The following is a 108,078-nucleotide window of genomic DNA, read 5'->3' as shown; positions in this document are numbered from 1 at the left end:
AATGTAACTTGATCTGTGAATTAACCCTTCCATATAGTTGTATTTTGCGATTGCTCTACTTTTCTAAGAACGAAATGGAGCATTTCTTGTGAATTTGAAGTTGCGTTTTGAGAAATGCTGCGGTTCTCTACATTTTTATGCTTTTTTTGTGGTTTGATAATTTTTCGAAGGAAAAAGCAAAAAATGTTGCAAATTTGCACTCGACTAGGGGAACGTAAAATTTCGTCGTGATCGGCGACCAGTTCGAATTGCTTGTTACCGTTAAAGAAATGTTAATGAAAAGGAGATGACTGTGTAACTTGTATTCCAAGGAATTTCAATTTTCTAAAATCATTCGCGACAGAATGGAGGATTTTTGTAAAAGATTTTCTAAAATTAAGAAAGAAAGAAGATTCTCGTCCGCATCTCGCGTTCATGACGTTAGGAAATTCAAATATAGGATATCCATCCTTTTTTAACTTTTCGTTTTTTCATTAGACGCCCACACGTGTAGCCTCTTTTTTATTTAACGAATGTTTTCCTATTTTCTGGTTGCTCGCACAGGCAACAGGTTCGTCCACTCAACCTTTGCGAGGTTCGCGTAAGTTCAGCTGTTTTCGACCTACGTGATGGAAATTTGCCTCGATCGAGCCAAACTGAAATTGAGCTGTTTTATATATCATAGTTCTTGGAGGCTATCATAGATGAAATTGCCGCGTACGCAAATTTTGCTTTAATATTGTCCATGTTAATATCATCGTAATATCTAGATAAATCTACGTTACAGGAATGGTAATGAAGAAAAAAAAAAAAAAAAAAAGAAAGAATTAACCGAATCTTAGAATTCTCTTTTATAACTGCAATGTTTTAAAAAACACCGCTCTATAACGTAAATTGATGGAAACAAAAATTGCAAATGAAATGTTGCATTAATGCAACGTTGGTCTTTAATGGCTTAAGTTATTTTCGAACGATGTGTTTTATTTATAATTTTATTTCAAAGAAAAAGAAAGCAGATAGAAAGTTCAGACTTATTTTTCGACGTTAAAATAATTTCATCCAGTACTATGTATATAAATAATTCTAATTATTTATGTTCGTATTGTACGAAATCTCCATATACATCGTTTTTAAGACTACGATAAATTTCAAGAAAAATTATCTTCGTTCAAATACCTTCATCTGTCGCGAATCTTTGCTGTTCTTGAAACTATGAAACATTTATATCCTACTTAATACCAGAATGAATAAAGTTTCAACATTAATACTAATAAATTAACAGAAACTATCTTTATTCCAGACCAGAATAAATTGGCTGTAATATGTTCGTTCAAATACTTTTATCCTCCACGAATATTTGGAATTCTTAAAGTCGTTGAATATTCATATTCCAGCGAAGACTCAAAATTAACAAATAATTAACAAATAATCTCATCATCAGCAACTATTTTCATTTAACGAATGATCATAGATGTTAACATCGGCATAGTAATAACAATAAGAGCCTTTATGCAAACCCCTTCGTTTTCTTCGAATCGCTAGAATTCTTAAGACGAATAAGATGAAATTAAAATTAGTAAATAAACAAAAAGTATGTATATCGAGGATGTTGCGAACAAATGACTAATTTTACCCAAATATTTTTATTTTCGTCAAATTCTTGGAATCGTCAAATATTGGATATCCGAGTCGATCGCTTCCCTTTGACGCCGACGTCGACAAAAAGAGAGTCGACAAAAGAACGACGACGAGTTTATTGGTTTTTTCGTCGGATTACACGAACGATGACAGGGTTCTTTTCACGGAAAATCGACATACGTCAACGCGCATATTTCAGGTATCGGTCAAACTAAAAACGTGGCGCTATTTGATCCGCGATTTGTCCAGCTTAATTGGCTGGTTGTGAAAACACAATTGTTGGATGGTTTCGACTAAACGACACCGGCCCATGGGGAACGGCTGTTTGCTTCTCACTTTATTGGGGTGGTTTTAGTTGCGTCAGGAATCCAGTTATGAAGACGTAAAGTATACATACTCGAAATCAGGGATAGCTAGAGGGATAGGAAATCGCCGGAGATTAGATTAGTCAGGGTGTCCGAAATTTTGCGTACGCTTGATTTACAGTTCCCAACTGGAATCTGGAAATATCGCATCAAATGAATACTAAATGTAAATAGTAAACTGTACATAGTTGAATCAGTGAAACTGGATATCTGAAACGTGGACAAATGAATTATTTCACCTTGTGTAAATTTTGCGAGTACTTGATTCATTGATATTCGATTTATTTACTTCTTAAACTGGGATTTGGACCTATTATTTTAAATAAACACTAAATATATAGATGAATTGTTGAGAATTGATGCCTAAAGCTATGGGAATAAACATATGTAAAAATGAATTATTTCACAGTAATTTTGGTTGGATATCGTTGACTCGTAATAATACATTTAAATTATTAATTTTTTAATTCAAGACAGATGTGCTACGATGAACTTCCACGCGCGATAGCCTTTAAGTCTTAAAGTTCAAGGGTTAGATAACATTAAATACTTGAGATTTTTTCAACGGTAGTAGATTGATCTAACATCTATGTGTTTTCAATAGTATAGTCACAGGGAATATCGAAGCAAAGTAAAATAATCAAACAGTTCATATTACATATATGGCTATTCTACTAGATACATCATACTGGATACCTAGAATTTAAAATATTTCACGTTCGATAAAGACACCCTAAATCTTTGTAAATAAACTAAACTATCTGGCAATCGAATTATCAAGTATTCAGATCATCCTTTGCAGCATTCGTTCGTCAAACGATTCGTTTCACATTGAATTTCACCGTTATCCTTCCAATATAATTCCGTATACCTGATACACGTATCTGAAATATTGTTCAGGAAACTGGAAACTTAACGTAGATCATTTTCTTAATATCGTAGGAGTCGCGTAGCCGGATACACAGGTCGTATTCGCAGAACAGTTATCCGATGAAAGGCTTGCAACGAAACGTCAGGTTGGCGGAGAATGCCAAAAACCACGTGAAATTCACTAGAGTCCTGAATGATGAAGCGGATGCACGTGTCGTCATTATCGTGTGATAATATTCACCGGAAACTGGAGATCCATTTACTTCGTTTTATGAAATTCCGTTTTTCTCCTTTACAAAACGTGTGATGCGGTTGGCGAGGAAGTTATTCTACGCGCAGAAATAAGTTGAAAGCGTAGAATAAACTATTCCCATTCGAAGCTCCGTTTTTTTTAAAAAAAACCAATCTGAAAATTTTCGAATTTTCTTCCATGACATTCTTCTTCTCTTTTTTACGGAATGTAACGTAGGACATGTGCCACAAATGGACAGTTTATTCTACGTGAAAAGATACATGAAAATAGAATAAACTATCCCCATAACAAACTAAACGATTCCCATTCAAAGCTTCGTTTGGCAGAAAATCCAATTCGAAAATTCGCCGAGTTTTCTTTCATGATACTCCTTTTTTCTTTTTTATATAATGTAACACAGGACGCGTGCTGCGATTGGTCAGGAAGGTACTCTACGTTGAAAAACAAGTAAAAAAAATGTAGGATAAAACTTGTTCGATTTAATTTTTGTTTTCTAGAGAATTGAGTTTGAAATCGGTGTTACTTCTCGATTAAAAAATTCTTTCATATTACGAACGTTCAACGACTCATCCATCGAAATGAAAATATTTTCGATCAGCAATAAACCCGATAGAAAAAAGATAAATTACATGATACGCGGGTTCGTGAGCTCGCCGTTTTGGTCTCAAAAAGCATGCAAATGCACGTGATTTTTCTTTCCACGTTGGCTCGTTACCGGGCATTTACGACTTTTCTGTCAGTTCACGATCTCAGAAAAATCTCGTAGCGCACAGTGTCTCGCGAAAGTATTCGAATATTTACCACAGGAAACTTTTATGCATATATGGTACGCGTTATATAAAACATTTTGAAACATCAACGTTGCAGAGAGACGCGTGACTCTTATATCTATGTTGGTGAAATCTGAAACGAATTTATAAATGCATATAGAAGTTACAAGATATTTTCGGTAGAAAATTAGTATTTTCATCGTGCGTGAATTTGAAAATTAATATTTTCAGCGTGAATGTTCGTCGTGTGATAAATGTTACAAATGAGTATTGTGGTTCATCAACATAATGGATACTCGACTGTTTAAATACTTGTGAGATCTTTGCGAAATGGTCGATTACACCAAATAATCTCGTAATTATATATATCTTGGGATTTGTTTCGGACTCTGTCAGTATAATCGTACCGGTCGAGTATCTACGATGGTATTAGCGAAATTTTTTAATGTTTCATATAACGCGAGTAATATATTCGCGAGAGGTTTCCACGAGTGTTCGAATATTTTTATGCGCTAATGTACTTGCCTGAAAGCGGCGAGCTTCCGGCGGAACTGTCTGCAAACATTTCACCACGTTTCGCGTATTTAACTTCGGTCGTCGCTGACGGCAAACTTTTCTCTAGCCCGCACGACAATCACAAAGATTATTCGATTCGGTAATTTTGTTATTCGTTTTATGCTATCTTTTCAACCTTCTTACAGAGTTATTTGATTGAATAACAAGTTAGATCTAATCAAGTTCTTCGGGATTCAACGAAGAAAGTTAATTTTGAGTAAAAACGACAGTAGAAAAATTACGTATACATTTACGAAGTTATAGCTTATTTGTTTCTTCCATTAAAAGTAAAATCGTGGAAGTTACGTTTACTAGAAACTGGAAAGTATTTCTAAAAATTAAAATACCTATTTTTAGATATCCCTAGATACCTTTTTAGACTTACTTAAAAAATATTAGTTCGTTATGATTACCGTATCACAATTAGCGAACGAACATGGCTTCGTTCAACCGTTGTACGTCAAATAAAAGATAAAAAGAGGAAGTTTCCGAAAGTTGGGATGGCATGGATCAACAGAATCCCCTTTGGTAATCGGCTTAATTAAAAGTAAAGGCTTAATAGTTTGCAATCTTACTCGGAGGAGTTCTAACGCTTCCTGAGCCACAATATAATTCTAATTAACGATGAGAACTTAGTTGAGCGTTCTTTGCAGCTGGAATGCAACCATTAAAACCAGAGTTAGATACAACCTCGTGGAAAACAAAATTTGTGAAATATGAACGATAATTGGAAAAGTCAGAGAATCGTAAACGTTACGAAAGCTACAAGCGCAATGAATGAAAATTTGCAGGAAAAATAAAGCGCATAATTTACAACAATTTTCATCTCATTTTCTTTTACCTTCTGAATACGACGACGCTTGGAAAAATTTCTGATTTTATTCGAAGATCATAGTTCGTGCAGGCGACAGCTTATGGAAAAAGTTCTCCTCAGCGTGGGATATACTTCTTGCGATGCATTAATGCAGCGTAAGATTGCTATGCATAAGACGAGCGATCATTACAGTTATTCGCTTGTCAGCTCAAAGTTGACATCGGTCGACTTTTATTTGCGAGATGCGATTAGGTTTGCGCGACGTCTACGAGGAAGATCAAACAAATTTGTAACTTCTTCTTTTTTTTTAAACGACAATGAATCAACGTATGTCGCATTTTTATTTGTATTCGTTTATATATTTATTTTATTTGTTAATGTATTAGAATTATTCAAAATACTACTTTAATTATGTATATTATATTAATATTCTATACGGTACCATTTTACAGATTCTTTGTATCTTTGAACGTACTTGGAAGAAAATATTTGAAAAGATGGTCATAAAATATTAGTAGGTTCTATTAAATATTGTTCAAGGAAGTAAGAATATGTACTTAGAATTTTCTGTACGTCACAAGTAGTCATTTCTTACTTGTACGTACGTACTTTCGTCTTCCTTCTCACAGATTTAACACTAACTTTTTCTGTAACAATGAGAAACACCCTTATTTTACTTTCAACGAACACCCCTACAACTCGTCATATTCGAAAAGAAAATCCAGACGTTCTAAAAAAGAAAGAATAGGCTTGCAACTAAAACTGTAACCGGGTACACGAAATTGACGTAATGAACATGAGCCATCTGTTTCGACACTTTTTGAAACTCCACGTACCTAGTCGTTAGTCACGTTGGACAGTCGATCGCAATTAGGCAACGCGTTAAAACATTAATTAACACCGACGCAACGAAATCCTTTGTATCGCAATTATACTTTACGGTATAATGTAGCACTGTAGCGGACATTATAATCGCGTGACAACGAGCGTTTAATTCGTCGAATAAAATGTCTGACGTTGATTGAGACATCACACAACCGCGATGAATCGAATTTCATCGACACGTGTAAGCGGCTATCCGATGAAAAATAAACAATTCCATTTGTTCCACTCGATTCAATATGAACGTTCAATTTATTCAATTTATTCGATCGATCTGCCATCACAGGATTTAGGAAATCCCCTCTTGCAGCCAACAACAGAGAGGCAGTCCAGCATTTTCCAAATATTCTTTTTTTTTTTTCTTTCCATAAAGTTTTCCTTTCCATGTACACTTTCGCTCAAAAGTTTGCTGCAATTTTGCGCTTTTCTGAACGAAAGAAATCTTTCCAACCTTATTTTTCCTTTTTTTTTTTTTTTTATCGTTATTGTGACTTTTCATTTACAATTACAGTTTCGGTACTGTTCGATATTTTAAATAAAATATTTATGCATTTAACACGCTAACTGCTGGCCCGAAATCACTTCCATTGTGACTGAAATATCGCGTTTTAAAACTCGTCGACCTTTCAACGCCATTTGAAAACTACTTGCGCTTGACGCGAACGTAGCCTCGTTCGTCTTCGGGAGCAACTAAGCCGTGACGCCTACGAAGCGTCATCGACAATCAACGTGTTAATTATTTCTTCTAAAATCCTAAAGGGGTCCACACCGAACAATCAGTGATACCGACGATACATTAAATTGTCAAATTCGTCTTCGAAACGTCACTGCGTGGTGTGCTATATGCGTCAACTGTATTTGTACTACATACGAATCTATCGCTGCAAAAAAATGAAAAATAAACTAGAACTCGTTTCAACGGCTTGCAAAAATAGAATTTTTCTTGAAAGCACAAGGTATGTATATGCATCGTGTTCCATCCATTAACCTGCGGTATCTCGCTATTGACAGAAATTTCGAAAACCTCAAATCACAATGTAAATACTGATTAAAATATTAAATTTCAAATATTCACAGTCAATACTATTATCAATATCCCCGTCACTTGTCAATATCCTCACCACATAATTTGTGCATTATGTTGGCTTTAGTATGGTAAAATATCTAAATTTCCATCGATATTCCAGTTAAACCCTTCAGTATTTAATATGGAGAATATTGAAAAGCAAAAGTTGGCGATATTATTGACCACATAATACACTGCAAACTTTCCAGCCAGAGTGTAAATCGATTCGAGGAAAGAAAAAAAAAGAAAAAACGGAAAAAGACACGGTGGACACGTCTTTTACATGACAATACGTCAATGGACTTTTGCCAGACCGACGAGTAGGCGTACGAGCTATTAAAGGAGCGCACAAAACGTGGGAGCCGATGTATTCGTCTCATTAGGAGGAAAGGTTGAGAAACCCGTTGGAAAAACGAAGAATCGTCGAATAAAGATGTCTTTCGTTCGATTGTTTCTTTTCTCATTTGCGTTTCTTCGTCTGGGAAGGAAATCTCTTTTGCTTCTTGGAGAACAGTTTATGGAATGATATTGTTAATGGAACGTTTAGAATTACGAGGCCGGTTATGGAGAAATTAGTGTGATTGTAATCGAAGAATGATGGGAAATTCTCAAAACTTGATCGCTGAATTAAAATTTTAAAGATTTTGTTCTTTGACTTGATTAGGATAGTTTATAAAATGTGGTATTTAAGATTCAGAAGTAGATCGCAGGAAAATTCTTGAAACTATAAAATATAGGAAAGCATAATAAATCTAGGAGAATTAGTTTTTATTCGATGAAAAATCCAAGAACTTTTGGTTGATTTAATACAAATGATTAATAACTACGAGTGAAAGAAACAATTTGATTGTTCATGTTCCTATATGTAATCTTCAATCCCAGCATTCGATAGCGCGATACGAGAATACGAATAAAAAAAAGTAAAACACTGCTGATATATTTTAATTTTCCACTCCCTCATCGAAATCCCTGGTGTAATTTTTACGCTATTAACGATAGCATAGTCAAATATGCATAGATACTTCTGAATCTTATCGTTAGCTATTGGACAAACATTAATCGATAGGAATGTTTACTTTCGTTCGCGTCACGGATTTCAACTAGTCAAATACCAACTGACAGTTGTGCGCGATGAGAAGATACAGACAAAATAAAATCTATTAAATAGATACAACGATCGTCCGGTGTACAGTTTGAAAAAATTCTAATTCACGTTTGACGTACAACTCGTATTCTTCGATACCTCTATCGATCGTCTATAATTTTCGGAAAATAGGAAGATATGAAAATAGAAAAGTGGGGAAATGGCAATATATCAAGATAGCGAAGTAGATACAGAAGAAAATGAGAAAATAGCAAGCTGGCAAAGTAACGATGCAGATAAGTAGAAAAATGGGAAAATAACGAAATAGCGAAATAACAGTGAAACAACGAGATAGAAAAATATAAAATATCCGATAACGGATAACAAATTAGAAAAATACCACGATACCAAAATGCAAGATACCCAACATGACTCTACAAATTCTCGTACAATCGTGCGAAATAACCATATCGTTTAAGCCTCTGCTATATTAAGTACCGAAACGATACATTTGCCATCCTAACGAAACAAATTTCGAAATACTGTGCGTCATGCGGTATTAATTTCGCTTTCGCGTTAACCCGTCCCGTGAGAACCCGGCCAGAAATCTCGCGACATCGATCCAAGTTATCTCATAATATACGAAAGAGATTGGTAGATAACGGTATCATTTTTATTACCTATTGTTAATCGGAAGGCACGCGTCGAAGCATCGTTCACGTTGTGATACGTGACGATAGCTCGATGGTACCGTGGAATAACCGGTGTTCCTTCACACGAGGCTCATCCGCGGACGTGTCGCGTGAGACCTCCTATTTAATGACCAGCGAATATCCGCGCTATTAGCAACGACCTGGCGTTGGCGTGAGTTACTTTCGAGCACAGCCTGCTAGCCTTTTATCTTATTCGAAGATGAAGCGCGATATCGGAATCAGAGATTGTAAATCACCTGTCGCTGACATCCGCGACTATGTCAGCTGAAATCGTTCGCGCGATCTTGGTCTGCGACGACTAATAACCCGGTGGGTCGATGGAGGAGAGATTCAAGGTAGAGCGATAACGAGGAGATTTTAAGACGACTCGTTTTGTCCTTTAGGAAGATGGTAAAGTAGCTCGACGTGGCGGAAGAAATTATCTTCTTGTACTTTCGAATTTTTAACAGCGATTCGAAGATAAACTATGATTTATGAAGCTACGTATCGAATATATTATCGTTAAACGAATGTTAAATGTGGATATTTTTAAACTACGAACAATCGAATTATCGAGAAGAAATATTTAAAACTTTTGTAACAAGTAGACAGCCGTAAGCACGAACGTGAATTTAAATTTGTATGTACATCATTAAAGAAATAGAACATCAACGAACATCCTTGTTATCCTTCAACCGTTATGAATAATAATTTCCTTTGAATATTTCATATATCCTTATACATTATACGTATTCTATACATTTCTGCACATTTCAATTCGTCGTCAATACAAAAGCAACCGCAATCTGATGACAAGAATGTGCAAAAGTGAAGTTATACGCTGAATGCATGGATATGTACATATGTATTTCCTTTAATATCGGTCGAAAGTCTTCTTTAACGTCGATAGAACGTAGACGTTAAAGCATTTAGGAAATGGTAAGAAAAGTTCGAATATTTTGAAAAAACGCATAAGAAACTTTGATCGATCGGTAATCGACACGACCGAGGCACTTTTCCAATTTTTCTCCAAAGTTTCGCCACGATCTATCATTCTACACGTAGGATATTTTAGTTGACAGATATTTTGTTCGTTTCTTTGAAATAACTCAGCGCTCGAGTTCGACCGTTTTATCGTTAACTTCAACGTGTCTCTTATCTTGTTCGATATCCATTTACGATGAGCCTAGTTTCGTTTGAAATATTATCATCTTCGGCTTTTTGTTATAGACCATTTTTAATAATCTCATGCAGTTTCTTGCCTTTCTTTTGAATGTTCCGCTAAAGTGCTTTAATATTTCGTGGAACTTCTTCGAGCTACTTCGTGACTGTACATTTTGTGTTACATTTTCCAACTTCAACTCATTTGGGATATGATCTTTGAACATCTAATAACGATCGATCTATTACGATCAGGCTGCCTACGTGTTTGCGCAATCTTATTTCTTTCATAATTAAAGAAGTCCATTTTACTATAAATATTTTATGTGTTGTGTACATTATGTAGCTACTTTTGCACATTATATGCATCCTATAGAATTTTGGAATGTTAAATTTCCCAAAAATCCACAAATACTCGCAAACTAATTATAACGATGCTCCTTATGTTCAAACTGGACACGAAAGGCCAACACTTATCCAGTAGGTGTTGATATATTTTAATACTCGTTAACACTTATTAATACTTTTATACCCCTGGAATGTATTAGTTAATTGATAATATTCTCCGAATTATGATATTTCTCCCTTAGGATTCGAAGATGATAATAATTGCTCATGCCACAACACGAACTCAACACTTGCTAACGATTCATCCCGTAAATCACGCAGCGAAATTTCAACTTTCCAAATTTCCTTCTAGAAGCCTGCCGCGAAGTCAGGAACTTTGCACGGAATACTCCCACGTTTCCTGGCCTGTCAGACCGTCGAGAATCTACAGTTAGAAGGAACGTTTCCTCCCACGGAACATCTTTGCCGAGCAATTTCAGAGAACCGTGCAACAAGCTTCGTCCAACAGGGTTTCTTTCCTCTCTACGTTTCGAACGACACCGTTTCTTCGTGTAGTTCCACGCAACCGGCCATTTTTTATAGACACCAGGCATTTCTTCTCATAGAGGAAGTGGCGGTGACAAGAGCAACCGGCTCGAGCCGACCAAATGAATTTCACGTCTGTGCAGCTAAAGTGAATGAAATCGAGCTCGTACTCTCGCTATGGTAGCTAAATGTCAAAGTTCAACCGTTCGAGTACTTGGTTACAAGTTTAGCTTAATTGATTTATTATAAGTTTAACAATCTGTATATAAGTATCGTATAATAAAAACAACGAGCGTAACAATTTGCGCGTGTATTAGGTTGTAACGTATGAAATTTCCAATTTTCTTCACCGTAAGTATCAGTTTGATTCTGAATCTCACTCTAAATTTTGGTCGTCTCAAGAAATATTTTTACCTTTTTGTAGGTACCATTTTATATGTTGTTCTACAACTAGGAGAACGGAGGAATCTTTTACACGTGTTTTTGGAACGCGTTTCTTTTTTTCTTCAATTTGGTGAGATATAACTTGTTGAACATTGGATACTTCGTACGATGTAATTTAGCAAAAATATTTAGATCTTAATGCTACTTACAAACGTCGTAGAATAGGTGCAACGATTAAATTGGAAATTTAGAGGGGTGTTTTAAGCTATTAATTAATAATTGTTTGATAGTAATTAGTAACAATCGACTAGTTCATCGATTTATAGTTACCTAAATAATCTATTGGCTCGTTTTGTCAGTAATAGGTTGTTATTGAGTTATTAGTTATTAGTTGCTCGTCAAATCAACTACGAAATTGCACAAGCATCGCAATTTTTTCGCGAGCAATGTATGTATACAGTATATATTATATTATACATACAAATGTATTAATTGTACGACGGTTTTAACTTTGGGAGTAGAGTTCAAAATTATAAAAAATCGTAAGAAATTTTTTTTTTGTTTGTATAACCAAAATTTTAGCTAGTCGGGCTAAAGACAAGGTGAATCTGCAACATGAAGATTTCTTTTTGATGCGTCGTTTCGTTAAAACTCTCCTGTAATATTTTTTAAAAACGCATGCGTGTATTTGATTTTTATACAAACAACGAATTATTAACAAGAAATAACAAAAATATCTGGGACTGTCAAAGAAAATGGACTCAGTGTCCCTTTTTATCAGCCCCGTTTTCGCCATCGCCATCGCCATCGCCCTTCTTATACATCCATTTTTTTCCATCGTGATGATTTTTCTTCTTCCCATACATATTTTCATGTTCGTAGTGACTATCCTTGCCCTCTTTAACCTTATGACCTTTGTCATCATCGTAATGACCACCTTTCTCGTATTTGCCTTTCTTCCCATGCATTTCTTCGTGGTCGTCTTTATTATGATGACCTTCTTTGTAGTGACCGCCTTTGGACATTTTGTGCTCGTGATAATGTTCGCCGTCGTTTTCCATGTCACCGTCCTCGTGGAACTCGTCGAAGAACTCGGTTCGTTTCTCGAACTCATCCTGAAATAAAAATTGTAAGATAAAAAAGGAAATTGTAAAATGGTAGAAAATAAGGTAAAGTAAAGACAGAGGTTGAAGAATTCCAACGATGTGTATTTGGGAATTGTCTATAAAATAAATAAAGGATCGATCGATAATAGAAAATGGTAATAAAAATATTCTTTAAATTTAAACATCGAATCGCCAAACCTTATCGCGCAAAATCTTCGAATCAAAATAGAATATTAAATTAAACATAAATAATTAGAAAATTCTATTTGGGACAGAGACAATAAAAGCAAAAATGTAGTTTCTGTTTTTTTCACTATTGATCAACCCTTTAATTCTATCTAGATAAAAGTGAATAAAGGCAAAAAATAGTTTCTTCAATTTGATCAAAACAGATCAGTCCACCCCATATGAAACTTACCTTTTTGTGCACGAAGTGTTGTCCCTTGGTATTGTAACCCTTCTGATGTTTCCCATTTTCGTCGAATGCCGCCTTTTTTTCACCTTTCTCGCCCTCATCGTGTTCCTGGTGGTATTCACCCTCCTCTTTATGATCTTTCTTTGCGCCAGCCTTCTCGTCGAAATAATTGCTGTGCCGTTCCTTGTCGTGATGACCCTTATCAGCTTTCTCCTCCTCGTGCCAGCTTTTGTAACCCTACGAAAAACAAATTAGGCACACGACGACTAACTTCCGTATCAGTGATAGCTTTAACGATGTAGAAACCATTTAATTAACTTTTTTTTCGGAGTTCTTCGATATTCCTATCTTTGGGAACTACGAAGCGCTATTGGTTTTTATCACTGTGAATTTGATTATCGAGAATCTGAAAAAGTTGGGAAAACTTTATCGTAAAATTGTCACAGAAAAAGTAAAAAAAAGTATGGCAACGTAATATACGCGAGGATAAATGTGAAAATATTGTTTGGAATTTTAAACAATCCTCGTTTCTGAGAACTCGCAGGCATTAATAATTTTTATTACGAAGAATATGACGGAATTCGCAGAATTTTGTTACACGTAATAAAATTAGTTTGAAAAGCAATAGTATAGGTGATTCGCTATGCGCATCGTTAATTATGAAAATTCTGTGTAATAATTTTTTTTTTTTAATTTCGACGATTCAGAACTTTTAGAACTCGTAATTTTATATCGTCTAAAGCGTAGGGATAATTGTTCTTTATAATCAAAATAGTTAGAAACATTCAGCCATCCAACGTGAACTTTCGAAATTTACCAGTGACTGTAAAACGCTAATTACTAATTACGAGTTAAAGCAATTAATAGCCCATCCAATCGCATCGACGTCCTACCTTCTCCCCTTTTTCATCATCGCTCTCATGATGCTCTTGCTTGCGTTCCGTGGCTCCACCCTTCTCAAATTTCCCTTCACCACCCTTTCCACCTGCGTCGCCACTCGCTGCACCCTCTTTTGCACTCTGATGACTCTCGTTATTATGCGAGCCATCGGTTGCAACATCTTCCTCCACCCTGTCGTCATACTCCTGCGCATATTGACCATAATTGTCTTCGTCCTTCGTAAATCCATCGGAATCATCTTTTACATCTTTAGATACACGTTCACTATCGCGAATATACTCGTGACTTTGTAAATCATGATTTCCAGTCTGATGGCCTTCGTCTGACTTTCCCTGTATTTCATATTTCCCGCCCTTTTTCAAATTCCCGCTTTCGTCGTTTGCAATATTCGTAGCTTCCGCCACACCATCGGAAGCTTCTCTACTATCTTGCTTATCGTTTTCTTGTATCTTTGCGTCATTTTGCTCAGCTTGGTTTATCGGTGCCAGTGTGGGCAACAATGGCGGATAGTAAACGTAGTTATTTGAATGTAAATTGGATGCTGTGTAAGGTGATAGAGTGGAGACTATGGGGTTTACCGAATGAACAGTAACTGCTGGAGTTTTCATGTTCTGATAAGAATTCGAGTTCGGTGAGATTACCGATGACTCTTCAGAAGATTTACCTAGATCCGACCCACTGGTGTATCGATTATTACCATTTGTCGATTCATTAGTTGAACTTCCATCTTCGGACGAACCATCTTTTTCAGAGAACTTTCTTCGAGGACTTTTATAATGTCTGAGCCTGGCAGTATCGGATCTAGAAAATTGCCGACGATCGGTAGAGCTTTCATCTTCGAAAGAATCATTTCTGTCGGAATATTTTCTTTCAGAATTTTTATGCGTGGCTCTGGAGTCATCAGATTTAGAAGACTCGTGATGATCAATAGAGGCCTCGTCTTCCAACGAGTCATTTCTCACGAAGATTTGGGAATTCTTATGACTATGCCTATCGGCATCAGATTTAGAAGATGGCTGATGATCGGCAGAGCTTTCATCTTCGAAAGAACCATTTCTGTCGGAATATTTCCTTTCAGAATTTTTATGTTTCTGTCTGGAAGCATCAGATTTAGAAGACTCGTGATGATCAACAGAGGCTTCGTCTTCCAACGAGTCATTTCTCACGAAGATTTGGGAATTCTTATGACTATGCCTATCAGCATCAGATTTAGAACTTTTATCTTCGAAAGAACCATTTTCTTCGGAGATCTGAGAATCCTCGTAAGGAACACTGGCTCTATTGGCATCAGATTTCAAAGATTTTCGAACATCGGTAAACAGAGGATCATCTTTCACGTTCACTCGGGTCGTCGAACTGCTTTTACCATCTTTCCTTTCGTACGATTTCTTATTTAATCCAGGCAAAGAATTTCTGTAACCACTCGAGTGGCCACTATCTATCTTCGCAGTATTTCGATGAATATTTCTATCGTCGATGCTTCGAATCTCGTCAGAGGCTATTTCTTTGCCATTTATTTTCTCCAAATTGTCTTCCTGGCTTTCTTTGGAGTATCTGCTTATGGAAAATGGTCTTGGCGCGATATCATACTTGGGTAACTTGGCTTGTAAATTTAATCTCCTCGATTTATTCTTATTTTCGTTCCTTGTCAATCCTCCAGACTTCAGGAATTCTTTAGGATAATTTTCGGTATTTTCAGTGAAGCTGGACGATTCTGCTTGCTGCGCGGGTTTACTCGTCACTCGTTTGCGACTTTTCTTCCGTCTACTAACTTTTGCCGGATAAGAATCGTTGCCGGAAGGTGTTGTAGTAATTACGGAGTCTGTGTCGTACTTTTTCTGTGGGTCAGCGGCTAAAGTATAAGGGTTGTACAAAGGAGTAGCGATCTTTTGGTTAGGTACATTTTCGATGTTCGTTTCGTCCTTTGGTGTAGTTGATTGAAGAGTTTGCGGGGAACGAGTTCTAGAATACTTTCCTTTGATTGCTTTCGAGACTGTGACTCGGTATATGTGCTCTGGGTCTCGAGATTTTGATTTTGAATCGATCTTAAGTGGTTTCTGGCTGCCTTGGTTGGGTCTGGAATAGTATTGCGGTATTGTTACGGGTTTCTTGGGTTGGTCGGTTCGTGGTACTTCGTAGTAAGTGTTCGTGACATTTGGAGTTGCTGGACTCGCGCTTTCGCGGCTGAGAACTATGGTATCTGAAAAATAAATAGTTTGCTTTTCGGATATGGCATTGAAGGTTAAAGAAAGTTGAACGAATCTTTTAATGGAAGAAAAACTTTCTATCTTTTGATTTTTCTAATTTGTCAAATAAATCAACAGGCGAATTTTTCGATATAAATAAAAATTTATTCTCTCAAATAAAATTTATAATTTCAATATAAAATATATAAAATGAATAAAAGTAAACTTGTTATATATTTTTCCCCTAACGTCCTCGTTTGAAGTTATTCCTTTTATTGAGAATTTGAAGTTTCAATGAAAATGTATTTCTACTTAGATAAGTGTATTTGCATGCGCAGACGCGTACATAATTTTTTAATATAATTACCATTGATTACAAACATAAATGGTACTCTTTTAGAAAAGTAAGGATACGAAAGTAATATCTTGTACTACATTTACTTTTCAGTTTACTTACCAGGATTGATGTTATAAGAGTCCACGATTTTCCTTTTTCCTATCTTACTAATTTTCTGCGGTTCGTATTCAACGACAGACAGAACATGCTTTAAATTTTCCAACCCTTTTACATCACCAGCGTTTACCAACACGATTCTCGATTGATCCACTCGTTGGTCCAACCTGCCCTTAACGCTATTTTTCTCAGGAATCGCATTTTGACTCTCTGCTAACGATAAAATCTCATCGTTGATTTTTGTAGCATTATGAACATCGAAAAGTAGGGTTTGTCTTGGGTTCAAAGGGACTACTCTCCTTATCCTGGTGATGTTTGCATTTATTATCGACGATCTTGTTCCCTGTGAAAGAGACATTTCGCAAATGAAAGGATTTGCAACCGAGAAAATCGATTATGTCTGGTTACGGTCGAAGCATGATGCTACTTCTTTGTGTGAAACTTTTTAGTATAATCTTACGAGACAGTTGCTCGTTACGTAACGAGTAAAATATATGGATCTAATACCGTTGCACGAGGAAGTGAATATTTTTCTCGTTTTTTTTCATCTAGAAAGTTTGACAACTTTTTGGAACGAAAATTTCTACAAAGCGCGAACGAGTGGCTATCTCAATTTATATTTCATCAATTTTATCAATTGCAACGTTGCAATATTAATTATTGTAATGCACAGATAAAGTGTATTTATTAATTTACACGTAGTCGTATTTATACGTCGCTCAGTTTCTACAACAAATTGCAATCCCATGCAGGAATAAAGCAAAAAAAGTCCAATTAAAATTACGCGTTTTAACTTGCAACTCATCAGATTCTGTGCATTCCCACGCATCGTGCGTTCGTTCTCTGTTATAATAATTAGGATATGCTAAAGAATATACGCATGTATACAGTGTACAGAAAGATTCGCAAGATGGCTAAATGTAAAAAACGTAAAAATTCAAATACTTTTAAATAAATTAAAATTATACCTTCGAAAGCTTTAACGAGGCTCTAAAAAATAAATTGCATGCATTTATTCGATCGAGTTTATACTACGATGTTTCGAAAAACGTTCACTGCTTAAAACTTCTTCAAACAATTTTAAATTGAATTCACATTCTTCGCTCAATTTCACCTACACCGACGTATACGCTTCAAACCCACCAAGAAACCCCTAGGAGCCTTCAAAATAAGTAATCGTAGCACCGAAATTGACATAAAATACTTTTCTTTGTATAATTTATACCGCACAACCGTTTCGTACAATTTATATTTCACTTGTGTCGTTTAAAATTTAAATTATCCATCGATTCTAAGATTCACCCCAACAATTAAAAACACAAACTATACGTACATTCGACAGCCTAGAAAAATCGTCGACTAGTTTTGATCATTTAACCATTTTAGGAATAGTATTCAAATTTTTAAACTATTATTTATGATATCGGTGAACTTTACCAGGCAAAACAGCAAAAGCAGCAGGCCGACTGCCGATGATGCACGGGCTCCCATGTCTCGTTGGCCACAGAACGTAAACTGAGCTGCAATTCTACCTGGTCCAGGCAATTATATCGTGTGATTTCTCACCACAGAAAACCATTCGCGAATGATATGACAATTTCACACCGATTAGAAGTCTCGATTTACCCGATCGAGCCAGCAAACCTGACTCCTTGTCGACCGAATCTTTCAGCTTCCTCCTTTCTCCATTTATAAAGTTGCACAAGATGGTCGCTCGGCCGAATCGTGCTAAACATCTCAAAGTTTCCATCTCTTATTCGACGATATTGCACAAACCTTTGCCCTCGTTGTTCCTTTTTATCTAAAATTCATCGTATTCCCAGTAATAAAACTCGCTCGTTATTCTTTTGCAAACTTCCTTTATTCTTTTCTTTATTTTTAGTTGGTCGTTCGCTAGTTGGATTTTGCTCGATTAAAACGAGTAGAATCCTCGCGAACTGTTAATTACCGGAATAATCGTAACGTGACATGCTCCTGGTTCTCGTTTGCCAGTGAAAACATAGGGAAAATTGTATTTTTAGTTTTGTTGCTTGCAGCTGGCGGTTCGTGAAAGTGGTTTAATCGCACTGTGTACGAGGATCCGATGAAATACTTTTTTCGCTTGTCACGATATTTCGTTGCAGGATTATTACGCGTGATTTTTGTTCAATTTTTTGTTCCACAGACATGGGACGGTTATCGTATGGCATTTCTGTTACGTATAGTTCAAAACAGAGAAAGAAACAAATTAATAATTGCAAATTTTCCTCTTCTTTCCCACCCTGTCGATGGTCTTCTGGTTTTTTATAATTTAGAAACGGAGCACCGTTTTTGCTACTTTGCAATTACTTTTTGCACTCATGCACTTTGCATCATATTTTTGAAACGTTCTTCCACGTCGAAAGAAAAATCTTGCAGCCTCGTCTTTCAATAGAAGCTAGACATTTTGTAACGATTAATGAAGTAACCATCGGTGGTGCGGTAAATCGAATGCTACTTTGCAATCACCTGTGACGAATTTGTCTTGGTCGTGCTGCACGGTTTCGTTAAAACTCTGCCGACGTATTATATACATGATATCGTTATGATTTGCGCTGCGTAAATGTATGCGTGTCGAGATTAATTATGCACAATCGTCGTCGACGAATTGAGCGATGCGTTTCAATCGAGTTATCACTTCCAATCGTCTGTAACAATTATCCGAAACAAATTATTTATTAATTCAAATTACGCGACGAATTACCTTTCTGCGTGTGCTCGTTCCTATAATTAAAATCATACTTCGCTTCGATTACGTCAAATTTTCATGTCAATAATTAATATGCAAACAAAATTGCTTACAAAACTGAAAAATCGAAATTTTCATCGATTTACTGTGTAACAGTTAGACAAATTGACAAACGTTATGCGCGATATAATTATACGTACGGCAATGAGCGTGAGCGAACACTCTTCAAGACAGAGTAACTTTTTTAAAGTTCGACCGAAGGGCCCGATTTTTTTTTTAACAGTTAGGAGAATCGGTTTGCTAGATGTCGTGTAAAGAAATGTTGAGACAATTGCGGTTGGTTCTTCGTTATATTATTATATTACAGAAATAAATGTATCGTAATAATTACATGTTTATTAATAACTACATCTAAAAGACGAGAAGAATAATTACACGATAATATCATTTTTATCGCACAATATCAAAGGAAGAAACAGCAAGTAGAATAGGAAAAGAAGAGAAAAGAGAACTTCAAACATTTTATAGGAAGTTACACCCACCGTACGTTCAATATATTTCTCTTCGGCGTATGTACATCTTCAAGTATGTTCTATTTACCAAACTCTCTAGAACTTCCATCGTATTCCACACCCTCTCGAAAACCCGCCCTTGACGTCCATCCAGACGCACTTGGAAATGCACTTTAGACTTTCATTTTCGTGCGTGACACGGTCACGCTTTAAAGTTTCGTAGCGAAACAGCCGTTTCCCGTTCCATCTGCTTTCGTTCTCCAATGAAAGTGTTTCGGGCTTGCGAAGACACGCTTCGCGTGGGCAACGAAAATAGAAAGACAGGAAAAAAGAAAAAGTTCCGGGATTAGTTGTAACGTTTAATTCGCGCGTTAGCGGCAAGACGAAGATCGACGAAGGGCTGCGTCGGAGCTTCTGACGTTCTTCCTCCCACGAGCGCCGCCATTAAGCTTGCAAAACTGTGTTCGTTAACTGTCCAGAGGGGCAATCTTCGGCTCATCTTGAGGAATTTATTCGATTCATGGAAAACGACTGGCCTCGTTCAACGCTATCGCTTCAAGTCCGTCTTGAAATTACCGTTCGATGCGACCATCTTCTTGCCCTTGCAGCGTCGTATTTAAGAAACGGTATCACGGCATTTTTCTGTTTTTATTTCGTGCTCAGCCGTGGCTAAGAAACAATGTCGCAATACGAAGAGAAAACTATGAAAAAAAGTGAAGAGAAAGGTTCGACAGCGGCGAGCATATAAATAGCGAAATGCTTGCTCATACAGATTTAATTAATTGTATTACGAAGGAATAATATCTCTATCTTTTTTTCTTCTTTTATCATACAGGATTTAAAAATATAATTCTTGTATTTTAGAACGCCATAACACATCAACAGTCTAGCGATAATTATACCAAATATAATCCAAATTAAGTTGAATTTCGTATAGGAACTTCTTCCGCTGTTTATATACTCGTTAGCGTGTTGTTGGTCAAAAGTTTCGAGAATGAAATGATTATGTGATAAAGATTGGTTCGAGGCTCGTTGATTGTTGTTAAAAATTTGATGGTACAATTTAGTTTCAATTATAATCGGATCAATTGGAACGATATTTTTTTGAAAGGAAAAAGAAGAAAGTGCGTATTATTACTGAAATTTTGTAAGCGAATGCGTGAATTGAAAATGATAAATAGTACTTTTATAACGCTGCTATAATGTTTCAGTAATAAATTGATAAAAAATATCGGAGAAAGTAATTTTAACAGGTCTGTCTGACTCTGAACGACCCTTTTCCCTTCGCATTTCCACGTCATTTCTCTGGCGCTTTACTCGTGTGAATTAACGACAACCTTGCTTCGTTATATTCAAACAGTGCGCAAACAGAGTTGTCAAAATACTTAGAAAAAATTATCCAACCAGAGGTTCGAACGTTTTTACCAATTTCTAAAATAAACAGAGATTTTACAACTTCGAGAAATGCCCATTCGTCTGTCAGGGTAATATTACATTGCTGTTTTATAGGTAGAAGTTTTCTTATGCAAGAAAAAATTTTTAAGTGCTTTATTAACAAGTTTTAACAGGGCTACTGAATTCCATACAGTACCAATGTTTCTATTTCGTATTTATCGTATTATTAAATTTCGTTGCCATTCTGTCCAAGTTCGTTACGATTAATTCCATTATAATTACGCTGATATATTGTGATATAAAAAAAAAAAAAATAATATTTACCGACATATCGCTCGTATCTCATATTTTTATTGTAGCTTCTTAATATTATTGAGACATTCACGTGCCAAAAATGGTTAAACGTTTGATCGATGGTTATCTTGCGTAATTTCATCAACTTTCTTCTACTTTTCGTTTTGTTACCAATTTGGCAAATAAACAGCTGGATTGTTAATTTTCATGGCGTTAGAAAGAATTAATTTACGAGAAAAATATAACGAGAAAATAATATAGCGAGATATAACCTGAAAGTAATTTTCGGGCACACTGATTAACTGTTGAATTCGTGAATCAACGTTGTATCTCACGGCGGAGTTTGATAACTCGACGCGTCTGGCTTCCTGTCGCGGTATCTCGAGTCGATACAATGGTCGTATTCATTCAATAGCGCGACAATGAAGCGCTTTAGCGGACCGTGGCCAATTTCACGCCAAGATTTTCACTTTTCACGCCGGAATAATCGTCGCGAGAGATCGGGAGAGAACGAATTCTCGCTTGATCGGCCAACGCGATTTTTTGACTCGTTCTACTCGTCCAGATGTTTCGCTATATATAAGTGATCGATCTTGGATCGCGGTCGAAAAATTCTTTTACGATCCTTGCAACTTTGCGATGTAGATTCGTAACTCTTTGAACGGAGAATGCTATTTTACGTGCCAGTGTTTCTGTCTATTTTTCAGGCGACGATATACGAAATTTAATAGCAGTTCGAAATTTAATTTACAAAAATAAACATAATGACATTGAAAAGTAGAATATTCCCCTTAATCCCCTTGCATCTCATTCCCTTGCAAATACATCATACGAGAATTCCCCTCGACAATAATCTCAGTAATTCTAATTTCACGACTCAATTTTCGAAATGTGATAGCAACATACCTTTTTAGTTAGAATAACAAACTCTAAGAATCCTTTGAAATACAGCTGCTAAATATGTATAAATATCCAACTGGACGATCGAAATATCGCAAAACGTTGGAGTGCGCAAAGAGATATATTTTGCACCATACTGTCAACATGGATAATCCAGAATTATTATTATCTGGTTTCAAGCGTATCCCATTAAAGCTCATAAAGGATTTACAAAAGTTACTTCCTCGTCCCTTGCTTGTCGCACAATTTCATGTACAAAAAGTGACGCAGATTTCTGTAGCAGGTTCCATGTATTATCATTCGAAATATTCATACCCAATGTCACATATCGCATATTAAAAATATTCAAAGAAACGCATCGGTAAAGAAAGACGGACAAAGGAGTCAGGGTTCGATAAAAATTGACTTAACAATTACAATAATTTTTATGCACTTGTAGAAAATTTTAAAGTGTATATAATAAATATGGGAAAATATATAACATATCCAAGGTATAATACTTGGTACGTAAAACAAATCTTTGCATAGATTCTACTTTTTTAGTTGCATTTAAAAAAATACCAATTTACATAAATATTCGTAATTTAGTCATAATATTATGTTCGTTACTGTATAATCATATATACATTGATTTTAAATGTTTAAACTTTCGTCATAAGTAGGGAAATAGATTTCTTTAAAAAGGAATTGTTGATTTTTGCCACAAGTTTGTAAATATTTCTGTAATAAGCTAGAGAAATAAAATTTAATGAAATTTTATAAACAGCCAATGAAATTTAATTAAATCCGATAAAATTCAGTGGGAAAAATTCAACCTTTGCTTTGACAGCCGAATTTTTTTGAATAAAGATCAACCGAAATTTGCATAGGCGATAAAGTTCCGTAATTTTTCATCGATAAATTAAATAATAATTTATCACGAACAGCATAGACTTCATTGCCTTGCTTTCTACCGAACTTGCACTCATTACTGCTGTCACCTCGAACAGTCAACGAATATACACAATTCCATACACCTGCCTCGCTATTTACGCGCGTGCATTCTGTTTCTACGTTCGACTACTTCCTCCGAATGTTCTTATGCATTTGCATTAGAGTTCTGAGAACGATGACATGTTGGTTCCCTTGAAAATTTCATCACGGCGATAGTGCACAGTGACTTTCGGCCTCCCGTTTCGAATCGATAAACTTCGGTTCAGATTAAGGGCTAAAACTACTTAATATCTCATACGTACAAATTGCGATTTTATTATAATTTCTATGCATATCCTTTATACACTGTGATCTTTAATTTGATCAATTTTAAACGATGAATACTTTGTTGCACAATTTATTTGAAAATTATTTAACATTTTATTGAATAATTATCGAAAATGATTTTTACGTCCAAGGATGTATAATACATGTATAACGTACCATGATCTTCAATTCTGTTTCTTCTAAATTCTATACAACGGATTAAGAGTTTTCTAAATTGTCATACATTAATCATTTAAATGTTTTTTAACGAATCTTTGAATCGTTTTAAAAGGCGGATATTCGCTGTCATGACTAGCTGAAAAGTTAATCTTTCGAAGCATAAATTCATATTTAGAAAACATACTTTATCTCCTGAGAATTTAATGACCGCTGCTGGCGAACCATTTCTTCCCTGATTCGTGTCCACCCTTCTTTCCATATTTCTTATCGTGTTGATGATGACTATCGTGGCCTTCAGCGAGCTTGCGACCCTTCTGTTTACGATGATGATGACCCTCCTCGTGCTTCTTCTTTTTACCATGCCGATGCTGATAGATATACCAATTAATATCAAATTTGAAAAGTTTAGAAACAATTTTAAAATCAAGAAACAATTTCTTACGATTTGGATAAATTAAAACTGATGCACGAACAAACCAAATAAATAAATGATAAATTTATCAGAAAAGAAACCAATTAATTTCTTCTATGTAAGCAAAATGTTGCACAAGAAATTATCATTTTAACGAACCTCGCGACGAGCAGAGTCCGTATGTCCTTTCTTCTCGTGTCCACCCTTCTTGCCTTCGTGTTCGTGGTGGTACCCTCCATGTTTCTCGTGTTCCCCATCCTCGTGATACTCATCGTAAAAATCGTGCTTCTTCTCATACTCGTCCTACAACACTCGTCTCGTATCATAATTTCTTAATAAAACTCTTTGTGCTTAGAGAATTATATTTTTCTTAAGATATCCACGTGTCGACTTTAGAAACTTTTATCCACCCTATGTATAGTTTCTTACTTGAAAAGCTTACTAGAAAATCGTAGAGGAATTTCCATCGAAAATTCATCAAATTAATTAAACGACGATCGAAGTATGTAATTTATTATTTTTGAAATAAAAACCTTCTTAGAAATACTGTGCTCCCCTTTGGTGCTGTAGCCTTTTTGGTGTTTGCCCTCCTCGTCGAATTTCGCAGCTTTCTCGCCTTCTTCGCCATGGTGACTCTCGTCATAATGATCCGTCTCTTCGTGTTCCTTTTCCTCTTTCCCCTTTTTCTCGTCGTACTTTTGCTTGTGGCCCTCGTTGTCATGGTGGCCCTTCTCACCCTTGTCGAACTCATGGAAGACCTTGTAACCCTGTTTCAAGCATTCGTGATCGATGAAACAGGCATCCACGTTATAAAAATACGATCGCACAACAAATACGGGCAAAATGTCATACAGCTACAAATTGCTACAAACTGCGGATTTCCATGAATTCATAGGAGTTTTATTGGATGGAATGCACGTAACATGAAAAATTATACAAAATATCCAAAGTACCGTGTTTCCTATAAAATATAAAACAAATATATTCTACCAAGGATCTACTCGGTCAATCGTGCTCTCGAAAGCTACGAATTTGCATAAAAATCCGCCATCTACTCGCCGTTATAAATATTACAAAAAAGAATTAGAAAACAGCAACGTTATAATTCGTAAAGGAGACTGGTTTGGAAGAAGTCAAAGAATTTTCTCCGAATGCCCATGTTAAAAAGAATTTTTTGGCCGAATAACGAGTTCGTTGACGACTTAATTGCCTCGTGGTCAGCGGCCCGTGAAACGAGCGCGAGAAGCAATATCGAAGGGTGCGTGTACCGGACAAAGGGGCGAAAATACCATCTCGTCGTTACGAAGAATTTCCCGGTGAAGAAAGAAGCGCCGTTCGGTCTCTGCAAAGATGTCGTTCGCACAACGACGACCGTATAATAAATAATCCCTTAAGAACACCGGGTGGACGCTAATATTACGAGCGATAAAAAGGGAAGAGTGTCTTGGACGTCGACGATGACGAGTACGGCTGCAGGAGAAGAGGAGTGTTGCATGCTACCAAAGAAATTTGTTACAGCTGTGATATTGCAGTCAGATTATCGATTAACGCCGAAATATTACGGTTTGCCGAGTTTATGATGAAATTACGATGATATTGGGCGTATTTGAAAAATTTGGAGAAAAATTTAAGGAGATGGAAAATAAGTATTTACACTGTTGTTTGCAAGTGTATGATTAACATTAACGCGTAAATTAACGAGAAGTTGATAAATTGAAGCAACGCTTGTTATCCTTCTGTGCAACGAAATGATTATAAAATTCGATCGTTTATTGAAGATATTAATATTGAGAGTTGTTATTGGAAGTCTTCCTTGTAGCATCGAAACATTTTACGAGTATTCTTTTATAATTCGCAATAAAGTATTTTTTTTTTTTATGTATTAATAATGATTCTTGAGAAAAGGTCGAAGAAATAATGGATCTTGTTACCGCATCTTTATGACCTTTATTATAACGTTAAACCATTTCAACGAGCATTCTTCTATCATTTTCTATTTTAAATGTACTGTTTGTATGTTAATTCATTTCCACTGGTTTTTTCAGTGAACGATAAAATTAATTCATCAATAACGATTTGTATAAAAAGTGCGAAAGCTTCTATGAAATCGTTCGATAAATTTAAAAGGAATATTCTCATCTCGTTATTACACTGCGGACATTTATGCGTTTGTGACAAGTGTAGATATGCAAAAATCTGCAAAAGAAATGTACAAATGCAAAAATATATGAAATATCGAAAGTATTATCAGACTTAAAAAATAAAATACACACTTTAATTTATCTGCATCTATACAGATACGTATTTGCACGAATATCTACAATTTATTTAACGTAAAAACAATTCAAAATAACGCCATGCTTAAAACATCGTGTTTTCTACTTTCTTCTTTTATCCTTTTTTTTTAATAAAACATTTTGGTAAGAATTTTTACGAATGTGCAATTCGTAGAAGCTGTTGAACAATTTTGTACGAGAGATTCGTTTGAACAATGATGCTATACCTTGTCACCCTTCTCGTCGTCAACGGTATGATGATCTTCCTCGTATTTAGTGCCGCCGCCCTTTTCCTCTTGCCTTCCTCCACCTGTTTGAATTAATTACCGAGTAAAGCTTTTCACCCTTCGCCGAAAATTTCTCAAGAAATTCTCGAACTCCGTGAAAGGATGGTGTTAATTGGAGTTATTAAGGTTTACCGAGTAACTGAAGGCGTTCTATTTCGGTATTAATTAAGTCTACCGTTTCTTGCATCGAGAAATGAATAAAACAAAGGTGGCAATTACAAGGAATGATTCCTTTGATCTCTCGGTCGCTTAAAACATTAGCCACGAACTTTTATTATTAATTTAATAGTTTTGTAGATCAAGGAATATTAGTTTTGGATCGTATCTTAAAATAAGACACAAAAGAATTATTTTAACAATACGATTTAATTTACTTTCATTCACTTTGAGAAAGTTGCTTCTGCAAATTAATTAATGCCTATTGTGAATAAATTCGTTGACTTTGAAAAGCGAATCTCTCTCAGATAATGATTTATCGTACGTTAAAAAAATAATTAAACAAACTACTTGGAAAAGTATGTATGTAAACGTATTTGCCACTTTCTAAACAAAATAACGATTCAAATATCGAAGCAACTACGAATAGACTTCTTGAAAGCTGTTACTTGCCTTCGTGTTCACTAGCAGCTACCTCGAGATCCTTGATGTGCCGGAAGTTCACAGGAACTTTGTCGATCTTTTCATCGCCAAACGAATTACCAATCAGAATCGAACCGATTGTCAAAACTAGAATGAATCTTGTAAAATGTAATATCTCACGACGTATTGCCATCGCGTATAGAAATATACAAAAGATAAAGAAGAATCGCAAATCTTAAAAGCAGATATGTAAATTAATGATGCAAGAGAAGTCTCGTTATTTGACGATGGGAACGAAAGCAAACACTGAAGATCGTTTGGATTCGGTCGACAGATTTATTCGAGGCGTAGTTCCTCTCTCGCGTTATTTTCCTTCCCGCTCTGTGTCCGATGATCGCGTTTTTCCGACACGAAGAAAGTTCGCTTCCGAACGAACGATGAAAAAAGACGCTTTCACTCGATCCGCTCCGCGATACATTTCCCATCGGTTGACATCGATCGCTCGTTAAACGCGATCGTTTATCCGCTGTGTCTATTCAGAAGGTTCATCGACATACGTATTCTTTTAACAATCCCAAACGCTTTCCCTTATAGATAGTTGTTGAAAGAAGATCGGAGAGTTTCTTTGCAATATTCGAAAGGATTCACGCGTTTATTTATTTTTTCGTACTGTCTTTCCTATCGTTTTCTATTCTTTGACAAGATCGATACGTAGATTGCGAACTTTTATTCAAACTCGTTTTTACATTGGCTTTGTACGATAATTTCTATTTTACCAATTTTCTACAAAAATTCCTGTGGCCACGTGATCAAACGAAACGACAAAGATTTGTGTCACGCAGCGAATATTAAAGCGAATACTCTGTGCTCTTTTGTCATAAACGCAGAAATATCCGGAGTCTATCGATAAGAGAACGCGGGTCGTTTAATACTTTGCTGGAATATTAGAATTTAAATGTTACTGAATTTTGTTATTTTTATCTGCGCGTGCGTGTCGTATTATACTTTCATTGTATTATATTCTTGTTTTTATATATTTCGTGTTATAGGTCACGACGTAACGGAGTTATGAATTTCGTTAGCAGCCAAAGTATAGTAGTCACGCTTCGAGTTTCAGGAAAATGAAACAGACGTAAATATACGCGAGCAAGGAACTAAAACCTCGGCAAAGTCGTGCGAAAAGTTCGAACTCGAAAGCTCAAACCTGTCCTGAAAACGAACGAACGAACGAATAATATCTGAAAAGGGGTAGAAAAGTTTAAGAAAAAAAGATCAAGGACTTTTTAGATCTCTTTAAGATTTTTTAACGAACAAACCATAAATCTTTTTCGTATTATCATTTTACACATATATCTGTTTTTGTCTTAAAAATGTTTGTCGGTATTTTTGAATAAAAATTATCAATATCACCATTGATATAAATCAATACAGTAACCATTTATACGTCATGTAGCATGGTGTTTAAAAAGAGAGGTGTGTTATTGGCATGATTAAACAAAATTAAATTACGAAATAATAAAAAAAAAAGCTTTTCACGAGTAAAAGAAAACGACGTCCTATGATTGGTACGATCATTCTCAATTAACGTAAATAAGAAATGACGTTCTTTTAGTTAACACAACGTGGCATGTGTATAAAGTATTACCAGAGCGTTTTCACGGAACGCCATAAGCTCCAAGTCTTTCTCTTCTCGTACTGGCGTGTTATTTTTGCACCTGAGAAACGAGTTTCCAAGCTGTTGACATTTCATAGTTTCCTTGAGTCAGCACCGCCGGTCCATTTATTTTTCTTGCGTTCAACAATCCTCGAATAACTTTATAACTTCAGTTGCAAGCTTCTTTTTAAATTTAACAACCCAAGAATAACAGTTGTTTAACGCGTTACGTCTCATTGTCAAATCTGTGACGGTCTGTGTTTTTACGGTATATGCGATATCAACGCAAATCCTATGCATAAATTATAAATAATTGTATCGAGTTACAAATAATAGCTTGAGCTTCGTGCGAAGTAATATAGAATCGCATAAAATAATACAGAAATAGATTATGTTTGGAAATTACTCTCAGTGAAATATTATATCAAGCATTCATCATCGTTGCGAAATATTATCATCAAATTTTCATAGTAAAATGGAAGAAAAGAAATTGAAAACTCCGAGGTCAAAACCAAAGTTCTGAAAAGTCACAAGGGAAAAGGGATTTTAAACGTCGCAAAAATTTTGTACTGCTGTAAATAAAACGCTACAAATGACGATAAAAAATTGAAATTAAAATCGAAGAGTGAAAAAATTCGGATTGAAACTGATATTCTGAAAAGCTACAAAACGCGGATAAGATAGATAGCTCTGACGTCAAATGTCAAATGTGACAGAAATCTCGAAGTATACTACGTACAAGATTAAAGGAGATAGTCAAAGGACGCGCAGTTCAAAAATATCTTTGATACCACTTTTCCGTTCTTTCGGAATAGAAAAATCCCGATGGAAAATTAAATTCCGAGCACTATGAGAAAATCCTAAAATAAAACAAGATCTTGAACGTTATAACATAATTTCGAAGTATTTCGAGTGAAAAGTCTAAAAGAGATAATAACTAAAAGAGTAACAACTGTGTAATAATTTCACCTTAACGACAATTATAATAATAACCCACTAAAATATTCTAAAAGAATTACTTCGTTAAACGGGAGAAAATATTAGTTTTAAAAACGCGAGAAAATAACTAACTAATACCGTAACGCGAAATAACGACAAGAACTAAAAGACAACTACGATAGAAAATTCCAAATAGAAATCACCTCGTGAAACAAAAATGAATATTGTCGACGAAATACCTGTTGATATGCAACTATCCGTAACGGAACAGCTCTTCGATAGTCAATAGAAAGTTCTTCGAAACAACGAGATCGAAGTGGAAAGAAGCATATAAACGGAAGCCGAAGGATAATCTGCGTTGGATCTACGATCGTTGAACACCCTCGTGGACGCTAGCCATCGAGCAAACATCGACTGGAACGAGGGGAAAAGTGGATGAAGCCGCAGTGCAAACCGAGCTAAAAAGAGCTGGCTGGCTCTTTTTCATCCCTCGTTCCTCCGATATCTGGCGACCTGCTAAGCCATAAGAGGGAACTCTTTAATAGTCCAGTTTAATGAATTTCGCAATTTGTAACTAGCCAGGTTGCGCGTATAATCGGCCGTTCGAGTGTTTCGTCGCTGCTTCGAGCTACTTTCTTTCAAAATGTCGCGAAGATTTCGATGACGTCTGGTGAGGACATTGTAAAACACGTATTAATTAATTAATAAACTATGAATATACAAATGTATATCTTTACGGGTGCGATTGAAGAAATTGAACTTAAGAAGAGATTTGTGCATCGTTCTAAGTATCCTATGCATCCTTATTCGTTATGTACGCTAAAGGGGAGAAGCTTAAAGACTTTGAGAATGAAAGGAAAGGAAGGAGAATTTTGATCGTTCGAAGTTGCTAGAAAATCTGAAATTCAAATCGCTTTTGTCAAGCGTACGAAGTAAATATTATATACGTATAGAGACTTATTTATTTATTACGCCGATCACCAAGAGATAATTTCTTTGAAATATTGCAATTTCTCTTTCATCGCGTGCCAAGTTTCATCGAACAGTAGATGCTTGACGGTGAACAAATCGATTCGAAAGATTCGCCAGTTAAGGGTATCGTAACTTTTAGGGGCTATTCGAGCAAACAATCCGCGTAAAAAGATCCTGTGAAAAGAATATCACGGACGATCGTGTTGCAGGACTATAACGACGGAGGACGCTAAAACGCGTTTAAAGAATTACATTTTTTTTTTTTTTTTTTTTTTTGGATAGTAATCTGATCGTATAACTCTAACGATGCTTTATACTTCATCGCTTAATATCTAAGCCACACAAGGCAAGGAAATAAAAAAATATGCCCATCGCATATTTATCTCGAGAATTTTCAAATAAATTTCCAACATTTTGTATGAAGTCTTCTAAGATTCCTCTGTTCTTTTTTCCTTTATCACATTTTCTTACAGATTAATGTATCATATATTACTTAGAAATATAAGTAAAAATTGAAAATGATACAGAATAAAATAAAGAATAAAACGTTTTACTTTGATATAATATCTATGAGAAAATACGAAGTTGCGATATTACACGGAATGTAATGAAACACGTGGAGTCCTCGACAGCTGATTGTACATCTAAAAACACATGTCCTATCTGTCTTCATTTGTAAGATGTAGCGAATTTTCTCTTCTGAGTTCACGTTATCTAATTACTTTCGCAGAAGATGCTCAAAACGACCACCTTCCATTTCAAGGCAACCCTATAAACGTCCTGTCATGGATCCAGTTACACTCTGAATGGTTCCTGGTGTTTCCAGGAATTTGTTGCAAAGCTTGTTCCATTCTGAACCTTGGTATCTCAACATTTTCAATAGATGTTGTTCCATTTACAAAATTGTTATATCTCATAGACAAAGACAAACAGTCAGTTCATTGTTTTGTAGAATCAGCTCAAAAAGCGGATCTCGCATGTTCTGTTTACACCCAATATATGGAAAAATAAATTTTCTTTTATCGAGAAATGTAAAAACCTGTCAATCTCCCCCTTTCCTGTGGGTCTTTCGTATAAAATAATAATTATTGCAGTTATTATCGCATACGGTATTACTAATTATTCGTTAATTATTGCTTATTAATTATTTAGTAACTATAATTATTATTATTTGTATGCAAAAGTCTGTCTATAAACACAGTATAACTGTCAGAGATGACACTCTTCGAGAGCACCCCCTGACAAGCCATCGTGTGGCTAACGAGATATCGATAAGCAAATTAGTCCGCGTGTGTACACCGCCTTAAGCGACCAGGCAAATAAACAGGGTCTCGGTTAATACTCGTAATTCGATTTCCATCATCCCCTATATAAGCGAAATCGACTCTCGCCAGTGTCGTTCGCTTACAAAACTTTCTTCGCGAACTCTTTTCGAATACATCAATGATTCTTCCAATCGTTAAGCGTTGTTGATTTTTCGTACAAGGAAATTTCGTGGAAAATTTCGTACTACTTTGTGACAGTGTAGTGTAGAAATTGAAGAATTTAATCAGGAAATTTTTTGATAAAGAACAAGGGGCGAAGATTCGTGGATTTGAAGTGGAATCGTCGCAAGTTTGGAGGTGAATGAATAAAAGATAGGGTTGTAGTTGTTTCCAGAGTTTTGGTTTGACGAAAATGTGTTAGTGGAGATTGGTGTGCATTGGAAAATCGATGGAAATTCAGTTCTTAGATAGCTCGCATTATTCGTGTGTTGCGATAAATGTCAAATATCATAAATCTCTTCTTTTCCCTAAGATCTAATTCCCCTACTAATTAAAATACAACAATAGCAGATGTAAAAAATATTCGTCCCTTAAAGACTCGTGTTACAAAAGATCTTCTTCGTGTTATAGAAACTTCGAAAATTGTGCTTAAGGCCGTAGTCGAAAATGGGCTTCGAGAAGACAGAGAAAGAGGTAGAAGCTCCTCCAAACGAGACGGAAAGCTACGTAGTCAATCTTCCAAGGCCTTTGAACATCGAAGAAAAGAAATATCTATTAGCGGTGGAACGGGGCGATCTGGTTAACGTCAAAAGATTCATTCAATTTGCCAATAAGGGTAGTGTCAACGTGAGTCTTTGTTCCAATCGATACTTTCTCTTAATCGACTTCTATAAGGGTACAACGTATTTAAATCTCAGGGAAAGTCACTGGATATAAATTGTGTGGATAGTTTGGGTCGCGGAGCTTTGTCATTGTCGATAGATTCAGAGAATTTGGAAATGGTCGAATTGTTGGTGGTAATGGGTGTGGAGACGAAGGATGCTCTTCTCCGAGCCATCGATCAAGAATTTGTGGAAGCTGTAGAGTTGCTGCTCGAACACGAAGAATTGCTGACTGCTAATTTATTGGCCGAGGAAAACTGTGAGTGATCCATGTTCCATCCTGCTATCGAATCTTTTAATTCGGCGAAACACGTGGACAATTGAGAAAATAGTAAACGATCGAATCTGATGTTTCTTATAAAATATCCATGCAATCTGCATTTGTAGCGACGAAAGATGTGATCCACAGTTGGCAGAAGATCGATCCAGCATCCGCGAGATATCCGCCAGAAATCACGCCTCTGATTTTGGCCGCACAGCGGAACAACTACGAGATTTTGAAGCTGTTGCTGGATCGCGGTGCCACTTTGCCCATGCCACACGACATTAAATGTGGATGTGCCGATTGTCTGCGATCGACGACAGGTAAAACACTCGAGCGATCCTATAAAATAAATTCCCAAATAAATAATAATAATAAAGGTTCGTCTTTCTTTAAAGACTTTTGTGTCTTTTCTCTATCAAAGAAAGAAGATTTCGATAAAAGTACCGTGAGTTGAAACATAAGCCATCGTTAAACAACGCTATAGTTGTTACAATTAAACTCTTCGGCTGGTTGTTATAGCCGATTTCTTTTCATTGGTCGCGCGATTTATTTTCGTACTTTCGTGCAACTTTTCCGAACGAGAGAAGGAATAAATTTTTGCGAAGGTTTCTCCGAACGAATTTTAGATTTCATACATTAAATTTAGCCGTCATAAACATTGTCGTAATTTGTTCGTCGAGTAGCGCATGACGTCAAGCGTATAGTAATCTTCGATTAAGTTAAGTTCCATTGCTACGAACGTATTTCAATTTCAGTGTGGCAATTAAAGGTTTAAGAAGAAGAAAGTAAAAGGATTACTTAACAATTTTCGAAATGCAATTATAAAAATGACAAAGTCATATAAATCTAGAAACTTGAATCTGATTTAAAACGTATATTACGCTGACATTATCATTCGTTTTTATGCCAGGCGACCCACTGAGACTTTCGTCCACGAGGATTTCCGAGTACAAAGCATTGGCAAGTCCAAGCTTAATAGCGCTCAGCTCGCCAGATCCATTGCTAACAGCTTTTCAATTAAGCTGGGAACTTCGCGAACTGACGATCGCCGAACCGGAAAGTAGGGGCGAATATCTGAAGCTTCGACGACAGGTGGAGAGGTAAATTTCACTCTCTTTCATTTAGTTATTACCTTTCATTTTGTCGCGTGGATAAATTTAAAATTTCCCAAAAGAGTTTTAGGGTTGCAAATAAACACAGTTTCGTCCTTCCATTCTCGTCAGATTTTGGCTTGTAGAATTTTCAATTTTCTGCAACGTGTTACCAAACATCGTATATTTTTCAAAGACGTAAAGTTATATTTAAAAAAATAATATAATATAGAACTGTTGCAGTTATAAAAAAGTAAATGTAAAAAATATGGCTATTTCTCTTCAAGTTACAAAGTGTCCTTTCTAATATGTAAACCTTGGAGATCTGGAAACATCCTTAAAAGCTTTCGTCGATTTCATTTCAATTAGATTCGCCGTTGATCTGCTGCAACAAGTGCGAACTACCACGGAATTGCACACGATCCTCAACTATGATCCTGAGGATGAGGAGAACTTGGTCACCAGGAAGCAGCTGGCTAGATTAGAATTGGCCATACAATATAAGCAGAAAACTTTCGTCGCTCATTCCCACGTGCAGCAACTGTTGGCGGCGATCTGGTGAGTTCGTTACAAAGTTCCCTCGATTTTCTACTCCTGAATTATCCGCGTGAAATTGCCACTGGCTGTTTGCAAACTTTATTTCCTATATTACATTAACAATGAACCCAATTACACTGTAACTATCAGACCTTCTTGTTACGTTTTACTGATATTAAAACCGATTACCGATATTAAAACATGATTCATAAAAATCATTTTGCGAGGTAGAAATTAAAGCAGAGGAAGAAGAGGACATTAGGATGACGAGATTGTACTAAGAGGGATATTCAGAGATCTCTCTTAAAGATATAGCTTTATTTTAATTAGAATTTTTCAACTAGAGCGAAAGAATCTTGGAATAGTAAAGATAATAAAGATACTTGCTCCTCGAAAAGGTCACTGAATTAAGCTTTAGAGTTAGGGCGAAGTTCGGTTTCCTAAAAATCAGTTACTTAATAGATTTCCTTATGCCACAAATTGTAGAATAATCAGTGGTTCGTTAAAATAAAAATATTAATTCTTATAAAATTATCAATTGACCTAACTCTGTACAATGAATAGACTGCGCGTGTTTGTACAAATTTATATTATTGGTTCCATAAAGAAGCAGAGTCTAACCAAAGACTTATTTCGATCACTAAGTATTACAACATATACTACATTTTGGATATTTTACATATTTTTACGTATCATATGCATTCTGTACGCTAAAATAATTCATCATAAAAGTCCGCGATCTAGTAATAGCTAATTATTAGATAACCCAACAGACTATCAATTAAATATTTTTATGCGAGTAGTTAATTATTAAATTATCTTAATAATTGTATAAGAGCGTGAACAGAATATTAATTCTAAATTAAATTATCTTCTTCTGATTCGTCCATCAAAGGTACGACGGCCTACCTGGCTTCCGGCGTATGACCACGTGGCAAAAGTGCGGTGTTCTTGCAAAAACTGCGCTCATGTTTCCATTCTACTCTATAATGTACTTACTAGCGCCAAACTCGAAAACTGGTCAAATGATGCGAAAGCCATTCGTCAAATTTCTCGTTCACGCTGCCTCATACGTGTTCTTTCTATGTAAGTCTCAATGATGTTAATAATCGTCGGAATTGAAACGATCGAGTCAGACGATGAATAATCGTTGTTTAGTTATTTTGATGCTGGTGTCGCAACGCGCAGAAGTGGAAATAGTAAAGATATTCGGCAGCGAGAAGGCGAAAAGGGATATCGAGATGGAATTAGCAAGACAAAGAGGCGCAGCCCCTTCGTTTCTAGAGGGTGTAGTTGTTCTCTATGTTCTTGGATTTATCTGGCAGGAAATGAGAGAGGTACTTTCTACTTTTTTCTCTATTTCGTTTATTACACTATACTTCGAGTTCATATAAAAATATATACTGTATCAAAGACGTATAATACATTCCATCAATGATAAAACGAATGCACGTTGTTTAAAAAATTGGAGATGATGTTGGAATCTTTGAAAAATCTCTATCCAGAGAAAATTATACCACAGCTACTTCATCAACCATCTTAGCTTTTAATTCTGTGGAATTCTGTAGAATTATAATTTCGAAAATGCAAAGAATTTGTTCGTGTTAGGAATTGTCGAATATTGCGAAGCTTCGTTAAGAGACGAAGAAATAGTTGGAAAATTTTAAAAAAGGAATACCAAGATTTCGTATCAAACTAATGTACATACATAAAACCGAGTTTACTTTAGAACATTAGATTTAACACATTATGTTGTAGAATGGAATAACAAAAATTAATATGCTACAAATTTCAAGGCCTATGTGGATGGCTTGAAGGCATATTTACGAGACATGTGGAATTTCATCGACTTCACCAAAAACTTTCTCTACATCGCGACCGTGGTTCTTAGAACTGCTGCGTACCTTCAACAAAGAGCGGAGATTAATCAGAACCCTATGGCAGCTTTGGTCCCGAGAGAAACATGGAGCGATTTCGATCCTCAGCTAATAGCGGAGGGTTTGTTCGCAGCCGCTAACATCTTCAGCGCTTTGAAACTCATCCATTTGTTCAGTATCAATCCTCATTTGGGGCCTCTTCAGGTACTTGTTATTCCCGATATCGCGAACCTTTTTAATTAAAAAAATCAATTAGAAATTGAAAAAAAGAAACAATGCTAAGAAGGAGATATATAAAATGGATAAAGGAAACAGAAATATTTGAAAGAAATAAAATTATCGGTACACAAAATGAATAAAATTGTTAGAATTTAATCTTAAAGTTAAGATTAATTATCTGTGTTAATCTGAGTTACTCTCAGACTAGACGTAGGTAGTGACCCATGATCCATTAAATATTTTGAGCCCCACTCTCTATACAGTAATGAGTATGACCTGTGTAAGTGTCCTGTTCAAATGCCTGTGCGGGTGTCTGTGTAGGAGTATTTGTACCTATGCGTGAAATATCGTTGTATTCCAACAAAAATGTTAAGTAAAAAGTCCGAAAAATTTCTAAAATTACAAAATGACAACCTTCTACGATTCTAAAAATTCAAACAAAAATCTCAACAAAATTCTCTTTTTGTTTCCAATTCTGATTTTTTTTAAAGAGCTTCATCGTTCTTGATCTCCAGTATCATCGTTGGAAAATACGTTTTCTTCCAGATATCCTTAGGTAGAATGGTGATAGACATCGTAAAGTTCTTCTTCATCTACACGTTGGTACTTTTCGCCTTTGCTTGTGGCCTGAACCAACTGCTTTGGTATTTCACGGAATTGGAGAGACGGAAATGCTACGATAACATCGCGGACCCATCTTGGGATCCTACCAGCGAGTCCTGTTTAAGATGGAGAAGGCTAGTACTCGTATATCGTAATCAACGATCATTTACTAAAAATTATTTTCTCCAATTTTTTAATATCCTTTAATAGATTCAGCAATCTCTTCGAGTCGTGCCAGAGTTTATTCTGGGCTAGTTTCGGAGGAATTGGCATAGAAAGCTTCGAACTCGCAGGTAAACCGAGAGAATCATCCAACTTTTACGCTATAAATCTATCTTGCTGTTCCTTTTTTAATAAATCATAAATTCGTAAAATCATAATTCTCAATTTTGATTAATATGCATTAAAAAAGCACTTGGTTTCGTTATGTCGATTTCTGTTTTGAGGAATCAAGACTTACACTCGATTCTGGGGCCTGTTGATGTTCGGTTCATATTCTGTGATCAACGTGATCGTTCTGCTGAATCTTCTCATCGCCATGATGAGCAACAGCTACGCTGTCATCGAGGTAAATCACTTTCGATAACGTGACCGAACGAGAAAATTTCGATTCGTAAAATCCCATGTAAACAGGAACGCGCGGACAAGGAATGGAAGTTCGCGCGGACGAAGCTATGGATGAGCTACTTCGAGGATGGCGATACGCTTCCGCCTCCGTTCAATATTCTTCCGCCACCGAAATTACTCTTCAGACTGTGCGGCCTACGGAAGAAGAAATTCGAAAGAGAAACGAGCGATCGCAGGCGGACACACGAGTCTAAGTAATAATCGAGCTTTAACGATAATCCATCGCGTAATACAAATAGATAATAATACTAAGACTTACAAGCTATACAGTGGGTTATTTGAAAAATTCATAGTTCAATTTCAGCTCGTATCTCGGTTTCTGACAATCGACGCAAAGTTCTACTTTCGGCGAAATTGAAAGAGAATAATCTATCAAGTTTTAGTAAAATAACGAAATACTACGTTCGAGAAGATATCATTCCTCGTTGGATATTAAATATGAGACTATAGTCTTTTAATAATCCTCCTGGATGAAAGAATCCTTAGTATGCTAAGAGTTACCATATCCACCATGGCGTTTTACGAATTTTACGACGCTATTGTTCGCTCTGATCAGGTATGGAGCCGTGATGAGAGCTCTGATATGGCGATACGTAGTGAACTCGCATTCTGAACACGAAATGGATCCTGTTACCGAGGACGATGTTCACGAATTAAAATCAGATCTGTCATCTTGGAGATGCGAATTGCTGGATATCTTACAGAGGAACGGCATGGATATTGCTGGGGCTGATACCAAAGAAAGAAGTAAGTGATTTCGAGGATTTTAAGAGAAAAGAAATTTTAAAATGTTCCCTGTGACGTATTTGATGTTTCGATAAATTGATAAATAATAAATATACTATTGGTAAAAAAACACGACAAATGAGGAAGTAAGGGAATTCTAGGACAAGAATATAAAATATAGGATACAAACTAACAATACGGAATAAGAATATATCAATATAGGAATATTTATAAGAATAAAAGAATTGAAATAAATAAAGTACTTTCCCTACGGTCAATTAAAAGTCCAACGACTCGTTCGACTTTTCGATTAATTCTTGCAATTAATTAATTTTCATCACTTCTGTGAACAATCAGCCATTCTTGGCAAAAAGATGAAGGTCTGGGAGCGGCAGCTGATGAAGGACTTCCAGGTAGCAGTTCCTGTCTCGGGTACGGAGTCCGAAGATCAGCCAGATTCTCTTCAGCAACCGGACGAAAACGAAGATAACATCGCCAGATGGAAAAGGATTGCCAAATTAGCTGTATTAAAATCTGCTAATCATCGTTGGAGCCAGGTGAAAATCGTATTTAAACTTACGTAATGAAATTAACATTTGATTCGTTGTGAGTGAAGAAACGATTAATGAAATATTGCAGGTCGTGGACAGCGCGATAAAAAGCTCTCAAATTGGTAGAAGTAACAGCAAAGCGTCTCTTCAAAATCAATTGCATTTGAAAGTAGCCATGGAAGAAGCACAGAGATTAAACAATAAGAGCCCCCTGCCACCTGTGCCGCCTGTAGAGCTACCTGAAAGCACAGCCTCGACGATTCTTCATGTTCTTCAAGATATCGTCGAAACGGAGGAAATATCGCATGAAACATTGGCCGAACCTCCGATTCTTACTCTCACGGCAAACCGTAATGAAACTGTTGTTCAAGTAAGTATCACTTTGTGTATTTAAACTTTAGATAAATAAAAATTTACATACTTATATATTTATTTATGTTCGATATATCTATTATCTGTTTCTATATTTATTTATAATCTAAATTGTCGATTATAGTTAATTAAACTTTCATAAATTAGTAGCCTGATGCTGATATTTCTCTTTCAGAAGATTATACTTTTCGAAAACGATTTTAAGCAAAATCCTATTAATCCTCCAATGGAAAATTTTGGATTTCACGGAATTTAATTAACTTTCGTAAATTAAAAATTTCGCTATCTGGTCAATTTTCTTGCAAAGTCTCAATCTTTGAATATAAAGCTAAAAAATGATTTTGTGAAAATTCACGTTAGTTCTCCAAATTCAAGATGTTCGTAATTCTTTTTATCGAAATTCGAACTGAAACCTATGAAAATTCCGAAAAATATTGCTTCCCAATAGCAAATTCATTATTCGAAGAAAGGAGTTCCTTAAAAATCTTCGATTTTCGTTAATACGTCTTCATTCTTTGTTGATATATCATGAAAAAATTGAATACTTATAATTAACTATATAGTATTTTATCACAAGTTTCTTAATTCAAAGATTGTTATTTGTTCGTACCTTGCACGCGCATATATTTGAATCCCGTCTATGGGGAATCACGTAATGGGTTGTTGCTTTCCTTTATAGACGAAGCCCGTGATGTCAATGGACTATGTCGATGAGAAGCCAGCTAAGATCGCACCACCAGTACCGCTTCGTACGCCGCCGCGAGTCGTCAAAAGGAAGTCCGCGAACTCTTCAACCACGGCCTACCAACAATCGACTGGTAAGAACTTTGTCATTTTTATTTAAAGAGCCCTGTTTTATTACTACATTCACAGCACAATTAATCGATACGACTTGCTTTCACAAAGCTCCTATAAATGTTTTCAAGGAACAAGGGAACTGTTTTCTCATTCGGATAAATAATAATAATAAATCAATATAAATAAATATTTTCGTTGATCCTCTGTATAAAAAGAAATTCAATTGCATATATGTATAACGTTTGTAAATAAAAATAAGAAAATGGATATATTTTTATTTTATGTCTCCATGTTTGTTTCCCATTAAACTTGGCGCGTACTTGAGTAGAAAATTTTATAAAAATTCTGTAAGCTGTTTCTATTGCGACTTGTGAAATTAATTTCTTTATTTCTTTTTAATTTAGTAGTTACGATTCCATTTGAAGAAATGAACTTTTTCTTTTAATAATACGTGTGTTTACAGAAACATCATCAGCGCTTCCCATCCACGCAATGAACAATCCCCAGTCTTCGTACGGTTCACCAGTGAGGGCCATGAAGAAACCTAACACTGACACAGAATCGACGTTATCTGCCCATACGGATGGCAAAACGATAAAGTCGCGACTAAAACCTACGCTGAGTCCGAAAAAGAATTTAAACATGCCAGAGGATAAAAAAAAATTAGTGGACGTAACGTCTCGATCACCACGAGTATCGAATAATAGATCGCCCCGAAGAGGTGGCTGGCTGTGAAAAACACTGAATAAATAATATAAAACAAACATAGCTTATGAAATTTCATTTAGGCATATGAACTGAATTTCTTTATTTTATATTCTTTAAAGTAAACTGTTAAATCCAACATTTTAAAAAGACAAATTGTATATTATACATTTTTACGACATACGTAGAGGAGATAATAAATCGGCATCGAAAAGACGGTGTAAAGTATTCATTTTTTATTTCTTAAAAAATATGTGTATGTATTGGAAACGTCAATTTAACGGAATAAAATACAAGCTTGTACAGCTAAAGTATCGTATATGTATATATTTCTTCGCTCACGGGTACAATCGGTATCGTGGTTCGATGGCGCTGGTCACGAGGAAACAAAACTGAAAGAACGCATAAGTTAATGCACTAATCGTATAAAATATATCTCAACATCGTGACGTTCGAAGAAACTTTGAATCATGGAATTGACGAAGGCAGATGGCTACTGCCATTTTGACAGTATTTTACGTGTTCTTTCACCTGAACGAACTCGATTGGCTACACGTTTTTTCCACCTTGGAAATAACTTGAATACTGAGGATACCATGGGTCAAGTAACTATACTCTCTAAGCGGCTTGCACCACTTTGCTTTGTGGACCTTTCTGCGTAGAACTGATTTTGTCCCCTAACGACAGCGCCATGCCTTGACTTTTCGCTCTAATACGGATGTGACCGACCACTGGAGCATCTGGTTTGTTCAGTGGCTTCTCGATGGACATATTCGCCAATGCATCCTCACCGAATATCGATTTCGCGTACATGTTCGCTGCCATGAAACCACACTGTCCAGAAAGGGCCTGAAAATATATTTGTTCTCCTATTTTTAGAAATTTGACATTTAAGGTTTTGCATGCCACCGTTAATGACAATGCAGATGTTTCCTTTTTTTAAGAATCTTGCTATAATTTTGTTTCGCTATTTTTAAAGTTGATTAAAGTTTCATGAAAAATATATATATATACATATATACATATTTATTAAAAAAATTAAATTTAAAGTACAGTACCTTTTCTGGAGTGAGACAGCGCATATTTGTAGATTTTAGTAAGTGAGCGAGGTACTCCCTCAAGTCTGACAGCGTCGTATTTACAGACACCTTGTTCTCCCATTCGAATTCTGCCCACATTTGTCTGAATTCCAGGTCGGTACACGTTGCTGGCACTATATAATCCATGATATCGATATGTATGTCATTCAACACCACTACGCTTCTATCAGATCCCGCGCCGAATACGTCGTATACTGAAAATCGATGATTCACGTTCTTATATGTCTTTGATAAACAAAGTAGCAGCACGAATCTTTATTCACTACCTATATTTCCAAATATTATTCCATTTTCTGTGGATGCCACTTTCACATTTGCCATAATGCTTGTGAAGTCTCGAGGAGCAAGCACAATAGGCTGCGGTCTCTCTACAAGTTTCAAATCACCCATCGTAGCAAGCTCTAACGTGCAATTCTGTAGAGTATCTTCGGTCTGATTAACGATTAATACATCTAGTACAATGTCGTATTGATTAACATGAACGAGAGCTTCTGCGTAAACAGGGTCTGAGAAGCCAGTTAATTGGGTAACCTTGCTCAAAGCACTGGGAGTTTGCGTATCTCCACTAGTACCGGATCTTCCAGCGACAGCAGCACTCAAACTTTGTTCGAATACGTCACCAGCTCCACCTGTCAAGTCCGAACCACGGCTCAACTGTAAGAATTGTATCGCGTCGTCTACTTGAACAACGCTACCTGGCTTCTCCTTTGCCTGTATGAACAAAAGAATGTACTACTTGCATTAAAAATATTTATATGGCACTAGTACTGAGACCAAGACTATATAAGAATTAAGGAAGAATATATTAGGTAGATTTGAAAAAGAACCTTTTGATTCTGTGAATCTTCTTCAGCTTTCGCTGTCAGCATTCTGCCAAGAGCTTCACGACATCCCTCTGTGAAAACTTTCTGTACAAGTGTCGTCGGGCAAGCCAATGATCTCAAGCATAAGGACAAACGTTCTGCATCATCGTGCGTTATTGCTTTAGCAGGGAGACCCGAACGACCCAACTGCATTACGCTGGACATCACGAACATCGCTTCAGCCTGCATACGATTGCTCTTTTGCACGTCTGTTTCAAGACTCTTATAACGAAGCGCTAATTTAGATAAGGTTGTAGCTAAAGACGCGCCTATGAAGAAGTCACCTTCCATCATGTACTGAACTAATGCTGGACGTTTTTCTTCTTTCTTACCTGTAATATTAGAAAAATAAATGTTATAAAGTGTCTGAAATCAATAAATAGATCGGCTCTTTTCTTTTTTGTTGAAGAAAAAAAATATTTTAATCATTTTCTAGTGAAAAAAACAACAACATATTAAAGTACTTAGGTAAATGGTAATAAATAATTACGTGTGGACGCCGCACTAAATGCACTCTGACTAGCATATGTGCCATCTGACGTGACCAACTGTGCCGGTGTAGCTTGTGCGCTTCCATCTTCTGTTGATTTCTCACCAGCCTGACGTTTATTCTCCGCTTCCAATAATGGTAATTCTCCTAAAGCAGCCCGTATACGACTCAGTACAGCTTCTATGTCTTCTTTCGACGTTGCATATTCACCAAGAATCCACAACGCTGCTCTGTGTACCTTTACCGATCTTATATGTGGAAATACCTATACATAAAACGCAAGATTAAAAACTGATTTGTTGAGATATGAAAACGAATACTAATATGTTAATTTTTACTTCTTTAATACGTACCTCAAGCAGTTTCTCTACAATAAGCGGTCTGAGATTTTCAAATCGCTGGATAGCTTCGCGAACAAACACAAGAACGTCAGTAGCAGCGGCCTCGTTATTCTCAGACAAGAAATCTGTTAATACTGGAATTACTGTAGCCGCCACGTCCGAGAATTTGATAGAGCAAGCATGTAGTGTTCTAACGAGTAATTGTCGATATCGACCAGCGTCTTCGTGTTCTCCACCAGCTGTTCTAAGCACTTCTTTCTTCAGTAATTGTACCATTTCCTCGATCGTGCGGGTTGTTACCAAATCCATCGCTAGAGCTAATGTTTTTGTTCTAACTTCCAATGCTGGAGAACCTAAAGTATGAATTAAAGCCTTAAGCAATTTTTTATATTTTGAGTTACTAGTTTTATTTGTCTTCGGAAATCTACCTAGAACCCTGAGTACATCCATCACCAAATCTTGAAGGACCCTCTCATAAACAGGACTATCCTTCATTGCGATCAAACGATCCAAAACAATCAATTTAACATTATTATCGCTTTCTTTAACAACTAATTCGATGTAGCACGAAGCTGCAGCCTTGATCGCCGTAGGAGCACTGGAGAGTGTAACCAAAGTACCAGCTGCTTCATAACGTACAGCAGCACTGGGTGAATTTAACAAACTATAGATGCATCTGATAAAACGAGCTCTCTCTGACGGATTTGCAAGACAAACCTATAAAAATATACGTTTATTAATATCTGGAATTCGATTTTTTACTACCAGTAGGAGCTTGTTTAAAATATATGCACCTTGTAAATTAATTCTACAATAACCAATTGCAATATATCGCCAAAGCTGGGCACTTGATCCAAACAAGCTGCTAAATAAGCCAGTGCTCTGCTCTGATCAGCATGTAACAACATCAGGAATGCATTTCTCCTACAAGACATATCCTGTTCTCCCTCTAAATATTTTGCTATTAATTCTGGAGCATCTGGTATAAGAAATTCAAAATTTCTGTAAATAGTAAAAATGGCCAGGACTGCGTTACGTCTAACGTAAGAGTGCCTATGCTCTAAACACGCAATTATTGCGGGCATTAGAGGCTCCAGAAGTTCTGGTTCCTTCAATTTGCACAAGAATCTGAAATATACAAGCATATTTTTAAATTAGTCTAGAATTTCAACAACTAAAGTAGAGCGATTGATATATTAATACCTTAAAGTAGATCCTCTAACAAACTCATTAGGATGCTGCAAATCCTTTCTATAAGCATCGCAAACTAAAATCATTTCCTGAAGCAATTTTCCATCGGGAGAAGTTTTGGGTACAATTTCCCAGAATATCAAAAGCAGCTTCTTTATGGTATGATCCTGTAATGGTAATACGAATCTAATGATAGTCATCAAAAGTCCAGGCAAGCGTTCTCCGCTCAAAATCATGTGAATGGTTTTCTTAAGAGCATCGATTTTTGTTTGAACATCGCCTTTCTCCAGATCTTGTTTTAACTGAAGTTCGTTTAATGGTTCAGTATCAGTTGGTACGTTTATTAAAGTATAGCAAGGTTGTTCAGCTATAGTACTCATTTTTGCGGTTACTCTACACTATGTCAGAAATCTTTTTCTTCTACGACCTGAAAATTAAGAAATCTGTGTATAATTTGCGAGTGAATAATCAAAATCGATCGTGTAATATATTATTCGGAAAATACATTGAAAGTGAGGTTAAGTTGCCCTCCACTATACCTTTACTTTGCCATATTGAAGACGATACTATAGATTGTGTTTATCGAGCTTGACATACCTGATCAAAAGAAAATCGTGCAGTAACAAAAAGCAACAATATCTTTCAACTGGTCAACTGACATATACGAATCCCGAAACAAGGAAAACAGCATACGTGTCAAACCCCTGCACAAGGGGACAATTCGGATTAGGAATAGATAGCGCCACGGTCTACGCTTTCCACGTATATCACATATTTTTGAATTCGTCATTTTATTTCTTTTTTAAAATATTCTTTATATCTTGTTTTTATGCAAATATAAGATTTACTGTCATTCTTTCTTCTTTAATTCTACGGTACTTCGATTTTAAAACAACAAACGATCATGTTTTAATACAAATGTACGAAGAAATGTTTTTATAAAATCTGTATGTAAATCATACGCTGAAGAATGTTTATACTTACGTAATATTGAATTGTTCGTACTTCTTACAAAGTTATTAAATGTCACTGATCACAGAAAATACGTAAACACGTCATTTTCTTAATTGTATTTAATATTAAAGAGACGATTGTTTTAGATGAATATAAAAGTAAAATGTATGTTAATTTAATTATTAATATTATTGAGGCAAAAATTTGTGTTTTAAATTGGTACGAGTTGAAATTTTGCTAAAGATCTAATAACAAATTTAAAGATCCAATAATAAATGTATTACAAATTACAAACATTTAAATGTTTTTTAAAAATTTCTTAATTTCCATAATTAATCGAACTATCTGATTAAATTACAATTCTGTTGAAAAGCACGTATTCACTTGCATCTTATCTTTGTTTTCACGCAAAGATTCGTAAAAAAAAAATGTACAATTAAAATTGTTTCCCCAAATAATTCCGAAATGAAAGTACGGAAGGAAAAAACAAGAAATAAAGCGTATACTTACTAAATAAAGCGTTTAACCTATTAATCGAACGAGATACATTGTTACTAAATATTATTAATTTATTTCCTTCAAAGATAAACCATCTCGATTAGCGAACTGCCTCAAGTGGAACACTACTGACCTAGAAAACAAACTGAACTAAATAGATTGCAACTGCGTTCAAATAAGCGAATAACCCGTTCGCGAACTTCACCAACGAAGTATTACACGCGATAAAAATACTTTGAACAATTCCACTATTAAAGAGAATAAAAACGAAACAATAATTTAGCGATTTAATTCTTGCAAGAAAAGTGGATATTATTTTGCTTTATGGCATTGCAGTCATTTTGTTGCAAATAGAATCGCTCGAGGCTGTTGCATAATCGCGTTATCACTTATATAGAATATTCAAAAATAATAATGTTGCGTTTCGAATAATTACAGCATTTTTCATTGATAAACAGAATGACCATATGACATATTACCATATATGTATACGTGATCAGATCTCTATGACTGGCAGGCATATCTTTCTTTTTGAATAATGAACATCCACGTAAAATTTTATTGAGGATGACGTATACCTTTAAAAATTTTCCATTTAACATATGTGAAACCAATTTCCTTTTATGTTTTCTTCGCATTTTGCTGCGAATATTATTTTCGTGAAGTTGAAAAAATTAAGAAAAAAAGCATCAAATCGAAAGAATTATAAGTACGGAAGCTTTTAATTGGTTTTCAAAAATCAATCAAATCTTATTGTAATAAGAGAACCTTGTTTCGTTGTCGAAAGAATAAAAGCAAATACTGGAGCGAATTTCAATCGTAATCGGATTATGATCTATATGGAAACAGGCTAATATCTTCAAGCGGATTAAGAGTACACATCCGTAACAGCAAATTGTGTAATATGAAACAAACTTTTTTCGATTATTCATTACATCGATAAACATCGATATTCAGTGAAACCATTACATTAATGAAACTTCATAATACCTAAATATTACATAATTTTATATTATATCGTTACGTTATTCTATATCATACGTTACACATCGTTTCATGAACCAATAAAAATATCTTATATAATACATGTACTTGTAGCCGTACAAATTTTCCATGGCAAATATTAAAAATTTACAGAATATTTCTGCGTGGATATTAGGTTGTCTCAAAAGTTTCTTTCGTTTTATAAGGAAATAATAGGTGGACAATAAAAAATGGATAAAATGCATCTATTATTTTCCTATAAAACGAAAGAAAGTCTTGGAACAACCTGATATAAACCATTAACCAGCGAAAAGCAATCGATCTCGTTAGACACGATTAGAGAAATTCCTATTGGTGGTCGCTGTTAATTTTTCGAGATTCCAGCTCGATGAAGCGATTTTATGGCGTCAGACGAAATTAGCGGCTAGATCGCGCGCGCGCCGGCTAATTGCAAGCGTCTCGACGTGACGCCGGAGCCGATCCTCAATTGCTTCTCGTCTCTGTCTTACCTACTTTTTTCGATTAACTTCTATTGCACCGGGCGTTGCACGCACGAAGGGGGTCAGACACGCGTTTAACTCGTTCTGGCCATCTCTCCGCCATAATCGGCACCGTCCTTTTTTATCTCTTATTGGCGTAGTTTCACGGAGTTTCAGCCCGATCGTCGGGAATATCACTCATTATTGCCACAAAGAGCTTCGCGTTCGTCACGCTGTCGGCGTCTCCTTTGTTGTTTCGATCGCCCGAATCATTTTCTATAGTTGAACGAGCTATTGTCTCGTTTCGAGCGATTCAGTTTCCGCTTGTAATTGGTATTTCGTTTCATCGTTTCACGGTCTATGCATATAATTTAATGCCCCTGAAGCAATTTCAATTAACTCTGTAAATTGAAATGTAGAGGAGAGGGAATGTCGTAAACGTTACTTTCGTCCAGCTTTTCTTGCGATTTTATTCAACCGCATCTATAGAAAGACTAGTAGCTCGGATGATAATTTCTATAATAATAATCGATTCTTTCCATTAACTACGATTTTTCGTAGCAGTTTACCTTTAGATAGATGAAGTTTCACCGTATTAACACCATCTTCTCGCAATGAATAAACTTGTGGAAATAAATCGGTTAGCTTTTAAGAAGTTCGACGCTAACAGCGAGATTGAGAAATTTGTGAAAGGATAAATCAACGATAAAGGTTGAACAATTTATCCAAATTCCTGTAGAGTTAAACACTTTAATACGTGATCAAACAGTGTAAGATTACTTATACATATATGTTCGAATTTCTTACGTTTTTTTAATGACGTAATGATAAGAAAGTGTATTAAGCCGGCAATTATCTCGCTTAACCATTCATTCTTCAAAATTCTACCTTCCTCTGTTGTAACGATATAATTATTTCGAAGTGGAAAACTTATTATCTACTATGTGTGCGAATATAAAATGAAATACAATTTATATTGACTTGAATAAAGTGAGGAAAATCTTTAGACAAAACACAACATCTTAGTCAACAAGTACTTTATTCAAAGATTCTTAAAGATTCTGAAAATTTAAGTACGATCGATCGTGTAACAGTCGTCATTCGGATTTTCTGTTCGAAAATGACTAAACTTTCTTTCGTGCTAAAATTATAAAAATTACTAAAGTTCCTCGCATGGCATGTCAATGATAATCTCGCGATTAATTACTAAACTGTAAAAAGGTTGAATAATGAACCGCAAGGTTGTCGTTAATATCCCATGCAAGGAATTATTCCTGGATTATCGTAGCATAATTTCGGATTCGGGCAGCATTTCATGGCAACGCTTTGGAAGATCTTCCTGCTCAGACTCTCCGAATTTCTTGGCATTCTGTAGCCGATCTCATTCAGAAGTTCTTGCAATTCGTCAGAGCTTAAGCTGAAGCCGAGGAGATTTTCTGGACTCTGTGAAACATCGTCATCCTCTGTAAAGGAAATCAATTTTCGGTTCGTTAATCTTTTATATTCCTGATTTGGTAAACCATTACGAAGAAAATACATATACACTAAACATTGTTGCATGAGAAAAGAAATAATTTTCAACTGGCTTTAAACATTCAACTTTCAATATTCAAAATTGAATATTCAAAGATTCGTGTTAATAGAAAATTAAAAAATTCCTACCAATATAAATATAAACAACCATGTGGAACATTACCATTGCGTAGATAACGAAGCAATAGCTGGACATTCTCCGAGGATCGTTTTATCCTTTCTCCCTTGCAGCTATTCATAATCGCATCTCTGGCGACGTTTTTACACTGTAAGGAGAGTTGGCTTATCGTGTCGGCTATCGAGATCTCGACCATCGTCAGCAACATCGTCGTGAATAACGCCACTCGAATCTGACACATATCCACCGATGATACTGCGTCGACTGACTTGCAACAAATAACGAAACAGCTGTTTCCTCGAATCGGGAAATCGAGATCGTCGATTCGCCGGTCTTTCGGTTACTCCATATATTAACCACGGTCCTTCGTACTTTTAACGAGAAAGCTATCAGCTTGAACGTGTCGCCAGACCGACTTTGCAATCGGGTTTGTTTTAATTGGATAGTTGGATTTTCTGTTCGGTTTATCGTTTTATCGTCACTAAAAATGTTATTGAGGTCAAGAATGGGTATAGATGGAATTATTACGTATTAATTATGACGCCATTCGAGTTTTGGATGATTGCAGTTGAAGTAACGCGTTCCTACGGACAAGTGCGTTCATTATTGATTTATTATAATCCATTATTGTTTATCGTTATTAGTGTTTATTATTTGTATATTATTATTGTATTATTATCCACATATATTCTCTTTATATTATCATTTATTATTCATTTCTCCATCGTATTATTCATTTTCGTTTATTATTCACGGATGTTAATACTTTATAAGCTTTTAGATTCCTCGACATTTTAAATTAACTAAAAGTAAAAATTTATTTATACAATTTACAGTGATTTATTTGTAGATCACCGCAATGTTTAGGCTGTTTTTGATAATTCAATAACGAAGCTTCTGAAACAAAATTTATTAATTTCGAATGAAAAATGAATTACCATAGTTGAAATTTCGAAAACATATTTCATTTATTTGCATCGTAATGCTTTTACGTTTACATTATAAATTGAGCTCTTGTTTGAAATATTTTGTCGTAAAGTCATGGAACGCAACTGGAATATCGCAACAATGTGGATCGTCCTACGTACTTATTCTCTTGCAGAAGTAAGCAAAATATTCAAACTTTTTAAGACATAACGTAATTTCACCTCGAGACGCATTACGGTGTTACGACATCGAAATATAAATACGAATAGTCATTTAATAAATACACGCTGTATATTTACAAATAAATATCGAATAAATGCCCAATTGCACTTAAAAAGAATGCAATTAACCTTTGCAAACACACTGGTGAATTTGTAAAGAAAATTACACCATACGACGATAGGTTTCGCAAACAGAGCAAAACTCTCCTCTGCAATATTTTGGAGTTTATAATCGAACTTGGGAGAACCATTTGTCGAGCCTTGATTTTCAATTTGCTATTTTTTTCATTTTCCAAACTACGTTCATAAAAATATTCATTTGCATACAAATCCGCAGTTTAGTGATAATCTGATCTCTTTCGGGCAGTTGCACGCTAATCATTTACACGGATAATCAAATTGAACGTCAAATTTCGCTTCTGAGAGACTCATGCATACATATGTCCAATATATCTCGACGCGTGGTTTCAAAATTATAACGACTCTCAGCGTTGCTTATGAAAATTGCCTTGAGACATATCCCATTAATCTCAAGGGTTGAGACACTCTAGCATTGATTCATACTCTCCTTATCTCTATTCGAATAATAGAACACCATTTACGACTTACTAATAATCGCTGCATTTAAACAAAATTAATACATCATCGCCCATGTATGTACAATGCACGTGTACGAAGCTAATACAAAATTTTACTTGCCAATTTCGCGACCAAAAATTTGTACGTTCGAATTAATTAAAGAAACGATCTGAGAACGAATTCTTTATGAAAGCAAGAGATCTTGGATGAAAAGTCGAACGATCTTACGCGTTTCGAGTTTTGCACTCCATGCATCATCCGCAGATAGTTAGCAGAATGAGACATTCCAATGACGATTGAGAACAAAAATAAAAATTCACTGGCAACGTTCGCAGGTCGTACTCGCACGCTGGTAGACCACGTTCGCAGATCAGGTTCGCAGGCCATGTTCGCAGGCCATGTTCGCAGATTAGGTATGCACGTTGGCACGTTCGCAAGTCACATTCGCACGCTCGCAGGCCACGTCCGCGGACCAGGTTCGTGGGCCATGTTCACAGACCATGTTCGCACATTAGATACGCACGTTCGGAGGTCGCATTCGCGGGCAACGTTCTCGGAACAGGTTCGCACGTCCTGAGGCCGCTTTCGCAGGTTTGCAGGCCACATTCTGACGTTTCGCAGCGCGACATTTCAACGAGGATCGAGGGCAAAGATCAAAAGATGGATACAATGTGCAGCTTCCTCGAAATTCGATACCAGGGGATGCGAAGTGAGTGTTTGTCTGGCTCCCTGGCTCAGTTGAGATGTCTTGAATGGCTACCTCTTTGTCTAACTACACGCGATGACGTTTAAGTAAATAGCGCCGATACCAGGAACAATCTTACCGTTCTTTCGTAAGTATCACGCAGAAATCATTTTCTTTCCCTTCCGTTTCGTCAGATATTGCGCTGACATTTGACAAAGAGCAGAATTTTTGTGTCGCTTAAAAAATTTTCTTACAATAGGCGTCAGAAATTCACTCTTCGATCGAGTCGCGGTTACGAATGATTTTCGTTAAAAAGATTAACAACATACAGCGTAACAGTTTATAGCGGGACAAAACTTACATAACAATGTAATACAATATCTTGTTGATTCGGAACGATAAAAATTACAGTCGTGGTTTGGACCATTTCTTTTTTTATTCTTCAAAGAAGGGAAGGGACTTTTTAATTGGAGATTAAAATCACAACGAGAATTGACAAACAAGAATATAACTATCGAGTGAGCGAATCTTCAAGCGATTAGATTCCGATGTACGAACGATTCTTACTAATCCTCTATCGATCATCGAGGGAATTATTGCTTACATTTATTATTTACTTACATATTCTTTACTCAAAGACCGATGATATTCATCGACTAATAAGATTAAGATCGAACAATGTTTATTTCGTTTTTCGTCGACTGCATTCCGCACTGTGCTTGTGGCCGAAAGTGCACTCGCACGGAGGATTGCGAGAGAGAAACGATGTCCCGTAGTGGGTTTGCTACTATCATCCAATTTACAAGCGAACCGTGTGCAGCGGTTAATAGCTGCCGGAATAATGGGCATCGTGCAGGTAGTGATGGGATCGAAACGAACATACAACAGCAAACGTAAATCTTTCGGATAATAAAAGTTTCTTTCACTTTTGTCATTCGTCTAAGACGTCGTTTCTTTTGTTTTTTTTCTTTCGTATCCCTGCGTCACGGAGAAACAGATTTTGCGAGTAGTCGTAAAGTTTATTTCTGCGCCTAGAACAACGCGTGTCGTGTGGTATTGCGCGCTTTCAAAGACCGTATTTTTGGATCTGTAAAGTACTCCTCGAAACGGCCGTTATACACGTCGTAATAATTAATATCGCCTTTGCTTGTTGAAGGTTATGGTTTTATAAATTCTGGTTTTATAGAGAGGAGAGCGAGTGCAGTGTGCTATATTCTCGGAATTTATGCTTTGCAATTTGAAGAATATTGGATTTTTAACGTTTCTGCAAATCTTTCTAGCCTCTCTTATTATCGAACTGATAAAAATACTTTCAACTTCTAACGTGATATTTCTATCGCGAACTAAGTGAAAAATTCTTTCGGTGCATCTTCGATCCTTTGCTCAAATTTTCTATAATTACACAAACATCTATAGTCTAATAACGATAAATCGTCTTGTAACTTTTGAGCAAATCTGTATGTGAAAGTTTCCTCTTTTTGCCCAAAGTCGCTCTTTGATCCGATCAATACATTTTCAATAACTTCGAACCAAACCATGATTCCCTTGTATAAAAAGTTTATGCGATATTAATATTTCACGAAGATTCAATTTTTTTAAATGCTTAATATCTTGTCTTTATATCGTTGATCTCCGTTAGGGAATGAACACGATTGACGATTATTAAATTCTATGAATTCCAGGATTTTCTCCTTATTTTATAGGAATTCGTATTTCTCGGCCAAAGTAGGTATTACAGATTCGAGTAACAAGTGGATAATAATTCTTAACTACAAGCGTGCTAACAAGAGCGATTTCTGATTTTAAAGAAGCACCACAGAGTGCCGCGTGTTATCTGTCACGAGATCGCCTAATAAAGACCGAATTCTCAAACATCTTTCTACTGGCCAGAGAACGAGGAGGCTGTGCTCGTTCACGCTCTTTGTGCGCGCCTAGCGTGTTCGACACGTTGGCATCAACGTGACCTGTTAATGGTTCAATCTGCCATAAGATGCGCCAAAATACATTCTCAGAAACAATAATTCTTCTACAAAAGACACTTGGCGAACGTTCCCTTTGAAATCTATTAATTTCTACTAGGTTTTTCAAAATTAGGCAATTGGCTGTATAAAAGCTAATTATTTTTTATGAAATATATTACGTTACAGGCACTTACTAATTAACGTTGTCTACTATAAAACCATTTTCTTCGATTTCTGCCTAACAAATATCCTAGAAATTCTATCCTAAATATCCTATAACTATATAAAATATAATATAGGTTTCGAGATTTTAGAACGTATTACGACTCCGTACTAGAAATACTGATAAAAGATAAAGTACAAAAAATTTGTAATAAAAGAAAATCAAAATGGATAGCATACGATGAAATTATAATGCAAGGGACAAGATGAGCTTTTATTCATATATTTTGCAAAAGAATCGTTCAAATCGTCGGAATATGTAAAATTTCTACGAAGAATTATAAATTTGTCACTTTCACCATTCCGATAGTTCTAGCGTCAGGTAAAGGTATTGCGTTTCCTTCCAATTTCACCTACTTGATAGGTATATCGGATTATCTATCATCGAGGGAGCCTGTTCACCTTCTGTGCGATACAAAAGCCAGGGGACATTAAATCCTAGAGATAATTTTTTCCAATTGTAGATACTTAAGAGAAAGATATCAAACCATCAACCATAAACCACGTTTTCAAATTGAATTTTGGATTTCCACCCTCGAGTTTAGATTAAAGCTTCGAAAGAGTGCGGATTAAAAGATCGCAAGAATGAAATACATCGTTCTGTTCGTTGTAAATATTATAATTAACAAATATTTTGGAGCAGGAGAAAAGGTAAAATGAGTGGGTAAAATGAGTATGAAAAATCTCGAAGGGTAAAAAAAAATCGAACAAAAATGTGTCAGTTTAAGCGTTCGTGTATTTTTTATGCAAATTCTAGCAGATAGAACTGGACAACAATCTCCATGAATATGTTTTGACAGCACGCGAAAATCGATCCCATCGCTATCTGCAAGCCGGTTACGCAAGAACTCGCCACGTGTCTCGCATGAATCGCAATCTTCTATGATAGACGTGACAGAACAGGAAGGAGGAATGAGATTGCGAACAAGTAACTATTCGATTGATATAAATATGTAAATCGTTTCTCGTTATACAGGACCCGTGGCGAATGTAGGATTTATTTACAGTGATTGAACATGAGTGACGAGAAAATGAGAAACTATGTACATAAATGCGCTTGTGAAATGATATTTATGAATACTTGGTGGAAGAAGTATAATGAATTTTCTAATATTTTTACACTAGACTTATCAACGTTTTATATGTTACATCTGGACTTTTATTATTTAAGAAAATTTATTCGCATTTCGTGCGTTTTAATACATAGGCGTGTAAATTAAATCGATGCGATATCGACGAAAGTTTATCGAATGCTTTATTCAGGAATATAATACTAATTTCATCGTTAAAATAATTTCTGTATTAATTTTTAATCTTCTAATCCATATTCAAGATTGTCAGGCACAGTTACGAACGATGCTCCTTCAAAGGATATTTATACATTTATAAGAAATTTACAAGAGAGGAAAATATTTAAATCTAAAATAATTACCTATAAAAAAGTTATTAAATCTAGATACATCGAATTTATTTACACACCTAATATTAAAAAAATATATACATGTACCATAATAATAATTATTCATATTTTTCTATTTTTTATTAAAAAATAGCGATACAAATAATCATTACTATAGAATTTTTCAAATGTTTCGCTATACTTCTTTCGATACTTCGCTAAGTCCGTATACGCTACCCGTTACGTATACTCTCGAAACAGTAGAATTTGAAATGGCACACTCGAGCGTTCAGAGTCGAGAGTCGAATTAAATAAATTAACTAATACAACTGGAAACTAGTGGCGAATGACGTCAAACACATCTGGTGGTTCGCGACCCTCGAATTATTATGCATCGTTCGAGCGTGCCTCGAGTATCTCACTATACAGTACGGAGGCAAAATTGAACGTTGTTAAACGACACGGCTATTTTCTATCGCAGATATATCCGTTTATTTACATCTACATACCTATTTAGTCGTGTTTCAATTCGCAATACACAATTGCATTTCTTTTTCACTTTCCTCTTTCGTCTTATCGAGTTTGTCCTTTCCGGAACGCAATATTCGTGCAATGATATTTCGCGAAACTCGGCAGTTCAAACAAATTTTTAAATCGTTCGATTTTGCCTCGAAATAATTCCAATGCTGTGGAACAGTTTCTCTTCTTTTCATGCAGAACAAGAATCAACGCTGTTCAGGCTGAAAAATTCAGAGAGCTTTCCTCTTGCTCTTTTACATAATTGTATTAAGCGATTCCAACTATTCAGAAGTCAATCTGTCCAATTTTATTGGAGAATTGGTTCTACTGTTCGTAATGTTAAGCGGTAATTGCGTGTTACGGTATTTAAATTGTGAGATTTTGGAAATTGTCGAATGGTTCGGAGTCACGCAGAATCTAAGCTCGACTCTATAGAAGTGAATTCTTTGATTTGCGAAAGATACAGCGCTATTGCATGTTCTTACTCGCAATAATTTACTAGTTAATGATGTTGGTGAATTGAATCGAATAGGATAATCATAGGATACGTAAATTGTAAGATTTCATTTGTTTTATTACCAAACTTATTCCATTATTCCTGTGATTTTTTTTAACCCTCCTATCGTATTAGATAATAATGGAAATTCGTCAAAATCTTAGAAATTTATCTCGATCAACAAGACCAAAAAAAAAAAAAGAAAAATCTCCATTAAAATTTCATACAAAAGAAAAAAATACATTGATTTAAGGAAACGATTAAATCACGTAAAATTTATTAAACGCAATAGGGGTATTAAAGGCCAGATTGACTTCTTTCTATTCAAATAGACGCGCAAATAAAAACGAAGCGAGTAATTTTCCACCTAAACCTCATCATCCAAAAAGGAATCGCGATTCTGACTTTGTTCTCCGAGAAAATTCCGATCGCCTCGCATACTTCGTCTGCCTCTCGGTTGCTCGGTATTTCTTACCATCGTCCTTAGTGACTAGTTCGTTCAGCACTAATTTATTAAATGTAGAATTCCTTAGCTCTAATACTAGTGAGATCATTGTTCGACAAGGGAGCTGAAAGTGACCGGCAACTTAACGAGAGGAACGAAACGGAGAAACAAAATAAAAAAAAAAAAAAAAAAAAAAAAAAAGAAAGAATCGCGAACGAGTCCGACTAAACTTATCTCTCGTATGTACATTTGTATGTATGTGTGTGTGTATGCGTCTCGTTAAAAAAAAAGAGAGAGAAAGACACGAAGAAAAATAACAATAATAATAAAATAAAATAAAACGAAAAAATCGAGCAAAAAAATATATATACATACACTTATTGTATAGGGTTAGGTTAGACGTGTTACAACACTGGATTTAAGTCTTTCTCTAGGAGATCGCGCGCGACTGATGGCCCGGATCGATTTTTCCAATTTATTACATACGTATAGCTTCTCCATTTTTTTCTTTCGGATTCAGCCGCGATTACTCGTGAATTGTCGATACTCCGCGTCACGAGCACTGCTTCCAGAGACATCGAGCGTCGTTTTTCAAGCGATGCGATGGCCCATGTACGAGAAATCCACGAAAATTGACCATCTTTTTTCCATCTTTTTATATCTTTTCTCCATCTTTTATATATTTTTTTTCCTGTTTTTTATCCATTTGGTAAAATACTCGACTAATATGTTAAAAATTGCAGAGTAGATTAGATCGTAAATTTCCAAGTCGACCATTCGCGCCGTAGATTCGAAGGGAGAACGATCGAACGACTTACTCTTACTCGTCTCTAATCTCTTTTCCTTCACAACTCCAGAAAATACAATGACCAATTTCTCACTATTTTATGGGACTAGACATCTTACTGATTGCACGCTCTCTTTCGTCCGCCTCTGTCCTCTTGGATCAGCTTCCTCACGCTTTCTTGTCCATTGGCCTCATCTTCCTTAGATATTTTGTTCCCTCTCGCGCTTTTCTTTCTTTTGCTCGTTTAGCTCTCTTTGTTTGTTACGATTTTTTCGAGTTCGTGGTCTCTTCGACTGTCTCGACGGGTGCACGAACGAAGGAGGAAAGAAGTTAGAACACAGAGAGTTCGATGCTAAGATGAAAGAGGTGCTTCAAAATGGCGCCTCACGAGCCGTTGCTTTCGTCTCCGTTTCTACCTCTTTTTTCAATGGCGCACCCGATTTGACGCCCGATGTCTTCTCTAGCATCTGCAACCAGAAATAACAACTCTTATTAGTTACGAATTCCTTTAAATTCGTTCTTCGATTCTAAAATACAGGCGTCTGGAATTCGAACGATTAGCAATTTGCTTGATTATCGATTATTAACTAAATAACGTACGAAACTGTTTACTTAACATTTCTGCGAGTCCGATTATTTAATCTTAGAACACAAATATTCGTTATTTTCATGGTCGACAATTTGTTTGATTATCAATCTATTAATTAATTAATATTTCAAACTGTCATGTAAGTAGAAATTTCTTTCGACTGGTTATTTAATCCTAGATCGCAAACGTTCGTAGTTTTTTATAATTCGAGAATTTGTCAGATTATCAATTATTAAGCAGATAACATTTTAAGCTATCGCTCAATAAATTCTGCGATACAGCATCGCAAAGATAAAGATTTATATCAAGTTGTAAAGTTTTTATCGACATTCGTGCATTTTAAGAATATATTGGATAATTAGAAGATTTTTACGAAAGGGTGAGAAATTTAATTTTTTGTTTCTTTCTCCTTTATTGGACGTAAGATTGATTTGGAAAAAAAATTGCTCGAGAGACTATCGCGTGATATTTATACGGTATATCGTAATGATGTTGTATCGTTTGCAAAATACCATTGAGAAAAGTAATTTAGAAGATAAAAATTGCACGTTGAAGATAAGAACGTCAGACTGGGAAATAAATGCAAACACAGCGCGAGACTCTGATCTAATCCCTTATCATCTTTGTTTGCTTATTATTGGATCTCGTTTCATTTCTGTAATAATTCGATAATTTTGTAACAGTATGGAAATTTTATTATAAATCTGCTGATTCGTTGAACGGTATTCATCCAGAGGAAATATTTATTTCGTACAGATTAATTTAAAAATTCAGATAGAACTGTCCGAAGAAAGAAGGAAAAGGATAGTTCGCGATGGTGGTAGATACCTTGCCAAGACGACGACGCCTCTGTCGTCGATGCCTGCAGCCGCAATGGCCGGCGCGATGCCTCCTCAACGGGTTTTTCCTGTCGCAGCCGCCGGCGTCGTCGTCACGGTCCATGTTAGCCCCCTTCTTTCGTGCTCCCTTCGACCCGTGGATTTTACATTTAATCGTACCGTGGACGTAGTCGATGTCCGACCTCGATCTCTCTTCCAACGACGACGAGGTTGCCGACCTCGTGGACAGGTACGGGTATTTTTCTATCCAGACCGGGTTGTTTCTGTAAAAGTTAGAAAGAAACGTGGCGAATTATGAAAATCGGCGACGTTATTTCTTGAATTGTTTCGTGTCTTAGCCTGCAAGTTACAAGCGAAAGCGCAATAAGTGCAGAACACGATGAATATTGTGACGAAATCATTCTATGTATTTGAGAAGAAATATTTTCTTTTTATTATTAATTTATTAAACGATATTACGTGTAATATTCTTTACTTTTTAAATTCCAGATCAGTCATAGATCGTAAATCAGATATTAAAATATATTATTATGTCGTTTCACACTGAACAACATTATATATGTTAAATCTTAAAATAATAATAATAATATCATGTAGTATAAAATCTACGACTATAAGGAAAAAGATTCGAAGGAAGACTACAACCATCCTTTATATTGGAAGGGTTAATTAACAAGAAAGCGCAGATGCTACGGAAGATCATTTACTTCCTTGTTTCGTTCGAGCAACGAACCTACCGGACGTACATGAAGTACGAGATGCTCGTAGTTGTAAAGGAGGAAATAGAAAAGTGTCAGTGAGATATTTGACAGATGATTGATTAATGAATAAAGAGGTTTGTTAAGTTACCATAAATTACTCGTTGCATGAAATCCGTGATTATTCTCATGTACTGAGATGTTTCGAATTTTTACATTCCGTAATTACTTCTTATAAAGAGTATACTCGTTAGAGTGTAAGAAATCATTCGTGAAGAGATTATCGTGTTTCAACGTGTACATGTCTGACGAGGAGTCAACTGAAGTTATTCTTAATTACGATTAATGTTCTTTGTCAGAAGTTTGAAGAGATGTTGATGAAGTCGACCATGCAATGGAAAATAAAACGTAAGAAAATCTTCTCTCAAAGACAGGTAGGTTGCACTGGCGTAGCGATTGTACGATCGAGTTTTCATACTAAATCTTATTCACAAACCGCGCGAAATCAAATTCGATAAAAAGGAAGAAATTCGATATCAAGAAAATTCTATGTACTCGCGATCGATGCATTAACGACGAGTACGCTGCGAGCGCTTATGCAAGTTCACGTTCTTGTAAAGATAAATCAAAGAACTAGACTCTGACTAGATATCATAGCCAGTAGTTTATTTGTAATATTCTATGTATTTTTGAATATCGTACAAATTTGTCTACTTTTAAACATAGTCATAAATGTATAGGCATTCGAGTTCTAACAGAGAAAACAAATGATAATTATTATTAAACTTATATTTCCTATGAAGCTAGAAATAAATGTTTCGAACTTGTAGTAAATAGAAATGGATGTAAGAGGTTAAGAACCACGCCTGATAACGAATTACGTTAAAACGATACTACGGCAAGATATAGGTATTATATAAAAATAAAACAGTTGAAAATTGTAATGTGATGTAACGTAATGTCTTACATATTCAGATAAACTTTTAGTGTAATTATTGATATAAGCTGGAAAGTAAATATGTTACCAGTGATGAAAGACACTGAGATTGGCACATATCGATACTTAATTATTAATAATTGATAAGTATAACAATTATCGATGTACTTCGTGCGGCGATAGACGTTTTATTTTCGTTGCTTCGTTTATAAAATACCGAACCTTTCAAATTCATTTATTTCGTTCGTAGGCTTAACATTCTCATTTTCTGGAATTTACGTACATATTTTTCGGTTCCCTTTCCTTATTTGCTTAAAATATGATTCACACAACACAAAATAATTCTTCTCGTGTTAAAGTGATAGATAATAATAGTCATGCGATGGTGTGTTACGTCACAAGCACAAACACGATAAAATAATAAGTAAAAAGTCGCACATTCGCTAGAAATTGTTAGTGCGTCCGTTAGTTTGCGATAGTTATCAATTAGTAGCGAGAAATTGAATGTTAAAGCTGGTGTAAAGTATCTAACGTCGCTCGATCACAGTGGAAAGTATCGCCTCGTTGTCCGAAGCTTTCTCTGCGAAGTCCAACCGTAGATTTACGAGCGTCAAAACCAAGAGTAATTGCTCTAACAGATTTAACAAATAAACCAGTTGGTCGGTAAACAATTTCAAATAAATTATAGAATTACATAATAAATATATTAGACAGAATTTTATCTAAACTACGGTTCACTCTGTATGAAATAAATTTCAGCCATCGAAATAGCGCCAAGCTGTCCTAAACTCCATCAAAGAAAATTCAACGTAAAAATCGAACTCTACCGAATAACCAAAGATGCGAGCAACTTCATTGCAATTTTGACAAACGAACCCAAAGCAACGTAACAATATCGATAAAAACATTGCGTTTCCATTAATAATCCTGTCATCGAGTAATTTCTCAAGCAGAACTTGTACCGTAACAGAATTAAAAGTGAATAACAAATTAATATCAATTAAATGGATTTTAGCTTGCAAATATAAATTACAATAGGGAACAGGAACGACGCGACGCGTTCTAAGATAGAAGATCTACGAATATTATATCCAAACTATTAAAAATGTAAAAACGACGGTTTAACAACCGCCCGGTCAACGGGTTGATCGAGGCGACAGCTGCATTTCGACTCATTGTCCTCGGCGGTTCACGTTTCGAAATAGTACTGGATTCGCGTGTACTCGTCACATTTGCGATAAACAATAGGCGCGAAATCGATGATCCAACTGCTTGAACGCTGCACGCATGCGCGTAAGATCTTCTGAGAAGAGTACGAGGGAGATGATATTGAAAAAGAATGAGAATAAAAAGGAGAAGAAGATTGTTTTATCGATCGTTGGAACAAGATAGACGAGAGAAAAAAGTGTAGATCGAGCGACGAAAGAGATAGCGCTCGATCGTCCTAGTACTTCGGACTAACCTTCCTGGCTGAGGCCACTCCACGCAACCGTGAACTTTAGGAAAAGCGACAGAGATTATCATGGAGCGGCTGATAATCGCCGCTCTCGAGCCTTCTGTCCTCGTCTCTCCCGGTTTCTCTGCGACAATTGAACCGGCCGGACCGGCTAATAACCACGGCTTCGCGAAGCCACCTACTATCGACGTGGTAAAGTCCACCGAGATGAATTCCCTTCTATCGTGAGGAACGAAAGAATAACAAGTAGCTGATTGGAAGCACAGCTCGCCGATGGCAGGCGGTTAAATAGGTGCTTTTCGCGATTCTCATCGTACTCGAGGCAATAACTGATGGAACGCCGATTACGAGCTACGAATTCTGCCTATGGGTGCTGCTCTCGTCTGTCGATCTTAATCTAGCGACAGAATACGTATTTTTCTGCATAAATTTTCGTCAAGGTGTATTCAAATCTTTGACGTGATCGAGGAATACGAATTGGGAGCCACGGAAGCTGCTTTCAGTGCCTCTAATACGTTTCGTTTATGGATTTTTTGGCAAATAAATTCTTAAGAGTATAATTTTAATAATAATTCTTGATGACAATTCGTTGAAGCTTTTGGAAGCAGAGAGAGAGAGAGTGTGTGTGTTACCTTGGATACTGCTTTGATCCATCGAGATTCAATTGGTAATCGAACAGATATCTTTTAAACGAATTTTTAAAAATATTTGCTAGTGATTCGAGATAATTCTTTGATCCGGGATGGTTCTTTAAAATAAAATTAAATAATGCAAATCGATTGAGTGCTTTGATTTGTCACACTTGAATTAGAAAGTGAATACACTTTTGTCTCGAGTTTTTGCTAATTTATAAGGATTTGGAATAACTTTCAGTGAAGAATAATATATTATATTCGTTCATATTGGTAACGAGTTACCATTGGAGTTCATATTGGATCGATGAACTGAATAGACGCTATCTGGATCGAGATTTCGACAGCTGAGCTAAATGTTTCAAAGATAAAGTTGAAACGTTGATCTGGCTTATCAAAGATCGATTTAATATATATATATCCGAGTTACGTTCCACGTAATTCATCGTGACATCGACGAAAATTAGAAACTCGGAATCGTAAAGTCGATTTCCATCGAAAAATATTGAACGTTGCTTTCTCTTGAATTCATCTCGTTGTACAAGACGATCTTTGCGAAAAACAACTTCCTTGTGTTATTAATAAATTGATAAACGAGCTCATCGAAAGAGAAATAAAACTGAAGCACGATATACGAATAAATAACAGAAGTAAAAGAAGAAATTGAGTCGCAGAAGCTATTTCGAACTTGGAATGTTAACGAGGTCGTTGGGAAATTAATCTCATGGCCGATAATTGCAGCCGAAATCACTGGAAAAAACCCAAGGCGAGTCGAAGGTTGGAGGTTGTTGCAAAAATCTTTGCATAATGGAATATTCAGACGTTGAACGGGTCAATTTAACAGTTAAATCGGCTAGATCCCGCGAAGTCGATGATTTCCGGCCAAGACAGGAAAGAAATTGATCGTCGCGTTGAATATTTAAACACGTCTGGCGAAGATTGGTCCTCAAGGCAAAGACGAGGTGTTATTGGAAATTATAACGTTATTGGAAAGGTTAACAAAGTCTGAGGTAAGCGACCATAATCGACAACAAGAATAACGTTCATCTTCTAATTTCGTTTCATCGATCCATCGATCAAACCGCGAGAAGATTTGCAAACGTCTCTTGAATTGAATTTTAATTTGGTCGAAAGAGGAAATTAACTGCGCCGTAGTAGACCGATTAAAGTTTCTAATGTTCAATTAACGTTTCAAACGCTTCGTAAACAAAGAAAAAAGCAAAAGATCGTAACTGAAAACTACTACCACTTCCGTGAAATACTTGATGGAAAACTAGACCGAGAAGAAAGCTTCGCGTCAAAGAAAGACGCACAGTTGTCAAAAACCATCTCTAAAAATGAATTCTTCGAAACCTCTCGTAACTATCAAACTTTTGATAATTCGTTCCGTTAAAACTCTAAAAATTACGAAAAATTTACTCGTGAAAAACTCGATCAACGATCGATCAACAAGGAATTTCCTCCCCAATAAATAACCATGGTGCAGAAGCGGCGCAACAAGGAAAATAGCGTGTACAAAGTTTCGTAGCTTAGAGTGTAGAAAAATACCAAAAGAAAAACAGGAGAAACTAACATCCACTCACACGGCGTCCACGGAACTGGACTTCTCCGGCTTGCAATATTGTTGCAGCTGGGTATAGGTGCACGTATGGTAGCAACACTCCTCCGCGAGTCCCGGGCCCACGGAATCCATAGGACTATCCTCGCTGCTGTAGGAAAACGGCTCGTTGTAACCTCGATCCTTGCACGCGAGGTACAGAGCGTCGCTGAGACTTTTCGAGCATAGCCTGAGCAAGGACCTCTTGTAAGGAGTGCTATTAACCGTGTCGAGGAGCGTGAGCAACATCAGGCCGACCAGGACTATCGTCCTCGCTCTGCTTCTTCCAAACATGGTGGTTTTCGCACGGCAACCGCTTCGTGGCATTGCGAACGATACAACTTTCGCTTCTTCGAAAAGACAGCTACGTGTAATTCCCCACTGGTAACCAGTCGAACGACACAGTGACGGATTATCGTCGTTCCTTTAATTCACGAAAGCTGCTCGAAAGGTATCGCGTTCACTGGTAAACACGACACGTGCCTTTGATCCGTCCACTCTTCGAACTGTACGAAACTTTTACAAATATTCTTCGGCCGATCGAATGTTCAAAGAGTTGCTCGATTCGGAGATTCTAAACTCGAAACGTGAATCTTCGGAGACGATGTGTTCCTGATACGGTGTACCGGTGGACTAGGTGTTCCAGGTGACCAGGATCGGTTTTATACGCGCACTTTTGCCGATCGTGGGGCTCGTTATCGGAGAACGTGCTCAACGTGGTCGTATCGTAAACGACGACGAAAAGAGAGGAAAAAGAGAGAAAGAGAGAGAAAAAGAGAAAGAGAGGGAGCGCGGTTCTCGTTCCCGAAGATGAGACCTCCGTTGGTACCGAGTTCCTCGGTGCCACTGGTACCGGCTAGCCTCGCCACGCGGTTCTTGTTCTAGATTTCACGGATTAGAGGAGTGGAACAATAAGGAGGCGCAGCTCGAAGGAGGGGAAAAGATCAGCGGAGGAGTAGGTGGCGGAGCGTCAAACGCGATCATAGAGAAGGGGGAGGTCACGTCGGACTGCTGGTGGTACGCGTCCTCGTGTATGCTTCATAGTAGATCGAGAGAAGGGGTCGATGGAGCGAGATCGCTCGATCTCTGTCACGTTTCTTTGCCCGGTACAGAGGAACCGAACGTGCTAGCCTAGTCATATTCTCCAGGTGATCTTGGCTATCTCTTACGTCCGTTGTTCAATTGAATGTACGACCGTAAAATACCAAGTTTATCACTGATTCGCGTGAAACTGTCATAGAACGTCTGTAGTGTTTTTAGTTCCTCGAGGTCATCCTCGATTTTTCATCAGATACCTGGAACACGTGTACGTACGATCTGTGCCAGGAGACGAAGGAATAAAGTAACCCGTGAGTAGATACGAAGGTTAAGGGAAGGAGCGTGATATTTTATGTTCGTTGATGCACCGATTCGAGTTTCATTCTACGATTAAACGAGGGAAAATCAAGATACCTTGTTAGGCTCCGTTAGGATCTGTCTTTGAAAAATAGCCGATGAGTCCACGAAGTTTTGTTAGTGTTTCGATATTCCATTATTATATTTCGTATTCTGTTCATACATCGATAGTCTAATATTTGTCGCAGACGAACATCACGAAATACAACGAAATCTTAGAAAAATAGTATTTATCTTCGTAAATTAGAAACGTAAATTCGTACGTTTTATCGTCCAAAGTCAAATAATGGCATCGATCGACGATGCGCCGAATTTCAAGATTATTTGCCTGACAAAGGTAGGAAACGTGATAAAATAGGAAACGTATCGTGTTCTTCTCTTGTAGTCTTTGTATGCGTTATAATTTAGAAAGAATGTGAATTGGTCAGTGGAAGACAAAGGGGTGGAGGTGGTCGCGGTTTGGTTAATCGCGCTGTATTTCGTCTCGAGTACGATAAATTCGATAAATACGTCCGCGTATTTTCGCGATACACGCCGAGGGGAAACAGGGGACGCTCGATCGACCTCCTACCCTCGTTTCTTTCCGACGATCGTACCAATTCCGATTATCGTCCAGCTACAGAGAGATTGTTCGACGTTTCTATTCATAGAAACCTCGTATGGGGGGTGCGAACAGCCGGGTAGATAACGACCGATGTTTCCACTCGAGATTTAGGAGGTGACGTTCCACTATGAACGCGATTCCTTCCATCGAACTAACTTTGATTAGGCGATACCGGTGAAATATTCGAATATTCGACAGGTTTTTCTGTTCGTTAGATGAGAATAAGGAACAGTCTTATTTTACGGTTTATCTGATCTACTCGAATTTCAATGGAGTTGTCTCGTACGATGGACGAGACTTTGTTCGTGTAGCAGTTCTGTGTATTCTTCTTCCCTTTGATCTTTGTCAAAGAGAATTTTCTAATATTTACTTTTATCCAGTTTAATCTTCGTTATGCGCTAACTAATACTTTGCTTACACAGTAACATTATGTATTTTTCTTTCGCTTAATCTTCGTTATATAGATCTTTCCATTCACCAAAATATGCAACTGTTTCGGTGCCGATTTTTATGGTTTACACAAACCTTCCTCGAATATGGTTCTCGCCATACGCAATAATATCGCATTGTAATATAAGTAAGTTCGGTTAAACTCAATATTTTCCTTTATTTAAGCAAGTTTACTTACGCCGCAATGTAATACTCTGCCGATACAGCAATTCCACAATTTTTGTTCTCTTTCTTTTGGTTTTTGTCGATTGGTAAAGACCTACAATCTAAAATAACGAGAACGTGATTGTAGATGGTATCGGCTTACGGGTCGTCAGCATTCGTATCGGTTTACTACCTCAAGAGTGTAATCGAAACGTGTCCGGGAAACTTTTTGTTCTTTAAGTAAAAAGTTGAACGTCTGTTTCGTTTATTTTAAGCTCGTCTTTCAATTTTTGTTGCAACTGTGAAAGATGGATTCAACGTTGGGGAAGTAAACTGATCGTTGGATGGATTCTAGTTATGATTTTTTTAATGTTCGTCTATTTCTGATCACTTTGCTGACTGGTTATGCAAACGGATGGTATTGTATTTATAAACAGACTCGTGTAACGGGTTTCGCAACATCGATACTTTGTCTATGTTTGTTGCATTACTGGTATTGCAGACAGGCCAGAATAGTACGGGCTATCAGTTTTACAGCTCCCATGGTTTCGACCTTGCAATATTTTCAGCTGCATTCTTAATCGTTCCGGAAGAATCTCATTTCGCAGAAGTAGCTGGAATAATAACTTACATGCAGACAACTTACACTTTACATTTTTCATTTTTTACGTTTGATACCATTGAATACTCCTATATTATCAACATTATCCAACAATTTCCTTTATCCTATCGCTAGAATATAACATTTTGTGTCATTAAACGAGAAAAACACGAAAATAAATGTGAAACTGGGCCGATGTTCTTCCAATGTGGTCTTCGTATCCTTCCTGACTAATAATTTTTCTATATGAAAATACGAAACTTCTCAACACAATCAAGATACATGGAATATGAATATGAAAGGAATAACATGTTATCGAGAATCAGATTGTGTTGTTCGAGTTTAATTTAAAAAAATGCGTCGAACGATACAAAAACGAAACAAAAGCTTTCTTACGATCTTTACGATTTTCAAACACGATAAAGACCATCGAATTCAGAATGAAATCAAACGAACTAAAGATCGTCGTATAAATCAACAAAATCATAATACAGTGAAACAAAGCGACAAATTTGAAACTGAACAAACAATAAATATGCGTAGCGTAACAGAAATTATCAAACAATCGTGCAGGAATCGGCTGTAAACATCGTTTGTAATACAATTCACCTAATCTTTCGTAGAATAAACCAAACTCACGTTACAAGCTTTCCCATCTAATCTTATTGTTTTCCAATAAGTATCAAATAATCCCGAATAATCAAGGAAAATCTCGAAATCTATCGTAAAGAAGAACCACGCGCTACAGTATCATATCTTAGTTTACAAGAAACCAAATTACTTCCCCGCTCGTATCAACAAGTACAAAAACAATGACGTGTCTTCCATCTTGGCGCGAATCGTTCGAGCGCAGCAAAAAATTGCCACGTGTAATTTCTGCGTGTGATTATAGGAACAAATTGTATACGTTGCACTGGAGAGTTGTTATTTTTGTACGTTCATTGATTATCGCGATTCTCCAGGCGCCATTGCGATTAGAGTACGCCACGTGTATCAATGTACTGTACGGTATAGTCAAGCCTCCGTCATCACGTGCATTCACACAGCTCGTGCATTCGAGCGATAATGATTTTCTCGTACGATAGTGATTTTCTCTGGCTCGTGATCGCGTTAAGGAATTCTTGAAATTCCTACGTAAGCGATTAAGGAGACGAGCAAGGTGAGACGCGTATCGTATGCCATATAGAGTACCGATCTATCGTATTAGCGAGGAAACAGGTAAGGATTTGCATAATTGTAAACTGATTCGTCGACGCAGGACATTCCTTCTTATCGTCGGCGCTTATCGCTCGGCACTGATACGCGATCGTCAAGTAACTTACTCGAACGGCTGTGCGACGATAACTTTAACGATATTGTATTATCGTAACTAACGCTAGAAATATCAGAGTCCCCACTTTTTTGGTATTTTGAAAGTTTTTGTACAGTTTCGTTATGGCTGTAATAAAAAATAACCGCAGAAGAAGAATCTCCTACTATTGTAAACGAGACATAGAGAAATATTTATTTTTTCTTTAGAGTCAGGGGTGTGTTGCGTGTCAGTGAAAATAATAATTGAACCACTTAGAAGGTGGAACGATCCACTCCACTTTGCGTAAGTTTCATAATTTCGCCCGATCGATGTTTTATCTTCGAAAAATAACGCTTGCAAAATTGTCACGTTTCTCTATTTTCTACTTTCCAATCTTGAACTTGATCAATCCTGATGTTAATCGTGATAAAAAAAAAAAACAGATTCGAAAGATTTATGGTTCCTTTTTCTTATTTTAGATGATTCTTCTCTTCTTTCTTTCTTTTTTCGAAAAGTAAAAGATTATGTCTCACTAGGATAATATTCTTGGGAACCTTAAAAAATTAATAAATACTTTGTGGCTTAAGTTGAAACGTATTAAACTCGACAAGGATTATAAATTAAGTAAACGTAGAATGATCAAAAGAGGAAAGATCGTAGATATCCGTGAATTATCAGAAGGGTTGTTACCTCTTGAGTAGCGATGGAATTTTTTTGATGAAGAAATCTTCAGAACCGGAGCAGATAATTTCTTTGGTAATGTAGATTGACGACGATTATGTGTGCGAAGTTTTTTAGCTCTTTCAAAACAGTCTGTCTGTCTGTCAATTTTATCACTAACAAGTAGATATTTTTATTACATTTGCTACGTTGGCGTTAATTTTTTTAATAGTACTTGGAAAGCACGAAAATAGCAGAATCACGTTAATAATGTACATTTTATTTATTCTTACTATTTTTACATCGAAATGTGTACGTTTTCCATAGATCGAAACTTTGAAATTTTTACATCATCGACGAAAGATACAGTATACTTCTTTCCGTCATTACGCGTGTCCCTTGAAATACTTCAAATTTGCCCTGAGAAGATTTTTCATAAAATCGTAAATAAGACAAATATTTAGGTGATCTCATTTAGCTGAGTCTCACTGTATACATGTACACAAGATAATAACATTTTTGCAGCGATACGTTATTTCTCTAATTAATAAGAATTTTCTAGAAGTTCTAAGAAACGTTTGCACATTTTAATTGAATCTTCCTTTTATCGGGAAGGATTTTTTATACGATCGTAATTAAGGCAAATATTTAGACGATCTAATTTAGCTGAGACACCCTGTATACATATGTAAGAGATAATAACATTTTTACAGCGATATGTTATTTCTTTAATTAATATGAATTTTCCAGAAATTCTAAGAAACGTTTGCATATTTTAATTGAATCTTCCTTTTATCTTGTTATTCTAGTTGAATTTTCATTGGTAAAAATTGCCAAGAAAATATCCACTCGAGTCACCCTTATTATCCACCATCTTTCGCTTCATTTACTCTTGAAAACATCCATCGACATCCTCGTACTTGTGAAAATTCAATCTAAACGGTGTAATACAGCCATTTATTCTACCTCTTATTACAGTTATCGTCTCTTAAAAATAACTGTGACGGTTATTCAACGCTCTTCGAGCGGAGTCAGCAGGAGCCAGGAATGGAAACTCCACGTAGAAGACATCGTTGATATCAAAGCCACCAGAGATATTTTCTTCTTCCGTAGAAATTTCGGAAAGTTGCAGACGTTCTCAGGTTTTGGTGTTTCTAATGATTTCTTGTAATAAACTTTACTAATAAACGCTCGCCTTCGTTATGTATTTTTTCCATTTTATACCTTGCATCTTCGTTTCTTTGGTAGAAATTGTATTTTAATATTTCAATAACCTACATTGTGACTTCGGAAAGGAAAAATTTGTTACTTTACTCGACTTTTACTGATTTATTAAACAAAAGATTTCGATAAACTACTTTACAGTGGAAATTAAAAATTTCTTAGAGCGAATGAATCGTCTGTCCCTGGAACTCCTTACTTTCGATTTTCTTCAAACTTTCAATCTCCTTCGATAAAAGCAATCAATTTTCTGTAAAGTAAAAAGTAAAAAGATGTTTCGTTCGAACATGGTGACAATTCTTCAAAATTTCATTCAGCGTGTTCTAAAACTGCAGATATTTGGAGACACACAGTGTGTTGGAGACAAATTAATCAAATTATGTAGACAGTGCTCGTTAAAAGAAGCAAACATGTCTTAACGGACATGGGTCAAAAAACTATTCGTTTCGTAGTTACGAGATGTTTTTGTTAGTAAGAGACTATCTCTACAATGTATGTTCGATATGTCCGCGGTTGATTTCAACACACATTTCGATACGTTTTCTCATGGAGAATTAGTTTTTTCATAGAGTTTGCGAAGCAACTGAATTACTATTCACTATAGCTTTTAGATGTCACCACAGATGAGAGACTCAAATGGGGTGAACAAGACGACCATGTCACAGGCCACCACGTTCGCGTCACGTTTCGCGAATCGTTGCGTGTAAATTCTACTTGAAGTAGAGAACGTTTCGTAAGTCCGAAACAAACGATTTTTCGACTCGTGTTTGTCAAGACTTTACCGCTAATTTTGACGAGTACTACACGTTTCCAAAAGTTCGTCCTCGACTTTTATTTTAAAACAATTTATACAATCGGGAAGAAAAGTAAGCGGACAGGTGGTGGAGCTATCGAACTGACACTAGCGTTATACAAGCGGGAACGAGATGATTCCTTAGGCAAAAATAAGAAGATATTTTCCTCGGAGGCACGATTTCCGATAAATTCGGGTTTGAAAATTTATCACGTATACTCGAACGTACCTAATTATCGACTAGATACAAGTGAACGATCTATCCGACGTCATTCTATATGGGAAAATAAGTAAAAAATGTGCAATACAATTTTGCCTGTATATTAAAGTTTTATCTGTTACATGTCTCGCAGTACATAGATCGTGCAGCGAATAATTCAAATTAATATTTACATTTTTGCGTAAACAAGCTGTATTTGGAAAAACATCGTCTATTTATCTATTTTCACCAAGTGTGCACTTATTTTTGACGCCAACTGTACCTTTGCACTGCCGTATCTGTGCACTCTGTAGGTTTTCGCATGCTGAATTTTGTCAAAGATACATAAACGTATAATACAATAGCAATCTACCAATCAATAATAACACTGTCGGCCAGACTACACAACGTTGCATAATCGTGTTTAGACTTCGGTCTGCCCCCCCGTGGAACCCATGGGCAACGGGGTTAAGTTCGCCCGCTCTTCGACGGTATCGTTTCGCTGTCCATCATTTCCAGCTATCTGTTTTCTACTGGCTCGATTTTTCCCTAAGAAATGCTAGACCGGCGGCGTCGCGGAAACGCGGTCGTGCAGCTGTGCCGAATCTAGGTCCGATTCGATTGAGAATCACGTGCACATGCTGTTGACTGCACTTTGAAATCGGGGCTGCGTGGCTCGCGGGGGAGGGCGATAAAGCTTACACGCGCCTCCGCGTTCAGATTCGTTCGAACGAGGACGAGCCGAGGTTCGGTTTGTGTATGCATCGATCACGAACGAGTACGTATTATGTATCTCGGCGATAGTTTTTTGACACGTGCGAATTGTTACGCGCGAGACAGATTCGCGAAACGTCTTTGGAATTTCGGGCTGATCAGGCGTTGGGTTATACTACTGATATCGGCGCGACACGTGCGGATCATTCTACGTATTTCGTTTTCTTCGATGTTTGCTTGAAAAACTATGTATGCGATGTATGCAATATACCGAGTAATAAATATATAATATACAGAGAATTAACACGGTATCGATATACACAGTGTACTCGGGATATTACAGGGTGTTTGTTTCTCGTAAAGTGGAAAACTGTACCAGTCGTTTTATCGAATCGTGTTTGTTCAGAAAGCGATATTTATTTTTAAAAGAACATGTAATGTACGATTTAGTGTACAGTATTGGTATACGGGGTGTCTCAGTCCTTCTTTTAATACAGTGCTATGGTATTTTACGAGCGAAAATGAATGGATCTTAATCGTTTAGCGATAATCAATGCTTGTTTGTAAGAAATACAAAATGTAACCCGTGTTTATAGTTATGATAAGGATTATAATGTTCGCGGTCTAATGTAGATGTAATAAGAGCGAATAATTAATTTACATTCGGATATTGTAATTTTGTATATGTATATGCAATATTGTTTATATAAATAAATAAAGGCTTATATTTATATTACAATTCCTCTTCCTCGCTCTTGTATTTCGAATCTTGAATCAAAATAGTGGTTAAAGTAAAAAATTAATAGTTGCAGGTTTGCTACTTCTAATGAATATAAAATCTCAGAAGAAAATGTTGCAGAGAGCTGTACGGTTATTCCATAATTTGATTTACGACCTCGCTATATCGTGGCCGTATTATACAATGAATTATTACAATAATTGTCTATGAATGAATCGCGTGCATGTGATGCGCGCTGTTTGATAGCTTCGTTTGAACTATGTTTTCATCTTGAGTACTTCGAGTCTAATGGAAAATGTGTCTTAAAACAGCGGAGCAGAATATACAGCGTGCTTTATAATCATTTTACATGCAAATGAATTCTAAATTCTACATTGTAGATATTTTTAAAAGGATCTAAAATTACGCATTACGCATATCGTAGATGGATTCCGTGAATCCTGTATCGTAGATATCGTAAATAAATTCTAAATTGCAAATGGCTCGTAAATTCTACGTTGTAGATATCGTAGATGCATTCGAACGTGTAAGTAAATTCCAAGTTTATATGGTTAGAGTAAATTGTAGAAAGCTTGGATTTACCACGTCTGACAAAGACGATTGGGTCTGAAACGAGACTTGAAATAAGCTAGGACTCGAATAAGATGTTAAAATAATCGGACTTGGAATATAGTTCGAGCGTTTTATTATTTGAAACGTCCGATCGATCGAAGTGATTGTAATTTAATTAATCCTTTGTGCTATGATTTGAAGACGTCAGAATTATATAACGATGAAATATGAGAATCGAGATGTAAAAATTGAGAAAGATTGACAGATCGTGATATTCCGATTTGCTGACTTGTCTGGGCTCCTTGATTGATTATTAATGTAAATATTTTGCGCATATCGAACTTCCATGCTTTATATTGTAGTTCTGATAAACTTTGATTTAGAGCAGTGAAGGTCAATCAAAACAGCAACCGGTTTATACTACTTACTTTGCACTTGGCATATGGAATATTCTTAGTTTTCATCTCCCACATGTTTTGCAAAATCGTTAAAATTATCTATGATTTCATTAATTAACGATAACGTTGTTATTGCAAGTATTCTGCAAATAGCTTTTGTTCAAATTTGTATGGAAATCAACAATTGTAAATTGCTCGAATCAGGATCAATCTCTTTTCTTGACCGTTGCCTTCTTCTCATCTTAGTTTCTACACTTCTTCTTATTCTTCGTTATATTTATACATATGATTATAACACGCTAAGAAACATCTATTAGTCTCGTTACAGTGTTAATTAACTTTTAAACGCGCATAAAAAAAAAAATTACAAAATATAATGAGAATTGTAATCGTGAAAATACATTCGATGAATAGCAATCGTCAAACTGCGGATCTTTATGCAAACATAAGAACTTTGAAAGTGTCAAATTGCACAGAATGCGCGTAATATGAAGAAATATATAAAATATACAAAGAAGATATACAGTGCTTTCTGTAACATACGGTAGATAAAATAATTTTCTATCGGGATTCTAGTTCTTGAATAACACAAAATAAGAAAAATATGAATTTGCGTAAAAATTCGTATTCTGTTAGTCACAGTGCGTGGAAAGTAGTCGGAGTTGCGCGGAAACTAGACCGGCGAAGTTTGTATAGCGACGAATGATATTTCTTCGTTAGAGTTGCGAGGATCGAAGGAAACGTCGATGAAACAGAGTGGAGGGATCAGTGGCTAACGTTTGTGCACGATAATACCGAGTCAATTGTTATTTCCTCGATCGTCATATCGGTTCCAGGTCGTACACGAGCCGACCTTAGACCTCGCGGCACGCGTCTTGCTTCTCTTCTACCTCTTCCGTCAGCCGTCTTCCTTCATAATATCTAATGAAATTGACCTTTCGTCTTGGAAATATAGTATTAGGTTATTCGATAAATTCGTAGCGAAGCTTGAGCAGAAATCGAAAAAAGTGTATTATAGTTCATGAAATTCATAAAACGGGACCTACTATCGTTCTTAATATTTAACAGCGAAGAAAGATGGTGTTTGACCGAACAATTTAAATAAATCGAGGGCAATCGTCGTAAAACTTCTAGAAGTTGATAAATTTGGAGAATTATCGATTTCATATTGATTTTGGTATTTTCCAAGGTCTGGATTATTGTTCGACGAACCTTGTACTTGTTTACAATTCTTCCAATCGTATTGCGTCCCATTTCCCGCTGATATTTTTCACATTCTCTGGATCAAGGCCGAACAAGTCGAGACGCAAAAAAAGTAAGTATAACTAGAAAAGAACTTCATCGAAGGGGAAGTAAACATGTTGGTTGGTGAGTTTTCTCGACAAACCGGAATCTTCAGCTGTGTCTGTTGTTCCTCTGCAGTCACCGGCAACATTTCGTACACGCATGCAATTTCTCGCGAAATTATACGTTTCAGCTGAATCTTTGTAGACAGATATTTCCGACAGCTATGGAAGTGGTGTTTGCAACAGAACAATTCTTATTCGATCCACAAGAAGTTAGAAATTCTAGAAAGCTTCGAAATCAACAAGCTTCATCGCCACTATTTATTTTCATCGCTCCGTTGTTAGTTCGCCCTTTCTTCTTAGCTGTTCCAACTGCACTTCTCCAAAAAAAAAAAAGAAAACTATGTAATTAACCAAATCACGTATGTCTCGTTGGCACGAAGAATACAAATTCATGATAATACGACGAAAACTCTATTTACAAAGCAACTGAATCCTACAATCTACAAAATAGCTAAACTCGAAACTCGGTTTGTTCGCTTTACAAGACAGTGAAGATAGAACGACTAAGAATTCAAGCGGCGAAATGCCGATGAAACCTAACGAAATTAATTTCCGCATAATCAAAAGTTCAAACAGACGATTCTCCTGTGCGCACAGCGTTCTCGTAGAAGCACTCCCCGATGTAATAAAGTCGTAACGCGTGCAATAAACGCGCACTGCAACGCGAGCCGACGATCTAAGTTGAATATGTAGGGTAAACTTGGAAGAAATCATTCGGAAGATCGGCTGTGTTGGCTACAACGAACGCACAGTAAGTAAGAACGTTCGTAATCGAAATGCTTTGCCGATGATACTCGCCATGATGACGCTCGTGATCGTAATACAAAACTCGCGAACCATCGTCAGCGACCTGTCAGCACGTCCTCGCTCACACGTGTCGCACATCATTGACGTAACTCGCGATACACGGAATACGGTAAATTGGCTTACGATGGAAATCGGCGAATTTTGTTTTTAAAACAAGAATGGAATACCAAGGTGGGTACGTGTAAGAAAACATTTTAATAGCTTGTCATTTCCTGTTTTCGGACACGTACGTATTTTCAAATACGAGGGAGGCTGGTGAAAATTTGGAATATTGAAAAGTTTAAACATGAAGTTTCGACACGCTTTATTTAATTAGATAGAAGATGTTCACGAATCTTTGGTAAATAGAGATATAGAGAAACGATAAGTGGTATAGAATCTGCAAAGGTGTATATAAAATATGCTAAGCATAGCGTTCGTTGTAACATTTTTACGTTTGCGAACATCAAACTCAACTTGTTTAATTATGTTTATAAAGACACGGATTTGTACGACCATCTGTAGTCTATCTACCCGTAATTAGATAATTATAAAGCAAACTTCTTAATTCACGTTGGTACAATGTTAAAGATCGAAGAAATAATTCTCTACCCTAAACTCAGAGTGTTAAAATTTGCAAGCCTATAAAGCAAGATTTTTGAATGAATCTTTTTAATTAATTACAATTCCTTTAGCCACGGAAATCTATGTAATCTAATCTAGGTGTTCTTACTTACGAAATACATCCAATGTCAAGTGGAAAAAAGAATTTGAAATTCGAAAGAAAGGAAATATTTTAGTGGTAAAAGTTTAAAGAGTTAAAGAAATTCAAGACATCGAAGAATCACGATACTCTAATTACACCGTCAGATATAGAACAAGGATCAAAATGCAAAATTCCAAAGAAACGAAAGCAAAGGGATCGAAGGAACGAATAGATGGTATTTTCGTGTATTTCGTCAAACGAGCAACGAGGACACGATTCAGCCATACACTACTATAATATTATTTCTTTATTTAGGAGGGCAGTCACGGTGAACCAGAGCGAGCACCTAACACGCAGCATTTACGATAGGCCAGACTCAATAGGTTAATAGTAGGGTTTACACTAATCGAATGGGACGGAACTCGAGCGAACCGAGAGCAGAGTGAGTGGCGAAAATAATTCAGCTTAGTGATCTAATTCACCTATTGCCTCGTTCGGTCCTGGTTAAACGATGAAACATGATTGTGCCTCTGGCTGAACAGTAATTGGCATAATTGTTTCCCAACTGACTCGACATTTACAAGATTCTTTCTCAACTTGAACAATTATTCGACAAAGATATCGAATATTTTCTTCAAAAATCTTCCAATCCATCCTTAACGTAATCGTTTCCCAAATGTCTAAAAATTTCAAAGATTCTTTCACAAGTCGAGGAATCGTTCACGAATTAATCGAATCGATAAAAATTCAAGATATTTTCTCTGAAAATATTTTAAATCATAATTGATATAATCGGAACATAACATAATCCGAAATGTTTCAACATTCGAAAGATCCTTTCCTAATTTAGAGAATTATTTACAAATTATTCGATAAAAGTATGAAATATTATGTTAACGAATTTTCGAAAAGAAATATAATCTTTTTAAGCGTGATTTGATCGTGTTATCGTTTTTTCGGTCTAATCATCCGACAGAGTGATATTTCATTGAGTTAGACTCGTATTAACCTAGTGCACTGTTATTGCACAGTAACTCTATCTAATTCAGCTGATCGTTAGTCTCAATGCACGCGCTGGAATAATTTTCTGGCTGACACCAGGCCAAATTGCAATTGTCCGCCGTCGCTGCGCCTTTAATCGATGAATTTAAGAACAAGTGGCCCGGTTCTCGTTTCCATTTCGATCATAAATCATTCGCTCCTTAACCCTTCGAATTAGACTCTATAATTTATTGGCACCGATCCGTCTGCTCAACGTGTCCTCCAGTTGATTATTAAGAACGGTTAAACTTCGAATAATCGCAGAATTGAACTCTTGCGATTCCATTTCTTAATTTCGTGCTCTGTGTGTGTAGAACAAAATTACATTTACGAATTGAAAACGAGTGTCTAACATTCGATACTATTATTTTTAAGATCCCATTTATCTTGTTTCCCATTTAATTTAGCAATTTTACACTTTCGAAATTCCTATAAATGGATGGAAATCCATAGTCTACTAATTAGCAAAAGTAAGATGCAGTAATTCAAACGATTCTTTATATGCGGTTCAACTGCACAGTTGAACTAATCTACAGCTGAACGATCTAAGCTTCCTGAATTGACTCGTTGGACGGATGCGTGCATTATGCAGAGGATGGTGGGGGAGGGTGCGTTGCTAGAAAGAGCCGCGAAAGAGACACGTGGAAGAAGTAGGTCTCCGCCAGTGTTCGTCGAGGATCATCCTAATCTGTGTTACCATCCGTACTTACCTCATTGTCGTTGACTGATCATGCACCTTGCTCATGCACATCGCCCCCCGCAGTGTTGCAAGGCATTAGTGCACGCGGCCTGACCTCTGGCCAAGCTATCGTCGTCGGCCGACTGACGTTGCTCCTCTGCACGATTGACACACAACGTTATCGTGATTATCGTTAATAAGTGGCAGACACGCAAATCTACCGAGCAAATTTTGTCACCAGGACCTGACTCATTCTTGTCCGTCTTTTTTTCAGGCTGCGCCGAAATAATCGGTCGCGACACCTCAGACGTGGGGTCTTCGTAGGTCTTTGGTTTCTTAACCCCCGGTCAGCTGTATGATTAGGTCGTTTCAGAGTCGACTGTGGTGAATGAATTAAGAGAATACAGTTTTAGACCATACAGTGACTATGAAACTTATCGGAACATTACCCTTAGCTTCCAACGAAGCTTTCGTTTTTTCTAATCGGAGTCTGCACATTTCATTTTCACAGCAGATTTTTGCGCTCTTACTTTTTAGGATACTACCAAGTGAGCCACGCAAAACGGTTAAGGAAGATCTTATTATTTTCTATGTTCTCGCTGGTATTCTCTTTGCAGAAAGATAAATGTTTCTTATATTTTGAATCATCTTTGTCTCTCTATCGATTCAAGTACCGATATTAACGAACATATTACCAAATTTATGCTATAAAACACGATCTTAAGGCTTCGGAAAAATCTACAAAAATTATCACTGATAACGTTTTTATATCAATCCCCGACGAAAGGAGAAAAAGGAATATCCATAGCGAAGGTGAGGAGCAGACGAAGATCAAAGGCAGAGTTTCTGTCGATCGCCACAGGAGACACGACGATAATTGCTCGTTATCTATTTAGAAGATTACATTTACCGTTGTCTCGTCTCGTTTCTCTATTTGCTAACGATTCTATATACGATCAAGGAATTTCTCGACGAGGAGCCGATACAAATTGTCTAGGGGAGCAGCGTGCGAACACCCGAGTATAAAAATACAATTATGGATGCAATCTGTCGATAGTTGTTTTGCTGATTTACGCCGTCGAGGTCCAAGTTCAGACGCCACGATCGACCTGGCTGTGTCGATGGAACGAAGTGGTGTCGACGACACCCTTATCGGTATACCGGTCGGAAAACTTTCACGTTGCATAGCATCTGCTCGCTATGTCGATAGACACATACACTGATTCACGAAAATGCTCCAACACTTGTCATAGAAAAGTTTTATGTCCATATCGTGTGTGTTATATAAAACATTTCGAGATTTCATTAGCACAGTAGTGAAAGTCGGATTTTCACGCACTTGCGGGAAATCGGAAGATACAAAAATACACAGGTCGCGGATAACATGCGAAAATATGCCGAATATCTAAAATATGCAGTAATATATGTATATTACTCGTTGTAATATTTAACAAGTAACGCAATTTACATGGATATCATTCTTTAAATTTGTAAAGATACGAGGCTGTATAAACGTTTCCCAGTCTGATCACGATTATGAACTGACGACAAACTAACTACAAATCTGGCACAAACCACTTTGAAGATACATGCGTCGGTGATTATGAAATAAAGATGGCATGCAAAGTCACTAACAGTGATTTATCACAGTGATCGCAGAATCCCGATCACGGTCGTGACGAACTTCATTCGCCAGTGTGATCGTACTTTTTTTTATCTCGAGCGAATTCGCTCCATGCGATCGTAATTCTTCGTTTCGATCGAATTTTTTTTTTTTTTTTTTTTCTAATAAAGTACTTCGATGCAGCTTGCATAAAAATATCAGCATATAACGTACATTTATTTTGTCTAATATTAAAAATAAGAGACAATTCAATTTTCATTTCTTTGTCTTACATCGGTATCTTAAAGAGTAAAATACTAATTCTTCCTCTCGATTTCGAACGAACGTGATCGAATATCACTCGCGATTCACGAGTAGCAATTCGCACCATCTCCGTTATGAAAGCGATTTTGCGCTGCGTCTATTTATATTAGAATCATCTGAAATCATCATTGCAAAGTAGTAGAAATTGAATTGTTAGATTAAGTTGGTTGGGTTAGGTTAGGGTTAAGGTTAGAGTTAGGGTTAAGAATTGTAGGATCGAGTTGGTTGTCGCGTCGTTAAACAGAATTTCGTTCGCGCGTTAAACGCGAGGCTTTAAAAATATCTCGAAACGAGAAATGCGTGACTTGGACCACTTTCGTAATCATCGGCACATATATAGAAATAACAAGATATTTGGCACAAGTATATGTATATTTTGTGGAGATCGCAAAAATATTTAACTAATCAGTTATCCATTTAAACCTCGATGTTCGATGAGACCATATTTGGCACTTACAATATACTTCAAATAACTACTCATGGTGTATACTAACTTTTTATTAAATATATGTATTTTTGCAATAAATATCTCGTAATTTGTACGCATCTTCAAACTGGTTTCAAATTATACCGATATAATCATGACAGACGTGTCTCGTTAAAGTGTTAATGGAATTACAAAATAATCGAGCATCTGTAATTTATATTTTTCAATAATGTTGCGTTTTTACGCGTTTACGTTCAATTAAGTTTCGATGCTTGGTCCTTAACGAGTCGGTGATCTCAAGCCTGCTGAATACGCCGAGTTGAACCTAAACAGCGCTTGACCGAGAAAACATTGGTTACACAATTGCCGTAACCGGTTCGTAGAAAACACACCCTGAACGTTGCTCCGTGGAACACGCGCCTCTCGCGTGTAATTACACGCGTTATGCAATTCCACTCGAATTTTTTGTCCGACTAATCTGTGAAATGCATCGATGAAAGCCACGGGACCTTTCTTTACAAATCGCATTGACATCAAAATAACATAAATATAAAATCGGCTACTCGATGGACCTATTTATATTTACACGATTTGGTATATTAAAAGCGAACACAGTGGTTTCTAGGGTCAAAACGGTTCATGGGCCAATATCCACCGAAAATAGAAGAAACGTTTCGTAATGCGTGTTTTAACGCGAACCTAAGCTCATAATAGAATTTCCAGTTACCACGAAGTACTATACGACTCAAATTTTTGTATCCTTAAGCTGTTCGCGCTTCCTATGGCCCGGCTATTAATAATTTCACAGCTAAGCCTAACATTTCTAACATAAGCAGACCAGCATTCGTCAAAAGTAAAGGAAAACAAAATAAATGTTTTAATAAAACTTTCGTTTTCTACCAAGTTCCATCAAACTCGAGTTTGCCGTCTTTAAACCATCGGCTTATCTTTTTCGCAGAATCTTCTCAGCACTGATTTGCGTTATTCCAGAAGAAGGTCTAACTGGATGTTAGAATTTCAGAAAAGAGACCTATTCTTACTTAGCCGAAGCGAGCATTCACCGAAAATAGAAGAAACGTGTTTCAATGAAATCTCGATCGACCGCCGCCAGTTCCGTCAGAATCGAGCATCGGCCTCGCTCGGCTCTTCCTCCTTATCAATCGAAGCTTTTTCCGCGCCAGCCGACTAAATATTCGGAATATTACGCTGTTCTCATCCGCTTCTCGTTCTGTTATTGTTCTATATTTAAACATGAAACTTTACCCCTCGGCAGCCAGTGCAACAATTATTATATACATAAAAGACGCGCTCATACGTAATGGCCGTTCTCGCGGACAAACACGAGAGATATTCAATAAGGTGCATGACACATCCAAGCTTTGCTCTCTCCCTTGGTGAAAACAGAGACAGAGATAGAGAACGGAACGGAACGGGCCGCGCTATCTTGGACATTCACATCGGTTCAGAGGTCAATCAATTGGAAATGAGAGATGGCGAGAAAAAGGTTGGCGAAGAAGGCGAGAGTGTGGTCGCGAGCGTTGGAAATCGGCCGTTAATGGTCAGCTGCGTTATAATTGAAACCGGCGGTCTTTATTGTCGCAATTATTCTCGCACGGGTAATGGACTTTTTTACGAGACGCACGGGAGAAATTTGTTGGTACACGGGAGGCACGCTGGTCGACGATCCTTCCCCTATCGTCCGATGAAATTCGTACGAGGTCACGGAGAATATCCGAGGAAACGCGTGGAATTAGAATCACATCGATGGTTCGTCGTTTCTGTGAAAATGGGTTTGTCCATCGTTCGCAGGTTCAACATATAAAATCGTAAATCGTAAACTTCTCTTGCCTATTTTCTAAGATCACCCACCGTAGGATTATTCGAGCCATATTCTCGTTTTTTATATTTCTTCGTCGCTGAATCTAAAGCACAGAATATCTTCTCATTCTCTAGCTATCGTATCAAAGACTAGCGGTGTCGCGTAATGTACAAAGCAAGATTGAATTTTAAAACGTCGAAGCTCAAGTGACTCGAACAAATAATTACGAACGAGAATAAATAATTTACCTTACGTGGTAACGTGATCGAAGCCAGAGAGATTCCATGACTCGAACAAGAAAATCAAAAATAATAAAATAACGTTGGAGGTTTCATCTTCCAGACAATCGAGTTACATAACTTGTCGAGTATACGTAAATTTGTCTGATCATAACTAGATAGAGTCATAGAAATGTTGGAAACGCTTCGTTAAAATAACTGGATTTATGTATGAGCTGTTGGTGAACCTTAATTGGGTTAAATTTGAGTAATCTGCGGGACGCACGCGGAACTTTAAACTGGTTGCTTGAGTTAATATCAAGAAATTAACCTTTCCGCTGCAGAAGCCTCTGCCAAGAAGCAATCATGCGGCATGAATGTACTTACGAGGTATACGTGCGTTGGTAATTTTGTTTGAGACCATCATCTTGTGATCGCATTGTCGGATCTTCTTCGCGGAGCAAAGATTTACCTACGATTAATAAAAAATCTATTAAAAATCCTCTTTCCCTCGTTATCTCGTAAATTATAGCACAAATTAGAAGTTGGATTATTAAATAATATCGTACAACCTACATGATATATTCATAAAAAGTATCCGTAAGTCTGCGAATACTTTCATAAGCCACTATAATCTTTATGCACCTTTTCTCTATTTTTTAAAATAAATAGATCGTTTATTTTTTAGGTGGTGCAGGTCCATTCGTGACTCTGAAAAAAACACACTGGTCTAGTTAATTTAAAAGAAAACAATTATATAAACGTAACGTAAATGATAAAAGTATATTCGCATAATGAATTTACGCTTATTTAAACATATAGAGAAACGGACAAACTACGTAGAAACGCGAACACCTCGATATTTCGAAACAAAGGAAAACACCATTTCCGAAATAAACGATCCATAATGCCTCTTGAGAAATATTGTTTGAGAGTAAGCGTTACTGCCACACCGCATTTCCACCGAATCGTGTTTCGGCAAGGCTGTTTAATATTTCCACGAAACAGTATCTATCATAGGACCACCCAGTAACGAGACATTATTTTCCTAACACTCTCTTGTTCGTCACAGCATTAATTTACGAGCTTGTAAATTCCGACTTCACGACCGCTTTGAAAGCAGTTGCGACGCGACGCCTCTATAAAGAGTTTATTTCCGGTTCTTTTATGAGAGAATCGCTGCGATGCATAATTAACTGAAATCGCGTGCGTCCTCCGTCGTTCCAGCAATTACATTTCTCGAAATTAACGATCCGTTGCTCGTCCTACTAATAATTCATCGATCGGGCCAGGGTAATACGATCGATCGATCGACCAATCTGTTGACCGAATCCTTGTATTCACAGAAATATTTTTGTGAATGACTACGTTATCTGATTTATGATTTGTAGCTCGGTTGCAAGTGAGGAAACGTAGCTGCCAATGACTCGAGATATTCAACTAAAGGTCAGTTTACAATATTTTAGACTTCCATGGGGTTTGGTGAAAAACAAGAAATAAACATCAGGCTGAAATACAACAGGGGTCACGAAATACGATTGACCCCAGAAATTATGGGCGCATAATTGGATCCCTTTAGGCTCCGAAGATACGTGCGTGTGGCCAGATAACGGTATCCCACTAAAGCAGAAAAACCATAAGGTTACTCAAAATATTGATCAAAGTTGGTCTATCTGGAAAATAAATAACTTGTTTTCTATTGAAATCGATATTACCGGAATGTAACTTTTTTTTCGTTACCATTTTTTCGTACAATATGTATTATCGAGGCGTTTGATCATATTTACGAACCCTTTCTTTTACAAAAGTTTATTGATAAATTACAATTTTGCAAAGTACACGAATATTTCTCGCGCGCTTTCCCACACTTTCTACGTTATCGATTTACAATACTCGATCAACCGATATTACCGATTTAATCACATCGTTTGGTCAGATTTTAATTTTCACCTTCGTTTTGTAAACCTGTTACGTATAACGTAGCTAATAATTCTACTGCGCACGAATTTTTGAACGTCCTGGCTTATTAATACTACGAATAATAGACTCTTTAAATACTTTTACGATCTCTGCGACATACACTGCCACCAAATATTATCTCGTAGCTTCTATGTACATTTTCACGATATAATCGTAATCGAATCTATGCGATCGGGTCTTATTGCGGCGCTAATGAGACCTCGAAATATTTCGTAACAACAGGCATAATATAGCGTTCAAGAAAGTTTCGTACAGATGTTCGAATACTTTCGCGACTTACTGTACCTACCCTCGATATTGGCCACGATCTGGCAGAAAAATTGGCACCTGTTCTACGACTCATAAACGCGATCTCATCGTCGATTGTCAGCTTCATGCAGCAGTCTCTTTTAGCCTGGTAGCCAAAGACTTCTTCGCAACCCTTAAATACGAATATAATATAATTTATTTATAAAGCAAAACGACAGCTACGCGAATCAGTAAACAAAGAAATACTCACGGGATTGGCAATCTGAGTAACGAGTTGGCTCGTCTCCTCCTGGTGAACCGATTAAACGGGCAACGGGCTAAGAAATTTGATCAACAAATTTCCACAATTCAAAACAGTTAAAAAAAATTAACCTTTTCATAATCTTCAACCCCCTAGAACGTCCAAGTATCGTTAACTTCTGGCCTCGCGTAGGCTATTCTAAAACGCCTGCCATAATCGAAAACAGTGAGGAAAGACTGACCTTTTTGTAATCTCCAATCTTTACTTCCCTTCGAATCGATCAATCGTACAAAATATCGCGTTATCTTATCCCGGATATAAGAATACATTTCCGAAGGGGAAACGAAAGAAGGAAGGGTCACGGGTCACGTTCGAAGGGTCGATTCCTTAGGGAGCGGCGTTCTCCGTGTTTGAATCAGCCGGTGAAACTGGCGGGCACATTTTTTCGACGGTGATGGCGCCGCCGTGGCAACGATAACCGATAAGGGACACGAGTTACACGAACGATAACCCCGTGGTAACTCGCGCATGAGGTCACGCCGGGGAGCGGCACGCTTTCCTCCTACACGGCCGACTTCGTGGCGTTTATATTTAGATTATCAATGGCCGGCCAGGGTATACCAGGAAACACGGACACGCTTAGAAGAAATCGACCAGGGATTCCTGGAAATCGGAATCCGGATTCGTGATTACGGATACGTATGTTTTCGTACGTTGCCCGAAAACTGCTCCCCGCCTAACTCGCCTAAATCATTTCGCTGACTAGTGACAGCTGGGCCGCCAGTGAAGATTCAGGCGCGTTCACGTCGTTCAGACGAATCGATTCGCAGTGACGGATCTGTATTTGCAATTGATGTCGTTTGTTTGTCCTCGACGAGAGCTATACGTACCGAGCAATTGTATAATATATTATTCAGCCACGGTGTACACAAACAGAGAGGAACCGAAGCGAACAATTGTGTTTAGTTGATAGACAATGAAATTTAAACTTCGATACAACTTGAATGGATGATTACACTGATTGCGCGTGTATGTTAAGTGTTTGTTCGATGCTTACACTTTGAATGTTTAAAGCTGTACAATGTTTGCGCGGGATATCTACCGCGTGAATGCTCCAAGATGTACAATGTGCGTTGTCTGAGAACGTTCAGTGCTAAAGATTGTTCAGTGTTTGGATGTTACACGAGTCCGTGTTTGCTCGATGCGATTCGAATGACAATGTTTGTAATTAACGAAGATTGCTAAAAGTAGGAAACTTGAACATACGTTTTCACGCGTTAGCGTACATCGAAATATTTAGGCAGTCGATCAGCTATTCCATTTAAGCCTTTGTCATCGAATGTCTCCACAACGGCGGCAATTATTGGTTCGAGTATTTACACGCTGCTTCGACTAGTTGATAGTGCTACCAGAATAATACACCGACCGCAAGGGGTTAACAATCCTCGATATTTAACGATAGATAGCTCTAATTGTATGTTCAACGCGATTTATTCCTGTTACGTACTAATTTTCTACTAAATATACATTTCCACTGTATATCTTGAAACTTTTAGCTAATACGTTGCAAACGTACATTCACCGTCGAATTAGCCTCGAAACTAATATAATCGTGGCAGTCGTATCCTGTCACGGTTTTAATAAAATTTGAACACGTCTTATACAGGGTGTCCGATCACAGGGTGTGATATAACCGGGTGGAGGATGACTTTACGCGAAAGACTAAGTCGCTTGGTTTCCAAGAAAATCGAGTTAGAAATTTTCTCGAGTATACTTAAACTTGGCTAACTCCGCACTGAACGTGGGTGAAAACGATCGACAATGGTTTAAACTGCGCATGAAAATAAGTCAAAAATATAGATTACAATTTCTTCGTAAGATGCCTTGTTTTCGAGAAAAATAAATTTGAAAATGTATCACGCGTGTGCATTAGATCAGTTCTTAACCAAACACTATTTTCTTGAAATCGTTCACTCGTTACTCGTACTGTTTATTCGTACCAGATCGATACGTAGCCGAGTTAAAGTATACTCGACGAATCTTCGAACTCGATTTTCTCAGAAACGAAGCGCTACATGAAAAAATCGTAAGGTATAGCCAAAGACTCGGCGTTCAGACAGTCGATATTTCCAGGTTTTCAACATTCTCGTCGATATTGACCATAAATATCGATAGTCTGAACGTGCCTTTGCGATTTTTTATGGTAAATGCTGAAATTGTTTCGCATGGTAAATGTTTAAACTGTTGGAATTACCAGACGAAACTACGGTGGGAAATCGAAACGCCAGTGAGTCACTGATTCTGTACGCTTGTTCTAACATTCGCGCGGGACGGCGCAACGAGAGCGATAAAAGGCCAGCCGCCCCGCGTCTCTTACATAAAAGTAATAACAACTGTTGGACGCGTGCCGGTCTCTTGGACCAGTAGCCAGGTCGTAGTAGAGAATCGTGCGGCTGAGGCGGGTGCAGCCGCCGCGATGTCCGGTTTTATTCCATCCAGGAGGAGGGCCGCGAATTGCGAAACCAGCTGTTCGAACGTTTGACCCAGCGACACTGATATCGCCTATCTTGATTAAGCCAGTATGTAACGACCTTTGCATTCCCCGATATCCTGCCACCACGTGAACGCACTGACCGAGAAAGTTCGAAAATGGAATTCACGTGCGTCCCTCGAAACTTCCTGGACGATTTAACGTCCCTGAATCCATTTGTGACAGTTTCGATGTTGGAGGAAATCGAAGTGAGAGGGACGAGTAAATTAGCAAGTTACACAGGCTGTCTCGATGATCCTGATCCGCCGATCGATACGGAAGTGATTCCATGAAAAAATAAATGGAAGATGTGAAATAAAAGGTTTTTTACGCGGTGCTTCGTCGTCGATAAAATTCAATTTGAAAATTTACTTAGCACGTGTGACCGAAGCTAATTACCGACCAGGTAGAAGCAGGTAATACTCGGCGGATTATTCTACGTGTGAAAACGAGTGAAAAACGTGGAATAAAATTTGTTCGTTTAAGGATATTCCGTTCAAGCGTACACTGACATTTTAGCTTTCTTAATACGAGATTGGTAGCAACGTATTGGATAATAATCTTGAAGCAGAGACCCACCGCGTGCTCGCACGGAATCGTATGATCCCTGTGTAACCGTATTACCCAAATAATTGGTTATCGAGCGAATTCGGTATTCCAGATTTGATAAACTTTCTATTTTCGACGTTGTCTGTGTCCCTAACTCGATACGAGCAAAAATAAAAGTAATAAATTAGAAACCATCTTCTGGGAACATCATACATCGGATAAATCAATAAGATTTATTCCTTTGCGAAACAAATTGCTTATCGGCGTCTGTAAAAAACAAGACAGTGTGTTATAATTGGTAATTAAATAAATCGAAGAATCTACACTGATATATCGATTTAAAAAGCAGTAAGATAATATTGAGAAAAAAAGAATAAAATAAAATAAAATATAGAACGTAGAACGTAATATAACAATAATTGGCAATTACAAAAGAGAGAGAAACCGGTTAACGGAAGAGCTGACGAAGGTAAATAGAAAGCACGATCAAACACACAGAGAGATAAAGAGAGTAGGATTTGCGATCAAATTAAAACGAATATTATTCGTTTACCAGTTTGCGGATCGATCGAAGGAAAAGGTAACAGGAGGAATGCGTGCATAAACACGTCTATTAAATATCAGCGGGAAAAAGAGAGGCTTCATAATCGATGAGACACCCCAGAGGGAATTCAGTGACAGTTAAGTCATGGAGAGATTCAGTCCGCCAGCAACGTCGTTGAGGAAGAGAATTAGCCCTCCTATAGCTTGGAATCTTGGCCTCGCTAGCAGGGACCCGAGAATCGTCAAAGTAATCCTACTGGGACATCAGGGCGTTGGTAAAACCGGTAAGAATCCAATTTAAGAATTATAATATTTCGAACATCTCAAGATACTTTACAAGTAGCTGACTTTAGTATTCCAGCTATCAGATTTTCAAATTCCCAAATCTTTTATTTCCTAAAATCATTTTGTGGCGGCAAATCTTTAAACATCACGACTCTTCAAATTTCCGAATTGCCAGATATTCGAGTTTTTAAATCTCCGAATTGCCAGATATCCGAATTTTTAAATTTCCCAATTCCTAAATTTCTGTATCCTCGTATTCCCGAGTTCCTCGATTATTGGACGTTCGATTTTCCAAATTTCCGAATTTCTAATTTCCTGAGTTGTCGAGTTTCCAAATTTTCAAACGTTCGAGGCTTCCACGTGAGATCAATATTACGCGATGATTCTATCTTTGGCAAACACTAACACATTGACATTCGATAGCCCTGGCAGTGCGATTCGCGACGAAACGGTATATAGGGGAGTACGATTGTTCCATCGAGAGGGTTTACAAAGTGGACAGTTTCCTGGATGCGGCGTGGGAGATAACCGATCCCCCAGGATATCTACCACCTCCGTCCGAACTGAAATTACGGTGGGCAGATGCTATCGTTCTCGTTTACTCGGTGTCGGATCGTGTCAGCTTCGACGAAACGTCTCGTCTTCGGTAAGAAAATTTATTAATCGCTCCGATTCCAACAACACTGATTGGAATAACAGTGTTTAGTCTATGTAACGTTTCTATCAATAAAGAAGCGTAATGAATTAATAATCGAAGAAGGGGAATATAATTTGTCAAGTGACGTGCGAATATACTAATGAACATAATTAGCTATTTTTAAATCGTTAATCGTTACGTTACACAGGATACGTTAGAAAATATCTCTTCTATAAATTCTCAAAGAATTTTTGAAAGACAATGCTCGTGTTAAAATTTCTTTACAACCTTTCTTCTACGATAAATATTTGTTCAATATTATACTCTATTGAATATTTGCAATTAACGTTCGTTTCGAATTAAAAAAGCATTTTTTAGCACACATTCTTAACTCTCTGTAGGCAACTTCCGATAGGATCGCATCTCACTGTTTATCTTATGTGTCGTAAATATATTTTTAAATATTTACAATTCTGTCTGGTAAAAATTTACAATTAGTATTTCTTACCCGATATTTATTTTAGATTTCTAGTATCGCACGCGAGAAAAACTAGAAAGGTTCCGCCGATAGTAATCCTGATAGCAAATAAGGCAGATTTAACGTACACTCCTGGTGAAAGGGTAGTTTCTACGGCAGAAGGACGTCAAAGGGCGGAAGAGATCGAAGCCCACGCGTTTCATGAAATTTCCGTCAGAGAATCTGTCGAACAGGTAACGTTAATACCAGAATTCTTATGTTCTTGCCATGAAAATAATTATTCGTATACAGAGCACCCTTCATCTTGGCCTTTACCTTCCATAATTAGATGCGTAGTAATAATAGATCCATTGCCGATGCTGCGTCGATGCGCTTTAACCTGACCTGGGAAAAGACATGGTACTACGTCGATGACATTTTCCACGTTAGAGATGTTACGAACCAACGTGTAGCAACATTATTTTTATAAAAAATACTGCTTTGTATCTTTAAATCTTTAACCATGCAAATTACAAAGCGTAGCATTACGCGATATCGACTCTGCAAGTCGATAATGCGACAACAACGATGCAAAAATAAACGAAAAGAAATGTAAAATAAAATTGTCATATTCGAACGCGTGTTCGGAAAAAGCGGATTGGAAAATTGTGCAAATGCACGTTTAGAAAAGCGAGTAGTCGTTGACAGGGCATTGCGCGGTGCGGCGTTGCGTTTCGCGTTATTACGATAAAAACACGAGCTTTTGACGCAACACTGACATTGACTCTTTTGCCGTACCTTTAACCTTAGGTGGCAAGGACTAAGGCACAGGCCATCCGACCTGTAAATTATTATCTATGCTATTTATAAGGTAAACAATTACGAGATAACAAATTCATTGCACAAATGCCACTTCGTTTCGTAACGATCTTCCCTCCAAGCGATATACCATCACTCGTATTGGAAGCTCGCATTTATTTTTAAAATTCTATTTAACAAACCCTGGAAAATAAATTCGTAAACTTCAATTTATCGGCTATTACAAAAGCACCAACGTGTTGTTTTCATTTTCGATCGTGTCATATTCGAATTCTCCTGTAATCGTAAAATGAAATTAGTACGAGGAAGTCGACGAAAATATATACTTATCGTGTTTTTCTCCTGTAATCTTCGTTCAATCGAACGATTCGATAAATTCAAAATCTACGATACAATCTAATATACGTATCTGTTATACGAATTTATTGGGAACATCCTCAAAAATTCCTTTTCTTCCTCGAACGATGGAGGGTCACGATCGTGCACTTGCTTCATTTTCTAAAATTTGGTAGAGAGCCAGCCAGACACAACACCACGTCATCCGACACGAAAGCTTCGGCAGACAAGCGTTTGATATCTCGACGAGTTGAATATTCGTGGAGTCTCGTACGCGACGATATGACATTGAGATCGTTGACGTAACGTCACACGTCATCGATCGCGAAAGAAAGCCCCCGTCGATCGGAAATCTCAGCTGGAGTTCTGCTATTACTCGTCTATTTCAATCGCGAAAGAACGCAGAGAGAAAGAGAAAGAGAGAACCAAGAGGTTGGCGAATCGATCGCTTTGTCACGATCGATCCCGCGGTCGAGCCTAATCGCGAGCCTCGTTATTTTTCTAAAACGATTGTTTACTTCTCCGGGAAACCGGTCATGGCGTTTGCGCGTGATCGCAGAGTGGTAAACAAAATCTGTATCGTGGAGCGAGCGGAACGCGGGCGATACGGCGGCCATCTCGAAACGATCGTTCCAGCGTTATCGGTATCGTAAACGTGCCTATCGTAATTAAAAATTTGTTTCACAATTAATTATGTGTACTAGGTGGAGACGATATATGGCGCGGTCGTGGTATCGAGGACCGAGCTTCAAATTTATTCCGATACGTTTCAAGGGTGGAAACACGCCTGAAATAGTTTCAGCCCCGAAGAAGCGAACCGTAACGTTCGAGAAACGTCGGAACGAAACGCAACGCACTGTTAAAAATCGATCGAGACTCGAAGAACCGCGAATACGTCGTGTAACGATTACGATGACGGTTTTATTTGATTCTTGCCTTTCGGCACTCTGAATGTTTTCCATGGTTCTTCCGCTGTACCACCGTGCGTCGTCTCAACGCCATACAACGATAATATTTTTCTCTTACGCTACGACACTTGGTATAATAAATATAGAAACAGAGCAACATTACGTTACGATCCAACGGACGATACCATATGTTCTTCTTTGAAAGAATTTCAGGTAGAAGGAAAGGTGAAATGAAAGAGGGTCTATAACTTGTTCTACACGTGTCGCAAACTGTTACACACAAGCACAAATGAAAAAGTGGCATGAGCGATAATGAGACTGGTTTTAAACGTACTTTATGAGAGAAAAATATATATCAAATATAATCGTCATAGCGGTTGAGCAGATAATCCCGCGAGGTTACGTAACGATAGCAGCGGACTGACTCGATTATTTTTATTCGACAGGTCATGGCCGTTTTCACCGACATCTCCAAGCTGTTGACGGAATTGCCGGGAAATTCTGGCCAGCAAACAAATTCCTTCAGGGTGAGAGCATCCACCGATGGCACCTTGGACGCTCTTCGACGCCCCTCGCCTGTTCCGCTCAAACGAAGATTCAGCATTTCCGTTCGAGGAACCCTTCATTAAACGAAGACGCGCTTAGAACTCGAAACTATGCGCTTTGTAATAAAGCTGTTGTTCTAATCCTTCGAGTTTTGAGAAATATCGACTGTTCGCTGTCAATTTGTAATATCGTGGTCGTTTATTGTAAAGTATTGGGGTAGAATCAAAGGCGTATTTTGTTCATTTTTAGAAATATTTTGGGAATCTTTTCACTTTGAGAAATATTTTCAGAATCTTTTCACACGTTGCGATATATTTTTAGATTTTTAACTTTTAAACTATATTTTTAGATTATTAGATATCATACTTGTGGTCCTAGTCTGTCCCGAGTGAACTGCAATGTGCGCTATTGAAACACGATCAAAAGCCAAAGAACCACAAATATGTCAGTGAGAGATATTTTTGGACTGCTTTATCTTTGGGTTTAACGCAATTTATTAAAAATGCACTATCAAACAATATGGAGTTTCGAATCGCTATATGTTTCATAGAAATAAAAGATTTAAAGGAAAATCTGCTGATTAAGCAGTAAATAAACGATCGATAAATTCTGTTCAATACCTCAAATATTTCTCTTACATGTGATATTAATGTATTTAAATTATTGCTGCTATTTGTTGAGTATATATTTAACTGTGAATTATATTCATGTTAAAAAATTCAATGAAATAATTTTTGCACAATAATTATTTCGTAAAAACAAGTATGAATTATAGATTATTCAAATTACGATTATAAGTTATATTTAATGTATATTTAATTGTAAAGATTATTGTATAATTTCTTAAATTCAATCAATAAATAAGTTTTCTAAAGCAAATTCGAATGTCTTATCTTTCGTCTTTAAATCTGTCCACCTCTCACTCTCATTGTAATTTTCACGAATTACGATATGTAAAACGTCAAAAATTCAGAAAAATTTCATTAATCATCGAGGATATGAATAAACGAACGTAAAAAATAAATAAACATTTTTTAGAACTTTGGCGAAATTACGCTACCTCCTACGCTGTATCTGCTGATATAAAATCGTAAAATCGCTCCAAAGTTTTGGTGAAATCTCGAAAATTACGTCATTTGCGAGACTTGCGGGAATTTTTCCTATCTCCCACGAATTTCTCGAACTAATTTGATCACGACCGGAGCTATTTTTCGAGTTTCGAGCTTCAGAACTTTGCTTTAAAGTTCCTCCACTTTGGTTCTCGTCAATGACTGGGATTAGTCGTTGGACAGGCCAGCTGTTAGAATATTAATTTCATGTGTAGTAATTACAATACGCACATGTGGCACGATGCGATGACCAGCCCTCGACACAGCTGTCCTTAAAACTCCCATTTTAAGCCAGTCTTGTTCGAGGAATCAATTGTTTTTCACGCAATCTAAAAAACGTAAAAATCCTCCAACGCATGTCAGTTAAGAATCGACCCATCGAGCGTCTCGAATATTCGAACGAGTATGCGGATATGAATGTGTCGATTCGACAAACGTCATTTTAGCGAAGCTAAAATTTTCATCCCAGTCTTTGCATACTAACGAATATATTTTATGTAGTTCTAATAATCGTTTATTAATCTTTTTGACAAGGGCCCCCATAGCGTTCCAAGGGTCAACGCTTACAGTGACATTAGCGTCAAGGTAAATTCGCCCCTGAATTCATCCATGTCTTATTGCCAGCGTGAGAGCCTTCGGATTCTCGTCCTGGATCGCCGCTCTACAGCGGGCTACTGTGTTCGAGGCACTTTTCCCAACTAGTAATACAAATTTTAATGACACTTTATTTTTCGCAAATAGAAAATAAGTAAAAGTAAGACAAAAGATATCACCTCTTAATCTAGCTGCACGTTGCACTCCGAGATTTAATTCTTTTAAATTCGCCGTGAGTTCTCTATAACTCTTCATTCTGATTTCGTGTTCCCTGATCAGATCGACATTAACATTTTTCAATTGTACGAGTCTCTTTCTCATTTCATCGATATTCTCGAGAATTCTTGCATCCTCCAAGCGAATTATAATATTTTTCAGCAAAACTGTTTCATTAGCTGCCTCTGCTTGCAATCTGGTATCGATCTCCTTTAACTCTACAATAAATAAATAAATTATCTTCCGGTATTCTCTGAAAGCCATAAAATATATATCTTCTTGTCGTTAGACTGCGGATTTCTACGCATTTATGGGAAACTCGAAGGTGCCAAAATCCACATAAAGAGGACAACCATTTCCTAAGACTATGTTCCATCTTTTTAATTATATTTATGAAAATACGAATTTGTATCAATATATTCGCAATCTAATTATTACTTCGAGTCACCTTTGACGTGCTCCAGGGCGTCCAACATCTTCTTCTCTTCAGCCGGAAATGAAACTTCGGAAGAAAGTTCTCTAAGGCCCAAGTACAAGGCTAACGACTGAATAATGTCGCCAGCAAACGTAGAATCTTCTGTTTGAACGGTTACTTTTCCCGTTGCGTCTGCCATGAAACAATGAATCTTGTTGTCTCTCATGCCACGAAGCCACATTTCAATACCTCCGTTGTTTGGTTTGTCTTCCTTGATTTCGAACTCTTCCGGAAGGATGAGACTTTGATTCAACCAAAGAGCGATTCTTTGAGGTCTCTCGGCAAACTGATCAACCAAAAATAGATATGCCGTATAGCAGCGGTGATAGTTACTCGAAGGATGCGTAGATAAGTTAAAAAATAAGCAGATGAAGATAAATGTGAATTTTCAAACAATTTAAACTAATACCTCAGCTGTGACGCTATTTTTCGCAAAGTCCTCCGCAATTTGCGCAGGCCGTTCGATGGTCTGGTACATGCAAAATCTAGGCAATTGGCGCGTCATTTCGAACACCTTAAACGAAGTGTAAAGAAATTAGGAAGAATAAAATTTCGATATATAAAACAAACAGTTTATACGTGTAATATAATAGGAGCTCATCAACTACCCATTATCTTTTGTTCGCATAATAGGAGCTCGCGTTTGGATGAACGAATACAACCAGCAAAAGTTCAGTTAACCGAGCATTAACTGAAATTTCGTTCGGATAAATGAAATTCTGCTGTACTGTACCTGTAACAAATCTGCAGCAGCTGGACCAACGCATACTTTAACGTGCACATCGACAGGGGCATTCTTCGGAGGACGAAGCTCTATTTCCAGCTCCCCTCTAGGTTTGCTGGGATGGACAACGAAAGTTTCGCCTTCGAACACTCCTTCGGTGAACACTATCGCGCAATGCATCTTGGGCAGAGTAAATGTACGATAGTATTAAAATTTATTTGATCTAAAAATGATGAAAGTACGTATCTTTTACGTTTGATGCTACAAATATGAGAAATTTTATAAAGATAGAGAAATAATAGTTTTCTACATCGACCGTTCCGAATTCTTCGTTATTTTATTGTGAAAGCGTTAAAGAACATTTTAAAAAGACAAAAATTAGTTCTATGCAAGAACCGATCGACTTACAAAAAGACCAGGTCCAGACGCAAGGGCAACACGAGCCGCGCCATTGCAGGTCATCAAGCTCACTGCCAATTTCGTTCCATGGAACATATTCGGAACGGACGCGGCCCTCTGCCTAAGCTCCATTTGAAGAATCTGCCTTTTCGCCAATAAATCGCGCATTGCCTCGCCAGGTTCTGGAGTATCCATCGCGGAACCCGAACCATAGCCGCGCACTAAAATATAATTCGAAAAATCTTCCTGTCAATCTTTTTAGCTTATCGCTGTATGCGTATATACATATTCTATTCTACCTTCGCCAATAGAAGACACTACGACTAAATCAGGTTTGCCGATTCTCCTGTAATCAGCTTCCACGATTCCAGCTATTCCGGCGGATAATTGAATTTTAAAAATTACTTCGCCGCTATTGGATGACCTTGCGTCTACTTTTCCATTATTCCAACCAGTTATGACTTCCGGTGCACCGTCTCCGTTCAAATCGAAGCTCCTCGTGACCACCACCCGATGCTTCGACTGAAAAATTTATGAAAACGAACGTTCCTACGACCTAAATTCAATCATCGTATATTGATTTCTTTCTTGGTACTTATATTCTGCGATTTAGACTGACCTTGACACGCCATAGTCTTTGAGTCATTTCATAGACACCAAGAGTCCCATTTCCTACTGAATAAACGAATCTTCTATTAGGTAGGCCGGTTAGAGTGGTAATCGAAGCTGTTTCTTTAGCTTCCCACAGCAGATTGTCTTTCTTGTATACCTTTATTTCGAAATCTCTAGTCCCAATGACCAACTAAATATTGTTTGTATTTTATTAAAGAAGGATTTTTATTAGGCTTATTTCCTATTACGATTTACCTCGTTTTCGTCATCTCCATCGAAGTCAAAAACAGCTAACGAAGTTACAATACCTCCTAGTACTGTCCAAAATATCTCTGTGCCTTGTGAGTCTAAAACTGTTATCGAACTATTGCCACCAACGATTGCAACTTGATTTGGAAGCCAGCTTAATTTACCAACGATTATACATCTTGCACCATCAGACATCTAATAAAAACAATATAATTTATTTGAGTTTTAGTATGATAAGTAAACTTCGGATTTTTATGCAAATTTACATATATCCAAACAACCTAAGAAGCCTAAGTACAAATCATCCATTAAATATTATAACAAGTAATGTACTTTGTATATTTTGTGTATTTTTGCATATTATATACATTTTATGCACCTTTAAATTTCAAATGAATGCGTAAGTATCTGTAGTCTAATAATCGCAGTACCTCTTTGTAAAAAGCATCAGAGTTGTCTTCTATGTGATAGGCCAAAATATGAGATGCAGTTCCAATTAGAAGAATATCTCTCTCGTCATCGCTAAGTCGACCAGTGCATAATGCTGTAATCTAATAATATACACACATATATATATATATTGATTAATTTGTAGTAAAAGTTAGTTTTTATAATTATTTAATTAATTATACCTCAGTTCCTATCTGAAGTTCCGCGAGTTCTCCGCTCCAAGATATTTTTCTGTCGGATTGTTCGTGGTCTTGGCCGGTTATTTGTGGTTGTCTATGAGGGCTATGTACCAAAATATTTCCACCATAAGTTGCAGCCGCTAGGCAAGCATGAGAACCATCGAATTTACCGGATGTTACAAGGCCAGGTTCCACGTGTTTTTGAACATTTAGAGAAAACGCTGCCATTTTAAGATCAGCTTGAGTGGTTGCACATATTCTAATGCATAATGGTAACAGTTTGTGGCCTTGTTCATTGGGTGGCAGATTATTGATCTTTCCCTGCCTTACCTATCTGAACTTCACCTGATATAGTAAACTGTACATATAGGAAGATTGTACAGTTATAACAGTCAACTTTCACAAGTATTATAGCATACTAATGTATGTATATTGCATTATAAAAAATTTTCGTTCTACATGTTATTAGTTAAAACGATAAAACAAGAGATAAACAAAAAGTTTAACTAAATCATAGAATTTATTCAGGAAAAGATACAATCATAGTGTTTATAACTATAATTATGAAAGTAAATATAGTATAATTATGTAAGTTTATAAATAAACAGTTCCCACACAAACACTCTTCGAGGGACCACATACGCTTTATGTTACTGCCTCTGGGCACTTCCTCCTGCACCCCCAGCTTCTGGATTTGTTGCGGATGATAGAAGAACGAAGATCAATGCAGGGACGATGTACATCCACTGAAATTCAAAGCAATAATATATAAACTGAATTTGAAAAAATTAAATATACAAACATTGTTTAGAACAAAAAACCTACGTATCTTGCGAGGAAAGATCTGGTATCTTTCGTATCTCCTCTTTCTCTTGCTGCTCTGTCACGTTCAAGTTTCTGAATATATGTAGCAGTGTCTGGAACTGGTCCACCATCAGGATACTTAACAATAATTTTGGTTCTCCACATATTTGTAAATGTACTTCCTGTACTACAAGGACCATACGACGATGTGCTCACAACTATTGGCTCAGCTGCGCTATCCAGCCAAATTGTTATAACATCTTCAAGATTAGAACCAAGAAGGTAACACTACGCGTGGAGAAAACATTATAAGTCGTATATATAGATATATATGTATATACAAAGTGAAAGTATAGTCAGAGAAGTAAGATTACCGCAGGTACAGAAGTTAAAAATGTTATTTCATTTCCTGAAGAGGTCCGGGCTACTGCTTGAAGTCTGTATTTGCCATCATGTTTAGCAAGGTTTTTTAATTTGTTTATATGAGATTGTAACAATCCATTTTGTGCAACAACAAAGGAATCGCCACGAACACTCGACACTGTGATGTTACCTCGTTCTATAAAAATGGGCTCTGGCTCGTCGTTAAATGCGTGCCACAATCGTAATTGTAACCAGCCGTCAGAATAGAATTCGCTCTAAAATTTTGGTGGTTGTTTAAAACACGATAACATATCAAACATTATAAAAATTTGGAAGGTATACTAACCCCACGAGCTAACGATGATACGCTGACTAACAAACTTATAAAGATATATATCGTTTGCATTATTAAAATTATTTATTTTCTACGACGTATAGGAAAATCAAATCAATCTCATTTTATAACATTAATGTATTTTACAATTTATTTATCGAATAATACTAATGGAATGTGCCAATTTTTTCACTATGGTGCAAGTGCTTTGACAGTCAGTCTACCAACGTTTGATAGGTTTAGATATTTATAACTTTAGCATTTAGTAATTAGTTTTACTGAATATTCTGTTGAAATTGTTTCGAATTTGTTATCGGATTTTGTTTCTCTAAATTTATTTTAAAAACTCATTGGATTTTAAAATTAGACTGTGCACGACAGCGTAATTGTTTCCGCAATTTCTATTTTTATTGGCTAGTTTCTAGTATATATTTATGAAGTTTATATATTTCAACAAAGTACTATATTTTCCTCGCCAATCATATTATGTATACTGAATAGCGTACAGTATTGCTATTATAATTCTATAGTGATTTTTCTCTAACTTACTATATTAGTGATTTAGTATATGTTACACGCAATATTGCTTTAACAAAATTATAAGACTATTTTATAAAATATTTAATGGCTGGAAGTAACGAAACCATGAGTTTGTATTACTTTTATACCTTAAAAAGAGATAGGTTCATATAAATTTTAAAGAACATAAAAATCATAGTGAATACCATGTACGAACACACCATCTAGATTATAAGCGTTACTCATAGTCCAGTCTTGTGATCTGTCATGATCTCGACACGCATATAATATATCGGAACCTAGGAAAAGCCGACCGAAAATTGAGTTGTATAAATTGCTCTCGATATTCATATACAAACGCCTAGGGAATACCGTCCAAAAACTAAGTCGTGTCTAGTTGTGAAAAATCAACATGAAAGACAAGAAAGTTCTTATTGTGCGCATGCATGACGTGTTATGAATGTTCAGACAGAACAGATTCATTATACTCATCTCTGTCTATTTCGTAAGAATACGGATTTCGTTGACCTCCTATGATGATTTTACAATTAGAAATCATATAAAATTATCAAGAAAGTCATATAATCAAAAATATTCATTTCTATAGAACTTAAGATCTTTATTTAAGTATTTTCCACACTCGGACGAATAAAGCGGGTCAACGTTCCATGGACGCCAATCCATCTTCTTGTTTCCCAAAAATTCACTATATTTCTGTAACAATAGGAATCGAAATCCTGCGAATTGAGGAAGCAGTTTCGGATTTCACAAAAGGACTGCGTAACGACATGATAATATTGCTAATTTTAAAGGATAATATTTCGAATCAAATTAGCTTCTGGATTAAAGCATTTGCTGTAGTACAGAAACACGTAAACCGATTCAAAAACCTCCATGAACAGATCTAGGGTTTTTACCATTAATTCTTCTGAACGTAAGTGTTCATTGCGCGACTATTACCCTTCGAGTCGAAAAATGTAATTAAGTGTAGGCGCTGTGGAAAATCAAGACATACGGAAGCTCGTTATTATAGGAAATATAGTCTAAATGAAAGGAATGTAATAGAGACGCAGGTTACCACTGTTCCTGATAATCAACGTTTAAATTCGATAGGCGTTCCGTGGAAAAGCGCCCTTAGCTGCCAACTCCTTCACATCTGTTGCAAGCTAATCTATATTATATCATTTGTTCGTGCCATGTCGTATATGCGCAACATCGCTTTATACGAAAATCGATTTCAACTTTCCTTTAAAAGCGAAAATAAACGCTCTCTGAATCATTGCAACAAGTTGCCGTTAGTCATAATGTGTCGAATGAAGTTGAAATGATAGTATGTTCGTATCCTTCTCTTGAAACTAACGGCTTATATATTATAATATTTAAATTTATTTTACGAACTCAGAAAATATATTAAACAAATACTAAACCGTTATATTGTATAAATAAAAACTGTTATATAATATTAATGATAAAATATTTATATTTCGGATAATATAAAAGTTGGTTTTTAATATTTTTCTAAAAATATAATCAAAGCAATAGTATTTAATCTAAAGTTCTCTTTAAATTAAATACTTAATATATTATGCGAACGAACTATCGCTAATCTCTTAATGTACTACAATTTTTAACAGGTTTCAAAATAACTTCGTCGAAGTAGTGTCATGATAACTTTTGATCTATTGTTCCACGAATAAGTGAAAGTTTATCTAAAATAGTTTACCAGTAGTAACGCAAGGTCGGTCGCTGTAGTTGAAAGTGTCTTTAGCGATGTAAGTATGAGTAATTGTAGAAATCGAAGTAGTCAGATGATTTATAGATACTACGATAACACAGTTGGGATATCGTCCGTGAGTGGCATTACTTGAACGCACAAATGGGTGGAAATAATTGTAAAGGACTTCTTCCAGGGAGCTCTAATGCTACGTCAAGCACATCCGTCAAGACAGGTGAAAACTACGTATCTTCTTTCTTAAGTTATAGATTCATAATTATATATGATATTATTCAATAATATATGGGATACTATATTGGTGTTTCTATTTATTCGATGCATACAAAGAGACAAAGTTTCCTTATAGCAACAAGGAAAGTTTTAACTTGGAATATTTTAACAAAGAATTGTTTGTTATCATCTACATTTAATTTAAGCAATTTATATATGAAATTCTAACAGTCGTGATTTATATATGTAAATAATTTAAATAAATATACATAGTTGCTGCCAGAATATCGACTTTTCTCTCGTATACGATAAGTGTAATTAATGATGGGTTTTTACGTTCGATAATAAATGATTACGAATATTAGATAACACATATAATTTACGCCACAAAATAATTTACTAATCTTTTAACGTATCTAATCATATTTCCGCATGTATTGTTTAAAAAAACTAGACACGATAATTTGTCGCGATACATTAAAATAAGTTAGAATACATTGCATGTGTTACAATATCTTGTTTTGCAACATCAATGGTTTTACGTGTGCGTGTACTTGAAGAAACCTTCGAATAGTTTCATTATGCTTCTCTTTACGACAAAAAGTCTATTTCAAAGTTACAATTCATTTAATGACTAATCTATAAATGTTTAAGTAACATTGATGAATAGTTGCGGTGAATAATAGCAGAACGATTTGACAGTATGCGCTTATTCGTTGCGAAACAATGTACGAAACTATCGTTTAACTCACTATTTCACGTTGGTGGGAAAATAAATAACGGAAGAATGTCAGAATTAGAGAAAAGGAAAATTCACATTTGTAGTGAGTGTAACAAAGAAATTGAAGATATTAGGCGGTCGTATAATAAAGCAAAATGTTGCTGCAGTTGTGAGTTAAGGACTTGCCATTTGCACGTCAACGTATCTAATGAAAAATCTAATGAATCTAATTTATCAATATGCAGCTATATTGACATTTAGAATATTTAAAAATATTTTACTAAATTAAATAAAAAAAAAAAAAAAAAAAATTAAATCTATTCCAGTTACAAATTGATATAAGTAAATTTTTGACTTGAATAATTTATATTTACTTAGGTAAACCAGAGAAGTATGACTATGTTGAAGATGTGGTGTGTAAAAAAACGGATATCAAAGAAAATGAAATGAAACTGTTGCCACTTGGAGAAAGTGGGTCAAAAGTCTTGTTGATTAAACAAAAGGGAGAATTACACGCTATTGGTACAAAATGTACACATTATGGAGCATTACTTCATACAGGAGCACTAGGAGATGGAAGAGTAAGGTGTCCATGGCATGGTGCATGTTTTAACATCAAAACAGGAGATATAGAAGATTACCCAGGATTGGATTCTTTACCATGTTTCCAAGTAATTTAGCGAGCAGATATGTTTACTTTTAATCTTGATAAAATAAAATTTAAAGTTTAATTAAACAGGTAAACGTGGATGATAGTGGTCTTGTACGTGTGAAAGCAAGGCGTAAGGATTTAGAATTCAATAGAAGGGTCAAGAAGATGTATGAACAAGATCCCAATAATAATACTACTGTCGTAATAGTTGGAGGTGGTCCAGCAGCTGCAACTTGTGCAGAAAGTTTGCGACAGGAAGCCTTTACAGGAAATATTATTATGGTTTGTAAGGAGAACACAGTGCCATATGATAGGGTAAAGGTATCCAAAACATTTGATATAGACATTGAAAAAGCAGTTTTGAGACCACTTTCGTTTTACAAAGAGCATAAAATTGAAACCAAGCTGGGTGTAGAAGCTACAGGTAAAAAAATGAAAAAGTTAACGCGGACTATCTTTCTTTTGGTATAAAATATGATCAAATTCTATAATAAAATTCATTACAGGATTAAATACAAATGACAATGTTGTTCATTTGAGTAATAATGAAAAATTAACGTACAATTATCTATTTATTTGTACTGGAAGTATGGCCAGAAAACCTGATATACCCATTAATTTATCTAACATTTATGTATTAAGAAACTACACAGACTCTCATGCTATATCCTCCAAATTATCATCGGACAAACATATTGTAATACTTGGATTAGGTTTCATTGGTATGGAAGCTGCTGCTTATTGTGTAAATAAATGTGCATCTGTTACCATCATAGGGAGGTCTACAGTTCCATTACAAACAGTTTTTGGTACAGAAATTGGTAACAGAATCAAACGCCAGTTTGAAGAACAAGGTATTGAAGTATATCAATAATATCCAGGTACTATACCGTATCTGATTTGTATCAAGTTAGGTAAAAAATAATCAATATTGTTTTTTCAAGGTGTTAAATTTATATTTGAAAGTAATATCACACAATTTGTTGCAAAAGACGATGATAAGAATGCTGTAGGTACAGTTGTACTTAACAATGGTGAAGTCCTTCCTGCTGATATAGTGATCATTGGAATTGGATCTAAATTATATACAGATTGGATAAAGGATACTCCTATCAAAATGTTACAAGATGGCAGTATTATAGTGGATAAGGTAGAGTGTTATTCAACAGTGGATGAATCGAAGTATCAAATTTAGGAAACATAAAATTCTATGTATGATTTCAGTACTTGAAAACAAGCGTTGAAAACATATATGCAGGTGGTGATATAGCATATGCACCGCTATTTGGTTCTGATGACATTTCAGCTGCAATAGGTCACTATGCGTTGGCCCATTACCATGGTAAAATAGCAGCATTAAATATATGTGCTAAAACTACTGCCTCAAGTGCTGTACCATTTTTCTGGACAACGCTATTTGGAAAGAGTTATAGATATGTCGGTACGTTATGCTTTTACATATAATACATGTAAAAGAGAGATGAACCGTTATATCGTCATGATAATTATTGAAAATTCCACAGGATACGGAAAACCGGAGAAAGTAAGAATTTATGGTTCCCTAGAGAACTTGGAATTTTTCGCATATTACATTAAAGATGGTAAAGTTATCGCTATAAGTAGTATCGGGGCAGATCCTATAGCATCGGATTTTGCAAATTTCCTGCACGAAGGAAACATACTAACAGAAGCGGAGGTTAATCAAGATCCATTTGGTTGGATAAGAAATAAACCGAAGGATTTAGAGAGTAGATTCAAAACCGAAACTATCGTAGATCCATGAATCGAAAACGTATAAAAATTATTTAAATGAAATTCTCATACCAGGACCTTGATATTGAATTCTATAATGCATCGTGTATTTGTGTAATCTATTTTTTTAGATTTTCTCAATAAAACTGAGCCTAACATAATACTATGTTTAGCTTTTGTACAATTATATTGTAGATACGTTATACATTTTTATTTAATACAATTCTTTACTTTTAACAAAATAGGAAACAAATTGTAACTAATTAGAAAATAAATATTAATCCCAAGATTCAGCTACTTTCAAATGACCTAACCGATCCATGATAGTTACTTTTCTGTTAAATTTCGCATTTGCATCTTCTCTGAATTTTGTCACAAGAGTTGCAAACTTCTGTTCCTTAAGATGGCTCATATGACCATTCGATTGCTCCGCAGTAAGATAAGGATGCCTTAATATCAACATATTCGCTTCTTCCCTTTCAAGATCCAATTTGAATTGAAAAATATCTTTCATCGTTGGTTTTTTACGTATACCGTGTTTCCTGTACATAATATAATATTTAAATGAAATTCTTGTTAATAACAGTGTTTACGATAATGCAATTGCAATAAATATAACCTTAGGTCCTAATGTTACGGTAGGTTAGAAATTAATTTGTTTAAATGATATTTCCTTTGCGGTAATAGCACCGTATTAGACACTACATTATGCGTTTTATGCTATACTTATCAGCGAATTGTCACGACATAATAAAAGAAATATGTATAGTGATCGAATGAGTAAAAGGTAACCTTAGAATTTTATCAAAATAAGTGATTTGTACATACCCACGATATCTATATGGGATATTATGAACTTTATACAAAAGTATACTCGTAATACGCATATCGAATGCAATTCCCTTTTGTTTCGATATTTAATACTTAATTTTTATTTACTTTGCATTAATGATGTATTTTCGTGCTAAGTGGCTTCAGCGACATCTACATTATCCTATCTCGATATCTTACGTAATTCGCGGGCGAATTTTTTAATCATCGAAGATTTGAATTATGTGTATTCAAATACGAATTTACGATAACAAAAGGTATATGTATCATTCTTTAATCAATAAATATTTCGTGAATCATTTTAGAATATTCTACGCTTATCGACGTATCGTAAATATTCCAAGGCAAGTATATTATTACTTTTTTTATTTATATTCGTAAGCCGCTTATAAATTAAAACTCGCAATGGGTGAAAGCCAAACGCAATAATAATAATAATAATAATAATAATAATAATAATAATAATAATAATAACAACAACGATAACAACAACGATAATAAAAATAAAAATAGTAATAACGAGGACGACGATGACGATGATGATAAATAAAATAATAATATTTTGAGGTAAATATAAAAATGTTTAAGAAATAAAGTAACAAATGAATGTTTACTAGCTGGTTGTATCGATCTTCGTTAATGGATAGGATCGATTTAGGAAGAAAGGGTTGAGAGAAATTAAAGAAATCGTGGTTCCATGAAAGAATTGATCTATTTGATAGCATTTCAAATTTAAGACAAAAAGAAAAGGTGATATTCTTATAATTAATAACAAACACGTTGTCAAATTACGAAGGAGGTTCACACATTCGGTTTCCGCGTTTATACGCGAGGCTTTCGGTTTTCATCACCATTATTTTCTCGTAAGTGTCGTCTGCCTGTCTTTCTTTCTTTCTCTCTCTTTCTTCCCATTATTTCCTCTCGCTTGTCTATTTCTTCCTAAATTATACGTTTACATTCGTAAATTGCACTCGCTTTCTCGGCATTGTACAGTATTCAAATATCTGGTTAATAAACGTTCTTCGCAACTAATTTATATCTATATCCTGACTTTCGATATTCGTTAATGGCAGCAAGGTGCGTGAAATTAAACGGAAAAATAGATATAAATAGACAATAGACAGATAGACGGACATAGATATAGACAGAATGACAGACAGGCAGACAGATAGATAGGCGAGCAGATAAACTACACGGACAAATGGTGGACTACGCTATTCAATAACTGTGGCTTTCCTTTGAAACGATCTACGCGCATTAAATCCCTCTGTTGGTTTCACTTGTTTCCTATATAAATCGAATTTGAAATCCTTTCTATTCCGACACCCTTATTCAACCCCGTAAAAAAAGAAAAGAAAGAACGTCTTCGCACTCGTGCACACGTACAATTGCGTAACGTAATCGTGTCGTATTAGAAATCTCCCTTTCCCTTCATCCTCGCTCTCCAATCATATCGATTACGCTGTCTCCACCGTTTTGAACACTTTTATTTCTATTAGGGGATGCT

The 108,078-nt window shown here is 36.4% G+C and overlaps 11 protein-coding genes and 1 long non-coding RNA gene across 17 annotated transcripts; 3 read left to right on the top strand and 9 right to left on the bottom strand.

Annotated features, from left to right (window-relative positions):
- Nucleotides 1–11,777: 11,777 nt before the first annotated feature.
- LOC139993736 (uncharacterized) lies at nucleotides 11,778–17,977 on the bottom strand. The gene is made up of 5 exons (XM_072015722.1): nucleotides 17,885–17,977; nucleotides 16,451–16,790; nucleotides 13,801–16,007; nucleotides 12,911–13,144; nucleotides 11,778–12,501 (listed from the first exon to the last, which is right to left on the bottom strand). Exons 1-5 carry the CDS (start codon nucleotides 17,936–17,938, stop codon nucleotides 12,148–12,150), a joined length of 3,189 nt encoding a protein of 1,062 aa, XP_071871823.1. The 5' UTR covers nucleotides 17,939–17,977; the 3' UTR covers nucleotides 11,778–12,147.
- A 5,773-nt stretch (nucleotides 17,978–23,750) lies between these two features.
- Nucleotides 23,751–27,421, bottom strand: LOC139993845 (uncharacterized). Its single transcript, XM_072015929.1, has 5 exons — nucleotides 27,259–27,421; nucleotides 26,590–26,672; nucleotides 24,620–24,853; nucleotides 24,246–24,389; nucleotides 23,751–24,042 (listed from the first exon to the last, which is right to left on the bottom strand). The coding sequence occupies exons 1-5, from the start codon at nucleotides 27,419–27,421 to the stop codon at nucleotides 23,875–23,877; spliced, it is 792 nt and encodes a 263-aa protein (XP_071872030.1). The 3' UTR covers nucleotides 23,751–23,874.
- Nucleotides 27,422–32,410: 4,989 nt separating this feature from the next.
- On the top strand, nucleotides 32,411–41,524 carry Trpl (transient receptor potential-like). 2 transcript variants are annotated; one of them, XM_072016066.1, is made up of 18 exons: nucleotides 32,411–32,545; nucleotides 32,671–32,904; nucleotides 32,976–33,198; nucleotides 33,327–33,524; nucleotides 34,115–34,304; nucleotides 34,665–34,853; nucleotides 35,728–35,918; nucleotides 35,991–36,169; nucleotides 36,629–36,913; nucleotides 37,475–37,665; nucleotides 37,742–37,824; nucleotides 37,978–38,099; nucleotides 38,165–38,352; nucleotides 38,715–38,905; nucleotides 39,242–39,441; nucleotides 39,524–39,805; nucleotides 40,487–40,625; nucleotides 41,069–41,524. In XM_072016066.1, exons 2-18 carry the CDS (start codon nucleotides 32,725–32,727, stop codon nucleotides 41,338–41,340), a joined length of 3,303 nt encoding a protein of 1,100 aa, XP_071872167.1. In that variant the 5' UTR covers nucleotides 32,411–32,545; nucleotides 32,671–32,724; the 3' UTR covers nucleotides 41,341–41,524. The 2 variants fall into 2 exon arrangements, with proteins under 2 accessions (XP_071872167.1, XP_071872166.1); XM_072016065.1 differs by having other exon boundaries at nucleotides 32,411–32,557; nucleotides 32,689–32,904.
- Nucleotide 41,525: 1 nt separating this feature from the next.
- Betacop (coatomer subunit beta) lies at nucleotides 41,526–46,035 on the bottom strand. The gene is made up of 10 exons (XM_072016068.1): nucleotides 45,893–46,035; nucleotides 45,308–45,722; nucleotides 44,899–45,232; nucleotides 44,533–44,821; nucleotides 44,117–44,457; nucleotides 43,764–44,028; nucleotides 43,238–43,605; nucleotides 42,677–43,121; nucleotides 42,369–42,604; nucleotides 41,526–42,159 (listed from the first exon to the last, which is right to left on the bottom strand). Exons 2-10 carry the CDS (start codon nucleotides 45,673–45,675, stop codon nucleotides 41,929–41,931), a joined length of 2,877 nt encoding a protein of 958 aa, XP_071872169.1. The 5' UTR covers nucleotides 45,676–45,722; nucleotides 45,893–46,035; the 3' UTR covers nucleotides 41,526–41,928.
- Nucleotides 46,036–49,277: 3,242 nt separating this feature from the next.
- On the bottom strand, nucleotides 49,278–50,294 carry LOC139993808 (uncharacterized). Its single transcript, XM_072015879.1, has 2 exons — nucleotides 49,907–50,294; nucleotides 49,278–49,673 (listed from the first exon to the last, which is right to left on the bottom strand). Exons 1-2 carry the CDS (start codon nucleotides 50,100–50,102, stop codon nucleotides 49,459–49,461), a joined length of 411 nt encoding a protein of 136 aa, XP_071871980.1. The 5' UTR covers nucleotides 50,103–50,294; the 3' UTR covers nucleotides 49,278–49,458.
- Nucleotides 50,295–55,174: 4,880 nt separating this feature from the next.
- Nucleotides 55,175–88,017, bottom strand: LOC139993807 (uncharacterized). 2 transcript variants are annotated; one of them, XM_072015877.1, is made up of 7 exons: nucleotides 86,043–88,017; nucleotides 85,833–85,964; nucleotides 84,140–84,274; nucleotides 83,951–84,035; nucleotides 64,837–66,145; nucleotides 59,520–59,793; nucleotides 55,175–58,569 (listed from the first exon to the last, which is right to left on the bottom strand). In XM_072015877.1, exons 5-7 carry the CDS (start codon nucleotides 65,175–65,177, stop codon nucleotides 58,474–58,476), a joined length of 711 nt encoding a protein of 236 aa, XP_071871978.1. In that variant the 5' UTR covers nucleotides 65,178–66,145; nucleotides 83,951–84,035; nucleotides 84,140–84,274; nucleotides 85,833–85,964; nucleotides 86,043–88,017; the 3' UTR covers nucleotides 55,175–58,473. The 2 variants fall into 2 exon arrangements, with proteins under 2 accessions (XP_071871978.1, XP_071871979.1); XM_072015878.1 differs by lacking the exon at nucleotides 84,140–84,274.
- A 264-nt stretch (nucleotides 88,018–88,281) lies between these two features.
- LOC139993809 (uncharacterized) lies at nucleotides 88,282–91,635 on the bottom strand. The gene is made up of 3 exons (XR_011801467.1): nucleotides 91,371–91,635; nucleotides 91,086–91,277; nucleotides 88,282–89,379 (listed from the first exon to the last, which is right to left on the bottom strand). It is a non-coding gene; the product is annotated as an uncharacterized lncRNA (long non-coding RNA).
- Nucleotides 89,375–94,348, top strand: LOC139993806 (ras-related and estrogen-regulated growth inhibitor). The gene is made up of 5 exons (XM_072015876.1): nucleotides 89,375–89,581; nucleotides 89,669–89,939; nucleotides 90,364–90,586; nucleotides 91,102–91,288; nucleotides 93,544–94,348. The coding sequence occupies exons 2-5, from the start codon at nucleotides 89,801–89,803 to the stop codon at nucleotides 93,724–93,726; spliced, it is 732 nt and encodes a 243-aa protein (XP_071871977.1). The 5' UTR covers nucleotides 89,375–89,581; nucleotides 89,669–89,800; the 3' UTR covers nucleotides 93,727–94,348.
- Nucleotides 94,349–95,239: 891 nt separating this feature from the next.
- Nucleotides 95,240–98,928, bottom strand: LOC139993804 (BBSome complex member BBS2). Its single transcript, XM_072015874.1, has 11 exons — nucleotides 98,654–98,928; nucleotides 98,453–98,572; nucleotides 98,028–98,216; nucleotides 97,780–97,962; nucleotides 97,460–97,682; nucleotides 97,170–97,381; nucleotides 96,771–96,941; nucleotides 96,447–96,551; nucleotides 96,011–96,323; nucleotides 95,526–95,780; nucleotides 95,240–95,450 (listed from the first exon to the last, which is right to left on the bottom strand). Exons 1-11 carry the CDS (start codon nucleotides 98,876–98,878, stop codon nucleotides 95,356–95,358), a joined length of 2,091 nt encoding a protein of 696 aa, XP_071871975.1. The 5' UTR covers nucleotides 98,879–98,928; the 3' UTR covers nucleotides 95,240–95,355.
- A 225-nt stretch (nucleotides 98,929–99,153) lies between these two features.
- On the bottom strand, nucleotides 99,154–100,575 carry Emc10 (ER membrane protein complex subunit 10). Its single transcript, XM_072015875.1, has 4 exons — nucleotides 100,164–100,575; nucleotides 99,829–100,092; nucleotides 99,476–99,742; nucleotides 99,154–99,396 (listed from the first exon to the last, which is right to left on the bottom strand). Exons 1-4 carry the CDS (start codon nucleotides 100,221–100,223, stop codon nucleotides 99,301–99,303), a joined length of 687 nt encoding a protein of 228 aa, XP_071871976.1. The 5' UTR covers nucleotides 100,224–100,575; the 3' UTR covers nucleotides 99,154–99,300.
- Nucleotides 100,576–101,873: 1,298 nt separating this feature from the next.
- LOC139993421 (apoptosis-inducing factor 3) lies at nucleotides 101,874–106,029 on the top strand. Of its 4 annotated transcripts, none has more exons than XM_072015129.1 (9): nucleotides 101,878–102,004; nucleotides 102,305–102,442; nucleotides 102,507–102,619; nucleotides 103,715–104,007; nucleotides 104,076–104,412; nucleotides 104,495–104,842; nucleotides 104,933–105,138; nucleotides 105,213–105,429; nucleotides 105,512–106,029. In XM_072015129.1, the coding sequence occupies exons 3-9, from the start codon at nucleotides 102,547–102,549 to the stop codon at nucleotides 105,769–105,771; spliced, it is 1,734 nt and encodes a 577-aa protein (XP_071871230.1). In that variant the 5' UTR covers nucleotides 101,878–102,004; nucleotides 102,305–102,442; nucleotides 102,507–102,546; the 3' UTR covers nucleotides 105,772–106,029. The 4 variants fall into 4 exon arrangements, with proteins under 4 accessions (XP_071871229.1, XP_071871230.1, XP_071871231.1 ...); XM_072015130.1 differs by having other exon boundaries at nucleotides 102,490–102,619; XM_072015128.1 differs by having other exon boundaries at nucleotides 101,874–102,000; nucleotides 102,305–102,619.
- On the bottom strand, nucleotides 105,909–106,746 carry LOC139993422 (large ribosomal subunit protein mL63). The gene is made up of 2 exons (XM_072015132.1): nucleotides 106,569–106,746; nucleotides 105,909–106,282 (listed from the first exon to the last, which is right to left on the bottom strand). The coding sequence occupies exons 1-2, from the start codon at nucleotides 106,625–106,627 to the stop codon at nucleotides 106,018–106,020; spliced, it is 324 nt and encodes a 107-aa protein (XP_071871233.1). The 5' UTR covers nucleotides 106,628–106,746; the 3' UTR covers nucleotides 105,909–106,017.
- Nucleotides 106,747–108,078: the final 1,332 nt, after the last annotated feature.

This window comes from Bombus fervidus, chromosome 13 (genome assembly GCF_041682495.2).
Source record: "Bombus fervidus isolate BK054 chromosome 13, iyBomFerv1, whole genome shotgun sequence".
Taxonomy (NCBI): domain Eukaryota; kingdom Metazoa; phylum Arthropoda; class Insecta; order Hymenoptera; family Apidae; genus Bombus; species Bombus fervidus.
The sequence above is the reverse complement of the archived record's forward strand: the minus strand, read 5'-3'. Positions and strand labels throughout refer to the sequence as shown.

Bases quoted from the DNA above. Each gene is read 5' to 3' on its own strand.
- LOC139993736 (XM_072015722.1), bottom strand. From the start codon at position 17,938: ATGGGAGCCCGTGCATCATCGGCAGTCGGCCTGCTGCTTTTGCTGTTT. The intron at 16,791-17,884 runs GTAAAGTTCACC...TCTCTTTCACAG, and splicing joins TGCTTTTGCTGTTTTGCCTG to GGAACAAGATCGTCGATAAT. The intron at 16,008-16,450 runs GTAAGTAAACTG...TTTATTTTTCAG, and splicing joins CTCTTATAACATCAATCCTG to ATACCATAGTTCTCAGCCGC.
- LOC139993845 (XM_072015929.1), bottom strand. From the start codon at position 27,421: ATGGCAATACGTCGTGAGATATTACATTTTACAAGATTCATTCTAGTT. The intron at 24,390-24,619 runs GTTTTTATTTCA...CGAGTGTTGTAG, and splicing joins AGCACAGTATTTCTAAGAAG to GACGAGTATGAGAAGAAGCA. The intron at 24,043-24,245 runs GTTCGTTAAAAT...TATATCTATCAG, and splicing joins CGGACTCTGCTCGTCGCGAG to CATCGGCATGGTAAAAAGAA.
- Trpl (XM_072016066.1), top strand. From the start codon at position 32,725: ATGGGCTTCGAGAAGACAGAGAAAGAGGTAGAAGCTCCTCCAAACGAG. The intron at 36,170-36,628 runs GTACTTTCTACT...ACAAATTTCAAG, and splicing joins TCTGGCAGGAAATGAGAGAG to GCCTATGTGGATGGCTTGAA. The intron at 38,353-38,714 runs GTAATAATCGAG...CGCTCTGATCAG, and splicing joins AGGCGGACACACGAGTCTAA to GTATGGAGCCGTGATGAGAG.
- Betacop (XM_072016068.1), bottom strand. From the start codon at position 45,675: ATGAGTACTATAGCTGAACAACCTTGCTATACTTTAATAAACGTACCA. The intron at 44,822-44,898 runs GTGCATATATTT...ATATTTTTATAG, and splicing joins TTGTAGAATTAATTTACAAG to GTTTGTCTTGCAAATCCGTC. The intron at 44,029-44,116 runs GTACGTATTAAA...TTTTATGTATAG, and splicing joins TTGTAGAGAAACTGCTTGAG to GTATTTCCACATATAAGATC.
- LOC139993808 (XM_072015879.1), bottom strand. From the start codon at position 50,102: ATGTGTCAGATTCGAGTGGCGTTATTCACGACGATGTTGCTGACGATG. The intron at 49,674-49,906 runs GTAATGTTCCAC...TTTCCTTTACAG, and splicing joins GCTTCGTTATCTACGCAATG to AGGATGACGATGTTTCACAG.
- LOC139993807 (XM_072015877.1), bottom strand. From the start codon at position 65,177: ATGCCACGAAGCGGTTGCCGTGCGAAAACCACCATGTTTGGAAGAAGC. The intron at 59,794-64,836 runs GTGAGTGGATGT...TAACTTTTACAG, and splicing joins TCCAGTTCCGTGGACGCCGT to AAACAACCCGGTCTGGATAG. The intron at 58,570-59,519 runs GTATCTACCACC...TTCTGGTTGCAG, and splicing joins GGCGTCGTCGTCTTGGCAAG to ATGCTAGAGAAGACATCGGG.
- LOC139993806 (XM_072015876.1), top strand. From the start codon at position 89,801: ATGGAGAGATTCAGTCCGCCAGCAACGTCGTTGAGGAAGAGAATTAGC. The intron at 89,940-90,363 runs GTAAGAATCCAA...GACATTCGATAG, and splicing joins TCAGGGCGTTGGTAAAACCG to CCCTGGCAGTGCGATTCGCG. The intron at 91,289-93,543 runs GTAACGTTAATA...TTTATTCGACAG, and splicing joins TCAGAGAATCTGTCGAACAG to GTCATGGCCGTTTTCACCGA.
- LOC139993804 (XM_072015874.1), bottom strand. From the start codon at position 98,878: ATGGCAGCGTTTTCTCTAAATGTTCAAAAACACGTGGAACCTGGCCTT. The intron at 97,963-98,027 runs GTAAATCGTAAT...AACAATATTTAG, and splicing joins ATGGAGATGACGAAAACGAG to TTGGTCATTGGGACTAGAGA. The intron at 97,683-97,779 runs GTCAGTCTAAAT...TAAATTTTTCAG, and splicing joins AAAGACTATGGCGTGTCAAG to TCGAAGCATCGGGTGGTGGT.
- Emc10 (XM_072015875.1), bottom strand. From the start codon at position 100,223: ATGCAAACGATATATATCTTTATAAGTTTGTTAGTCAGCGTATCATCG. The intron at 100,093-100,163 runs GTTAGTATACCT...CCAAAATTTTAG, and splicing joins TATCATCGTTAGCTCGTGGG to AGCGAATTCTATTCTGACGG. The intron at 99,743-99,828 runs GTAATCTTACTT...CTCCACGCGTAG, and splicing joins TTTTAACTTCTGTACCTGCG to TGTTACCTTCTTGGTTCTAA.
- LOC139993421 (XM_072015127.1), top strand. From the start codon at position 103,319: ATGCGCTTATTCGTTGCGAAACAATGTACGAAACTATCGTTTAACTCA. The intron at 103,440-103,714 runs GTGAGTGTAACA...ATATTTACTTAG, and splicing joins AAGGAAAATTCACATTTGTA to GTAAACCAGAGAAGTATGAC. The intron at 105,139-105,212 runs GTAGAGTGTTAT...GTATGATTTCAG, and splicing joins GCAGTATTATAGTGGATAAG to TACTTGAAAACAAGCGTTGA.
- LOC139993422 (XM_072015132.1), bottom strand. From the start codon at position 106,627: ATGCGTATTACGAGTATACTTTTGTATAAAGTTCATAATATCCCATAT. The intron at 106,283-106,568 runs GTATGTACAAAT...TATTATGTACAG, and splicing joins ATCCCATATAGATATCGTGG to GAAACACGGTATACGTAAAA.